The sequence below is a fragment of the Podarcis gaigeae genome, assembly GCF_964106915.1.
Source record: "Podarcis gaigeae genome assembly, chromosome: 6".
NCBI classification, from domain to species: Eukaryota; Metazoa; Chordata; class Lepidosauria; order Squamata; family Lacertidae; genus Podarcis; species Podarcis gaigeae.
The window spans coordinates 19,646,504-19,790,682 of NC_139682.1; the positions used below are offsets into that span (position 1 = coordinate 19,646,504).

A 144,179-nucleotide genomic window follows, 5' to 3' on the forward strand; every position below is an offset into this window, starting at 1 on the left:
GATAGAAAGGCATTCAGTCAATTTCACAGGAAGCAGCAGCTTTAAGCCAGTTCAGGCTGTTTATCTGTTTGGCCACCCAAACTGGCCGCAGGTCTCTGAAGCAGAGGTTGAGGAGCCCTCGAGGTATTGCTGGGCTACAACTCCCATAATCCTCAGACCCTGGTGAAGCTGGCTGCGCTGATGGGAGTTGAATTGTTGTGGCATTTGGAGGACCACAGCTAGTGTTTCAGATGGAAGTCTTTCCCTTCCCCTGCTACCAGATCCTTTGAAATGGAGAAGCCAAGGAGTCAATTTAGGCCCTTCTGCATGTAAACCATGCTGTGGCTCCAATGATTTGGTATTGACCTCTGAGCTGACAGTGGGAAAGGTCAGAGTACATCTGGGACAAGACGATGCTTTCAACCCAGCTCAAGAGCGGTCCATGGACCCAAGCTACTGCCCCAAACCCAGTGCCCATCATCCTTCCCCATAACATTATTGCAAACTCAAATTTGGTGGGTTTTGTGTCCCCCCCCCTTTTGCTACTCCACCCCCAATTACCATGGTTGTAATAAGCGTCCTCTGCAGTTTTTGCACATCTCATTTCATCCTCGCCATCTCAAGATTGCTTTGCAGTCAGCAATCCATCACATGTCCTGACATCTTTGCCGCAAGGTGGGTGGGCTTATTATCCTTCCCCATTTTGGGAAGGTGGGCGAGCAGAGTTTGCACAGCAGTTTTCTCAGCATCGCTGCAATGAAGTCTGGGCCAGAGATGGGGGGAAAGGAAGCCAGAGCCTTCCAGGGGTCATTAGCCTAGGCTCGCCTCCCTGCCTCCCACCAGCACCATCACCAGCACCCCGATGGCGAATGAGATGCTTGTTGCCACTGTGTGTCCTATCAATTGTCTGGTATCATTAGCAGCTGTGCTGCTCCACATGTGCAGCTTATCTGAGAGCCCTGGAGGGAGAATAAGGCACTTAACGAAAGAAGCTGGGAAACAGTTTTGCTCCGTAGTGAACCACAAGAGCAGAGTCTCTCCCACAGCCTAGGCGGCTGCCATACCACTTTACTCTATATTCCTTGCACAGGGTAGGATAAATTACCTGTCTTTCTGTATTCTATAATCTGATTCTCATCTCCTTCTGCTGGATTCCTTCTCTGGAGATACAGTCATTGCTATTCTCCAAGTGAACTCCTGTAGAAGAAGAAGGAATGTTGGAACTGTACCTTTTTTCGTGTAGACCACCAAACAAGAATTTGGGAGGCAGGCTGTCGGGGAGATACTTAGGCGATAAGCCCACAGTTTTGTCTCTCCAAAAGTCCCCTCTATTCCAGACAGGCTGGAGGAAAGACCTTGCTAATCGATCACTTCTACGAAGCTAGGAAAAACAAAGGAGAAACCAGGGCACCAGAGACGATGCAACACGCAAAAAGATTTGTGTCCAGATACCGGCAGAGAAGCCAGACGGGCTGCCAACTTGGGATGTCACAGCAAAGGTTATCAAGCTGCCTTTTGCTCCATCAGACTGTCAGTCTACCAAGCCCAGCACTTGTCCACATTGACTGGTAGCAGCTCTTAAAGGTCTTGGGCGGGGATCACTCTCAGCCCCGTTGCAACCTGAGATCCTTATAAACCAGAGACACCAGGGATCGAACCTGGAACTTTCTGCATGCATAGCATGTTCTCTCCCACTGAACAACTGCCCTTTACAAACACACACACACAACAACAACAACCTGCCTTTGCTTCCACTTGATTAAGTTCATTGTGCTTATGCGGTGTTGAGTAAGGCTGAGAAGAGGAAATGGATATTCCTTTAAAAAAAAAAAAAAGAAAACGAAAAACAAACTATGCAGTGGGAGTCAGTCCAGGCCAAGAGAGAGAGAGAAACCCCAGACAATATCTGAAGTGCTTTCCTCTTGTTTAACTGGGGCACAGAGCAAGAGATCTGTAAGCACGTCACTGTTGGCAAGTAATCTCCTCTGCTTCATTGAAGCATTTCTCTACACAGGGGAGATAATGTCAGAAGAATAGCTACATCCAAGGAAGACAAATGAAGGGATACAAAGGGGAAAAACAAAAACCAACCACAAACCAGTGGCTTTCGCTATTGGGAACACGTCTACGAGACACATGAGACACACGTCAACCTAAGATGATCAGGATAGGAACCTTCCTCTCTTGCCCTTTGTAGTGGAGGGGCACAGTTTGGAGCAACACCGCTCCTGTGGTTCCTCCAACTTGTCAATGTTTCAAAGCAAGGCCAGCTGAGGGCCAGCTATTTGTGCAATATATTATTGGGCATTTGCTAGCCGTTTCAGTTCTTAGCTAGGTTAATATGCTATTGCACCCTCTTTGCAAAGCAAATATTTATGCAAATATGCAACTAGCTTATGCAAAAATAGAAAAAAGGAGGGAAAGGAACACCCACAGAGTGATAACACTGGTGAAGCATCAAATGGACTAACAGGAAACATTTGCGAATTAGGGCATCGGGCCCTGTAAAAGAAACCGGGGTGAGCTGTCATCTGGTTGGCCACCAAGACAGGAAGTGGACACAGCCTTCCTTCCATGATATCACATGGGCAGTATAAATGCAATGGAGATTCCTTCTCTCAACTCCCTGCCTGCCTATTGTGGGGTCATGATTGGGGCTGAGTGTGATTGCAACCTAAGGGTTAACTGGGGCCTGCATGCATGCAGTTAAAATAAGACCAGTGGCTGGGGTTGCCAACTGTTCAGCCAGCCACTCTGCTCCATGCACTGCAATGAGAATGGCAAGTGACCTAAGGCTTATCTTCCATGCCGCGGATAACCCCATCTGCCGATTTCTGCTGCAGACCAAACTTGCTCTTGGGGCAGACCACTGGGCGATTTTTTTCGCTAGATCAGTTGGCAACCCCAGTTCAAATGTAACCTGGATATGCTCGCTGCATGCAGCCCATCCAGCAATCGTCCAAGTAAAACGCGAGGCTCAGCCACCCCCAGAAGGTATTGGATGAAAGAACAAAAACTTTACCTAGCTTTGATTGCTTGATATTTCCCCCTTCTGAGCTGTTCTTCCCATGGTATTTCTCGCGTGCTTTAGTCTCATTTAGGCTGAAAGAGGAAGACCAATAACGCAGACACTTCACGTATTTGTGCTGGCAAATTCATCGAATCCCAAGCTGCCATTTAGATGCTTTGTACCTGAAATTCCCTCGTGCCGTTTCCATTGGGTAAAGTGTTCTTCCTCGCTTGCTGTCCTTAAAAAGAAAAAAAAGAAAAGAAACCTAGCATGTAGCATTGCTCTGAGTTGTCAGACAGTTTGCTGCACTTCGCTGCGGGAGCATTGACACTCCTGCAGCGTTTGCAAAGCGACTGCTGCACGTGTTTTATGTACCAGCCCGTCGCTCAGAGGCTTGTAAAGCACTTTGGGATCCATCGAGATGGAAGGAGCTTCCTTTATATGTATACTCGTTACCCCTAATGCCGAGAAAATGCTGGTCGTAGCTGTAGCAAGCATGGCAAAGCATGAGTCATGCAAAACGTGGCAGATGCCTTGGTCCACTGGTGGTCTCAGCTAAGCTGCTGTTGTAAAGTAGCATGTTGTCTATGGTGTGAGGGGGAACAACAAACAAGAAACAGGATGGGACATCTGATCTGTCCCGGATTTCCAGGACTGCAATGCAAAAGGATGCGTCCAGATTTTGTGACAACAGGCTCACAGCCGGCATGAGCACGTGCAAATAGGCAAGCAAGCCCAGATGATTCTGCAAAGTTGCATGCACACTGACAACTTTACTACCATAATGTGTCTTACTGGGGTCCACAGACTAATCTGTGCAGAATAATTAGCCACTAGCTTGAGGGCACTATGGAATAGAGTCCCGGCACAAAGGAAGCTAGCCCTCTGCTATAGCGCCTCTGCATTAGAGTTGCCACCTAAATAGCCTGAAGCATGGAAATATGTCAGGCTATAGAAGGGTCACCAAAGAAGACAGTAACCTCCTTGTGCAACCCAGAAATGTCCCTTGTGGCTTTAAATCCACTGCTGATTCAGGCAATCAGGAAGCTTTGATGCTTCTCATCCACTGGTCTCCTGATCATTTTGTGTAGCCTTCTCCTTTGTTTGCTGAAGCAAGTAGGGCACCAAGAGGACAGCAGCAGGGCAAGCAGGGCAGGAGAAAACCAGACAAAAAGATAGGGCAAAGTGAATGTGAGAAGTCACTACTGTGCCCTGATTTAGCAGGAGATTTAAAGGTCCATGGGCAATGACAGACTTATGACCCAGTAACTCAGTGAATGGTGCTACAGCATCTTTCTGCCTTCAGGTGATTCTGTGAGGTTTACCCACACTGCAACCCATGAGGGCAGCTTCCTAATCACAGGGCAGGAAATTTATGGCTAGACAGAGAAGGTAACAAGATGTGAGACCCCAGATTATGGTCTGCTCATGACCCCTCTATTCTGTAACCTGGTGCTGGGTCCATGCGAACAAGTTTTAAGCGCACACACAAATCTTTGCACAACTGGAACCTTAAACATCTAGCCAGGCAGCCTGTGTATTTCTAAACACAGATCTCCACCAGCAGCTGGCCAGGTTAGATGAGATGTTCTGGGCTTCAGACCTTATTGGTGCTATGCAGAGGCAAAACTCTTGAGATCAGGGTAGCTAGCAAACAAACTAGAACAACTTCCAACGGTTTGCGAGCCTATCTTTTTTACACCCTTTAAAAGCTGGAAATCCTACCCAAAACCTGAATCCCTCACTCCAGACTGACCACCCAGTGGCCACCACTGAACTACCAAGGGCTACAGCTGTGAATTCCACAGCACCACCCATCCCTGCCACATCCAAACAAAAGAAACCACACCACCAACCCAAACCCTCTATTTCTCTGCTTAAGAACTTGATTGTTGTGCAGAAATTGTACTTCCCTGCCCTCCCTCTCCCCCCCCCCAAAAAAAATAAATTTGCTCGTGCAAAACTATTAAGCTGTGGTTCAATTAAGTGTGAGTTCTGTTGCTCGCTGCGCTCCACCTTCTGCCGAACTAATAGAACTGCAAATGCAAGTCCCCCCGGGGCACGAGAATATGGAAAGGTTTCAATCTCCTTGGTTAATGACACCGTATCAAGGAGAGGGGAGGACAGCTCATTTGTCAGGGGTACTGGGGACCAATACTGTGCTTTTAAGTTGGCAGACAAATCTGCTTTCTCCAAAAATTACTGCCTCCATCCCCAGTACGGGCCAAATTCTCATTCCAGCTGAACTGTGACTATTTTTCAGCCTCTCGGGCTTCTGAATACTAATGGAGAGGGGAGGGAAGCTGCTTGGACGAGGGTTGTCAACTTTTTAACATGCCACCATCCCTGTGCCTTTAACAGCTGCCTGAAACACAAAGCTGTTTACACATTACTAGCTTAAAACACAGCTGGGTTGTTCTATGTCTCAATTTGGACTGAAGCTGGGGGTGGGTGGGAGGGAAATGCATCAAAACACAGCATTTGAAAGGACAGGATGGATGCAGGATCGATACGGATTGTGGCTAATGCCGTGTGTACACACCAGCTTCCTGAACCAGAAGCAGGAGTGCATTGGATGTGGAGTAAATGGGAAGTTGTACACAGCCACTAGCAGGAGATAATGATCGTTCCCGAACTGTAAAAAAAGTTGCACTGATTTTTGCACATCAAAGTGCTGTTAAATGGTGCAAGAGCAGACCGAAGAGCTTTTTTTCTAGTCAGTTGGCAACCCTGCTATGATCAAGCCAGGTAGCAAAAAGTTTGCAATTTTTTTACCCTGAGCTGCAGCAGGTAGGGAAGGAATGGGGAAGAGAAGTTGCTTCTCCCTTGTAGGGGACATGGTAGTGATAAGTTATTACACAAACGCTTCAGACCAACATATTCACAGTATTCCTGCATGCTCAAAAGTAGAGTCCCACTTTAGCAACACCTGAAATCAAGGATGCCTATAAACTGAGCACCCTATTGCTTATATGTGTTTTACTATTCCTTAATGCAACCACAAAACTGTGATACAGCACCAAGGCTAACCCACGACACCCTACAAATGGCCTCACTGCTACGCCATCAATGGAAGCCTGATATGTAATAGGTGAAGCTCAGTGGTAGGACTTAAGACATCTCAGTCTGCATATCCTGGGAAAATGTCTTCTCCTCGAGTATCCAAGGTGAAACTAGAACACCAAGCCATGAGATGTGGGATACTTCTGCACACTGCAAGATTGCCCCCAGATCACATGTCGGGTTAGGAGGGTCAGATGCAAAGGAAGACAGTATAATGCTTTGGGATCCAAATGGTCATTTCCTTAAGAGGTTTGCATTTTTAAAAGTACCGAAGCAATGCTTGCAAGGAAGTAAAAATAAAATACAATAATAAAACTAAAAAAAAATATTTAAAACAGATTTAACAATGTAATAGTGCTGGAACTGCCCAAATGGCTAGGAACACAATAATGTACCGATAGTTGCCAGAAAACCAAAATATGAGCCTCCCTAAGGAGAACATGCCATAAACTGGTTAACATAATAGTGTGGTGTAAGTCTATGTCTCTGAATTATCAGCCTGGCCACTACGTATAGGGCCCCTATATCTAGTCGTGCAGATGAGGGAATATCATGCTATTTTGCACCCCTGCAAGAATCCCATGAGTTTCTGAGCCATCAGCAGACAATGCTTCCACACTCAGCTTCCCCTGCCCGCCGTGTGATCAAGAGGACTGGAAACTTGGCCATGTGTGTTTATGAAAAAAAAACTCAGTTGCCCTCTTAGGGCACGGTGTTGCTTTTTCAGTTTCACAGTTCTTACCCCCACCCCCAGTTGTTCACATCAGTGCAAGCTAATGGTTTGGATGGGGGACCATAGGCTGAGATTCCTGCATTGCAGGCGGTTGCACTAGATCAGGAGTCAGCAAACTTTTTCAGCAGTGGGCCAGTCCACTGTCCCTCAGACCTTGTGGGGGGGCAGACTATATTTTGAAGGGGGGGATGAACAAATTCCTATGCCCCACAAATAACCCAGAGATGCATTTTAAATAAAAGCACACATTCTACTCATGTAAAAACACACTGATTCCAGGACTGTCAGCGGGCCAGATTGAGAAGGCGATTGGGCCACATCCGGCCCCCGGACCTTAGTTTGCCTACCCATGACTTGGGGTCCCTTCCAACTCTACAATTCTGTGGTTGCTGTGAGGTTTATTTTTGTTTGTGTGCACACCAGAGGAAGCTGACAGTGCAGGGACGTCTTTACCCTATGTAAAGGTGGTTCACACCTTTGCTAGAATTAAGAATGGCTCAAAACAGACACTGATTGGAGTGAGGCTGCTTTGAGAAACAACACATCAAACAGTAGCATTCTGTTAGGTACATATGCACTTTTAGATAAGGTCATGTGAAAATGGACCAAAAACCTACAAATGCACTGAATACACAGTAAATGAGAAAGCAGCGCAGGCTTTGACTCCATGTCCCCATCTCTCTGGGAGCAGTTCAATTCTGCAGCACTTAGGAAATCCCTATACTTAGCTAATGCTGATTTCTGCACCATCAGCTCTCAGCAAAAGGCACAGGAGCAGTGTTTTGTTGTTGCTTCCGGCCGGTTGGCAACCCTGCTCCCCCTTACATACCCATTCGAGGAGGAAGAGACATTCCTGGCAACATATTGCCCGGCTTGGCAAACGACTGCCTGAGCCGCAGAGCCCCTTTCAGAGCGCTAATAAGATTTCCTCGGCTGCAGTAAAGTGAGAGTTTGGCAACGGCAGCCGCTCCATCGTGTCGCCTGCGTGTCAAAACGGTTGTGCAAATCAGCCCCCGCGGCCGCCTGGGACCCTCACTCTGTCGCATGCGCTAAAAGCTCATCACATAACACGCAGAGCTGTGCGCCTCCTCTGCCATCTCTGCCGGCTCCCTGAACAGCGGCCGGCTGGGGTGTGTGGGCCCTTCTGCAGCTGCTGGGCCATTGTAATTACCCTCAGTCAATGAGCCTTGCTAAAATGAACCCGCTTGAATACCAGGCAAGGGAGCAAACTCCTGAGCTGACAACTCCTGTTTGCTTTTGGGCAAGGCGCAAGCCGTTTTGCTGCTTTCTCCAGAATCAGCAAGCAGAACAGGCCATCTGCTCCGACAGACCTTAATAGGAGATCATCAGCGTCTCTCTTGCCCCTGGAGCCTCTGCGTACACTTGGCAGGGCTTTGGACGGCTTCGACGCACGTCCCTTTCCCAAACGCTGGGAAGGAGACAGAGAAAGAACCGGTCCACGAGCCTGAATCAAGAAGGGATAAAGAACCCAAATTACCTGCCCACTTATCTATGCTGAAAGTGAGGGCTCTGGGCTAATACTTTTCCTAGCGGTTACACAGACTAGGGGATTTTGGCTTCTCTCTTTATCTACCTGGCAAGCAGCACCAGCCAGATCCCCCTCATTTCTGCAACTATTAAAAGGTGCAAGATGCAGCCCCAGCCTCCTTTCCATCTGGCCAGCCTAATAAATCAAGGGCCCAGTAGTTCTGAAACCAGAGTCATGTTGCCAGCTTTGCCTTCCTCTGGCTGCCCCTCCAGCAGCAGTTTGAGCTGCAACAATTAGCAGGTGATTACATTTAGCAGGTGAGCATATTTAACTCCAAGCAAGTAAATGTTCGCTTGCTGATCTCTGTATTATTGCAGGCCCTCTCCTAAAAGTTGTGGTGGAGAGGAAGCCAGGTATATTCTTCCTTGCCAGTTGGTTACCTCAGCATTGGGGTTGCCAACATGTCCCACTGTACAGAGGCCAGTCCTCTGTTTGAGGGGTCTAGACATGGAAGACCGGGGCTCAAATCACCAGCCAGACACTGCGTTCATTGGGTGATGGCCAGTCAAGGCCTCTCGGCCTACCTTACCTCACAGTAGGGTTGCCACCCATCCCTAGAAAAACAGGATCGCTCCATTTTTGGACAAAGGTGTCCTGTTTGGACTTCAAATGTGTTATGTATTGAGTTCAATGGGATTCAGAATGCAGCAGTCTGATGGTCCACAGGAGCCACCCAATCCAGCTCCAGGTGGAAGTGAATCCGCAACCTGATTGGCCTACAGGTGAATCCTGGAATTAGCCAATCACGTGGGGCCCATTGTGTAAATAATGTATATAAAGCAGACATTCTGGGGGAACTTCCATTCCTCCTCACCACTATGAGCTGAATAAAGAATATGAAATCCACTCTCGACTCTGAGTATATTTCAAAATGGAATGTCTTTCCCCCCCCCCCCCCCGTATTCGAGTTTGGCCAACCCAAAATGGCAGTTGTGTTGCTGTTGGTGCAGATGACCAGGAGCCTGACCCAGCGCGAGTGACAACAGAGAGATGGGGGAAGGAGCAACCTCCCTTCTCCCTCCTTCTCCCTCTCCTTCCTTTCCTCTTGCTGGTGCTCCTCCTCAATCTCCACCCTTCAGTCTAGCAAGGTGCAGGTCCACCACTCCTTGGCCCCCTCCACCACCCCGACCTGCCCCCCACCCAGGCTTGAGTGTCTTCCAGCAATGAGAGGCTGGAGCTGCGGCTCAAGTCTTCTGTGGGAGCCATCTACCCTTGGCCCCTGCCTGTCAAGGGAAAGAATGGGGCCAGGCCAGAGTAGTGAGGGAGGCAGGAAGCAGAATGTGGGGAGGATTTGATGTCATGAGTGTGTGTGTGCCCCCCAATCTCCATCTCCTGACCCGTCCTGTACTTTGCCCAACCAAACATCGCACTCCTACCTCACAGGGATGTTGTGAGGATAAAATGGGGAACCACTTACACCACTCAGAGTTCTTTGGAGGAAAGGTTGACTAGGTAAAGGTAAAGGACCTCTGGACAGTTAAGTCCAGTCAAATACGACTATGGGGTTGCAGCACTCATATTGCTTTCAGGCCGAGGGAGTCAGTGTTTGACCACAGACAGCTTTCCAGGTCATGTGGCCAGCATGACTAAACCACTTCTGGAGCAACAAAAACACTGTGACGGAAGCCAGAGCACACGGAAGCACCATTTACCTTTCCGCCGCAGCGGTACCTATTTATCTACTTGCACTGGCGTGCTTTCGAACTGCTAGGTTGGCAGGAGCTGAGACAGAACAATGGGAGCTCACCCCATTGTGGGGATTCGAACCTCCAACCTTCCAGTTGGCAAGTCCAAGAGGCTCAGTGGTTTAGACCACAGCGCCACCCGTGTCCCTAAAGGTACCCTACAAATGTGATAATAACATAAATAAGAAGGAAAAAAAATTCCTTCCAGTAGCACCTTGCTCAGTGGACAGGTGCTACTGGAAGGAGTTGTTTTGTTTTGTTTTGTTTTGACTATGGCAGACCAACACGGCTACCTATCTGTAACTATAAATAAGAAGGGGAGCGAGAGCCTTGAATCTGCTTGTCAGTAGGGATAACCTAGACAGCAGACAGACCTGTCACACAGTCTTCCCCCAATATAATAAGGTGCACTGCTGTAATTGTGGCAAATATTTCTCAATTTGCATCTACACCCATGAATTGGAATATGCACATTTTATGCAGAGCAATCTGTTGTCCTTTTTTGTGTGAGGCCTTATTGCTATATGTCATGGGGCATGGGAAGCAGGTAAGAGGTTAGCTCAGTGGGAACTGGTGTGTGTTGGGATGGGTGGGTCAGAAGGCAGAGAAGCCAACAGGAGGCAGGTCAGACTGAGCCCAGGACAGGCAGAGCCAGCTGACTCTCCTTAAGCCCCATTCTCCTTCCTGCAGGTGTATGTGGGAATGGCCCCATGTACACAACAGTCGGGGGTGCAAGAGACATAAATAATGCTGAAAAGTTGGCCAGCCCAGATTATTTGGTTTGAGATTAGTTTTAAAAACACCACTCCCTAGTTCTGTTCTCGCTTCCAGTAACGAGGATTACAATCAACTCTCCGGACTTTATAAGGGAAACTCCGAGATCATTTGTTTCAGTTCACCCTCCGTTCATAGATCAGTTTCAGCTCACCCTCCGTTCATAGATTGAATCCTGAATTATTGAAGAATGTTTAAAGGAGCAAAGAGGACAAACCTTTCCCCCCTCAATTCAATCCCCTGCAGACCTGTGGCTTTTGATCCAAGTAAATCAACCCAGAGTATTTGCTACTTACCGTATTTTTCGCTCTATAAGATGCACTTTTCCCCTCCTAAAAAGTAAGGGGGAAATGTGTGTGAATCTTATAGAGCGAATGCAGGCAGGAGGCGCTGCTCAGCGTTCCCTTTAAAGAGCTGTGTGGAGCACAAGCTCCACAAGCTCTTTAAAGGGAGTGCGGCTCTTGGGGGAGCCTTCCGCTGCCCTCAAGAAGCTTCACGGGGCTATCCCGTAAGCCAGGACAGCAAGCGGGATCACTGCGCAGCGATCCCGCTTGCTGCCCTGGCTTCTGCCTTAGCCGCGCGCAGCCTCTCCCGGGCAGGGGGATGAAGGCTCCCCCTGCCCGGGAGAGGCTGCGCGCGGCTATCCCATAAGCCAGGACAGCAAGAGGCTATCTCAGAAGCCAGATCCCTCTTGCTGTTCTGGCTTCTGGGATTCAGAATATTCTTTTTCTTGTTTTCCTCCTCCAAAAACTAGGTGCATCTTATGATCTGGTGCGAAAAAATATGGTATATGGGATTAGTCCTCCATTACACTATTTGATTGCCCTTCAGAAGAGGGAGAAAAAGGAGGGATCTGCATGCAGACTTGGGCATCATCCGTGGAGGCTACTCTGTTAGGGCAAGGAGGGTGCTGCCCCACCAACATTAGTCTGCCCTTTTCCATGCCCCAACCGCCTGCCTTCTTCCTTACAACTGGTCAGGAAATGGTTCTGTCTGTCATTCACGCTGGTGCCAAATGCTGTCGGTCTCCTTGCCTTTTGCCCTACTAGTCCAGTGGGCACCAGCCATGCTTGAGCATCATCCACATTTATTATTGCTTGTTTTATGCTGGGTGCTGTGCCTGGATCAGTCCAGTGGCTCAGGGAAACGTGCAAGCAACACACACAAGTTAAGGTCTGTCCACAGACTCCCAGTCTTTAAAAAAATGAGGCAAAAGGAGAGGGCAGTTGGAGGGTAGAGGAAAGTTTACACTAACCGGAAGAAAAGGAAGAAAGTAAATGTCATAGTTTTGAACATTTACTTAGGAGTTCAACTTAAGAGTTGGGGAAAAAAATAAGTCAACTAGAATATTGACAGGGAAACACAGGGACCCTTTACTTTTCAGCGAACAGAAGAGTGTTTTTGTAGGTTTTTCTGTTAAAAGTCCAGAAACTCTACTGGCAGGGTGGCAGGAGGAAGTTGGGGAGAGCATCTTAAGTCCTGAAATCAGCTTCGCAGGAGGCCTGCCAACTTCTATTAGCACTATTTGTTTGTATTAGCTTTACTCATCAGCCCAGCATGCAGAAATTTGGCAGCAGGAGCTTTCCTTGGCACAGAAGGAAACTCTGCGGCTGCTAAATTCTTGTCTGTGGAGTTGTTGATAAAGGCGCAGTAACAATGCCAGCGAAAAGTTAGCGTTGCAACTATACGTGCCAGTCAGGCACTGTTAGAGACTTCAGAATCCAGACCAGAATGGAAAAATCCAGGCAGCAATATTTCTTTAAGAAAAGATTTTATTCAATTTGGTTTTGTCAGACAAAATCAAAAAGGGGTGCATTCAGGAAAAATGATAGAATGCCCCCGAACACCAGGGGCAGACAGTTTTTATCCCCTTAGGCAAAGCAAAGTTCAGCCCCCCCCCCCCCAGACATTCCCCTTTATGCATATTCATTGAAGCTCAACCAATTAAAGAATTGATGGTGGCCCTTCGGTTCCAGGCTGCATTATCCACTAGGTGGCACTGATGGCTTATAATCCTCTTGACCTATTGGCAATTCCCATAAATGCTCCTTGACCCCCACCTCTTTCTGTGGTTTTAACAGGTCACTCGGCTTAAATCCGCTTCTAGAACTCTGTGGTGAGCTAGACATCCTGCTTCTTGCTCTCTCCTCGGTGTTTACCAGAATTTTGGTCAGCAGCTAGCTACAGGTGTGAAATGTTCTGACCACACATGCTGCATTTGCAAAGAATGCTTTTGCAAACAGAAGAGAGATAGCTTTTAGCCTTTTTAGCTTGCTCCTTTTAAAATGGCGTTTTTGGATTATAAAATGGCTCCAGCCTGGCTCTCCAAAGTGGACCTCTGGTCTCCACTCCTTCAGCACAAGTGTGGAGTCTCCGCTTACTTCTGGAAGAGGCTGCAAGGTGGCACTGGGCCTCCTGCCCTGCTCCCTTAGAACAATCACTTTTCCTTCCCCCACCCACCACCTCCCCTCCTGCCTGCTTGTGGTGCTCTGCGAAATTCTTAATCCCAGAGCAGAGATATGGGGTTATTAGTCTGCAATCTGGAGAGTGCCCCTGTGGAGCAGTCTTGGAAACAACAGGAGGAGTTGGAGTGGGCAGAAGAAGCCGCCTTGTCTGTCAGCAACTCAACTGCAAACCCATTAGCCCCACAGCAGGGTTTAGGGGCCTGTAGTGAGCCCGATCTTGTTGGACTACAAGTCCCATCATCCATGGCTGTCGGCCGAGCTGGCTCAGCATCATGGGAGCTGGAGTCCAACAACAACTGAAGAGCCTTGGGTTCTCCACTGAGATGGGCCAGGAGGTACCCCTGCATTCTGGTATGAGTTTGCATGCATGACCACATTTTATCCCAACAAGTGTGGGGCACTCCTAGGGTTTTCCTCCCCACTTTGCCAACAGAGATCCTACACCTTTAACAACCACAGAACAGCCAGGACTTACAAGTGTAGTGTTGCCCTGAAGAGCGGTCCACTGAGGAGAAATCTGCACCTGTTGGATTGCTACCTGTTGCGCAGCAGTTAATTGCACAAGGCTTTGGAGCGGAGTCTACTCCTCTGGAAACCTATGCGCTCCGGTGCTCGTGGACGACATTAGCAGTCTTTGCACATCTTTCCTGGTCTGGCTACTTCCTCTCTTCCATTATGGGCTCCTGGCCCCACATCCTTTCTCTTCCACCCCAGCCCAAGTCACAAAAACTCATCTCGCCAAAACGTAGTGTCACTTTGGATTGTATTAGTCTACAGGGCAAACTTTCCACGGCAGAGGAAGCAATTGATCTGGTCCTCCAGCCGTCTCAGACAGATGCAGTCCAAGTAACGGGAAGCCTCATTCCTGGGCCTGGAGAAAGAGAGGCCATAAATGGTCTGAGTGTATTAAAGAGGCTCATTTTATGATAGACAAGGCAATCAATTTGCAGCCATAATGGGCGCAGCGATGCCTCAGCCCATCAGGTACCGCACAGAAGATGGGGGTTCTTTGTCTTCTCATTTTAGCAGCTCCCTTCTTATAGCTTATTGAGGTGGAGCAAGGGAGGGATCCGGTTGTAAAGTCCCCGTGGCTGAAATTTATAATCCCAAACAGTAATTTCCACTCTGCTGCTGCTCAGTTTGCCCTGGGCTAGGGATCTTAAGCAGTTGTGCATTCCCAGAACTGAGGTAGAACTTTGTTCTCAGTCCAGGCAGAGTTGCTCTTTCCAAGGGCAAGTTGTGAAAATTTGGCAACCCCTCTTACCAAACTCCTCCCCTTGCACCTCCTATACCCCCATCCCATTTTCCTTGTTCTGCGCTTCAGATGTTCAAAACATACACACTTCCAAACAATCTAGGTATGCATTTTCAAATTTCCTGCCCAACATCTTTTTTATTAGGACAATTTTAAATCATGCATATGTGGTGTTAAATAATGAACCGGTGTCGGTACAATTATTCCTGCGGATGGTGGTTGAGTGTGGCTATGCATATTTCAAATGTGTGGCTTTTGGAGCAAGCTGGTTTTCCTCGTGGTTTAACTGCAGGTGTCAAGTTAATCTGCAGAGATCAACTTAGAATTCTGCGGCCATCACCAGTCCTGTGGGTTTTAAGAACCATTTCGCACATTAAGTGTCACCAAGTCCACCCTCAGGAGTGAGCTGTGGGCCAAAATCCTGATTCAAAGAAAAGTATGTGCCTGTTTCACTCCCAATTTACAGATGTGAAAAGTTTCTCAAACTGCCACTGTAAAAGCAAAATATATATTACTAGAAAGCTGCAGTGGCTGTCCACTGAGTGATGCTTGCTGAGCAGAAAAACAAAATGTTTGCAGCTTGACATGCAAATGTCAGCAGTGTTTTGTTTGTTTGTTTGTTTGTTTGTTTACAGCCCTGAGATCAACATTATTATCTCCTAATTGTCACATGACCTGGGAACCCTGCAGCACTTAGCTGGCAAGAAGAGTAGTTAGCATTAAGTCAGATTCCTCTTGAATTAAGTTGATTCCTCTTGAATAAAATTAGGGTTGCCAGACCTCCAAGTCTGACATGAAGTCCTCAGGTTTGCCTGACCTCTTCCAGGTGGCAGGTAGAGGGCTTGAATGTCCAGGTGGGTGAGAGTTGCTTTAATAATAAAATAAAAAAACATTATTATTAAGAATACTGTGCATGCAGGAGCTGGCTGCAAATCATAGCACAGGTACTTGGGAGATCTGCCCTCCTCCTCTCCTAATTAACCTCCGTTTCCAAGGTCTGCCTCAAGGCATCACAGGGTACTGTCCCTAGGTCTCAGATTTTGGCCCTGAAATCTCAGATACACTGAAAATTTTGAACCAAAGAACAATCTTAGAATTCTAACAGCAGCAGCAGCAGTTATTGATGACACAAATGATTTAGGAAATACTTATTAAGATGTGTAAAAGCAGAGTCAATCACCCATCTCCTACTACCCTCCTGAGAAAAACCCCACCCCACCCTCCCACTATATATAAGGGTCTGGTGATAACTTCTGTTTCAGTGTACCGTAGCTGAAGAAGTGTGCATGCACATGAAAGCTCATACCAAGAATACACTTAGTTGGACAATTTTTTTATTTTTATATATACCGTATTTTTTGCTCTATAAGACTCACTTTTTCCCTGCTAAAAAGTAAGGGGAAATGTGTGTGCGTCTTATGGAGTGAATGCAGGCTGCGCAGCTATCTCAGAAGCCAGAACAGCAAGAGGGATTGCTGCTTTCACTGCGCAGCGATTCCTCTTGCTGTTCTGGCTTCTGAGATTCAGAATATTTTTTTTCTTGTTTTCCTCCTCCTCTGGTGTGTCTTATAAAGCCAAAAATACGGTATTTTTCTACTGCGTAAGACCAACATGGCTACCTACCTAAACCAGTCAGAAGTTTGGTTATAAAGGAATGCTTTCACCTAAAGGTGTATAATGAATGGTTGAGACAGATTTTAGCAGAGCTATTTTTCTAGAAAAAGAGTTGCTTGAGTTCACCATGAACTTCTCCCTCGTCCTCTTAGCATGGCAATGGCGCACACCTGAGCTGAGCTCCGGTGAGCTCTGACTGAAATAAAGCCTTGGATTTTAGTATCCAAAAGTGGTAATTGACAGAGCTGCAAGCTACCTAAACATACAGGCAATTGTGCCAGGGAGCCAGATGCATCTGCAAGATATCCAAGACAGAACCAGCCGAACAGACGCAGTTGAGCTGTGGCAGAAGATAACAGGCGTACAAGATTCTAATTACACAGCAGGAAATGGGGAACGCGCCCTGGGGAGCAGAGGGGGGGAGAGAGCATATTCACTCATCCCACCCCTCCCACCCCTTGTTCAGTTCCACATCTTCTTTTCAAGACTTGTGGGGTAGGTAAGCTGGACCCAGGAGACAAGACTTCAAATCTCCACTCAGCCCTGAAGCTCACTGGATGGTCTTGGGCAAATCACTCTTGCTCAGCCTAGCCTACCTCACAATGCTGTGATGAGGATAAATTGGGCAGCAGGGAACCTAGCTAACAGCAATGGGTACAGAACAAGCCCCTCTCTCCCCAGATTGAGGCTGAAATTCTATGTACATTGCTTGAGTGTAAGCATCATTGAATGCTGTAAGACTTAAAGGTAAAGGGACCCCTGACCATTAGGTCCAGCCATGACCAACTCTGGGGTTGTGGCGCTCATCTCGCTTTATTGGCCGAGGGAGCCGGCGTACAGCTTCCGGGTCATGTGGCCAGCATGACTAAGCAGCTTCTGGCGAACCAGAGCAGCGCACAGAAATGCCGTTTACCTTCCCTCCGGAGCGGTAGCTATTTATCTACTTGCACTTTGATGTGCTTTCGAACTGCTAGGTTGGCAGGAGCAGGGAGCGAGCAACAGGAGCTCACCCCATCGTGGGGATTCGAACCACCGACCTTCTGATCGGCAAGTCCTAGGCTCTGTGGTTTAGACCACAGCGCCACCCGCGTCCCTTTTGCTGTAAGACTTAAAGGTAAAGGTAAAGGTACCCCTGCCCGTACGGGCCAGTCTTGCCAGACTCTGGGGTTGGTGCGCCCATCTCACTCAAGAGGCCAGGGGTCACGTGGCCAGCGTGACATCGCTGCTCTGGCCAGAGCCAGAGCCAGAGCCGCACACGGAAACGCTGTTTACCTTCCCGCTAGTAAGCGGTCCCTATTTATCTACTTGCACCCGGGGGTGCTTTCGAATTGCTAGGTTGGCAGGCGCTGGGACCGAACGACGGGAGCGCACCCCGCCGCAGGGATTCGAACCACCGACCTTTCGATCGGCAAGCCCTAGGCGCTGAGGTTTTACCCACAGCGCCACCTGCGTCCCTCGCTGTAAGACTTACTTGTGAGTAAATACACACAGGATTTAGGTTTGTAGTTTTGTCCTATATAGCAAATAGGAGCTTCTTCGTCTTCTTTTAAGTGAAGGCTAAGACTCTAGGCCCTTCTGCTGGTGTTGCAAACCATGCCCCTTCAAATTCACTGCCCTGGGAAATCGCCCCATTTGCCCTCTCATAAATATATTTCTAGGGGAAGCTGGTGGCACTGTGGTCTAAACTATCGCTCATGCTACTTCTGCAGGGGCCCCTTGAAAAGCTGGCAACCCTTGCTGCGAGATCAAGCCTGAAAGTGTGCTTGACCTTGAGGTCCTGAGAAGGTGACCTTGAGCCTTCTAGACTCCCTAGCAGTAAAAGAAGATCTTCTCCCCATCCCTCTGAATTTCCACTAAAAGCCTTGTTTATTTGATCCAGACAGAGCGTGCACGCTGTCAGCTAACCCCTCTGTCATCACAAACGGCATTTTGAACAGATTCGGAGGGTTTCGTGCTCAACTGCACGAGGCATGTTAGAAAAGCTCTCCCAAACACAATTCACATTGTAGGTTTAACCTTCCTAGAAGTCTCTTCCCTGCCTATCTTTTTAGCTCTGGTGACACCGATAAATGCATGAGGCTCCCTCGGGAGGCTTAGATGCCAAAGTCTCTCCTCCCTGGCTGCTTTTTGTCACCCCATCCATATCACTGAACCACAGCCCAATTGGGGAGCTGATTGTGTTCCACCATGACTCCTGTATTTTATACATTTTTAAAGAGCTGTAGCCTTAAATAAATGGCAGAGAAGGTCAGGGAGGTGCTTTGTCTGGCGAGCGAGCATCATGGCTAGACAGCCAGTCTGGGCAAGAGGGTGCCCTGATTTAGAATCATGGAATCGTAGAGTTGGAAGGGACCTTGAGAGTCATCTAGTCCAACCCTCTGCAATAAAGGAATCCTGTCCACAGCCATCCCTGGGTCGGCTCAGCGCCCTTACCTGTGCCAGGACCTACCAAAGATGCTCTTCCATTTTTCATTGTTTTATTAAGCGTGTTCTCCTTCATGGAGAGCATGGGTTGCAGTGGGGTTAACCAGACACCCCCTGTTGCTGGGCAAGTTGGTTTGGTTGGCGCACTGTGTGATTGGACTCCTTGGGTTGCTGGGGAGAGTGTGATGTTGCTAATATAGATTGACAGCCTCGGTTGATATATATTCCCTGCGCGCAGCATTGAGCTTCCTCTTTTTCGCTGCACGCATCGGATCACCCACCCACCCTCCCTTAATTTTAGGGAGTTTGTTGCGTTTGACCTTGCTATGCCTGTCATGGGGTCGCCTGCTTTGGGGGCAGGGGCCTGGTACGAATTTTGTCCATTTGACTGACTGGCTGGTGCCATTTGGTTTTTGCCTACTGCGTAGCAAATTGTCACAACTTGTAAGGTTGCGGTTAGGCATTGGTTTTTATAAAAATGGGTTGGTGGAGGGGTATGGATTGGCTGTGCCTACCCCTACAATGTTGTTGCTGCAAAGGAAAGGAATCCAGGGGCTCCGTTAAAGGAATCCAGGGGCTCACTATGCTTTTGTCCACACCCCGTAAAGGGGGATAGGGCCACACAAGAGCCCCTGGGAGCATTTGGGGAGAGGTGAGGGTCTGGTACCCAGCTCCATTTACTCCCCATAAAATGTTTTCCCTTGCTGACTTTGCAGGATTGCAGATGTCAGTTCTGTCCCTGGGCGGGGACAGATAGTCATAACCAATGCCTAAGCAAGCACTCACTTTGTTTGTATTTTAATAAAGTTGTGGCCAAAATTATGCCAAAAACCTTTAAAAAAATTATGGTGTGAATTTATTTAGGGTGGCTTGGGGACCTCGACACACAAATCTGCCTGATCCTGGACTTCTGCCTGATCCTGGACTTCTGCCTGATCCTGGACTTCTCTGCCACAAATTTTCCCAGCTCACTAAGTCCTATTACGTCTTCAGTGGCCACTCTTGTCTTGCCATCATTCCCAAGGCTCTGAGCCTTCTTCCCTTGGGGGGGGGTCCCCCAACTGCTTCCTCCCTCCCTCCCTCTGCATCCAACCAGTCCATGATGGTTAGGATGAGGGGTCCAAACTTTAAATGTGCTTCTTGCAGCCTGTGACCTGTACCAAAAGTGCAATGCACACCCAGGATCAGTGTGAGGATATTTGTTTACCATGAAGCAACAGGAACGTATGGGGCGGGGAGGAAATGTGTGTGTTTTTAATCTTTCTCATGGGGTCCACATAGGTATATATTTAGACACACGCAGAGAGACACACATCTTCCTTCTGCGTCACTGGTGGGTGAGTGATTAGCAAACTCTTTGTTAATTCTAATTGCTTTCTTTCTTATCAAGCATTTGTACTCCTTATCTCCCAAACATCTTCATTTGAAGCTTATCTTACGCTGCATAGCAAGACTCTTGCTAATTTGGTTCTTTGCCATGCCAAGGAAAATGCCCACTGCCCATTGCTTGATGGCTTGGCGTGTCCAGGGTATTAAAAGAACTTCCCCGCCTCCAAGGTGGATTTTATTTTATTCATGTAACTTTTTCTTTCCCTTGCCTTTCTCTGCTCTCTTCTGGTCTGCTCAGAGTGAGGCTGGTTTGGGATTACCTCCTTCTGTTGTCCCAAATCACTTCCTTTGATGGTGCCAACGGGAAGGAAAGGATGGGATCATCTCAAGTGGACCCCCCCCCCCACAGGTTTGTAGAAGCACAAAATATTGTTGCAGTTGGGTGCTGTTACCGGAAAAATCTGAGGGCTCCCTTGGACAAAAAGTAAAGACACCAACCAGAGTAAATTGAAGCAAATCAGCAGCCTGTAGGCTTGGTCTTTATTGAAGAAAGACTGTCACGACAGGGTGCTCCCCTCACTTGCAGGTGAGAGGAAAAGACCCAGAAGAATAGTGTGCAAGGTCTTATAAAAACTTTTGAAATTCCCCTCCTCTAGGTCAAGCCCACCCCCAGAAACATCATGCATACATTACAGAAAGGAGGGGTTGAGGGAGGAGTTGGTGGTAACCTGAGTGTCTTGTCACCTGGCTGGTTCCTCCCTTCCCCCCTCCCCATGAGTCACTTCCAGGAGACAAAGGGGAGGTTGCAGTTTCCTGCCCCCAGAGGGAAGATCTGATCATTGTCCTTTGTTTCAGTCCATGCTGAATCCACTCCCATATGCAAGTTCTTTGTGATCTTGATTGTCTTCTGTCTGGGATCATCAGGGTTGGCATGGGTAGGGCTCCTGTGGATGTGCTGAGACGGTGAAGGGATTATGGCTGACCAGGACTAAGCCACCCCCCTTTGTTAGTTCTTGTCATATGGAGTAAAATAAAAATGGAACAGTGCAAATCCGATGTATGGTTGATTTTCTATGAATTTATAACAGAAATGTGGCGTATGTAGTGTGTGAGTGTGTGAAGTTTGTACAAACAGAATGATTGGGGTGGGGGGTTCCTGCTACAGTGCCACCCACTCTCACTGCTGAGCAGTAGCAAGAGTCCATGGGGCTCCAGATACTCAGAGTCTGTGTTCCTTTGGAGAACTGAGACACGACAGAGACTGTCTTAGCTTTAAGAAATATGGCTTATTCACCTATTTACACCTTCAATCTGCACGGAGGGAGTCCATCTCCCACAGCAGTGCAGCCAGCCTTCAGCCAGCCTGCCCAAGATGGATCCCAGTCTTTTCTCTCCCTCCTTCTTCCCAGAACACCTTGCTCAAAAACTCTCTTTCCCTTCAAACACACACCCCATCACCTTGGCAACATCTGTCTCCCCAGGCCAAAGGATCCCTCTCAGATGGTCCATCAACATATTTTGTCATGTTAACAGATTTGCTCTTCGTGAGGCCAGCCAGGCTGATTTGCATTAAGTCAGCCCAGGGATTCCTTGTCTGGCGCAGCTCTGCAGCTTGTACTTTCATCCATATCCCAATTAACCAAAATCCTACCATTTACAGTGGTATCTCGAGTTAAGTACTTAATTCGTTCTGGAGGTCCATTCTTAACCTGAAACTGTTCTTAACCTGAGGCACCACTTTAGCTAATGAGGCCTCCCGCTGCTGCCACGCCAATGCACGATTTCTGTTCTCATCCTGAAGCAAAGTTCTTAACCCGAGGTAATATTTCTGGGTTAGCGGAGTCTGTAACCTGAAGCATATGTAACCTGAAGCGTCTGTAACCCGAGGTACCACTGTATTAATTTCTAGGGTTTAGGGGGTCCCCCCAAACCTATAACAATATATTTAAGAGAGAGAAAGCCTAAGGTGACTTAGGCCATCGTTTGATTTCCAGCACTGCAAATCATTCTTTTTTACATCCAGTATGGACATGAGCCTCCCTCCCCATTCCTCTTCCGAGTGCCAGCTTCCATTCGGCACTCTTCACTCCCGGCAAAGGTTTGTTCCCCCACCCATTTGCTTTCTGAAGACTTTTAACTTCCTTGCTCTCGACTGCCTGCTTCACTTTGACTGGCAAGCCAGAAAAGCCCAGAAAGGTGTCAAAGCCTTGCAGAGAGCTGTCGCATGAGCTTCGAGAGCTCTTGAAGAGCAATTCAAAACAATTGCCTCCGCTGGGCCCCACTGCTGCCCATCACCTGGAACGCGGCCTTGGAGGCAGGCAGGTGTTGGATGAAAATCAGACCGCTGGATTTCAACGGCAGGAATGTTCCTTCCAGAATTGCTTTGCCATCTAGGGTTTTTGTTTTTTTCCTAACTGCAGTTGCTCCTGGTGAGCAGCTGAAACTCTTCATCGGTGGCACCTATCTGCTCTCTGTCTTCCAACAGCTGCTCCTCTTCTGTTGCACAACTAGAGGCAGGAAAATCTGGGAAATGGGATTGATACCTTGGTGGCTGGAACTGCCAGCGAATTCAGGCAAGAATGCCTTCCTTGAGCCTTGAGAAAGAGAAGAAAGCTGTCATTCTCAGATCCGAGACTGAATTTCTCTCCCACCCTTCCTCCCCACGGAACTTGGGGAAGCAAACAGACATCCTGTTAAGAAACAACAGCAAAGCAAAGGCATTCTAAAAACAATTTGAATTGAAGAGTGTTAAAATTAAAAACATTATAAAAGCAAATGCAATTAAAAACAGTATTCCATCTAATGATTTCAAGGATCTGTACCTTTCAGACACTAAATTATTATTATTATTATTATTATTATTATTATTATTATTATTATTATATCATTATCTTTTATTCCCCTTCCTTCCCTCCCCCTCCCCTTTTTATGAAGATTACCCACTTGGGATCCCACAGCTAATTCTCCCCTGGTCTCCTCGCTGGCCCAAATAGGACTAATTTTGCCAGCTAGCCCTGGTGATCATCTAATGTTTATTGGATAGATTTCCCCCCTAAATTGATTTTGAATTCTGAATCTATTGTTATTCACATTTTATTTTGTATTTTATGCTGTTTTTGTTGCATCAATTAAGTGTTTAAATTTTGTTGTTAGCTGCCCTGAGCCCGGTTTTCTGAACCGGGAAGGGCGGGGTATAAATAAATAAATAAATAAATAAATAAATAAATAATAATAATAATAATAATAATAATAATAATTTCATTATTTATACTCTGCCCATCTGTCTGAGTTTCCCCAGCCACTCTGGGCGGCTTCCAACACATATAAAAGTGTAATAAAAAGTCAAACTTTGAAAACTTCCTGATACAGGGCTGCCTTCAGATGTCTTCTAAAAGTTGTGTAGTTCTTGATCTCCTTGACATCTGATGGGGCACCACTACCAAGAAGGCCCTCTGCCTGGTTCCCTGTAGCTTCACTTCTCGCAGTGAGGGAACTGGCAGAAGACCCTCGGAGCTGGATCTCAGTGTGGGGGCTGAACAATTGGGGTGAAGTCTCTGCTTCAGGTATACTGGCCTGGGTAATAATAATAATAATAATAATAATAATAATAATAATAATAATTTTTTATTTATACCCCGCCCTCCCCAGCCACGGCCGGGCTCAGAGCGGCTTACAAGCAATAATAAAAACAAGATGAATGGTTACAACTTAAAAACAAAAATAAAATACATTAAAATAATGGAACATTAAAATATTAAAATGTAGCCTCATCGCAGGAGGAGAAGGAAAAGAAAGGGGGGGGGAGAGAGAGAGAGGGAGGGAATCAAATTGGCTCCAAGCCAAAGGCCAGGCGGAACAACTCTGTCTTACAGGCCCTGCGGAAAGAAATCAGATCCTGCAGGGCCCTGGTCTCATGAGGCAGAGCGTTCCACCAGGCTGGAGCCAGTGTTGAAAAGGCCCTGGCTCTGGTTGAAGCCAATCTAACTTCTTTAGGGCCTGGGACCACTAGGGTGTTGTTATTTATGGACCTTGAGGCTCTCCGTGGGGCATACCAGGAGAGGCGGTCCCGTAGGTACAAGGGTCCTAGGCCGTGAAGGGCTTTAAAGGTCAAAAGCAGCACCTTAAATCTGACCCTGTACTCCACCAGGAGCCAGTGCAGCTTGAAAAGCACTGGGTGAATATGCTCCCATGGCAGAGACCCCGTGAGGAGCCTCGCTGCAGCATTCTGTACCCGCTGGAGTTTCTGGGACAGCTTCAAGGGCAGCCCCGCATAGAGCGAATTACAGTAGTCAAGCCTGGAGATGACCGTCGCATGGATCACTGTGGCCAGGTCGGGGCGGGAAAGGTAAGGGACCAATTGCTTGATGTGGCGAAGGTGGAAAAATGTCGCCTTGGCTGTTGCTGTAACTTGCGCCTCCATGGAAAGGGAGGCATCAAGGATTACACCCAAACTCTTAACGGAAGGCAATGGCACTAATTGGGCCCCCGCAAGAGAAGGGAGTTGGTCCCTCATCCCCATGCCATCCCGACCTAGCCATAGGACCTCTGTCTTCGAAGGATTTAGTTTCAATCGGCTCCCACGAAACCATCCAGCCACAGCTTCCAAGCATCTGGTCAGTGTGTTCGGGGCCGAGTCAGTGTGGCCATCCATCAGCAGATAGAGCTGAGTGTCATCAGCATATTGGTGACAGCCCAGCCCAAAGCTCCGGATAATCTGGGCAAGGGGGTGCATAAAGATGTTAAAAAGCATCGGGGAGAGAATTGCGCCCTGCGGCACTCCACACACCAAGGAGTGGTGCGACGACATTTCCCTCCCTAGTGCCACCCTCTGTCCCCGACCAGAGATTAAAGAGCACAACCAGTTACGGGCTATGCCCTGTATCCCCACGTCTGCAAGGCGTCCAGAAGATCATGATCGACCATGTCAAAGGCTGCTGACAAATCTAAAAGGATCAGCAGTCCTGACCCGCCTCGATCCAGTTGTCTACGGAGATCATCTGTTAGGGCAACCAGAGCCGTCTCCGTCCCAAAACCAGGACGGAAACCAGACTGAAATGGATCTAATGCCGATGTTTCCTCCAGAAACCTACCAAGCTGTTCAGCAACTGCTCTCTCAATTACCTTACCCAGGTATGGAAGATTTGAAACTGGGCGGTAATTGGATAGGTCTAAGGGATCTAATGAAGTTTTTTTTAAGAGTGGACATACCACTGCTTCCTTCAATTCCCCTGGGAATGTCCCCGTGTCAAGGGACAAATTGATAATTTCAACCAGGGGGGTCCGCACAACATCTGGACACTCCCTAATCAGCCAAGACGGGCACGGATCAAGGAGGCAGGTGGTGGGCCTACCAACCTGGAGGAATCTATCCACATCAGTAGGGAGTATCCAATCAAAATGGTCCAACACTGGACCTGAAGTCAGTCGAGGGGCCTCCAGTTCAGTCACTGTATCTAAATTGGCAGGGAGGTCACGGCGGAGCAACAGGACTTTCTCCGCAAAAAAACTCGCGAATGCCTCACAGCTGTGGGTCGAATTTGTGCTTAAATTTGGTTGTCCTCCTAAGGACGTTATTGACCTAATTATTTTAAAAAGTTGTGCCGGGTGAGAGCTAGTGGATGCAATGGAAGCTGCAAAGTAAGATTTCTTAGCAGCTTTCATAGCCATCTCATAGGCTTTCATAAGCGTCCTATAAGATGTTCTTGAGGCTCCGTCACGAGTCCGTCACCATACTCGCTCTAGCCGTCTGAGATCCCGCTTCATTTTCCGGAGCTCCTCAGTAAACCAAGGGGCCCGGTTTCGACAGGGTCGCAGAGGGCGCTTAGGCACGATCTCATCAATGGCTGCCAAGAGCCGGTTATACCAGTCCTCAACAAGGTCATCTAATGAGTCGCCAGGAGGAGCAGGGTTCCGCAAGGCTTGTCGGAATCTATCAGGATCCATCAGTTTTCGCGGACGAGCCCAAATAGGTTCGCCACCTGAGCCAGGTAGACAGGGACGTTTTCAAATTCCTCCTGAAAGTTAATAGTGTTGGGGACAAGTGCAGCTCAATAGAGAGGGCATTACGGAAGAGAATCTTAGATGGCATTACCTCACCCACTTCAAAATGTGGTCGGCCGGCCAAGCTATGCTTGGGGGCCCTTTTGTTCATTCTGCTGAACCAGGACCCTGGATGTCTGCCCTAAACTCCCAACTTGATGGCATCACTGGTGATTCATGTAATGAGAACGAGGATACAGGCTCCTGTGCCTTTGATAATGGACTGCAAAGCTGAAATTCAACCACAAAAGCTTTCCCCCAGCATAAACATGCAGAGATTGAGAACGTTTTACCTGTTGAAATTCTGCTTTTCCCTCTGCCAAGGCAGCAGGAGCTCTGGCAGAGGGAAAAGCTGATGACTTTATTGAGAAACAAAAAAGGAGCGTATATATTCTTCCCACTGCTTTTTTGAAGCGTACAAGCTTATCTAACTAGGAAGCTTATCTAACACACACAGGAATGTGTCACTGTCATCCAAAGGGAGGGAACCATCGCTCAATGACCAACAGAAGGTCACAGGGAGAGACACGCAGAGGCCTAAGGTGGGTCAAAAGGGACGCGGATGGCGCTGTGGTCAAAACCACAGAGCCTAGGGCTTGCCGATCAGAAGGTTGGCACTTAGAATCCCCATGACGGGTGAGTTCCCATTGCTCGGTCCCTGCTCCTGCCAACCTAGCAGTTCGAAAGCACATCCAAGTGCAAGTAGATAAATAGGTACCGCTCTGGCGGGAAGGTAAACTGCGTTTCCATGTGCTGCTCTGGTTCGCCAGAAGTGGCTTAGTCATGCTGGCCACATGACCTGGAAGCTGTCTGCAGACAAACGCCAGCTCCCTCGGCCTATGGAGCGAGATGAGCGTGCAACCCCAGAGTCGTCTGCGACTGGACCTAACAGTCAGGGGTACCTTTACCTTTAAGGTAGGTCAAAGATAGGCTGCCCCATAGCATCACCCACAAAATGTGATAGAAAGGACAATGCAAGTAGAAATAAGACAATTTTACATTTGCATGTGGGGATGCGGGTGGCGCTGTGGGTTAAACCACAGAGCCTAGGGCTTGCCGATCAGAAGGTTGGCGGTTTGAATCCCCACGACGGGGTGAGCTCCCATTGCTCATTCTCTGCTCCTGCCAACCTAGCAGTTCGAAAGCACGTCAAAATGCAAGTAGATAAATAGGTACCGCTCCGGTGGGAAGGTAAACGGCATTTCCGTGTGCTGCTCTGGTTCACCAGAAGCGGCTTAGTCATGCTGGCCACATGACCCGGAAGCTGTCTGCATACAAATGCCGGATCCCTCGGCCTATAGAGCGAGATGAGCATGCAACCCTAGAGTCATCCGCGAGTGTGGTATGACAAGGTAAAGGTTCATAAAAAGTTCAAAAACCATATTGTCAGGAAAGCTATATTTATGGTCTGGACAAAATACAAAGACTTATTAGAAGGTAAGACTCCGAGGTGGTTATCACCAGTGGAGGCCAAGGCCAGAAAAAGACTCAATATGGAGGTCGGGTGGCCAAAATATTGGGAAATAATAGAAAAAACTGGAGATAATTGGAGATTGCAGAGCTTTGAAAAATTAAAGAATAGGGTGCAAGACTGGTTTCACTATGCTCAAATTCAAGAGGTTTTTAAGTTGGACAAAAAAATAGGATTCCAGGTGGAAAAATCGAAACTAGAGACAGAATTGTTAGAACCTAAGACCAAGGTACTTTCGAGAATGTATAACTTGCTGCTTAAATGGAATACTCAGGATGAGATAGTCAAATCAGCCATGATAAAATGGGCTCAGGATATTGGGTACAACATTATGTTCGAAGACTGGGAAAGGTTATGGACCACTGGAATGAAATTTACGGCATGTAATGCCTTGAAAGAGAATATTATGAAAATGATATATAGGTGGTACATGACCCCAGTCAAACTTGCAAAAATTTACCATCGGTCTGATAATAAATGTTGGAAATGTAAGGAGGCTGAAGGGACATTCTTTCACCTTTGGTGGACCTGTCCAGAAGTGAAGGCCTTCTGGGAAATTATCTACAATGAGTTAAAAAAGGTGTTTAGGTACACCTTTCCCAAGAAACCAGAGGCCTTCCTCCTGGGCATTGTGGACCAAAGGGTGTTAAAGAAGGATAGAACATTTTTTATGTATGCAACTACAGCAGCAAGAATACTTATTGCGAAATATTGGAAGACACAAGATCTTCCCACGCTGGAAGAGTGGCAGACGCAGTTGATGGACTATATGGAACTGGCTGAAATGACGGGCAGAATCCGAGATTTGGGAGAAGAGACAATGGAAGAAGACTGGAAAAAATTTAAGGACTATTTACAAAAACATTACAAGTTGTATGAATGTTAAGAATCTGTATGACTTGGAAAATTTAGCTCCTGCAATTAGATTGAGAAAACAGGAAGTTAAGCTATAAGTAAGAAAAAGTTGAAATTTAAAGCTGTTATATCTATTATTTTAAGGTATAAATATTTGACAAAAGGTACTTTAAATCTAGAAGTATAATATTCTGAAAGATATAAATAAGACATGAAACGAGGTAATAATTTGCTGATATGTTTTATTGTAAAGAACGCAGGGCGAGGGAGATGTGGGGAAGTTCAATTAACAACTTAAAAATGTATTCTGAAAGTTGGATTATTTTTCCTTTTTTTCTTTTTTCTCTCTTCTTTATTCTTCTTTTCTTTTCTGTAAACTGAAAATATAATAAAAATTTTATTTAAAAAAAAAATAGAGTCATCCGCGAGTGGACCTAATGGTCAGGGGTCCCTTTACCTTTGCATGCATAGGTAAGGCTGCCATGTAAAGTTAACAACTCACATTAAACAAGCAGCTTGCAATGAGCCTGTCTGCATGCAAAATACCTTTACATTTAAAGCACCTTGTGATTTCATGCTCTGCATCTATGAAAACCTTTAATGGACCACAGCAACACAAAAGCACACACGATTTCACCCGTACGAAATGGCCACATATTTCACCATGTTTCTCCAAGGCAGACGAGAAACTCTCCAACCATTTCGCAGGGGAAAAACTCACCAGTAGCAGTTTCTCTCCCCTCTGCCCCAGCCTCTCTCTTTCTTTTTCAGCAACTGTGTTGGCTGCCTCACAGCCATTTTGCCTCCTCCACAATGACTTGGACACTCTGTGGGGGGTGGGGGGGTAGCATGGTTGCTGCCATCCAAACAGAAGCAGATAATATTTGGGGGGGAAAGAAAATTTCTTTGGGGGAAATTCTGTAAAGTTGAGGAAAAGAAAAATCCAAGGGGTGGGATGGGGTGGGGATTTGTCCTGCAAAACACTGGTTCCACTCTATAGGATACATAGTTTTGCTCAATATTTCTCTTTTGATTAAAAAGGAAGAGAAATGTAAATATGGGCATGGGCTGCCCTCTAGTGGTAGTCTAAAAGATTGCACACGGTGTAGCAGCTTGCGTTTCAAAGGACGTCATCTGGGGATCACATGACGCCATCCGCGTAAATATGACATTGCAAGGGTATTAGCACAATATGGGCCGAGTGGGGAGGAGGGCAGTGTCTTGCTACAGTGAGGATGACCCTAAAGGAAGCAGACGATTGCATTTCCCATTTTTGGCTACGTGCCCTTAGGTACTGGAGAGGGGAAGGGGTGTTAGACAGCTTGGAAATAAGTAAATAGTCTAAGCCAGGCATGGCCAAACTTGGCCCTCCAAATGTTTTGGTACTACAGTTCCCATCATCCCTGACCACTGGTCCTGCTAGCTAGGGATGATGGGAGTTGTAGTCCCAGAACATCTGGAGGGCCAAGTTTGGCTATGCCTGGTCTAAGCAAAGGCAGGACACTGTTGTGGGGGTACAGCTTAGTCCAGGCTTCCTCAACCTCCGCCCTCCAGATGTTTTGGGACTACAACTCCCATCATCCCTAGCTAGCAGAACCAGTGGTCAGGAATGGTGGGAATTGTAGTCTCAAAACATCTGGAGGGCTGAGTTTGAGGAAGCCTGCTTAGTCTAAGAAGGATTTGCAACTTTTCCAAAGTTAATATGGCTAATATGGATGCCCCTTACATTTAATGTTATATCTTGCATTATTACTAAAGGCACTAAATTCTGTATGCAACAGTGAGAAAAGGGGAGTGGATTTGGATTGTTTGTCCCAAATGATGTCAGAGACCCCCAAAGAAATGGCAGTCGCTGATAATAGGAGCACCTCCAACCAGCTTTGGTTGACATGACCCCTTTATCTGGCTAGAGATAGCCTGCCTACACTTTTCCACACTTTGGTAACTTCCAGGATGGGCAGTCTCCCCAATGTTCAGCTTCATTGGTTTTAGTATTATGAGAGATGGAGAGGGGGGAAATATCACTTGGGGGTACCCTTAGTTCTCAGGCTTGGGTCCCGAAATCTCAGGGTCCAGGATGCTCCTTTCCTGGCAACCCTAGCTCAGAAAAGTTTGCAGTATTGTAAGAGGGAACACCACATGGATAGCTCAGTTAGTAGAGTAGGAGGCTCTTAATCTCAAGGTCGGGAGTTCAAACCCCACGTTGGGCAAAAGATTCCTGCATTGCAGGGATTTGGACCCCCTCAGGGCCCTTCCAACTCTACAATTACATGGTTCTATGTATACCATCGTGCTCACAAGTCATCAGGGATGCACAATAAAAAGGACAGCTGGAGCCCAGCCCTCACCAGTCACAATGGAATTTTCCAGACACACACACACACACACACACACACACACACACACATATATATACACATACACACAGAGACATAGATGATAGATAGATAGATAGATAGATGATAGATAGATAGATATAGATAGATAGATGATAGATAGATAGATAGATAGATAGATAGATAGATAGATAGATAGATAGATATAGATAGATGATAGATAGATGATAGATAGATAGATGATAGATGATAGATAGATAGATAGATAGATAGATAGATGATAGATAGATAGATAGATGATAGATAGATAGATATAGATAGATATAGATGATAGATAGATATGATATGTACATTTCACTGATTTTACAATCATTTTGACATTTTAAAACTTGACTTCCTTTCCCCTCTTTCTGCGGTTCCTTAAATTTATTTTTAATATCTTCTGCATATCCAAATCAACTTACTCATTTATTTATCTCCTTTAAATATATCCTCTTATGTAGCTGCAGGTTACTACAATAATCCTGCCAGTACTTTTCTCTGTATATAATTTATCTGTAAATATTTAATAAACCATTTCCATTCTTTTATAAAAAGTTTGCTATCTTGATTTCTTATTCTTCCTGTAAGTTTTGCCATTTCTGCATATTCCGTAAGTTTTTATATCCATTCTTCCTTTGCTGAGACTTCTGCTTCTTTCCATTTTGGTGCAAGTAATATTCTTGTCACTGTAGTCGCATACATGAATAAATTTCTATACAATTTAGGTAGTTCTACCCTATAATTCCCAAGATAAAGGGTTCTGGGTGTGTGTTTTTTTACAAATGTTATACTAAGCATCCTTCATTTCATTGTATATCATTTCCTAGGTCTGTTAGGAGATGCTGCGCACTGGGTGGACATTGGGTCAGATTACCGATTGTTGTTGTTGTTTAGTTATTTAGTCATGTCCGACTCTTCGTGACGCCATGGACCAGAGCACACCAGGCACTCCTGTCTTCCACTGCTTCCCGCAGTTTGGTCAAACTTATGCTGGTAGCTTCGAGAACACCGTCCAACCATCTCGTCCTCTGTCGTCCCCTTCTCCTTGTGCCCTCCATCTTTCCCAACATCAGGGTCTTTTCCAGGGAGTTTTCTCTTCTCTTCTCATGAGGTGGCCAAAGTATTGGAGTCTCAGCTTCACGATCTGTTCTTCCAGTGAGCACTCAGGGCTAATTTCCTTAAGAATGGATAAGTTTGATCCTCTTGCAGTCCATGGGACTCTCAAGAGTCTCCTCCAGCACCATAATTCAAAAGCATCAATTCTTCGGCGATCAGCCTTCTTTATGGTCCTGCTTTCACTTCCACACATCACTACTGGGAAAACCATAGCTTTAACTATACGGACCTTTGTTGGCAAGATTACCGATACTTGTACCTAAAGGAAATAAAGGGCTGTATAGAATTATAAGCATCCCATGCCATGTATTTCTGGGATTTAAGACATCCCAGTGCCTCCCCCTGCCAAGAAAACGCAAGCTAAGAAGAAAGTGACAATAAAGCTAACTTCCCAGATGTGTGAGTGTTAATAAAAACACAGAGAGACTGCAATTCTCCCGGTGATCAGATGGCGGTTGCAAGAGAGACACTTTGGCTCTCCTTCGCAGGAGCACAGGCCTCATTTGCAAGTAAACGCTCCATGATTATGTATGCAAATAGGGCAATTTAAAACCCCGAGCCGTTGCAAACAAATCTATACAGCACCAAATAGCCAGGATCGGCTTGGCCTGCCATTGCCTGCACTTTTGCTTCTATTAACTTGAGCTTAAATTGAAATGTAGTTTTCCCCATATGTGTCATTTGGATTAGAAGCCTGAATAATTTGCCGAGAACACGGCGGTGCAAGGCTGGAATGCTAAAACTCCGCCGCAGACTGGAAATGTTTGGGCTCCGACGTGGTTAATAATCTAAACTGAAGGTTTGGAGAAAACAATCAGTGAGGCATGGACACGCTCGCTGCCAGCGGAATACAGCTCCAGTTTTTAATAGGACACCCGGTCAGGAGAAATATGTTTGCATCAAGGAGGCTGGATGTCTGGAGAGAGGCTGCCTGGCTGGATCTCTCCTGGGACTGCGCCATGGGTGCAGTTTGCCATGCCAAGGGGGAGTAGTCCCCTCTGTGGCTCTACATGCACACGGTCATGGGTTCAAACCCGTGGCATCTCCAGGTAGGACTGGGAAACACCTCTGCCTGAAAACCTGGAGAGCTGCTGCCAGCCAGTGTTGACAACAAATGGAGCAATGTTCCCCTGAGCTTTGCCACCTTAAAAACCCTTCTTCTGAGAGTGGCTTTTGAAAGTAATGGACTACGCAGAAATGGCAAAGCTGACAGCGAAATTAAGAGATCAAAATGACAAACTTATATAAGGAGGGCCTTTCATAGATTGTTTTTTTAAACACACACACACACACCGTAGTCAAATGAAATTGCGGGCAGGACTATAGATAAGAGCAGCAGAAGACGATAAAATAACTGTAACTTTTCCTAATGGAAAAAGATATAATGCAGTAGAAAATGTTTGATTAAGAACACTGTGGAGGTGGGAAATTCATTTTATGAAACAACGTAACTGTGCAATATATGAAGATTATTGTGAAAATATTCAATAATAATAATTAAATTATACAACAAAATCCCTGTTTCTGAAAGCGATCCTTCAAACTGAAATTATGTCCTCCTCCTCTCCATCCCTAGTCACTGCCCCAATGAAAACGGCACACAAATGCATATTTATTTTGGAAACTTCTGTTTGGCACAATTACATTAAAAAACATGTGTTAAAATTTTTTTTTAAAATTGGCCATTTCTCCCCACCTTCCAACTGGGAAACGTGTTTCAAACTTTGGCTTTCACAAAATATATATATATATATATATATAATAATTATTGCACTAATCCAAGGAGAAAATATTTTTTTAAAAAAAAAGCAGGCACATGTGGACAGATAAAACAAATACTTGCGATGCCTGCAATAGACCTCAGGTTTCTGGAATTTCTGAAGGGCAGGGAAGTCATATTTGAAAGGAAGGTACAACAGGACAGGATGCAAATTCACCCCAGTGAGCAGAGCCCCGTGCTATGGATGAGTAACATCAAGAGAACTAAAAGCACCCGTGTGTGGATGAAAGCACACAAAAGCACACACGCACACATACACACAAAGCATGGCTTGATGGATCCCCACATATGCATTAAAAGCACCCTGGTATGTACACAGACTCTGTGATCATGTTTATCTAACTTTGAGGTTCAGGCAGAAAAGATGGCTGAAGTTTACCTTACTAGCCCTGGCAAGTATTCCTTTTGCCAGGTAAACTAGAGGTGACATGTCACCGCAAGAACTAAGGAGTTGGCTGCTCTCAGCTTGTAAAAATATCTGAAAGGAAGAGGCTGGGTTTCCATGGTGCAGCTGAGTCATTTCAGACTCCGAACTTCCTTTTTTTTATAATATTTTTATTGATTTTCCAACACATATTAAACACAATACAATACACTATACAAAGACAAACAAACACATAAACACAGAGAGATATAATTTCAAAACCTTCTTTTCATAAACATTGCTTCTCCAACTTCCCCATACCTCTCCTTTCTGCATCCCTATTTCCAAATTTCTTTCAGCAAATCCTCACTTAATTTAACTAATTACTCTTTTTTCCCCTTCTCTCTTACCTAATCATTTACAGCTGTAATCCTCTTTTTTCTCTAACCTCGAAATTTTAGCACTCATTAATTTTATAATCATTCTTAAGACAGACTCCGGACTTCCCAGCCTCACATCCCTTCCCTTCAGATGGCAGCATATACTTTTTTGACCCCATCAAAATGTGTCATGTCAGCTCTGTTTTATTTGGGGCTCCCTCCTACTCATTCTGAGTGGCTCCCTGGTCTGCTGGCCCCAAGTCCTGCCTGGTGGGGACACTGCTGGTCTTTCCCAGTGGCTTGGAATCTGCTACCTGCTCTCTGTTGTGGATGATGCCCATTACAGCAGGAGAGGAGGACCACTTTCAGGCCAAGGGCCACATAGACCCACAGTTAACTTTCTGGGGGGCACATGTCTGGGGAAGTGTCTTAGGTACCCCAAAAAAGACCCTTCAGAATGATTGCACCACATTTGTTGTTTAGTCGTTTAGTCGTGTCCGACTCTTCGTGACCCCATGGACCAGAGCACACCAGGCACTCCTGTCTTCTACTGCCTCCTGAAGTTTGGTCAAACTCATGCTGGTAGCTTCGAGAACACTGTCCAACCATCTCATCCTCTGCCGTCCCCTTCTCCTTGTGCCCTCCATCTTTCTCAACATCAGGGTCTTTTCCAGGGAGTCTTCTCTTCTCATGAGGTGGCCAAAGTATTGGAGCCTCAGCTTCAGGATCTGTCCTTCCAGTGAGCACTCAGGGCTGATTTCCTTCAGAATGGACTCTCAAGAGTCTCCTCCAGAACCATAATTCAAAAGCATCAATTTGGCGATCAGCCTTCATTATGGTCCAGCTCTCACTTCCAATCCATCTGATTTCCATGCTGCCGATCTGGTGATGTTCATGTGTAGAGTCGTCTCTTGTGTTGTTGGAAAAGAGTGTTTGTGATGACCAGCTTGTTCTCTTGGCAGAACTCTATTAGCTTTTGCCCTGCTTCGTTTTGAACTCCAAGGCCAAACTTGCCAGTTGTTCCTTTTGTCTCTTGACCCCCTACTTTAGCATTCCAATCCCCTATCATGAGAAGAACATCCTTCTTTGGTGTCATTTCCAGAAGGTGTTGGTCAATTTCAGTTTCTTCAGCATTGCACTACATAGGAGCAGTTAATTCTTTTTTAAAAATAAATAAATGACAGATTTGGGGTAGTCTCGAGGGACCACAAAGAGCCTCGTATGGGAGCTGAATGCTTCCTGCAGACCCTGGGGTATCTACCCCTGCACTGAGTGCTAGACCCCCTTCAAACTTTACGTAGCATCTCCTGGCTTTGCAGCCTGGATGAAGCAGGACAGCAGTTACCGTAACTAGGCCTCCTCAATGTCAGGTCTGTACACTTATAGCTTTAGACATGTCGTTACCCGCTAAATTTAACCACTGATGCTTCACTGTTATGCACCTGTAACATCGCAATTCTCAAGCCATCCGCCGTGTCTATTCCCATAGAGATTTAAATGCACAAGCAGATGGGCAGGTTGAATCCAATTGATGAGCCGGTTAGTGCTATATTCAAGCATTTGGGCATGAAAAGGTGGCTATCAGAAGCTCTTGAATCTGTTCAGAATGGCTCCATAAAGAGCATCAAATGGTACGTAACGCAATGGAGTCGGACACAAACAGGGCTTTATTGCTGAGAGCGCGGCAAAGAATAGCAGAAGCGCAATCCGTTCTCCAAAATCTCCTCGTAAGTCCATTAGCCGATGAACACTGATGAAACTGGGGACTCAAACTCAAAGTAAACTAATAAAATAGGACCAGAGCCTTTTTCAGATGTGGCTTGACCTCCATGCACAGAGAATGCCCAGGGGGTTCATGGGATATACCCATCAATGAGTCTGGGACATCCCATTTTGGGGGGCCTTGCTCTCACATGGAAAAACTACAAAAGTGGCACTGACAACATGAGCTGCCATACGTCCGAATTTTCCCAGAATACTGTGGTCAGTCAGCAGCAGTGTCTGGGCAAAAATTTGTCAGATATCTGGGAAAATCCACGGTAGCTCATGCCAGCAGTGACACTTTTGCAGTTTTTCCGTCAAAATAGCTCAAAAACAACTTTTCTGTCCTTATTTTCACCGTTTGAAAAATGGTAACCCTACCAGGTGCGCATGTTGTGCAAGATCGTGGTGCCCCCAAACACACACTTTGGGGTGCTGTGCTCTCGCGCAGCTACATGACCCACATGTGAGTGCAGCCCAGAAACACACTCCCAGTTTTGTGCTGGGACATGTTGGAGGGTTTGGTGGCACCATTCACATATCAAAAACTACCACAGAGATGTCAACATTTTCAAAAACAGGGGGTCCATGGCTTGGCTTTTGGAAAACTGTGGGCCCGCAATACTTAGCTAATTGGGAACAACTGCTGTAAAGATGTGCATGTTGATGTCATCATGCTCCTGCTTTCGCCTGCTCATGTAAATGAAGCAAACACATACAGAGGACTAGTGTGGGTGGTGTTCTATTGACACCAAGAAAATACAGTGGTACCTTGGGTTAAGTACTTAATTCGTTCCGGAGGTCTGTTCTTAACCTGAAGCACCACTTTAGCTAATGGGGCCTCCTGCTGCTGCCATGCTGCCAGAGCACGATTTCTGTTCTCATCCTGAAGCAAAGTTCTTAACCCGAGGTACTATTTCTGGGTTAGCGGAGTCTGTAACCTGAAGCGTCTGTAACTTGAAGCGTATGTAACCCAAGGTACCACTGTAATCCCAGGCTGACATCATCTTGTGAAACATGACAACAACATAGCCCAAGGGTTATCATTCACACCCTTCCTCCCTCCCTCTTGGGAATCCCCACTTTAAACTGGACCTTAAATATAAGGTCACATCCGCACCATACAGTCAAAGCACATGGCTTCCCCCAAAGAATACCAGGAACCATAGTTAACCCTGAGAGAGCTACAGTTCCCAGGACTCATAACAAACTACACTTCTCAGGATTGTTGGGAGGAAGCCATGGGTGGGTGTGACTTAAGTCTCTGGACCTAGACATAGGGATATTTGGCCGAAGTTGTGGTACCAGGAGGCAAATACAGTGGTACCTCAGGTTAAGAACTTAATTCGTTCTGGAGGTCCGTTCTTAACCTGAAACTGTTCTTAACCTGAGGTACCACTTTAGCTAATGGGGCCTCCCACTGCCGCACAATTTCTGTTCTCATCCTGAAGCAAAGTTCTTAACCCGAGGTACTATTTCTGGGTTAGCAGAGTCTGTAACTTGAAGCGTCTGTAACCTGAAGCATCTGTAACTCGAGGTACCACTGTATTGCTATTGGCCCAAGGACTAAAATGCAACTGCGGACCTAACTTACATGCATATTGGAGTTCTCAAGTTCAGTATGGGTTTCCAGTCCACGTAACACAACAGAAAGATGAACCCATAGAAACCTACAGTGTTTGTAAGGAACAGGTCTGGGTATGTTTCAGGCCTGAAGGCTGTTCTGCAGGGGAACCAGTATGGGACAAAAGAACATATCCCAGGCTTTCAAACTTTGCTTGTTCTTGGAGAAACAATTTCCTGGAAGAGTTCACAACAAATCAAGAATGCTGTTTGGTAATGCTGAGCTGCCTTTCAATGGATCCTTTGTGTATTTAGCGTTCTCCTGTGGTTGCTACACTGGTGGGTGGAGGAGCTCCATGGGAGTAAGGTAAAGGGGAAGGGGAACAGGCAGATGGGCGGGCACCTGCTATTGTCACAAGCAGCCTGCCCACGAACAGGCACCAGGGATTGGCATCATCAGGTATCTGCCAAGGCCCTCCCCCTCCGCAGGGAGTCAAAGGCTGACACCCAGAGCCTCCTGGCCCTGCAGCTGTTCCTCCTTGCTGTCACTCCCTTCAAGGGAAAGTTTGCTGCTTTGCATGCAGAACGTCACAGGATCAATTCCCAGCATCTCCACGTAGGGCTGGGAGATACTCCCCATTCCCCTTTATGAGTTTTGGCCAGGGCCAGGCATTCCTTTGTTGCAACAGGTTGACTACAGCAGGTTCACTCTACTAGTCAGCCTTGGCAATAAAGTTTTGTATTTCACCAGCAGAACATTTAATCGACAGGGAAGATCTTTAAAAACACTCATTCCAACTCCATACCCTCCATGTTATGTACTGAAGTTCTCACTCTGGGCCAGCAGGGGGATACTGCAGATAGTTTTCACTCAGGTCCACATATGCAAATAAGGAATTGAAAGTGACGTTCAGTGACTGGATAGTAACAGAAAGTTGTTACTGTTGCGTTGTAGTGGAGCTCTATATAAGCAGGCTGGCTGAACCTTTCAGTTCAGTTCTGTTCTGGCCTGTGAATAAACAAGAGCTGTTGAAGAATCGCTGTGTCGTCTGATATGTTCACCCACAACTTAACACTCCAAGTGTCCCTATTTTCCAGGGATAGTCCTGGAATTACGAAAGCTTCTGATTTGATCCTGGAATGTCCCTATTTCCCCCACCAGTGCTCCAGGAAGAGGATGAGCCAGTACTTGTCCAGAGCAGCAGTGGCAAGGGAGAATCCTGTCACCTCTCCGTGGCCTCTAGCCTTGGGCAGCTCATAGTGGTTGCTGGAGAGTGGGCAAGGAGGAGGAGAGGCAGGGGCCGCCAAGGCCTCTGGGTGGGAAGAAAGGGGGAGCAGAGAGGAGTGCTAGGAGTCTTGATAGGAAATGCTGGGGGGGGGGACACACACACCAAAAAATGGGAGGTCAAGGAGGGTCAGTTGTGGGGAGAAGTGAGGAATGCCCCTATTTTCAACTGAGGTAAAAAGATAAAGGTAAAGGACCCCTAGATGGTTAAGTCCAGTCAAAGGTGACTATGCGTTTGCAGCGCTCATCTCACTTTCTGGCCAAGGGAGCTGGCATTTGTCCACAGGCAGCTTTCCATGTCATGTGGCCAGCATGACTAAACTGCTTTTGGAGCAACGGGACACCGTAACGGAAGCCAGAGTGCACAGAAACGCCATTTACCTTCCGGCCACAGCTGTACCTATTTATCTACTTGCACTGGTGTGCTTTCAAACTGCTAGGTTGGCAGGAGCTGGGACAGAGCAACAGGAGATCACCCCGTCACAGGGATTTGAACTGCCGACCTTCTGATTGGCAAGCCCAAGAGGCTCAGTGGTTTGGACCGCAGCGCCACCCCTCCCATTTTTACCTCATCTGAGGACTGTTGTCCAGAGGAGGTCCTTCTTCACACAGTGCCTACTTAAATATGGAAGCAGTGAAGGCCACCAACTGACTGTGCCTTTCAAGAAGATAAGACAAATTCGTGGAGAAGAGTAGCTAATGCTTCTGAATACTCATCTCTGGTAACCACAAAGGGGGAGAGTTCTGCCGGGCTCAGGGGGTTTCGCACAGGCATCTGGTTGCCCTGTGAGGACAAGATGCTGGGCTAAAATGGGCCATTGGCCTGATCCAGCCAGCTTTTCTTATATTTTTACAGGACAGACTTTGACACAGCGCTGCCTTAATTTAGCCTTGGGCTGGGTAGACCTTCAACCAGAAGACTCCAACTGTCCTCCTTAAATTAGAGCACACAAGCAGCCTCTTTACTTACAGCAGGCTCACCTTTTAATCACATGAAATTTACTCTGACAGCTCGATGGCCACTCTGCGTACTGTGAAGAGCTGCAATTGTCCCAGTAAGCCCAGTCCTGCAGATCTTCTCTCTCTCTCTCTCTCTCTCTCTCTCTCTCTCTCTCTCTCTCTCTCGTAACAGAAAAAGGACAAAGCTTAAGACTTGTTCTTCTTTTCAAAAAGTTGGCAGGAGGGAGTGTGATTTCTCATAGGCCCACAACTATAAAGAGAATCACCAAGGGCGTCTTCACCTCTGAGGAAGATGGATGTGCGAGTGCCTGCCGCTCGCTTTCCGAGGGGCCTTAAGGCTAAAAATGACCAATGGGAGCTGCTCTGGTTCTTTTAACTAATCGACTGGAACCTTCTGAGCAATGGCAGTCATTAGGAACAGGAGTGCTGCGGCAGAGCGGCCCAAATGGCGAGGCTGTTGCTTTAACTGGAAGACGCCGTGACAGCAACGTCTCTCTGTTGAGGCTGCTGGGAAGGGTTGACCCGTCAGATGCGTAAGGGCGGCATCGAACACAGCAGCGTAGATTTTCTGCAATACACTGGCAGGCAGTAAACTGTTGGTGTTCAGTGCAGGGATGGGGAGCCCCATTCACGTTCCCTCAGAGGCCATCTTCCAGGAGCCACATGCCGGCAACTGTTACTCTATCTCTCTCATGCATCTCTCTCTGTTCCCCGTCTTCTGGCAAGCGAGAGGCATTAGCACATCTTGAGAACACTTATCCAGCTAAAGGCACTTGAGGAGGGTGGAGAACCAGGCTGTTGAGGTGTAGCTTGGGGATATGGGTGCAGCCTGGAAGAGGCTGTTCCCTAGGAGGATTTCCAAAAGTCAGATAAAGAGGCCTGGAGCCAGAGGTTAAAAAGCACATGCCGCAAGTGTAAAGAAAAAGAAAGGACTTTTTACCATATGTAGTGGGAATGTAGAGAAATTTTTAAAAAATTGGGAAATGATATATAATGAGTTGAAGAAAATGTTTAAATTAACATTTGTAAAAAAAACCAGAAGCATTTTTGTTAGGGATTATAGGAAAAGACCTGCCAAGGAAAAGATAGAACTTATTTTTGTATGATACAACAGTGGCAAGAATCTTGATTGCACAAGGATGGAAGAATGAGGAAACCCCGACAAAAGAACAGTGGCAAGAGAAATTAATGAACTACGCAGAACTGGTGAAATTGACATGCAAACTACGAGACATGGACAACTGTGACTTCAGAGAAGAATGGGAACCTTTTACAAATTATCTAAAAAACCCAACCAAAATGGCAGGTTTGAATAAACATACACAAATTTATTGAGGGACAACATAGAAGATAGATAATATAAGGATGTCTACAGTTTTGTAATATGCAGAAGTTAACATTGGATGAGAAATCAGAGAGAGGAGCTGAGGGAAGTCGTAGGGAGAAGGGAGGGAGGGCTTGTTGGGGAGGTGGGAGGGAAAAATGGGGGGGGGAATAAGGAAGATGATTTGTTTTGATAATTTGCTATGTCGTGATTGTTAATTTAAAAAAATTCAGAAGGAAAAAAAGCATAGAAATCTGTCTCATACCAAGTCAGACTACTGGTCCATGCACCTCAGGCCATTGTCTATACAGTGGTACCTCAGGTTACATACGCTTCAGGTTACAGACTCCGCTAACCCAGAAATAGTGCTTCAGGTTAAGAACTTTGCTTTAGGATGAGAACAGAAATTGTGCTCCAGTGGCGCGGCAGCAGTGGGAGGCCCCATTAACTAAAGTGGTTGTTATGTACTGAGTTGAATAGGATCCAAACTGCAGCAGTCTGATTGGTCCTAGAACAATAGGATCCAAAAGGCAGCAGTCTGATTGGTCCTAGAACAATAGGATTCAGAATGCAGCAGTCTGATTGGTCTTAGAACAATGCAGCAGTATGATTAGTTGGCAGGAACCACCCAATCATGCTCCAGATAGAAGTGAATCCACAACCTGATTGGCTTACAGTAGAATTCCAGAATTAGCCAATCATGTGCAGCCCATTGTGTAAATAATGTATATAAAGCAGATACTTTGAGGGGACATTCATTCATTCCTCCTCACCACTATGAGCTGAATAAAGAGCATGAAATCACTTTGCGACTCTGAGTATATTTCAGTGGTGCTTCAGGTTAAGAACAGTTTCAGGTTAAGAACAGACCTCCGGAAGGAATTAAGTACTTAACTAGAGGTACCACTGTATAGGTTCAATCCCCGGCAGCTCCGGGCAGTGCTGGGAATGCCCCCAGTCTGAAATCCGGCAGAGTTAAGGCCAGTTGGTGACACAAATACTGAGCTGGGTGGACCAATAATCTGACTCACTGTTTAAAGTAGCTTCCTATCTTTCTGTGTACCTCTGTCCGCTGCCTCAGGTGTGCCCTTACCTGAGGCCCCCATCATAGATGGCCTTTGCTTCCCTTCAAACTTATTCAGACATGGCCCATTCCTGAGGCCCTGATAGCAAGATGTCTTCCAGAAGGAGGGAACTTTTGTGGAAATTGATTGGCAGGGCGGTCTTCAACTAAGTAGCTGTGCACCTGCAAGAATTAGCACCAGAGCAAAGGGACATTTGCCCTGTATGCACCCCCCCAAATCTGCTCTGTGAGCCCCCAGAATGGATTTAGGGGGTGCAGAAGGGGAGGAGAGGGGGAGAATATTTTGTTTTTTAAAAGGGAAATCCTTGCACTGTTGCAACCAGCAACTTAGTGGCAGGTTGAATACAACCCACAGAGGCCTTAATAATGAGCTTGCTTATATAAAAGAGTTTGCCTTAATTTATTTTTTGGAGAATGTGCCTCTTCTTTCCTCATTCCTGCAGTGCCACTCCTTTTTTTCTGGGCTGACTGTATTGCTCACCTCTGAATTTTTGGCCCTTTGCTTCCTTAGTGTGACTGAGGGATGAGGTTTGCTAGGTATGCTAATGCCCTTGTTTCTTTTAACACAGTTAAAAAGGTAAAGGGACCCCTGACCATTAGGTCCAGTCATGGCTGACTCTGGGGTTGCGGTGCTCATCTCGCTTTATTGGCCGAGGGAGCCGGCGTACAACTTCCAGGTCATTTGGCCAGCATGACTAAGCCACTTCTGGCGAACCAGAGCAGTGCACGGAAACGCCGTTTACCTTCCCGCCAGAGCAGTACCTATTTATCTACTTACACTTGGACGTGCTTTCGAACTGCTAGGTTGGCAGGATCTGGGACCAAGCAATGGGAGCTCACCCCATCGCGGGGATTCGAACTGCCGACCTTCTGATCGGCAAGTCCTAGGCTCTGTGGTTTAACCCACAGCACCACCCGCATCCCATATAACACAGTTACATGTGCTTTAAAAACAACAACTACACACTAATTCTTCAGGCTAGGAATCTGAACGTGAATCTGCTTTGAAAACATCCTTTGACTGAGGTGTACGTTAAATAAGTCTTCAAAGACTTCCAGACAAATTATCACCTGAGCTCTTTCCCACAAGCTACCAGCAGAGGGCAGAAATGACCAATCGGCATGGGGGGAAATGAAACTTGTGCCTTTATACAAAGATAAGGTGTGGAACTGGGGAGAAAATAAGTCATTGGCAGGATTCAGCTGTGTTTAAATAGGATCAGATGTCTCTATTTAAATGATTATTAAAAGAAGATAATATACATTTCTGTCAACTAAAGGTTCATACGCCTTATGGGTGAGGTTTGCCTTTGAAAATACAATACAATAAAAAGAACAAGTTAGTCCATGTTAGAACCTTGGGTAAAGAAGAAAACAATGCCTTTCTTTAATGAATAAGAAACAATACAATAAAAAGAACAAGTTAGTCCATGTTAGAAGCTTGGGTAAAAAAAAGAACAATGTCTTTCTTTAATAAATAGGAAACTAAGAAGTCTCCCCCCCAACAATAAACAGGGACCATTCAGATGGTTTAAAATATAACTGCAATTTTTAAAAGAAAGTAAAATAAAACAAACCCTTTTATAGAGGAGTATTTTAGGAAGTGAAAGTTTGCTTCCTCAATAGTCTGAAAGCATTTAATGAAACGTTTAAAACAAAGTATAAGCTTATGTAGTAATTTTTTTTCTTCAGAGGTCCATGTTAATGTTTGATTTAAATAAATTGTTCCAAGAAAAACATAATTGTTACAGGTGAATTTAAAGTACAATTAATCTCAACTCAAGCTTCAGTTAAAAGACTTGGGCTGAAATCAGTTATAAATATTAACTTTGTTTCTTTCATATGATACTGTGGCTGATACATATTTTTTAAAAAGGAGAACTAAAAGTGAGTTTCTTTCATATCAATGTATACTCCAGCTGGCTTTCAAAACACCTTTTGCAGAAAGCCAGATTGAGCAGGACTGAAATATCAGGTGGCCACAGAGTGCATTAGAAGGTTGGTGTCTTCTGAGAGAACAACTGGAAGAGGTGCAAATTACAGTGACATTCTTAATGAGCTGAGAGAGATGCGATGATACTGTTCCAAATTATCCCATTTGTAAACTGGCAGAGAGCCACAAAGAACTGTGCCTTTTCTTAGGATGAGAGTGTGTGTTACAGGGCATGATCCTGGCAAGAGGCCATCCAATTCAGAGAGGTGTGTGAGTGATTCATGAGCAACAGGAGTTGGATTCGAAGAAATGATGCTAAGGGCTACATTGCCCTCTCAGTCACCTTCACTAAATCATTCACAGAGCTCCATTTGAATGCCCTGACTCTATAAAATTGCCAGGATGGGAGAGATTCCAGCACTCTGGCATTTTAAAACTGGAGGGTTGCCCTGAACCTGCAGGTTTTGTTGCTATACTTCACGTTGCTCCTTATATAACAATCTTCAGGAGTAGCGGGCAGATTCTTGTCTTCCTTCCTCTCTAGAACTTGTGGACATCCAGTGCCACCGAATTTTGGAGGATTCAAGGCTGCTAAAATAAAGGACTTCTTTGCTTAGTCAATAGTTAATCTGCCACGATGATCAAGGGTCTGGAAACTAAGCCGCATGAGGAATAGTTGAGGGAGTTGGGTATGTGTATCCTGGGAAAGAGGAGAGATGAGACCCATCTTGAAATATCTCAAGCGCTGTCCCACAGAAGGTGGAGCTAGCTTGTTTTCTCCTGCTTTGGAGGTTAGGTCTTGAACCAACAGATTCACGTTACAAGAATAGAGATTCCAGCTTAAACATCAGGAAGAACTTTCTGACATGAAGAGCTGTTCGACAGGAGAACGGACTCCCTCGGGAGGTGATGGATTCTCCTTCCTTGGAGGTTTTTAAGCAGCCATCTGTCATGGATGTTTTAGCTGAGATTCCTGCATTGCAGGGGGCTGGACTCAATGGCCATGGGGGTCAACTCTATGATTCTATGAAATTCGCTCCCACAAGATGCATCGATGGCCACCTACTTGGATGGCTTTAAAAGAGGATTAGACAGATTCATGGAGGGTAAGACTATCGGTAGCTGGTAGCTGTGTTGGCTATGCTCTGCCTCCATGGTTGGAAATAGCCAAGGGTCAGCAAGGTTTACAGGCCATGGGCTGCATCACTCCCACGGAGATCATCCGTGGGCCGGACTGGTACAGCATGATGCCAGAAATTGCATCTGCGCATGTCTGCGGCACCGGAAATTGCTTCTGTGCATGCCCAGACTCCAGAAACTGCACCTGCACAGAAGTGTTTTTTAGCGTCTGGACATGCGCAGAAGCAATTTCCAGTATCTGCGCATGTGCAGATGCGATTTCCGGTGCCGCTCAGCGAGTCCCTGCACCGCACTGTGTTGGTTTAGTGCAGTGCGCGGGGGACTCGCTGAGCAAGCGGCTCGATTCAGGGGCGGCTCGTGGGCCGATAAAACGGTCTTCGTGGGCTGCATCCAGTCCATGGGCAGCACGTTGCTGACCCCTGTTAAAGATCACTAGATTGCTGTAGGCTGGTTTATATCCTGGAGCAACAAGGTCTCAGGATTTGGCGTTTTGCTTTTAAAAGAGTACCGCAAGCAAGAAACCACCAGTTGCATGTGACGCCTTTTAAGATTTCTGAACAGATAACCTTGCGGTGCATTTCATCTGTCAATAACAAAAACCTCAATGCATAGAACAGAGAGGAGGAAATACGTCTTGACAGGCTCGCATATCTAGCAAGCCATCGACTCATTAAATTTGATTAGAGTACTATTCCATGATGAGGGAAGGAAACGCCTAATGGGAGCAGGGCGTTTTTATTCTTTGCAGCCATCGCAATGCATTATACGCTGGCAATGAAATAATTGCGCAGTCTTCTGCACATAAAGGACGTGCGCAGTCTTCTACACATAAAGGGCATGGCACATCCCTGTGTAGGGAAGCAACAGCAGAACATAAGCAACGTTGTCATAAAGTTCTCCAGCGTGCAAAGTAAGCCAAGCAGAAAAAGTTAATGGAAGGCAAAACATTTGGCAAGATTGGCAGAAGCTGCACTGAGAGGATCAGCAACTGATCCCAGTGGTCAATCCAGAGGCAAGAGAGACACATGGAATGCATTATGGCTTTAGCAATGGGATTTGACAGTCCACTTGGGGTGTATGGGGTGTTAGGGGAGGGGTAGTACCACCATGCTCCTTCTGGGGTAGTTTGTCCACCTTAGGTCTCCACCCTGCACTCAGCTCTCACCTGTGGCTCCTAGAAACTGTCAGCAACTGCCCCCTGGGAACAGCTTCTCCCAACTGGCTAAACCAGGTGAGGGTAGCCAATGGGTCTCAAGTTCTCGGTGAGTTAGGGACTTCACCTGCATGTGAACCCAGGCTCCAGCGGATTCCGCAGACGAGACCAATAGTGGATCCAACTGTCAAGGAGGCCTAGGACCCTCGTACCTATGGGACCGCCTCTCCTGGTATGCCCCGCGGAGGACCTTAAAGTCCACAAATGACAACATTTTGGAGGTCCCAGGTCGCAAGGTGGTTAGATTGGTCTCAACTAGGGCCAGGGCCTTTTCAGTACTGGCCCCAACTTGGTGGAACGCTCTGTCACGAGACTAGGGCCCTGCAGGATTTGACATCTTTCTGCAGAGCCTGCAAGACAGAGCTGTTCCACCTGGCCTTTGGTTTGGACTCAGTCTGACCCTTATATTTCCCTCTCCTTATGAAAGGAAAAGTCATTTCAGGGCTGCTAACACAGCAGACCTCACCCCCCGAGGCGCACTCCATTGTCTCTTGAGACAGATGCCTACAATGTTCCTGTAGGTGATGAAAGTTACCACTCTTTCACATCATCTCCTTCTGCTGCTCATTGCAGCCTTGCCAGTAAACTCATCCTTGACTTTACTATAATGCACAAGATTAAAAAACAGTCTGGCTTCAATGTGGAAGTAACTCCTAATCCAGCCCTGAATGTAGACTTATTTCAAAATAGCCTGCCTCTTTGTGCCAGGTGATGAACCTTTTCCTGCCCAGGGAAGAGCAAACTTGGGTGAGATGGAAACATTCCAGTGGTGGGTGAGGCCAGAGGTCAAAGTCTGAGCAGAGAGGTTTTCCTGGGGTTTTTTGTTTGTGCATTAGGCCTCCGGCAATATTAAAAAGTCAACTGCTAATATAACACTATAACACTATAATGTTTTCAGGGAGCCTGCTGATACTTGCAGCACCAGCCCATCCCAGGGCTTGGAGGTTAACTTTATGGCATGGGTAAATAACTTCCTGGAAAAACACAGAGACACTACATAGTACGGGCTTGGGTATATCGCTTAATTGATGCTGGGCTTTTAATAAACAAACAAGGAAATGAAACCATCTGGTGATGGGCAGCTGGAGCAAGTTCCTTAGTTTGGGCCAGATGTTCACAGCAATGATAAAATAAGCTCTAGAATCAAAAACGTAGCTCTGCTGGGTAAGGCTGATCTCATAGAATCAGAATTGTAGAGCTGAAGGGACCCTGAGGGTCATCTAGTCCAACCCTCTGCAATGCAGGAATCTCAGCTAAAGCATCCATGGCTGATGGCCATCCAACCACTGCTTAAAAACTCCAGTGCTCATAAAGGTGCAGGGTAACAAAAGCAGGTTAGGTATAGTTCTGTCTCCAGTTTCCATTCCCAGCTTCTGGTATGTGCATCCCAATCTTTTTCTCTGAAGTAAAGCATAAGGAGGATTTTTGCAAAAAATACCTTAGATCTTGTGGAGGTCTTACAATAGGTCATGGCAGGGACAGTGTGGGCTAAAGCCTGGCTGCCTTGCCATCAAGCATACAATCTCCTACAGCAGTCTTGGTCAACCTGGTGCCCACCTGGCGGGCATCAGGTGGGCAAAGGCTGTTCTACAGTGCTCGTGAACGGTTTGGGAACACCTGACGCTGTAGTGCCACTGAAGTTAAGGCCTGATCAATAACCTAGACTAAGGCTCCTGCTATATACAGTGGTACCTCGGGTTAAGTACTTCATTCGTTCCAGAGGTCCGCACTTAACCTGAAACTGTTCTTAACCTGAAGCACCACTTTAGCTAATGGGGCCTCCTGCTGCTGCCGCACAGCTGGAGCACGATTTCTGTTCTCATCCTGAAGCAAAGTTCTTAACCTGAAGCACTATTTCTGGGTTAGCGGAGTCTGTAACCTGAAGTGTATGTAACCTGAAGTGTATGTAACCTGAAGCGTATGTAACGAGAAGTACCACTGTATTATGCTCTAGGAGGCTTAGTTTGGTCAGAATCAAGTATACACCATCAGAGTTAACACTAAATACCTGTAAACACTAAATTCCTGTATATAAGCCACTACAGAAACTAGAGGGCTGTGAAAATTTGTGTACCAGGCTTTTTAGAAATGTCTACCCATGTACTGCCTGATACCAAAGGGGTATATTGGTTGCCAGATGTGATCCCCCCCCCCAGCTCTCCTACCCCATTAAGGTTGCTCATGGCATCAGCTGAGGAAAGGGCCATCACTTAGCTTTGGAGATTCCAGCTGTCCTAGGTACCAATTTACACCTGCAAACCATCAATGGATGGACAGTTCAGAAACGCCAGATGACAATAACTGCTCCTTGCTGCAGCTCCAAGCCAACAGTGCCAATTAGGGGCCTAATCTTTTGTCATTATGGAGCTCTTTTCATGGTTCCAATGCCCTGGTAGGTTCAAGGGGTGGCAGCGTGGGAGGGGGCATTTGAGGTCGCAGCTCCTGACTGTGGGGTTCCCTCCCTAGGGAGGCGAGTCTGGCAAGCTGACTGTCTGTTTTTCATCATATGCTAACTCTTTAGTATACATTTTAGTCCCCACCCTATTATTCAGATTGTAGATTGATTTAACTGATGCTGCATTTTTACGTTGCTGGGGATTAAATTCAAGCAAAGTTCTACATCGCAACTGCAGGGAGGGTGAAGTAAAGGAGCAACCTCAGAAATAAGAAAACAGCTCAACATCTTCTGAAATACCAGAGACAATGAGGTTTTAATTAGGTGCTTTTCTTCATGCACAGTAACAGTCTTCTGGTACCATTCTTGCTCCGCACCCCTAGCCCATAATATACTAACAGAGCAAATATAAAGATGGACCTGAAATAATAATTTAACTTGCTCACCCCACTGATAGAAGTTCACAGTATTATTCATCATTCATTCCCACCACGGGTCAGTGTATTTGACAAAGTATAGGATAAAGTGCATTACATGTTGTTGTTTTTTGACACAGTCCTACGAAATCTCTCTAATGTACATTTACAGAACAAATCATAATGGGTACAGCCCATTTTCTCATTATTCCAAAGTAGATGGTGCTTGCTGTTCAAGGATTCGACATAACTCCCAGAGACATTTGGCTTTAGAGATCGTCTTTCGTTTCAAACTATGGTGCAACCTTTTCCTTGGAAAGGAGTTTCCAGGTGGCTCTCTTACAAAGATGTATACTGAGTACATTCTGCAAAACTCAAGTACTGTCATAAATCTAATTTTTGGTGTCATTGACGCAAGGGACGCACCCTGTCACAGTAACTCCTGCTCATCGTCTTCAGAACCGGAGGGCCCTTGTCGCACTTCTTCGTACCATTTGTTGGTGAGGGTTTTCATCTGTATGCGTCCGTGATGTAAGTCCTAAGGCAAAGGAACATTGCAACCGTTTAAGACAGCATTTCTATCTTTCCCTATGTTGGAAGAACAGCCTGTGGCTGAGAAGTGCAATTTCTGAACGTGTGGGTTCTGAACAAAGCAGGCACTGAATCTAAATCAATTATGAAAGATTTCTTTGTGTGCTGCAAAATGTTGCTGTAGCTCATCCAAACACGCTGTGAAAAAGGGAGCGTACTGGCAACATTCACACAGAATAAAGAAACTTTGCAGGTGGAAGGAGTTTCCCTGCCAGGGTCTGTCTCAGCCTGGGAAATGCCCTTTCTCTCCTGAATCCCACAACTAACTTCTCTCCCCAGGGAGGCCTGAACGGCACCAATGCTGTCATTATTTCAGCACCAAGCAAATATAGGTTTGTTTGTTTTTGTTTGGTGCTGCTCAGATGCCTAAGAAACAATGATTGAATGTTTTTACACTAATAGTGTTTTTAATAAGTTGGGTGTGTGTTTTTACAGTATCACTATATATTTTTCTTCTAAACTGCTTCAGGACATTGCTGTGGGAAGTGATTCCTAAGAATGTGCTGGATCAGGCCAATGGCTCATCTAGTTCAGCATTACAGCTGTCAACCAGATGCCAGTGGGAAGCCTGCAAGGTAGACATGAGCACAACGGCACTCTGCCCACCTGCAATTCCCAGCAAATGGTATTCAGAGGCACAATGGCCTACCCACCTCTTGTGTGAGCCGCCTAGTGAAGAAAGGATTCAAGTATTTAACATCGAGCCACATAAATCCTTTGAGGTCCTGGCGCTTTAAGTAGTGGGCTTCATACTCTTCCTCGGTGAGTTCGGACAAGTGTTCAGATTCAATGGTGTTACCCTGGAGAGATCAGAGAAGGGAAACGAAACATCAGAATCCCAAACCATTGTTTCCTCGGTCACTTCTTAACCTTTACCATTCACATACTTCACTGAAGCCAATCAATACCCCAGACAGAAAGCAGCAATATAAATAATAACGATCGTTCGGGTAATGAAATGCCAATTTCCAGGAGATCATTTCAAGAATGTGGGTTCAGAGGAGGCTAAAAATGCCATGGCATTCATCAGTCCTGCTCTGATACTGCTGACGATTATGGCTGTGCCAAACACATGGAGAAGGAAAGTTGCAAGCACACCTGCTAGGGACCTGGTATTTATCCAGCAAGGCTGCTTGCCTCTTTTGTGAATGAAGCCTCCAACTGAGCTTTGCCCAGTCTGGATTTGCACCAGTAGCATCAAAGTAGGTGGATGGTCAAGAAAGCCACTTCTGCCTACAGAAGGTGGTAGTGTTGCGGGCTTCACGGCCACACCACGCGCGCGGCAGCTGGCTCTCAGCCTCCACGCGATTGAGGGAATCCCCAGCTGCGTCATCCGCTGGACAGCCAATCGGCTGGCTTGGGGGCGTGGCCTGCCCTATTTAATGCAGGCACGGCTGGGGGGACGAAACCCCCTGAGGTCCATGCACATGCCACTAAACTGTGGCTTAGCACAACATGTAAACTAGGCATTTAAGTGTCTTCGATGGGAGATAATGACGTTGGAGTCACCAGTGTTTTAAGGGCCGTGGGTGCATTTGGATTTTTGAGTGAGTGATGTGGGAGCTACCTGCTCTGGTTCTCTCCCCCTGCCCTGGATCAGCTCCCCGCTCCCCCCCCCTGCACACAAGAGAAAGAAAGCATACGTGTGCATGCGTGTGTGAGCGCTCTCTCTCACACACAAACACACACTGCTCACTTTTCAACGGATCTGGGTGAAAGTCAGATCAGGTAGAATGAACCTGGGCCTTGAAAAGCACATAGAGATGAAAGAGGAAGTGGGGAAAGGACCGTTCTTCCAAATTCCTGCTTCAGTTCTAGGTGCTTTTCAGGGGAGAACAAGGTAGTAGTAGTAGTAGTAGTAATAGTAGTAGTAGTAGTAGTAATTTATTATTTATACCCCGCCCATCTGGCTGGGCTTCCCCAGCCACTCTGGGCGGCTTCCAAAAAAATATTAAAATACTGTAATACATCAAACATTAAAAGCTTCCCTAAACAGGGCTGCCTTCAGATGTCTTCTAAAAGTCTGGTAGTTGTTGTTCTCTTTGACATCTGGTGGGAGGGCGTTCCACAGGGAGGGTGCCACCACTGAGAAGGCCCTCTGCCTGGTTCCCTGTAACTCCTCAGTGTCCTCACCACTGCATGATCAAGTGGGGCCGTGAGTTGGAGTGGAAAGGTGAGTTCAGAGGCTTTAGGGGCACTAGAGGAAGACTTCAAGGGCATCTCACCCATGGGAACCACACTGGCATGCCCTATTTGACACAACACTTTGATATGGTGCAACAGACACGTCAGGCTTTATGTGAAGGTTCACATGAAGTGTGGATCTGAATGCTCTTCCAGTACAACTCAATTTCTCAGTACAGCACTGGCCTGTTCTGAGCACTTTGCTACCTGCTCTGTACATTGCAGAACAACAGCTTGGGTACAGCCAACTGTTTCACAGTACTTCTGGTTTGGCAAGATAGTGGATGTAAGCAACCTTTATTCTTTGGGGAACTCTCTCTGCCTTTCTCTGAACAGAGCTGTGCATATCCCCATTTTGAACAGCTTGCCAATGATTTACAGCTGCCGCTTAATGGCGGAGGGGAACACCACTGTCTCCCTGAGTGATGTGTGACTGACTCACTATCTATCTGTTATTATCATCCACTTATATGTGACTCAGTCCACCCAGTGCTATCATGACTGAATTTCAGAAGAAATGCTATTTCACTTAAAGGAAATAACTTGCCATTATACTTCAAGTAGTGAGTGGTATTACAAACTGGAAAAGGGCTCTGTCAAGTCCTGGATTAAAGGGCAGAGATGTTCCATGCAGAACATTCAGAAGGCTGTCAACTCCTTGGCCTGCAGGTCTCTCCTTTCCTTTAATTCCCATACAGTGACAGAAGCAGTCAGAGAGTTTGGCGAAAGTGAAGGATCCGCCCCGCTTAAGCCTGGAAGGAAAAGGAGCTCACCATTTTTTCTGTCTTGCTGAGGTTAATGTCCTTCTTGTTCTTTCGCCGGGCTTTGGAGTCTTCAATGTCGATCAGTCTGATTAAGGGCATGGTTCCTCCTCCCAGTAACAAGATGGTGAACAGCACAATGATGATTGTCGTGGTGCCAATGAGCTGCCGCTTCTCTATCGGCTCCAAGCCCAAATGGAGGCTCAAGGCATATGGGATGGCCCCGCGCAAGCCTAGATGAGCAGAAGGAGAGTCCGCAAAATAAGGAATGCAATTTCTTTACCAATAGGCAGGCTTCTTAAGCTACACAAACAATTTGATTGTTTTGCTTGTTGCTTTTAGATTGGGCACATCCTATACCTGGCACCCTGGTTTCATCTACTGCAGCCCACATACTTTTGACAAGGCTGCATTTGTCATCCCTTGTTACCCTTCACCCTGTCTCTGTTGGGGAAAGGGTTGCAGCCCAGTGGTGACATGTTTTTGCATGCAGGAGGTCTCGGGTTCAATCCCCGGCATCTCCAGACAGGCCTAGGAGAAACCCCTGGCTGAAGCCCTGAGGAGCTGCTGCGAGTCAGTGCAGACATAACTGATTTACATGGACCATTGGTATAGGGCAGCTTGCTATGTTCCTAGTGTCTCCTTCACAAAATGTTGGACATTTGAGTTGCCTTATGCTGAGTAAGGTCACTGGCACATCCAGCTCAATATTGCCTAATCTAACTGGCAGTAACTGCCCGGAGGTATCCACCTGGAGGTCTTTCCCCATCACCCCCTACCTGGCTCCATAAACACAGCATCCACACAGCAAGCTCCTACCTGGCCATTCCACTGGAGATGCCTCAGCCAGAGAACTTCAGAATGCAAAACTTGTGCTTTGCTGTTGGCTGATGCCCCTCTTTTTACTGCAGGGCAGTTAAATTAGTAGCATACCAAAAAAAAAAGTATGGAAACTGTAAACTCCTCAGGGCAGGGACCTGTCTTTTTGTTTGCATTGCTCCATAAACGTTGATCAGTAGTACAATATGAAGAAATAACTAGGATTTTTTTTTATAAAAGTATCAAGTAAGCCAAAATACTTACCACTAAACCACATGATGAACATCATTTTTGGGGTGATCTTGTGATCGCGGAAGAAATTGAGCAGGTAGGAGAGGGGGAAAATATTGACAGCTCTGCCAAAAAGCACAAGCACCTGTCAAAAGGCAAGGAAATTAGCCACTGGGCAAGGGGAAGCATTCTTTCAGGCGCATCAGAGCAGTCCAAATTGTAAGCGGCTAGTGAGGACGCTCCTCAGATCAGCTGACAATCAAGAGTCACAAATAACCCATTATACACCAGCTCTTCTGCCAAGGAAGTGCTTCCCTCTCCTGTCCCTGCGTATGCCCTGTGCCCTTCCCAAATCTGCTCAAAAGGGTCAGGGGGAAACACAGAACATATTTAGGGGCTGGGCGGGAAAAGGAAGAATTGCATCCATGGAAATAAGAAGCTCACTGCCCCAACTAAAGGGATAATGAAAACTATTCCTTTAAAAAGGGGAGTGGGGTGTAGCTCATGATATAGGTTACAATAATGTGTGTGATATATGTAAAAGAATAATGTATTTTTTTTTATTTCTCAGTTATACCCCATCAAAAGTCAACCTTCCCATATTGTCCTAAAAGTAGGTATATATATTCTTGTGTGTTTGTGCGCGTACACACACACACACACTTATCTGTGGAACAGTCTCCTCTGGGAGGTGGTGGACTCTCCTTCCTTGGAGGTTTTTAAGCAGAGGTTGGATGGGCATCAGTCATGGATGCTTTAGCTGAGATTCCTGCACTGCAGGGGGTTGGACTGGATGAGCTTATGGTCCCTTCCAACTCTACAATTCAAAGATCATTCATATACTCCTCCCCCTGGCATTTCACTGTTCAACAGTGACAGAATAACACTCCCTGCTAGCAGCAGTCCCTGCTGTAGACTATTCTCTTTAAATTGCCCACTGAAAGCAGGGAGGGGAATCCATCATTCTGTCACTCTTAACTATTTCTGACTATGAGATGGAGCAGGCAGCCAATAATCTCCACATTTACTTGGAAATAAAGCAGTTCTAAATAAAAAGGGACACTTCCAAGGAAATATGCAAGGGAGCAGAGTGCATATTAAGTAATCGTGACTATACATTGTCAGAGCTTAGGCAAGAGCTATGGGTTTCTTGCACAACCACTGCAGAAGAATATGTCGTGTTCTGAGTTGTGCACCTTTTGTTTTGAAAGAGAAGCAACTGCCTAGCTCCCAAGGCCTCCAGAGAGCGAAATGGACAAAGGAAGTATCTCTCCAGTAGCAGACATGGGGCGAGGGGGCAAAACAAGGTAGCCATCACTGCTTTGCTGTGCTTGCAAGCTTATTATGGAGGCACCCAGCAGGCCAATGCTGGAAACAGGATGCGGGACTGGACAAGTTACAATGTCTTGCCCTTGCTGGGTCCCTGGTTGCAGGGGATTTGTGCAAGGCAGGAATGTCCAAGGCTGTTCCAAGGTCCAATTCCAGGCAAGTTATTTGCTCCAATAAGGGCTCAGGGAAAAAGCAAACCAAGGGGCAGCGCAAGGTCCATGCCCCAGGAAGCGGAGGGTCAATGAAGGGCTCAGGAAAAAGGCAAGCAGTGCGTCAAAATCAGGGCCATGATATAGTGCTAGTAGCAATGTGCTGTTCAAGCTGCTCTCCCAGCCTCGTAGTGAGGCTCTTAACCCAGAGCCCCACCCTGGCTCCTGCTGAAGCCTCTTAGAGGTTGGTAAAAGAGCGGTGGTGTGTGATGAATTTTTTCATAGAGGAACAGTTAGGGCCAGAGGTATCAGCTTGTGAGGGTAGAGGACAGAGCCCCATCCAAATCCTCCCCCCTCCCCAAAGAGTAAATTGTAGGTTTCTGTTAGTCTGCTAAATTCTATTCTGACAAATAGCAGTTCCATAAACCGAGGAACCACCACAGAAAAGGCCTTCAGATTATGGGACTCCCCCTCCACGGACGTGAGGGTGGCCTCGACCAAACAAACCTTTAAGCAGACTTCAAAAACCTGTTTGTTAATCTGATCTATTCACAGAGCTCTGCTAACTCAAGAGCACAGCCACTAAAAGTCGATGGGATTTCATTAGGGTGGACATTTCTAAATTATAACAAAATCCCACAACTCCAGAGTGTGATTGTTAATTTACTTAACTTTCTTATTCACCCTGTTCTTGAGACTTGCATTTCTGGATTTTTCACATATACCCAGATAAATATACTATAAACAGAATATACACCAAAATTACAGACCCTTGAGAACTTTGACCAAGATAGAACTTTTGAAAAGCTCTGTCTCAGGCTTTTGACATGGTGCCCCTAAGCGCAGTCACCAAGAATGCTTCGCCATTATTCCTATTCTGCAAAAGAGAACCTTTTTTAAAAAATAAAACCACAATGGCTATTCAGTGGGTTCATAACTTATCAGAAAATGGAACCATTAAAATTTGGGGGTTCTTTGAAACAGCACCAAAGGAGCTCAACACAACACCTCTCTTAAAAAAAGCCTGAATGTTTATCCCTTAAGAAAGTACTTACTATGCACCAGATGACAAAGGACATTTCAAACTTGTGAGGAAAGCTAAATATTGATAGGCCTAGAAATGCAAAAACGCATGTTTCTGAAAGAGAAAAAACAGAGACGAACAGTCAACCAGGCTGGATAATGCAAAACCACATGCATGACCCTTTGATGCTGCAGTTTATTAGCACTGAATTACTGTGGCCTGAACGGTGTGGGGAATTCTTAAAAGGACCGCTTGATAAGTATGCAGCTGCATAAATGAACAGGCAGCTGGAATAGTGTTGTAAAGAGAAATGGGAAAAAGCATTCATGACACCCTGATATTTTCTATTTTCTTCTTAAAGGCAGTAGAAGAGGAAACAGGGAGTAGAAGTTTCCTCTTCTGCTTCCTTTGCAGAAAGCTCTAAAATTGGGCTGTATCTCCTTTTATGTTCTAAGTTGGGGGAGCATACACTGAACTGGTGAACAAAAGCAACAGCAACCCACCGGACCTAATAATTAAAGACCTTGTATGTATATTCTACCTGTATGAAAACCGTGAGAGAGAGCAGGGACAGCAGAAAAACAGATGAGAGCAAATGGATTATACTTTGGATGTACTGACACAAAGAGCCTTACATTTGGGCTCACGTAACTAGTTGATCAGGAGTAGACAACTGCATGTGCTTAAAATTAATGAATGTGTTTAGCAATTAAAAGTGTTGAACTAGGACCAGTGAGAAGAGGGCTCAGCCATGAAGCTCACTAGCTGATCTCGGGCCAATCATTTGTCTCTCGGACTAACCTACCTCACAGGGTTATTGTGAGGATAAAATAATGTGCACCACCCAGAGCTCCTTGGATTAAAAAGTATGACATAAATGTGATGGTGATAATAACAATAATGTAATCCCCACTTAAAATGACAAACAAAAATGGCTAAAATAAGGCAATATCAGAAAGGATGGGCTATGCAGAGAATACTTTTTTAGTCACTTTATATTCTTTGGTATTCATTTGTTACAGGTCCCCCCCCCCCAAAAAAAAAGTTTCTTTATATCCAAAAGCTTTTAACAGCAATGTAGGCATGTTGCATCTCCTAAATCTAAAAATACCCTAGAGGGGGAAAAGAGTCAAAGAGATCTATTTTGTTATCAATCTTGTGGCAAGTCTTAGCCAGAGCCTGGAGGATGAGGGAGAGAAAAAGATTTACTGCACATTTTATCTTGTTTGGCAGTAAAGGTGACTTTAGACTGCTTGGCAGACTCCGTATTAGTAAATCGGAAATGTGTGGAAGAGATACTCCCCTGGCTACAGGAACATTTCTCTCTCTCCTTCTCTCTCTGCCTATAATTCATGTCTCTGAATGGCTTTAAACGGTGCGTAGATGAATTCAGATGTGATCGTTCTGGCAGCAGCTGCTACCCAAGGTATCTTAAGTGTCCAGGTTCACAGGCAGGGGAGGCGATTAGCAGGTGCTGAGGGACAACAGCAGAGGCGTGATACCCAGTGGATACCCACTGGATACCCAGTGATGTCCAAGACATTGAACTAGATCAGGGATGGAGAATGTGTGATTTTTCAGATGTTGCTGGACTCCGACTCCCATCATTCCTAGTCATGCTGGTGGGGGCTGATGGGAGTTGGAGTCCAACAACATCTGGAGGGCCGCAGGTTCACATCCCTTAGATCCAGTGAGACTCTTATGATAACTTGAAACCACTGCTACTTGCTCAAGGTAGGGCGCAGGGTTTTCTTCCTTGCCATTTGATCCTAACAACAACCCTGCGAGGTAGGTTAGGATGAGAGACAGTGAGTGACTTCTTCAAGGCCACCCCTTGAGCTTCATGGCTGAGTGTGGATTTGAACCCTGGCCTCTCGAGTCCTAGTCCAGCACTCCAACCACTAGGTCACACTGCCTCTCACACATCATGCTGTGCAAAATAACTCCTAACCACACTGCCCTGAGCTCCATGGCAGGATAAAAATGTGAAAAACAATTCCCTGGTCAGGGGTTTTTAATGTCTGATGCTCTATTGAGTTTCAGTTTGTTGGAAGCTGCCCAGTGGCTGGGGTAACTCAGTCAGATGGGCAGCATATAAATGATTAATAATAATAATAATAATAATAATAATAATAATACAGTCATACCTTGGATCCCAAACACTTTGGTACTGAGACGTTTTGGCTTCCGAACGCCGCAAACCCGGAAGTGAGTGCTCTGGTTTGTGAACGTTCTTTGGAAGCCGAACATTTTGGAAGTCAAACGGACTTCCAGAATGGATTCCATTTGACTTCCAATGCACGACTGTAATAATAATGGCAAGCCAGTCTATAGCTACACGAGAGCTACATGAGTGTCTAGATAATCAGGAATTGTTTGAATAGCTGAAGTTCAGATTAAGGAGACCAAGAAGAAGACAGCATATACCACACATGAAAGCAACGGTCCTCAGTGTCTGCTGCATTAGGATCTGCGTAACCGGCGAGAGGTTATGGTGAGTGTAGTGAGACATCACGATGCCAGAGAACAAGATAGCCATGATACCTGGAGAAACAGCAGCACAAATCAGATAAATATTATTTCACGTATCAATGCATAACCTTACAAATCTCCCCCCAGCTCTTGCTCATCCCAGACCAATTAGCAAAACATCAACACTGCTCTGTGATGCAGAAAACGGAACAGGGAAAATAAATCAGGAAGTGAGCCCTACTCCACCTTTGGGTGTAAGTTGTTGCATCGACATTGTACAATTAGTTTGGCCAGCTGCCAAAGGCGCCTCAATCATCTGGTTCAACCTGGGCAAACATAGCCAAACTTGTCACTGTCAGGCTTAAAGGACATTTTTATGAGCTCTAAAAGCACAGAAGCTCCTATATATGCAAGGGCTTCCTTATTCTTTTCAAAACTGGAGACAGCTCGGAGGATGGATGCTGATGTTTAGGCATCTTTGAGATTAATGGGAGGCAGTCCCTGCTCATGACGGAGCCTCAGGTTTGTGCTGGAGCTCCTAAAGCACTTTGGATCGGGCTACCGAGCTGCATCACCGTATGAGAGGCTGAATCCACATGTTTTCTGCCTTAGGGGTAGAAGAGCTATAAATCAAAACATCTACAGGCCAGGAAACGGCACCATCTGTCCTTCCACAGCATGCGCTGCCCAGATTTCAGGGGGGAAAGCTTGCAAGAAACCAAGAAGGAAATAAAATATTTTCTGGGATAGCAGATAACGCTGGACAGTCTGTGAATATACTGCTTTCATCGTCAACAATATTCTCACCCTTCAATGCAGTTAGTAAGTCAGCTCAGGGGGTGGGAGGGGCAGAATCTGAAGTGCACATTTATTGTGGCACAAGGTTTCCTGGGTGAAAGCCCACTGAAACCCAGAAAGCACTATTAACTTGGTACTTTCTTTAGCAAAAGCAGTTTAAAGGACTGGTAAGGTTTGGCTACAAGTTGGTTGAGCTGGAATGGAAAAGAATATGGCTCAGAGCAAGTTACTTTGAGCATTATAGCCTTGCCGGTCAGCAAAATTGGTTAGAGCATGGGGCTGATAATGCCAAGGTCACAGGTTTGATCCCCGTATGGGTGCATTTTCTGGCATTGCAGGGGGTTGGACTAGATGATCCATAGGGTCCCTTCCAGCTCTGATTCTATGTACGTATATATGTATGTAGTTTGGGACTTTGAGCCAAGGTTGGAGTCTACTATAATTACAGAAGCCCAATTTTTTTTTTTTTGAGTTGATGCTTCTTAGTAACTTAGTTTTGAGAGACTATTTTTTTTTTAATATTTCAATTTTTAAAACAAAATTTATATAAGATTTACTGCATAACTTGTGATTTATCAAACTAAAGGCATCTTGCCAACGATTCAGCAGGTGAGCTCATTCAAGCTTCTACGGAACTGATTTTTTAAATTTATTTTTTCAAGCAGACAGAAAAGTGGGTTGAACATAGCTAAAGCCATGATTCTTTGGCATCCCCCCTCCCCAATTGTGACTGTGGTCTCAGAGGCCATCTGAAAGTACACCGAAGATCGTGAACTATGGTTTTAAAGCTAAGCCCATTGATTCAAAGTCCCTGTGTACTTTCTATGTATTCACAGAGCTGGAGGAGGCAGGCTGAGATATTTTCCAGTAGGGAAATCACCGCATGTACCATCCACGAAAGTGAGATCACACATGACACGTCACCAAACTCCACTAGACAGCATTTACCAAGCTCTGAGGAATTTCACTCAGATGTGCATGTGCTTGCACAAAGGAAATGAAAAACTTCCTATGCAATCAGGACTGGGCTACAGGCACAAAAAGGGGCCAAGCCCCTGCAGCATTAGAACACAGATAGTGATCTGATAGTAGCTGACAGGCTCAGTAAACCTCAGTGTTTCCATAATCCCTTGGCTGATTTTTTAAAAATGCTCAGTTACGTAATAACTCAATTTGCCCAATGTAATTCCTAACACTTCATTAAGTGTTTATTAAATCACTGAATGGGCTCCAAATTTCTAATTATTAATAGTTCCACGGTTTCCCAGATTTCATCTGGGATGCACTGCTACAGAAGGGTAAGCATGGGATCATTGGGGTCGCCTTAGGATGGGGAGGTTTTTAAAGAAGGCTGATCGCCAAAGAATTGATGCATTTGAATTATGGTGCTGGAGGAGACTCTTGAGAGTCCCATGGACTGCAAGAAGATCAAACCTATCCATTCGGAAGGAAATCAGCCCTGAGTGCTCACTGGAAGGACAGATCCTGAAGCTGAGACTCCAATACTTTGGCCACCTCATGAGAAGAGAAGACTCCCTGGAAAAGACCCTGATGTTGGGAAAGATGGAGGGCACAAGGAGAAGGGGACGACAGAGGACGAGATGGTTGGATAGTGTTCTTGAAGCTACCAGCATGAGTTTGACCAAACTGCGGGAGGCAGTGGAAGACAGGAGTGCCTGGCGTGCTCTGGTCCATGGGGTCACGAAGAGTCAGACATGACTAAATGACTAAACAACAACAACAGGATGGGGAAGAGCTTGAAAATCCACTCTAAATTGTATGTGCCAATACACAAGTGTTGCCATCATAAGTGGAATGGAAGTGGTAATCAAAAGAGCTGCTTCATGTCTGCCTTAGATGAATTAGATTCACTGTGTAAGCTGTTAGCAGTCGTCCATCATGTCTCCTATGGAATCATAAAGGAACAACCAGAAAGGGAAGGAATAGGGCACCTCTTACATGTAAAGCAAGATGGATTTCAAGCTCTGATGTTTGAGATGAATAGCAGGCAGGCTTAGATGGAACAGACACATCAGAGAGCCACCATGGTGCAGAGGTTAGAGCGTTAGACTAGGATGTGGGCAACCAGGGTTCGAATCCCCACTCAAACATGAAGCTCACTGGGTGAGCCTGGGCCAATCATTGTTTCTCAGCCTAGCCTACCTCACAGGACTGTTGAGAGGATAAAACTCTCAACAGCCATTGAGAACTGTATGTGCCATCTTTGAGCTTCTTGGAGGAAAGATGGAAAGAAATGTAATAATAAGAACTATAAAATTGTGGCAAATCAAATGGGAGTTTTCTTAAGTATTTGCAGAAAGAATGAGGGAGAATGTTTCAAATTCTATATGCAGAAACCACCACTATTTGACTGTAATATTTCATACGCACCCACCTGTGAATATAATAAATGCAAATGGACTTATGTCAAGTCACAACCCCCCAGATGCTTTAGAAGAGCACTTAGGCTCCTTACATTACGTTTCATGATGATTAAACATGCATTTCCTTCCAAGTCTTAATTCAAGATCCCTTATTTGGTGGCGGGGGCAGGGGTGTGGAGGAGAGTAGGAATGGTGTTAAAAACAGGAGATTGTGTTCCAAGTTCCATTATATCAGACTCTGGAAAGGGACCTGGGTTTCCTGAAGCACCCTTGTTGGTGCTAATGTAGCATTAGCCTTGGGACTAATGTAACCACACGGGTTACATTATGAGCAAAAAGTGTTGGAACCGACTACAAAGCAGGCTTAGATCCATCAATAAGGAGGGAACTTCCTCTTCTTCTCTTCCTATAGACATGACTAAGTTCAACCAAGAACTTTATTTATACAGTGGTACCTCGGGTTAAGAACTTAATTCATTCCGGAGGTCCGTTCTTAACCTGAAACTGTTCTTAATCTGAAGCACCACTTTAGCTAATGGGACCTCCTGCTGCCGCTGGGCCGCTGGAGCATGATTTCTGTTCTCATCCTGAAGCAAAGTTCTTAACCTGAAGCACTATTTCTAGGTTAGCGGAGTCTGTAACCTGAAGTGTATGTAACCTGAAGTGTATGTAACCTGAGGTACCACTGTACAGTGGTACCTCGGGATGCAAACGGAATCTTTTTCCGGAGCCCCGTTCGCATCCAGAAGCAAACCTAACTAGCGACAGCACATCTGCGCACGCGCGTGTCGCTTTTCACCGCTTCTGCGCATGCATGTGACGTCACTTTGAGTGTCTGCACATGTGGCGAAACCCGGAAGTAGCGCGCTCCGTTACTTCTGGGTTGCCACGGAGCACAACTCAAACACGCTCAACATGAAGCATATTCAACCCAAGGTATGACTGTACTACCTGAGTATCAACTTCATACGACGCATGGCTCTTGTGCAGCTGTTCTTTCTTCTACCTAGAATGTACAGCCTGAGTGTACAGGATGAGTGTACCTAGAATGTACAGCCTGAGTACACACCCCACCTTGTTCCTTCCCCTGGGTAAAAGTAACTCAGAGCAACACCAGGTTTAGATGTGTTGGGGATTTAAACCCACTATCCATCCCCTCACTTTCAGTCTCAGATTACAGGTTGGGTTCCAGGACACAAATAAACCAAGCATTAGTCTTGGTAAGGTAATACCTTCTACCCTGAGCTACTGGGGTAGAACAAAAGCATGCACTGATCTGAAACAGTGAATTTCCCACATTGTGGAGTTTCTCTACAAAATGTACTAGAGCTCAAGCAACCTCCAAAAGTAGCAGAAGAGCTTTTTATTTGGATGCAACATAGCGGACGCAGAGTCTACTGAAGATTCTGTAGCACAAATTTGGCACATGATCTCTACAGCCTTTGCAGAAAATTGTGGACAAGAAATATGTCAAAGAAGCAGAAAGTTCTGACGATCCCAACAGACTGTAAATCTTTTTGACAATCTCAAGAGGCCTTGGGCTTATTCGTTTTGCAACTTACCTGAGAGAGAAATGCCTTCTGCAAGTCCGTAGGGAAGATAAGCAAAGATGATCATCATTCCAAACTCCAGGGAAGGAGTTTTCCGTAAATCAATATGCTTCAGCACGTTAATATCAAAGAGTTAAGCAAAATATAGGAGCAGGAAAATCTTAAGAAAGATACGGGAGCAGGAAAATGGGACAAATAGAAAAACAGTTCTTTTTTGACCAGAGGAGAACAAGAGGGCTGGGGGTGGAGGTCCCATAGTGAACCAATATATAGGACCCATGAGAAATACCCTGTGCAAAGCAGAGTTCTTGTATTCTTCTCTCCATGCTGTATAGTGTAGGGGCAGGAAATGTTGTACACTCCAGATATCCAAGTCCCATCAGCCCCAGCAAACATGACCAATGATCATGGATGGTGGGAGTTGTAATCCAACATCATCTGGAGGGCACCACATAGGCTATGCCTGATATAGTTTCAGATAGAACAACAGGTGCTGTTTTCCTGCCATGTGGTGATGCTCTGTTGGAAGAATCAAATTTTAAAGGCTCCAAGAAGCAGGGCAGGTCCACTCTGCATACAAATGCCTGGTTTGCACAACACACTAGGCCAAATCACGGTTTATCAACATCGCACAACTGTCCAGGCTCCTGGAGTGGAGATCACTGGTCCTTTTTGATGCCACGTGGCACTAAGCCAAGGTTTGCCCTAGCATGTTGTCCGAACTGGGACAAGTGGCTGGCTAAGCTTTCTCCTCATTCGCCAAAAGGTGAAAGCAAGGATTTGTCCATTAATTTCAGTGGATCTACTGCGAATATGACTTAGTAGGATATCCCCCTGTGTTTTTCACCTTGCAAACTACACTGGAATCAGTTTGGGGAAGGACAGTATAATAAATGCTTTACCTAAATAAATAAAATTATTAGAAAGCCTGTGACCCAGAAACATGCATTTTTCATCCAAATCACTCAGCTGTATGCCTTTTGCCTTAACACATTATTATGCTCCAGAGCTAAGGTACTACTTTTTGAAATGGAAAAATTTAATAAAAGGGAAACTGAACTACTTGCCTCCTCATTTTTGTTCTTCTGTTATCAGTTGTCAATGATCAAAAGATGAAAAGGTCATCTTCCCACCAACCCAGCTCAACCACAAAGGTTTAATTTTACAAAACAACCCCATTCAGTGTTTGCATTAGGAATGACATGAAAAAGACCCTTTGGCTAAAGTTTGATATCTATCTATCTATCTATCTATCTATCTATCTATCTATCTATCCTATTTCTTTATTTACATTAAAAATATACTCTGCCTTTGAAATATACATGCACTGCACTATTTTGAAATCACCAGCTTGTTTTCCATTTTTTCCCCTCCAGAAATCTTTTGAAGCTGCTTAACTGGTGTTGAATTACATACCACCTGCACTTCCCTGACTTTGCAAGATGAAGTCAGTTGGAGGTGAAGTCAAGCACCATTAAAATCGCAAGACTATGTCAGCACAAAGGAGACACAATCTCTGCAACCCTAGATGCGGCTCTAGTGGAGGGAATCTGGAGTTCAAGCTAGTATGGAAAGCCAATTCAGTTTTACATAAATCCTTAATGAATGAGAATGATGGCCCAACAAGCCATATATACATTTGGGGCTATGATGCACAATTAATCTTTCCCTTTCTCTTCCCCTCCCCCCTCCCCCTAACCCCCCCCCCAAGAGTTGAAGGACAATTTACTAAGCATTGAATCATATGAAGCTATAGTGGGAGGGGAGGAATTTCCCCAAATTGGGCAGAAGAATTTCCCCAAATTGGGCAAAAGTGGGGCAGAATCCCTAATCTGTTTATGGGATGTTTTATACATATGAAAACTGGAGCATATGCTAACAAAAATGACCCATTACTGAAAATGGAATTAATGCATTAGGACTAGCACAGAAAACAATCAGCATATTTATACCCCTCTATTAGTATGTGTGATGAGCTTATACAGTAGCTTATGCCTTAATGAGAGCTGCATAGAAATACAACGGTTTAATGCGATCCAAAATCACTGCCCACTGGCACTGCTACAATTAAAAACGAAATGGAAGAGAGGGAACAGAATGCCAACAAAAAGGCTTTTGAGGTTTTTGGGTTGTTGTTGTTTTTTAAAAAAAGATCATCTCCATATGAAACATGACCGAGGGTCATTATTAAAATGGAAAGGCATTCTGCTTTATGCATCTGCTTTACTTTACCTAAAAGCGAAGGATATTACTGCAGAAATAAGGCCGGTCAGAGTGCCCAGTGCTGCGGAACCAAAGAACATCTTCAGAAAGTAACCCAAGGCCTGCATAAAAGTTTGCCATCCACTCACATCTGACGTATGTTCTCTTGTCAAGCCTTCTGCTGTGCTGGGAACAATTAAAAAAAAAAAAAAAGACAAGGAAAGAGGCTACATATTTGAATCTTATGACTTGCAAGCTCCACACCATAAAAAAAACCTCATCAACCTCTATTTCTTTGTTGAAACTGCTCTTAAAATGCTTTTACTGTGATATAACAAGTAGAATGTCAAGAGGCATTAAATCAAGTGCTGATGCAATCCCCCCCAGGGGGAAACACAATTCTACTGAAGAAACAACAATAATCTGGAAGTCTAGTTTCGCTTTTTGTGATGCTCTTAAGCAATGGTACAAAATAAGCCAGGAAGATGCCCGCTGCAACTAAATAGATGGGAATATGTCTAAGCAGAGGAGATGCACTTTTTAAGAATAAACCCACCAGCAGAAGGCCCACACACACACACACACACACACACACACTCTCTCTCTCTCTCTCTCTCTCTCTCTCTCTCTCTGTGTGTGTGTGTGTGTGTGTGTGTGTGTGTGTGTGTGTGTGTGTTACAATGCTGGATAGATCCTGCCTCCTTGGAAAATATTATCTACGGGAAAAAAAGGTGCCCTTTCCTTTGATCAACAAGGCAGGTGAGAACGTGGGAGGGAAGCATTCTGTGTGTAAGCAGGGATCAAAGGAAAAAGGCAGGTCAGGACATTGGGGGTGAATAAAACTGGAAGGCTGAGACCCTTGGGATTATAAACAAAGCATCAGGCCATAAAGCTAAGTACACTTGGGGACTAGGGCTATTTCACATGTTGTCTAGAGGCAAATGGTGGGGGGGGGGGGGGACTGCAAAATATTGCAGTCAAAAATCACAACTCCCTGATAAGCATAGAGGAACATTATGGCATGTACTTACTTTGTTAACACAATTGAGACAGCATCATTGAGAATACTTTCCCCAAAGACCAACATGTTAAGCACAGGATCCACATTGAGAGCATTAAAGATAGCAATGGTAGCTACTGGGTCGACAGCAGAGATCAGGGAGCCAAAAGCAAAGCTATACAAAAAGGAATAAACAAAAGTGTTAGCATTGTTTATGAACTATTTAACGCTACTGTACATGTAATAATAAGCATCGCTGAGCAGTCCTGGGATGCATCAATGGATTAAAAAAAATAAATCAGTTTTAACAGGAGTGACTTTTCACACTGGAAGACAACAGCTACCAAAAACTAAGTGGCAATATCCTTTTCAAAATCCTTTTGATCAATCTGTTAAGTGAAATAAACCAGATCAAATGTGTGTGTCTGTGTGCCACTTTGAACTGATTCTCACCATGTTACTAATTCAAAATGAAGGTTGTGAGCATCCTGGAACAACCCAGTCAGATGGGTGGGGTACTACTACTACTACTACTACTACTACTACTACTAATAATAATAATAATAATGTTTAGGTTTTAAAGAACAGGGCACTGTTAACAAAGAAAGAAGAGCTGGGAAAGTTCTGCTACCCATTAACTGGCCAAATCTGAGTGAAAACCAGCAGGCATTATCTCGCCAGTGATCATCATAAGCTGAGAAATCATTTACACCTGCTTTTCAGATTTCTCAGCAGTTGCACTTCTGCTTTTGCAAGTACATATTTTTGATCAAGCGTCCCTCATATTTAGCAGTAGTGGCTTGTACCCCCGGGAGGGTAGGGCAGAAGGCAAGGAGACCAACAGCAGGTGCAGCCTGAGGCAATGGCAGGCATTGCCAACTAATTCTAGTTTTGTCTCCACCCTCCTCTTTGCTGAGATCTACAAGCGTAACACAGAGTTTAAGAAGGAAGAAGTCGATAGGCAGTCCTGCTCCTTGGATTGGTTGTAGGTATGAAGGCATGCAAGTGGGGGCTGGTTGAGGGTAGATTAGAGATAGTGGGAAAATGCCCCACTTTCCCTAAGGGAGCAGTATTTGCAATGGTTACCCATGCCATTTCTCTTTAGACACAAAGCATCACTATTAAGTGATGCTTAATAACAAGCCAACTGAAACGTTATTAATTAATACAGAACAAAGTGGTGCAGATGAAACTAAGGTGACTTCTTATCCACAATTAATAGACTGGAAGGGCTCGATACAGAATTGTGTCCTCCTTCTCCTGCATCCCCTGCCCTTCCTGGCACAAATTTCCACATTAGCCATAGTTAAGAAGTGAATCAGCATGGAATGAGCTGTGGTTGCAGGCAGTTGGGTTCCCACCTTTCGAGGATCTGCCAACCGCTCTTCAAATAAGAACCAATTTCATCAAGAGGTATCCTTTTGGAGAATCTCTTGCACAAATAATAGATAATGACACAGATTCTACCAAAAGCTTACCTGTCGGTCATGTTGAGCTTATAAATAACGTCAGCCTAGAGGGGAGAAAGCAACAAAAACAGAAGACTTTTAAAAAATAAACTTTTGTGCTTTTAAAAAAACCTGTATTTTTGTGCCATGAAAGAGGCATGCATCCTAGAAAATTCTGACAAACGAGAACACTTACCATCACAGCTCATACATCCTAATTAATTTATATACTGCCATAGTGTGAAAAGCAGATTCTGTAAAAGACTGAGAACACTGAAGACCAGATAACTATTTGGCATTACAGATCAGAATCTTAATTTACTGTTCAGAGAAGTATAAGGAAGCAGCACAGCTTGCTACAGCAATTTTGTTTAAAAAATGAACCAAAACAGGATCAGGTATAGTATTAGACAGTACAGTAACCCCACAACATGTGTCTATAGCTAAAATTGTCAAAACACACTGGGTGCAATAGCAGGTGGGGTTGACAAAGTCCCTTTTCCCGGACAACTACCCCGTTTCCGCCCTCTGTTTAATTTTTAATTTTTTCCAATGCATACAAGTTAAATGCTAATGAATGTGTCATGGGCTGGTTGGATGCAGCGGAATGGTGGGGGGAATCAGCTAGGGAATCCCCAAAGGAAGAAGACTCAGAGCCTGGGGAGTGGTGATGGGATGAAGACGAGTGCTCAGAGGGAGAAGCCTGGGAGGAGGAGGTGTCAGAAGATGAAGAGGTAACAGGGCTTAGTGAACAGGAAGTGTGTGTAGCAGAGAGAAGTCCAGAATCATAAGCTGAAGCAGGAGAGGAGGGAGGCCAAGAGGTAGATATGAATCAGGCTAGTGAGGAAGTATGGGGGTCTCTTCCTCTTGCTGTGATCAACTTTGCTCCCCATTGGTCTCCCAGGACCAGTAGAGGCATGAAGCAAGAAGAGCAAAGATAGGCATGCTGGCACAGTCTCAGATTGCCTAGGGAAAACCCTGGAGAGGAGGAGACTTAGGCAGCTGTGGGAAGGTGGGGACCTTTAGTCTCTGCAACTGCTTCATAGGAGCAGTTTTTCTAATAGAGAATTAACTTCACCAACTCTGTGTGATTTACAACTGGTTTGCTTCTGACAAAGTGTTATTTTGACACCTAGAGAAGGGTTGGTGGAACATTTCCAACTCAAGAGCTATATTTCCTCTTGGCTAACCTTCTGAAGGCTGCATGCCTATGGTGGGAGGAGCCAGAGGCAAGAAGTGGGTGGAGCAAAGGGTGTGACAGAAGTTAACCATGAAAGTGTCAGAGAGAGGCGGGGGGGGGGGAGGAGGAAACAGGCTGACAAACTAGGCAATCTAGGCAAACAGGAGAATTATACCTCATTCAAGTACACATTATTGAGGTGGACACAGAGCAAGGCCAAGGGGGCCTGGCATGAGTAGAGTCCTAAGGGCCATATACAGAGGCCTGGAAGGATGCATTTGGCACCTGGGCCTGAGGTTTCCCATCCCTTCCCTAGAGCACATTGCACAAAATAAGAGAGCCACAGAAGGATATATATCGCCATCATGCTTAACAGAAAATAGAATAAAATGTAGTATGGCACAGAATCATAGAACTGTAGAGTTGGAAGGGACCCCAAGGGTCATCTAGTCCAACCCCCTGCATTGCATGAATCACAGCTAACATAAAATGCACGAGAGTGGGATGCTAACAGAAATAAATGGATCATAGCAGACTATGGAGAATGAGGTGGTCAAGAGATGCTTTACTGAGGTGAATCAGAAGACCACAGAAGGACTGGTCCCCTGCTGACTACAACGAATGATAAATTACAGGGTGCGAAAATGGGCGGTGGCAGTTTTCTTGGTACATTTGGAATCAAACTGGACAAGACATAAGAAATCTATTAATAGGTATCCTGGTATTTCCTTAAAAGGGGAGTAGAGAAGCAGCTACTGAGGGCAGGAGGGAGATTAGGGTAATAGCACTGAGGGAAGGGGCTTAAACCTTTTGTCTACACAATTTTCCTAAAATAAATCCTCTCTCCTGAAACTGCTATTTGCCTCATTGGGAAACATGTCTGGGTAAATGCAAGACTTAAACTTGGTATGGGACAATGAATACGACAATGCTGTGATCGGTGAAGGGGTTCAAATGAGAAGACTAAGCTATCCACTTAGGTTATACAACACTTTTAATGAGGGGTGGGGGAAGATCCGAATTAATTAAAATATATCTGCAAGGCAACAGTAAAGAGCACATTTGCTTGCAGAAGCATGAGTCGTAAGCAAAACAAGCAAATTACTTGCTCATACTTTGCCATGTTCATAATATAAGCAAGCTCTTATACAAGAAACAGATCTGAAGAGCAAAAGCAAGGAAGATGTTTGACCACTTGAAAAAGGCTGGTTCTCCTGCGACATTAAATTGTGGTTAAAATAAGCTATGCCACTGAAATCACAAGCACTACACTCCTTCTACACTCCTACTGGGAAAGAAGCCATAGTCTGGCTTGTGTTACCCGAACCTTGTTTCACTCAAACAACGAGCGCTAAGTGGCTTCCCTTGTGGTCTGTTTGGGATGAAACAAACCATGATCCTGCGTTCAGAAAAAAGAATAAGCTAGACCATGCAGAGGCAGATTTAGGGGAGCGCAAAACCCGTTCAGCTGCACTGGGTGCAGAGCCTCAGGGGCACCACAACTATGAGTTAGACTGGAGCATGAGAGGAGAGGCAGGGGGTGCTGAATTTTGTGCAGCTGATTCTTCCTACATAAGCGCATAACCTTGCATCAGTCCCAACTGAATTTTATTTTGTTAGCTTTGGCTTACAATTGTAAATTTATAGACATTTCATTGCAATGATTGGTTTTATTCAAGGTGTAAAATACCACATTTTTATCTTTATGGTTGTAACAGTATTTTATACATTGCCCTGGGTGCCTCAATGGCAGAAACGATATTATGATGATTATTTTTTGGCAAACACAACATGAAAGTGATATGAAAAGTTGAATTATACAGTGGTACCTTGGGTTACATACGCTTCAGGCGACATACGCTTCAGGTTATAGACTCCACTAACCCAGAAATAGTACCTTGGGTTAAGAACTTTGCTTCAGGATGAGAACAGAAATCGTGCTCCAGCGATGCGGCAGCAGCAGGAGGCCCCATTAGCTAAAGTGGTGCTTCAGGTTAAGAACAGTTTCAGGTTAAGAACGGACCTCCGGAACAAATTAAGTACTTAACCCGAGGTACCACTGTAATGGCTCTCTTGCAAAGATTGCTGGACACATTGCAAAGTCTCCCTCTTTCTCCTCTGTGTACGATGGCCCTCTGGGATGCCATAGTCTAGGGCAGGGTTGACTTAACCATGATACTAGGTAAGGATTCAGTCCCTGCTATGGTTTAATTAACTACCAGGAGTTCCCCAGTGTGAAAAATTTGCTTTCTTTCCCTTTGCACTGGGATTTATTAAAAGTCTCTGCAATTCAGAATACAGTAACTGCTTAAAGTAGCATAAGGCAGAGGAGCAACTACTGGGTGGTATACAACATTAGTCATACGTAGGCTCAGTGAAATCAATGGGCTTAGGTCCATTGATTTCAGTGAGCCTACTCTGAGTATAACTAACATCACCAGCTGTTTCTTCCTCATGTAAAATACCAACATGGTCAGCATGAAAAGCTGAATACAGTGGTACCTCGGGTTACAAACTTAATTCGTTCCAGAAGTCCATTCTTAACCCAAAGTGTTCTTAACCTGAGGCACGCATTCCCTACATAGGCCTCCTGCGGCCCTGGAAGTGGATTGCATTCGTATCCTGGGGCAAAGTTCGCAACCCGGGACACCTACTCCCAGGTTTGTTGAGTTCGTAACCCGAAGCATTCGTAAGCAAGACTGTTCGTAACCCGAGGTACCACTGTACCTGTAATGTGTAAAATGGAGATGATAACTTGTTGAAGGTGCTTCTGATCAGTCAGCAGAGCATGAAACTCTTCATCTCAGGGTTGTGGGTTCGAGTCCCACATTGGGCAAAAGATTCCTGCATTACAGGGGGTTGGACTAGATGACCCTCATGGTCCCTTCCAATTCTATAATCCTATAATTCTATGAATGCCCAGGTGGGGGGTGGGGTTCGAGAGGAAAAGGAAGGGAATACTCTAATATGCCAACAAGTTACTGTAAAATTTCTGTATACACACACCTATGAAATTTATCTAAAAATAAATGTATTTTTTTTAAAAAAAGAATTTCCTCAGCACTTCTGGATATTTCTCTCTTGCTTTTTGCCCCTGTGGGAAGGTAGTTCTCTCGTTTCTGAATCCCTCATGTCATTCAGCTTGGCCCTATTCCTAGATCAACATCACCAAAGATACTTTGATCCTGGTATGATGCAACATTCAAGAGGGAATGTGGATTTCTGAAGGTTGCGTCTGACATTACACGGATCTGCTTCACAAATCAGCCAGAGTAACAGCCCAACCCCGCACCCCGAATGTCATCACAGCCAAACACTATGCTGACCCAAGTCTGCTTGCTAGTTGTGTGTCTGAGATGCCAATCTTTCCAGTGCCACAAAGTCTTGTGTCTTCAGCCATTTCTTTCTACAATCCTGTATGTGGGTGGGTCAAAGGACCCAGCCCTTGGCAGCGGCCCAATATTTCACACCACAACAAACAGCATGCACTCAGGCGACTTCACCTGACCCAAGAAGTAAATTCCTCCACCGACAATGAAAGCCGAAATTGCTGTCCCAATCACAGAAAACAGAGTGATGGAGCCAATGTTCTGAAAGAAGTTGCCCTAAAAACAGGTGGAGGGGAGGAACAAACAATAGTGAGTTTAGAGAGGACTTAAATCTGGGTGAGGAATCATCTGGGTTCAGACCTACATTGGCTCCCAGTACGTTTCCGAGCACAATTCAAAGTGTTGGTGCTGACCTTTAAAGCCCTAAACGGCCTCGGTCCAGTATATCTGAAGGAGCATCTCCTCCCCCATCGTTCTGCCCAGACACTGAGGTCCAGCTCCGAGGGCCTTCTGGCGGTTCCCTCACTGCGAGAGGCCAAGTTACAGGGAACCAGGCAGAGGGCCTTCTTGGTAGTGGAACGCCCTCCCATCAGATGTCAAAGCGATAAACATCTACCTGACATTCAGAAGACATCTGAAGGCAGCCCTGTTCAGGGAAGCTTTTAATATGTGACATTTTAGTGTATCTTTCATCTTTGTTGGAAACCGCCCAGAGTGGCTGGGGAAACCCAGCCAGATGGGCGGGGTACAAATAATAAATTATTATTATTATCTGAATCTGGAACCTGGAAGCTCAGCCTCTGAACGCATGAAGTAATCATAAAGAATAATGTACTGGAGAAGCACAGAATGTGTTTGCCCATGAGTAAGTAAACAGAGCTCAGCCATGCATGGCTAGGATTAGCAGACAGGGCTTTCAGAACCTGGGGCGCTGACTTTTAGGAAGGCCTAGCATCTCATGTTCTTAGAAGCTAATTGCAAAGTGCAGACACTTTTTCATTCTATTAGAGCAAACAAAGAACCAAGTGCTTTCACAACTGTTTGGTTTTAAAGCTGCTGGGGCACTTACATGCCCCACCCTGATGAGAGCAATCAGTGTGCAGAAACAGGGCTTACTCCAAAACGAAATAGATCACTGGCTGGTGGAACAGATTGTTGCCACCCACCTCGCCCAACAAACTACCTGTGTAGCTGAGGCAAAGAGGTACAATCTTGGCACTTCCTTTCCTCAGATCAGTACTGATATGATTATTAAATGCATTTGAGCCAGATGAACCAAGACTAAGGTACTCTCTTTCCCCTACTTCAGGAAGCACTCTGGAATTCTACCCTGTTGGAATCTTTCTTTAGTGGATCTAGTGGAATCTTGTGGACTGCAATGCTGGTATTGGGCATGGAGATAGTCAGGCCTTGCAACAAAGGACTGAACTAGAACGCTCTTTGGTTTTGACTTTTTTATCAAGGCATAAGTAATGAAGGCATGGTAATGAAAGATACAAGCCTCAATATTAGGATCACCCAAGTTCTTCTCTTAAGGGCTGGTTCAAACATGTATGAATGGCCCATCACATCATTGAGGTACCATGATGAGAAATTAACATTCTGTCTTTCCCAAGAGTTTCCAGCACTTTAGTAGCTAAGTGATGTGTGAGCCAACACTTGACATAAAATGATGAAATTTTAGTGAATGTCTCCTGTCAACTCCAATGTAGCTGTAATCACAGCACTGCCCAAAACACAAACATAGCTACAAAGGATCTACGATTTCTCACCTTGTGTAATGAATACCCAGATTCAAATATAATTGGTGGAAGTAAAAGAAGAAAAAACATATTTGGGCGAAACATTTCTTCTTCCTGTAAAATACAGTAGACAAAAAGATAGATGAGAAGGAAATTTCAAAATTTGTAATTAAAAGGATAGCAAATCTGGAACAAACAAACCCAACTCCAGCTTTTTTGAAGCGTCTACCAAAATGGGAATATTTTAAGAAACAAATACACTAGGAAAGGAATTTTATATTAATCTACCTCAAAACCCACCATAAAGGGGGCTTTAGGACAGCAAACATCCTCAGGATTACCTTTAAATTGCCTTTCATTCAACTGCTGAAAAAAGGAAGCACAATTTGAATTGCTACATCCAAATAAATAGCGAGGGAAAGTGAGCCTACTGTGCCGCAAAAAACTACATTTCACTATAGGAAATACTGAAGCATTCTTATCTTTGGCTTTCAGAATCAGAAATGCAATCAGTAATAAGTGGAACTTTAATATGGATGTGGAACTGTGATGGGTTCTATCACTGATTGTCACAGATGCACCCTACATTGACAAAGGTGGCTTCCATACTATGGAAAGTCCTCCTTCCACAGTGTGGAGGCCACAACAGGTGCAGAAATTCCAGGCAGAGATGAGATACAGGAAATACATTGTTCTTGTAGCTCAGCATCTGCACTGGTTCCTTATAGAAAGTAAGCATGTTTCAAAAGGCTTGCTTTGACCAAGAAATCTTAAATGCTACGTTTTACAATCCACAGGTACCACCCCTTTCCTAAAGCCCAGTCACGACACCTACCATCAGCTGGGAATACTCTTAATGGCATTTTATTGGTGAACTATAATGGACTATAAAGCAGCATGGTCACTTCTTGGTCCAGAGCTAAGAGATTTCCCTTTCTCTGACAAACACTAAAGAAAGAGTGTACATTCTGACCCGTTAGATTATATCTGATCTTTACTTAGCATCTGTTTGTGGGGATATTATATAACAATGAACATTCATCCTGATTTGCTTCTTCATATGTCTTCCCTTTCATCATCCATTCATCCCACACTGTTCAAAATTTCTCCATCACTTTCCTAACCGCAAAAAATCGATTTCTTTTCTCAAGTGGATTTGTAGTGCTAGAGTGACAGAGTACTTTAATCCACTTTAATTGTTCCAGCTTTATGTGCCTGAACCACCCCCCTCCCACACACAAAATTGCGGAGGCACCCTAACCAACTCTCTGAGGCTGCATGACCCAAGCAACAGATTCACACTCATTCTTCAGGGGCCATAGAGGTCAGCTAGTAGCAATACTAAGGCTGCTTCCCCTTTTTCTGCCCAAACCCACTAAGGGAAACAGCTACATAAAATACACAGTCTATAATGGTCCAACACTGAAACCTCAAGTGTTTTCAGCGTTGGCTCAGTAGCCCAAACAGGTAACCTAGGCACAGGTGGAGATCTCACCAGGGAGAAAGGCAACAGCAAAGGAACTAGTCAATAGAGAGGGGTCAAAAAGAGTCACTCCATAGTTAAAATGAAGGACAAGATAGTGGCTCTAGGGCAGAGTGGGGAATCAAGGAAGGTGTAGTAAGACGTTTTGAAACTCAGAATTGTGGCTCCAGGTCAAATCCTCAAATACTAAGTGATTCAGTGATTCACAAAGCTACGCAGGAAGGACTAACAGCTGCTTTTTCCTCCAAATCTCTGATATTAATATAATTGATGGAGCTTAAAAGCTCACATATTGTGGGTGTTGGGGGGGAAAGCTTAACTCAGACAAATTGGTTTTAAACAGTCATTTGCCACACTTTCTGTTTTTTAAATGCTGCAAGCTGACATCAGCAAAACCATTTTGTCAATTTCTCATGGCTTTCTCCCACATTTTATATTTACAAGTGCAACATTTGTATTGGAAATTACATAGGGCTGCAGATTTTTTAAGTGCTGACTTTTAAAGTCCGTCATTCCAATTGAATATCAGGCTTGTAAAGTGCTGATAACCCTTTTTTAAAAAAGAGCTGAACACATTTTGTGATTTGAAGTAGACCACATTTTTTATTATGATTCTTAAAAAAGAAATCTAAGCAACTAGGTATTGTTATATAACCATTACAGGTGGGTTGGAGAATTGAATCAAATGGATGGAAAAGGAGGGTAGATAAAGAGATATAGCGATATAGGTGTAGAGAGAATTATCTCATTGTCTAGACAGATTATTTCCTGTTTCACAGTGAAGAGCTATTTTGCACCAGGGGGGAAGTGAAAGTTGCCCATAAAAATAGAGAAACCCAATACTTTAATATAGTTGGGATTAAGGACCAGGGTGTCCATCCCAACCCTAATGTCAAAAACTCTATTATAGCACCCACCTTTTACAATGCCCACCCCCAGGTAATTAATGAGGTGGAGACAGTAATCACTTTTAAACACCTCTTAATCCCTTCCCAAAGCCATCAAAAAGGCCATCCCCACATCCTGTGGCAAGGCAATTCCATAAAGTAATGACGTCTGCCGCTCCAAGTAAGATCCCCAGCACCTCCAGTTTAAGGTAACAGGACCACAAAATATTTCTTGGGAGATTCTGGAGAGCTGCAGTTAGGCAAAGCAGACAACACTTAGATTAGCACTGATCTGTTTATATGCAAACTTCCTTCCCTAGCTGTTTCTGAAACTAGACAAAAACGGAGTGGGTCAAAGCATTGTGTAACTGCAGCAGCCTGTAGTGGGGAAACTGAAGCCCAAGAGATGCTTCTGAGATTTAAAAAGTAGTAGTTAAAGGTATAAAAGAGCATGGGGCTGGTTGGGAGCTGGCAGTACTTAAAGCAGGGGTGGGAAACGTTCAGCCCATGGACAAAACTTGGCCCGCCGAGGCAGTTTTCCCCAAACCGTGCCAAGTTGCCCCACAACTTATGACTTATGTGGCACCAAACGTGATGTCATGCGAAGCCGTGGCTGTTGCACAGAGAATTCAATCCTGCTTGGTTCAGATGCACCAGCCGGTCCCCGCTGGTGTGGCTGGTGTGCCCAAAACAGGTAGGGTTGAACCTAAGTGCATATGCCTTAAAGGAACATGCTGGACTGTTTTTAGCTACTGGATTTTATTTTTCATTCATTGATTTGGTTCGTTTTTAGCAGCATTTCCAGGTTGGCTAGAGATGAAGAGTGCCCAGTTAAGCTATGTCAGAACCGTAAGTGACAACTTGTGCTGCCTGCCTCCTATCCTCTCCTGCATCTGGGCAGGAGGGAGGGAGGGAAAGAGAGGAGACTGTTGAACTGCGGGAAGGAAAATGAGCTGCAACTAGAAAATTATTAGGAATGGGACACACATCTCTCATAATGATAAAATCTGTGTGGCAGGGGTGAGGGTAGGCGCAGGCAACTGCATTCCCCTTTCCGAGTCCCCTGGACTAGCCCAATGCTTCTTAAATGGTGATGCCCCAGGCAGCCACTGTTGCTACTGCTTCTTTTGTTGGGCTGGGATGACCAGTGCAAGATCCGTCCTGCTTCAGGGATACAAAGCAAGGAACCTAAGTGGCACTTCGTTGACTTGCTCAAATTAAGCGCAGCATAAAAGATATGGTAAAAAAAACCAAGATGTTTAAAATGTTGTCGGAGTACCTTCCAGTTGGCTAGCTTTTGAGCTTCTATAATTTTTATAAATGCTCCCATGAGGATACCTAAAAGGAGAGAGAAAAACACAATGTGAAACATGAAAAGCTTTGATCCATCAGAGTGTTCAGGTGCTCAGTTTTGTGTGAATGGGGAGCACAAAGATTTAGCGTGGTGTCGCCTCGCCTAAAGCACAATCCCGTGCACATCGCAACTATGACTCAGCCCACCCCAGCCCCAAAACACAATTCCACAATCCAGGCAATGATAATACATTTCATGCAAATACAGTCATACCTTGGAAGTCAAACGGAATCCGTTACGGAAGTTTGTTTGACTTCCAAAACCAAAGGAAGCTCCTGCAGCCAATCGGAAACTGCGGAAGCCCCGTTGGACGTTTGGCTTCCAAAAATAGTTTGCAAACCGAAACAGTCACTTCTGGGTTTGAAGTGTTCAGGAGCCAAAAGGATCGAGAACTAAGCTGTTCGAAAACATGACTATAATAGCAAGATATAAATGGCAGCATATTGACACCATGGGGTCCACCCCCATCGTTCAGCCCGGACACTGAGATCCAGCGCCGAGGGCCTTCTGGCGGTTCCCTCATTGCGAGAAGTGAGGCTACAGGGAACCAGACAGAGGGCCTTCTCTCTTTTTTTGTGTGAATTCTTTTTATTAATTTTTGCTTAAGTGATCAAAAAGAAAAACAATGACAGCACGAAAAAACAAAAACACGAAAAGAAAAACGGTTACAACCATTACATCAAAATAAAATAAAACAGATTTCTAAACATAATGACTATTTCCTTTTACACTTCTTTGCTTGTTCAATTGTCTCTTTATATCTCTAGATACTTTAATCCTTCCTTTGTACACCTGTTGACTTCCATCCCTACTGGTTTCAGGCTTTTTACATTAAATAATTTATTTCTCTTGCAGTTACTAATTATAATAGACTTATACATCATAAGATCTAAATCAATCCTGCTGTGGTTTTTATGTTCTTATAGTTCTCTTCAATGTAGGTCATGAATTTTTTCCAGTCATTCGTAAACTTTGTATTTTTTTGGTTTCTAATTTTTTGTGTCATTTTTGCAAGTTGTACAAATTTTTGCAAGTTGTCCACCACATGTGGAAAAAATTACCTTCTCTAGTTTTACATTTCCAACAAGACTTACTAGCTGTTTTGTACATCTTCCCCAGTTTTGCCGGGGTGATGTACCACCTGTACATCATCTTTTCTAAGTTTTCCCTTAGTGTTACACATGCTGTGAATTTCATTCCGTTAGTCCATAAATTCCGCCACTTATCATAGTCTATGTTATATCCCAGATCCATTGCCCATCTAGTCATAACTTCCTTTATTTCTTCGTCTTTCGTATCCCACTCCAATAATAAGTCGTACATTTTAGATAGTAACTTACAATTACCCTCAATTATTTCTGTCTGGAATTTGGATTTCTTCTCATTCATCCCTACTTTTTTGTGATCTGTCCATATTGCATTTATTTCGTGGAATTGTAGCCAACTTGTTAAATTACCTTTCAGCTCTTCATATGTTCTCATCTTCCATCTGTTTTCTGATCTTATTAATAAATCTTCATAGGTAAGTCTTTTTCCTTCCATATTTACTTTTTTAATCGTTGAAATGTCAACTGGCGAAAGCCACCAGGGTGTTTTTTCTTCTAGGAGCTTTTTGTTTTTCTCCCAGACTTCATAGAGAGAGCCCCTAACGATGTGACTTGTGAATCCTTTATGTGATTTTCCTTTATTTTGCCATAAATAGAAATGCCAGCTAAACCTATTGTCAAACCCCTCAAGATCCAACAAGTCGGAGTTTTCCAAATTAATCCAATCCCTAATCCAACAAAGACAGGCTGCCTCAAAATATAATTTCAAGTTGGGTACCGAAAATCCCCCTCTCTCTTTCCCATCTGTTAAAAGTTTGAACCTAATTCTTGGCCTTTTTCCTTGCCATATAAATTTTGAGATAGTTCTTTGCCATTCTGTGAAAAGTTTGGATCCTCTAATCACTGGTATGTTTTGAAAGAGATACAGCATTCTTGGAAGTAAGTTCATTTTTATTGCGGCCATCCTTCCCGTCCATGAAAGTTTCACTCTACTCCAGGTATCCAGGTCTTTCTTTATTTGTTTCCATGTCGTAAGATAATTATCTTGTATCAAATTTATATTTTTATTAGTTAGCCAGATTCCTAAGTATTTTATTTTTTTTGCCACTTTAATTCCATATTGTGATTCTAATTTTTCATTTTCCTCTTTGCCCAAATTCTTCGTCAGTATTTTAGTCTTCCCCTTATTTAATTTAAAGCCAGATACCTTACCAAATTCTTCTAGCATCTCCAAGGCCTTGCCCACACTTTCTTGTGGACTTTCCAGTGACAGCATCAGGTCGTCCGCGTACGCTTTTAGCTTATACTCTTTTGTTCCTAGTTTAATCCCTTGGATCTCTGATGTAGCTCTTATTTTATTTGTAATTGCCTCTAGCGCCATAATAAATAAGAGCGGGGATAGAGGGCATCCTTGTCTAGTTCCTTTTTCTATTTTAAATGAGTTTGTTAGGTTGTTATTTATTATTAGTTTCGCCAATTGTTTCGAATATATCGCTTTTATTCCGTTCATGAACTCGCCCTCTAGCCCCGCTTTTTCCATGCTCTTCTGTAGGAACTGCCAAGAGACATTATCAAATGCCTTTTCAGCATCAACAAAGATCAGCGCTGCGGGTATCTCGCTCTTTCGTTCCAAGTACTCAATTATATTTATGGCATGCCTTACGTTATCTCTAAGTTGCCTATTTGGAAGAAATCCTACCTGATCTTTATGTATTAATTTCACTAGGCATTTCTTGAGCCTGTTTGCCAACACCTCCGCAAATATTTTATAATCATTATTTAATAATGAAATGGGTCTGTAATTCTTAAGGTTCAGTTTGTCCATATCTGGTTTGGGGATCATCGTTATATAGGCCTCTCTCCAAGACTCTGGTATTTTCCCTTCTTTTAATATCTTATTCATGATGTCACAAAGGACTGGGGTTAATTGGTTCTCTAATGCTTTATAATATTTAACTGATAATCCATCCGGTCCCGGCGCTTTCCCTGGTTTCATCTTCTTTATTGCTTCCTGAATGTCTTCTATTTTTACAGGGTTATTTAATTGAATTTTTTCTTCCTCCGTTATGGTCTTCCCGCTATAATCTTCTAGGTATTTTTCTATTTGAGTTATTTCCTCATCTTCTTTTTTATACAACTTCTCATAATATTTCAGAAAGTTCTCCTTTATCTCTTTTGGGTCTTCAATTAGATGTTCTTCAACTTTTATCTTGTTTATTACTCTTTGCTCTTGCCTCCTTCTCAGCTGCCATGCTAGTAATTTACCCGTTTTGTTAGCTGACTCAAAATATTTTTGCTTCATTGCTTTAATTTTCCATTCTATTTCCTGGTTTGTTAACATTGAGTATTGCGATTGTAACAGTTTAATTGTTTGCCTATTTTGTTCGTCCTTCGGGTTTACTATTAATTTTTTCTCGCACTCTTTTATCTGGTTAAGAGTTTCTTCTTTCTTTTGTTCCCTTACTTTCTTCCTATAGCTGTTTTGCTGTATAAAAAACCCTCTTAGAACCGCTTTACTAGCATCCCAGACTATGTCTGGGGTTGTTTCATTATTGAGATTCAGACTGAAATATTCTTTTAAGGTGGCTTTAGCTTTTTCTACAACCTCTTCATTCTCTAATAGGTATTCATTCAATCTCCATCTGAATCCACCCTGTGATCTACCTTTTATTTCCAATGCAACCGGGTTATGATCCGAAAAGGTTCTAGGTTGGATTTCACACTTTGTAGTTCTTAGCGTAAGCTCCCTAGAGACCCAAATTTGATCAATTCTACTCCAGCTCTTATATGGTTCTGAAAAGAAGGTAAATTGCTTCTCTATTGCATGTTTATATCTCCAAATGTCTACTAAATCTAAGTTTTCCTCCATGTTTTTAAAAGATTTCGGCAGCTTCCCTTGTTTCTTTTTCCCCTTTTCTATTTGTTTGTCTAATTCCGGTTCTGGCACTCCATTAAAGTCTCCCATTATGATCGTCTTGTTAAAGTCTAATTCCAGTAGCATTTGTTCCAATTTCTTATAGAATTCTGGCTTATTCAAATTTGGGGCATATACATTTATCACATTAAGTTTTTCACCTTGGAAGTTAATTTGTATTCCCAAGATTCTTCCTTCATTATCTTTACAAATCACTCTGGGGTCCCATTTTTCTTTCACATAAATTACCACCCCTCTTTTCTTTTCCGTTGTACAGTTTGTAAACTCCTGGCCCAGCTTTTTGTGTGTCAGGATATGCTTATGCTTTTTAGTTACGTGGGTCTCCTGTAAACATATTAGGTCCAAATTCTTTCTTTTCAACACATTCACAATTTTATTCCTTTTGACTTTTTCATTCAAACCGTTCACATTCCATGACAAAGTTTTCAAATTCATTATAATGACTACTATTCAATCTACAAAAACTTAGTGTTTTAAATACGAGTGGTTTTGTTCTCTTCCTCCTCCTCTTCTGCTTCTCCTGCCGCTGCTTCCTCTTCTTCGTCTACTTCTTCTTCCCTACTTCTTCTTTCCTGGTCTCTGAACCCTTCTTGGTCCTTTCCTCTTTCCCCCTTCTTTCCTCTCCCCTCCAGGTCTCCACCCCTTCCCTCCTGTCTCTCCTCCATACCTCCCAACTCTTTCTCATATCTACGCATAAATTTCTTCACTTCTTGTATCTCAGCAAATTCTAAATTTTTTATCCTTATAGAAAAAAGAAATCCCTTCAGGAAACTCCCATCTGTATTGTATATTGTTCTTTTTTAAGACATTTGTCAGGTGTTTGTACCCTTCTCTTTTGCGCAGGAGTCTGGTTGGTATCTCTTTAAAAATAATGATCAGTTTGCCATCAATAATTAATTTTTTCTGAAAACTTCTTTTTAATATCATGTTTTTCATTTCTATCGAGTTAAAGATAACCAAACAGTCTCCTGCTATTTTTTTTAATTTCACTTGTTTAGCCTTTGTTTTAATTCTGAAAGCGCTTTCCATCGTATATGCAACCTCTTCTTCTTTCAATTCTAGCCATTTCGCTAGCTCTTGGATCATTTTTTCTTTAATGTTTTCATTTATCTCTTCTCCTATTCCCCTAAACTTCAAATTTAGCTGTTTTTGTTTCATTTCAATCATCGCCAAATTATCTAAGATTTGGTCTTGGTTTTTATTTAAATTTTCTATCTCATCTCTTATCTTATCTGTCTCTTTTCTTTGTTCTTTCATTTCTTTCTGAATTTTTTTGTTTGTTTCTTCCATAGCCTTTGAACGGGATGTCAAATCTTTAATTTTGCATGACAGTTCTCCTACAGCTCCCTCTATTTTCTTGTCTATTAACTCATGTATCTCTCCTAATTTTTTTTCCAGGTGTATTTCATTCTGTTTAAATTCTTCCTTTATTTTTAACCATAGAAAATCTAAATCCTTTATCTCCTCTTGGCGGGATGTTTTCCTTTCCAATGGTGTTCCACCTGCCTTTTTCCCATCTTTCCCTGCCATTTTCTTCTTCACCGGTTTCAAAATAGATGTCCTGCAATGCTTATTCTCTCCCCAAGGGGGCGCACACTCTGAACCCTATCTGCTAACTTATTGGTCACTTTGTTCCAATACACTTTTACCCGTTCAGGTTGCCACTTCTAAAATACCAGTTACTAGATGGTAATGTTATTTTAGATGGTATTTATAAACAAGGAGCACCGTAAACAGTAAACAATGAGCTATATGGGAGTCAGACGGAGGGGGTAGATATGAAGGTCAAACAGAACAAACAAAAATTCCCTCCAACAGTCTTTATCCTTATTTTCTATCTAAACTTCTAAATTTCTTTTTCTAATTACTCCAATTCAAAATTTCCCCCAGAATTTCCCCCAGAAGGCTATGTCAATACTTAAGAGTTAAACTCCCAAAAAGGGGAACAGCAAAGAACAAAAGACAAAAATTCTCTCCAACCACAGGAGGCATAAAAGCTTCAGAGCTGTTCTTAGTGGGAGAGAGAGTTTTCCACAAACTGGGCAGGTAGTTGTGCCCAGTCTTGGCAACACAGCTCAATGAAGACCACACCTTTGGGGTTCCAAATACGAAGAATAGGGTAACACGGAATTTTTACTTGGCTTCTATCTCCTGATGTTAATGTTAGTATTTATATTCTTCAGCCACTTGCTGGCTTAATCCAAATTCGGGTTATAAGAGAAGGGTGTGGAAAAGACAGGGGCAGGAACACAGATGTCTTAACGTCCTAAAATCCTATGGAGAGTCCTAAGGGAAAAAGGAAAAGGCAAAAAACAAGAGGGGAAAAAAAATCCAAGTATTAATATGTCCTCAATGTTCTGGCTTTGCTTCTCTCTCTTCAAAAGCCGAAAAATCTGAGTATCAAAGTCTTTTTATGTCTCCTGTATTCAATCAGTCAGCCAGGATGATAAGATTAAATTGGCTATAAGTCTGTAAATGAGTCCACTCAGCTCAGGAGAAGCAAGGAAGAGAGAGAAGAAGAAAAAAGGGGGGGAAGGGAAAAATAAAAAAGTAAAAAATAAAAAATAAAAAATAGAAAAAATTGGAAAAATATGAAGAAGAAAAAAAGATATGGTGTAATTTAACTAAGGAGGAGTAGACCCATACACTTCAATATCAAGGAGAACAAACCTCCAACTTCCTTAAAGAGGGGGGGAGGTTGTTTCCCAAGTTCATAAACCGAAAGAGAGGGAAGGGGGACCTTCCCTTCTATGTATTTAAACAAAATTCTTCATGTTAACCTTCAGAAGCGGAGGACTCCAGAAGAGGGTCAGGTTGTTTATTTATTCCGTCCTTTGCAGCCTCAAAATATTTCTCCCCCCCTTCGCGGCGTCAGAATGTTCTACTTTGTAACCACTCTATTCCATTTATTCCTTTGATTCTGTATCTTCTTCCCCGAAAAAAGTACAAAGTCTGTTCGGTTACTTTTATAATAGTTTGTTTCCTTTGTTTCCTTTGCCTCGCTAGAAGTATAGCCAAGGGCTTTCACTTTTCAGTTCTCCGCAGCGGGCGCTCAGTCACTTCCTTTCTTCTCTCTTATGATTGAATGCCCTGCGCCATATTAGCTCTGAAAAAACAGGTCGGGTTCCTTACTTTCAATCATTTAACAACCAGTTTTCACTTAGTGCTTGATCCCAGTTTTTCGTTCTAAATTACTCCATAAGCACTAAGGGCTCTGTTCTTAAAGTTATGGAAATTTGCCGCTTTTCCAGTAGGAGCTAGAGGCATTGCTGCGCGGGGTCTGCAGAGCTTCCCATATGCGTTCTCAGTCCCGTCGCTCCCGGATCCTTAAAAAAAAAACCCGAAAAAGCTTCGGAACCGCTCCAACGCTGCTGGATAGCTAATCCCTCAAGGTGTCCCCTCTTGAGGTTTCGGGGGTCGCAGTGCCCTTGCGTCGCCCCCAAGCCCCCACGCAGTTCGGAAAAGCTCTTAGCGGCTTTTCCGCGCTCCCTACTGCTTGCGATCTCAAACCGGAAGTCCCCAGACAGAGGGCCTTCTCGGTAGTGGCGCCCGCCCTGTGGAACGCCCTCCCATCAGACGTCAAAGAGATAAAGAATTACCTGGCATTCAGAAGACATCTTAAGGCAGCCCTGTTCAGGGAAGTTTTTAATATGTAATGCTGTACTGTTTTTAACACTGATTGGGAGCCGCCCAGAGTGGCTGGGGAAACTCAGCCAGATGGGCGGGGTATAAATAATAAATTATTATTATTATTATTATAAGTCTGCACACATAGCTTATCATCGTCCATTTCATTTAGATTCCTATTTAATTCATTTAGATTCCTATTTTCATTTCATTTAGATTCCTATTTAAACTGCTTATAATAATATATAAACATGATTCATGGACTATTATTGTTAACGTCAGCTTCCAATGGATTTTTGTTGCTGTTGTTGTTTTCAATCAACGTCAGTACAGATTCAGTGAGCTTTTCTCATCCTCCTCCCCTTTCCACCCATTTTCCTTCTCCACCTATGTTTTTAGGCAGAGTACAAAATAGCCAGGGCTCCAGGAGATGCACAGCCTTATGGTATTCCCTGCCACCTCATATCCAGAAAATCCCTGCAACCCAGAAGGAAAAAATATCTATCCATATGCTGTTGTATCTGTCTGTCTGCTTGTCTGTCTAGCTACACAAAACTACACTACACAACACTATTTAAATGTTTCTTTGATTGTCTTTGAATCTTCCCACTACACTTGCCATCCTCTCCTGCCTCACCTTTTGAGAACCACTGTTCTAACTCAACTGAGATCTCTGCAGGTCTGTCTGGCACCTATAGTTTGTACAAGATTCTGCCCTCCCCCCACATAAGTGAAATCACGTAAAGTGGGGGGCACCCTCTAATCACTGTTTTGGGCACTCTGTCTCTTCAATCCACACAGAAAATACTGTATCCCCAAATATCCAAAACTAGAATTGAAGTTCTGGGGCTGACAGGAGGCCGGAGGACGCAAGGGAAAGCAGCTACTGCTGCTGAGCTACCCCACACATCAGCTGTCAGGCGTGTAGGCTGAGCAGCGTAAACAAAGCCCTGCTGCGCCTCTGGTCTCTCTGGGCTCTGGGGAGGGTCTTCTTGCAAGCCACAAGGCCTCTCTAGCCCTCTCCCACTATTTCCAGGTTTGAATTCAATCATTTATTTATTTCCCGACGCTGCTTGTGCACGAGGCAATCACACATAAGTGTGGGTGGGGGAATGCTTGAATTTACTTCGACACAGAAAAGCATGTGTTAGGATGCAGGAGCAATTCTTTATTCTAACTCTGGAAGATATGGTTTGAGAACTGGAAGTGAGAGTTTGGAAGGGTATTTTTTTAGAAGAGGCAGATGCCACTCTGACCTACAGAAGTGATCAAAAGAGCATCACATGAACTGCTCCTGATGAATGTGTTGCAACGCAATATACTGTGAAAATATGAAGCATGTTTGTCTTTCAGGGACAACCTTCTAAGTATAGGATGAACCCTTAAAAGATTGCAACGAAGGGGGGGGGGGAGAGAGAAGTGCAGCTACAAACCAAAAAGAAAGCAGTATGTGATGCAACAGAATTTTTCTCTTAATCTTTTAAACACAGGAATAAGAAGAAGCCCAGCTTATATTTACTTGTGGAAGGCATTTCTTTTCCAGCAGGCCTTTGGGTAACTGTGTGTTCAAGACTGAATTGTTGCATTATTTTGTGGATTTTCATTTTAAACAGCATTTTTGTTTTACCTGCTTATGCTGTTTGTTGTGACCCACCCTAAGATCACATGTGACGAGGCACAGGTCATATAAATCTTACAAATAAAGAAATAGTTGAGAAGCAGAAGCTATGCGGGGCTGATTCTCACTAATTCCAGCAAAGTCATTCTTCCTCCAAGAAACATACAACCAAAACCAGCCAATCAAATGGAACAGCGTCAACTGAGCCTTCTCTAATCTGCCACTTTCCAGATATTCATAGAAACTTGGAATCAGAAGGGACCCCTGCAATGCAAGAACCTTTTGTCCAGTGTGGGGCTTGACAACTACCCCTTCAGTTCAGAATTGTAGGCAAGCTTTCCAGATACCCTGCAAACTTAAAACAGGTTATGCTTACTTTGTCCTTTAAAATTGTTAACAAGGCTTTGGTCACATTTGCATTTCATAGGCTGGAAGAGAAGACCTACATTTCCAAACTTGGCAGGCCGTGTTGAACAGCTCAATCTATTTCCCACAACCCACAGTGCTGAGAAGAGTTTGCTTTCTTTCTTTTTTAATTAAGAAGTCTTATGAAATCAGAGAGATTCCAACTGAAGAGTTTCCTAAGCATAGAACATGATGCCCTGCAGGCATTTCCATAGAAAGCTACAAAGGTATGCATGTAAAATGGGACAGGTAAGCTTATTTTGGAATGGGTGGAATCTCTTAGCCAGCAGGAAGGATGTGATAGAAAGCAAATCCAAGAATATTGCTTAAACAATAAGATTCAGCAACTGATAGGAAAGTATCTGAATTTAGCCATGTAACTTTCTGCCTAGTCACTGGCTGGCAAGCTTTTATCGAGAAACAAAATGAGAGACAACTTGTTCCAAACTATGTTTGATGTGTCACTTCTGCACTGAGTGAACTGTGGGAAATGTCATAACATAGCTGATTGCTTGAAATCTCAAGAGTGACACATTTTCCGTAACTGTTCATAATTAATGCTTTCATTCCCCATACACATTTTACTTTAATCTCTTATGTATTACGCATTCGTCTGTTGAAGAATAGAACCTGCTACATTAAGCCTGTTCAACCAATTTTCAAACCTGCTGCTAAACACACACACTTTGACATACCAGCTGTTATGATACCAACTTCTTCTGTAAGCTTTTCAAAATGCTCCAAAACACATTTAGCCTGGGACAGACCAGGATGTGGATAGGAGACCAAGTGCAAATCCAACATAGGTTACCACAAATTTTGCCTCAGGCAAACCTAAAAACCAGCCAATTAAAAAAACCCAGTAAAATCAATTAAATACTTTCCATCAACCACATTAAAGTGGTTGTTGCTTTTTTAAAAAGAGGGTCCAGCAAAATTCACAAGGCAGAGGTTCAGAAACAAGATCTGAGTGCTTAACAATGCTCATCACAAAGGAAAGAATTAGAAGGCCCTCAGTTCTTCTCCAGCTCAGATTGGAAGCCAAATTAGAGAAGAGTTCTAAGTTTACCTCCCCATTCAGTCCCAAAATAGCCAGTGCGGAGCAAAGAGTGGTTACCGCTGAGTAAAACTTCTTGCCTCAAGGAGTCTACAAACATAGGAAGCTGCCTTTTGCCCATCAAACCCAGTGTTTGTACTCCTGGGATCTCAAGCAGGATTCTGACCCATCACTTAATACCTGACCCTTTTAACTGGGTTTTAAGTGGTTGAAACTGGGACCCTCTGCATGCAATGCATGTGCTCTAGGATGGGGTTAAGGTCGCCCAGCTATCCCATCCCCACAGCTACATTCAAAGCTGCAGCCTCTTTCAAATATCCCCATTGATTTCAACGGGGACTTTGGACTGGCTCGTAAATAAGCTCAGCAATTTACAAATTCTGAGGGAAGCGGCTGGTTTTATTTCTGTGCTAACCCAATGTGGTCCATGAGGAACCATTCCTTGTAATATTCAGTAGTAACTGCACCATTACAGAGCACTAGAAAAATTTGCACACACAGAGGCTTAAGAGGGCAGAAGCACAGGAGACTAATTGGATTAGCACTTCCACGACTTTGACTAGAATAGAGATCTTCAATGGTCGCCTTCTGCAATACTGCAATGGGATATCTTGAATGAAGGGGGAAAGTGTATTCAGCTGAACCAGGGCAAGCCCAAGACTATTTGCTGCCTGTGGAAAAGGACAGCGTAACACTACAGTCCCAGTCCACTTAGAGAAGGCAACAGGACTAGCAACCAGCACCAGCCCATGTGGTGGGAACTGTTTTTCCAACACTAGCTTCACTGCATTATGCATGGATGGGGCTGGGTGATGGCAAGGCTGAGGCTGTGTGCATGCCCCAACAGATCCAATCTAACACTCCTGCCAATGTAACTATGCAACTCCAGCTACATCCAGCTCAGGTACGTAGTGGCGACAGTGGTGTGGGGATGGTGGCTCTGCCCCCAGCACGTGCACCACTAGTGCTGCCAGCTGAAACTTAACACATCCTCCAAAATGAGATAGCATCCTCCAGCACACCTAAGGCAGCGTGCTAATTATGGTGACCAAGGATAGACCATGTGGATACACCAAGAACCTGCCCCCTGAGGCAGTCACCTCCTTCTGCCTAATGCAAGGCTGACCCTAAACTGGACCTCTTAGGATGATGGCAAAATTATAACCAGATTACTTTGCAATGTTACCAATGGTAAGGAGTTTGGGAGGAAGAAGCTACAGTAGTACAAAGAAATAATAACAATAAAAAACTAGTTTTAAAACAAGCTCTTAAATGACAATGAATTTTATCCCTCAAAGGTCATGCAAATAACTTATCTTGAGAGTAGAACATAAGTGTTCCTGGCATGCAAATTTGGATCTCTTTGGCAGAGGGAGTTCGTAACAACCCTTATTGTGAAATAGTGGTTGGACCTGGAAGCCAAATTTCCAGTAAAGAGTCGGGAGGGAAAAGAAAAACTCATACCCTGCTTATTCAACAAGTAAACTGCTTTGAAGTCAGGATCCTGTTGATACAACACTAAAAATGTTACAACATACAGGATTCCTGAGGAAACTGAGAGGAGAACTTGCCGGAAATGTAATCCTTGCATTCCTCCCTCCAAATGAGATTGCAATCAGTATGAACATAAGATTCCTACTGAAGGAACTTCCAGGGAAATTCGTGCAAATAAAAGTTAATAAGAAAAAGGAGAACTTGATGCTCTCACAGTAAGGGAATTAAACAAAATGCTCCTTTCTTTAGAATTAAAAGTTGCTTACAACCCGTCTTCCATATAACTGTCTATCAAGATAGTAAACTCAACAGAATATGTCACGTCTGTTCTATAACCACTAGATGCAAGATTCAGGTAGGTGGCCGTGTTGGTCTGATGCAGTCGAAATAAATAAATAAAATTTAAAAATTGTCCAGTAGCACCTTAGAGACCAACTAAGTTTGTTCTGGCTATAAGCTTTCGTGTGCATGCAAAGCTTATACCCAGAACAAACTTAGTTGGTCTCTAAGGTGCTACTGGACAATTTTTATTATTATTTATTTATTTCCACTAGATGCAAATTCAGTCTTCTGTTCTTGTTTACGGGATATGCATACTGTATTTGCAGCGCTGAATTCCTAAATTGTGCTTTTATTAACAGTTGCTCTTGAACTGTTATCTCACTGTATGTTTTTTTGATTTATTGCGATCCACCCTGTGACCACATGGCAGGATAAAAAAAACTCCCAAATAAATAAATAAAATTATAATGGCACACGTTCTCACGCTTTGAAGGCATAGTCTCTCAGAAATCAGAAATGCTACACCAGCATGCCAAACCAATGGGTAAGCAGAATCCAGCTGCTGAACTTTTCAAACATATTCGCAAATGCCTCAGAGTTTGATCTGGATTTAAGATGACAATCTCTTACTCTCCAAGTGACAGAAATAGCCCTCATTATGCTACAGTGAAGATGCTTCATAATCTTGCAGTAGCTGTAAGATTTTAAGATACAAAGATTAGGTTCTCAGAGCAAGCTCAGTAGCATACACCCTTAAGGAAGCACTTCTGTATCTCTTTCAAATACCAACTACCCCAGAGTAAAATATAGTTGTGGCACCCAAGATTGACCAAGATTAAGGTGCCCCTCCTCCCCAGCTCCTAGGCGCATCTCAGTTTTGTAATAAACAATTAGAGAAGTCAGCCTGAACCATTTCAGAGGTAATTAGTAAAGCTTTAATGGATAGATCTGGTTTCTTTATTTTTGTGCCAAATATGATCCGAAACAAGCTCTTTCATTTTGAGTCTAAAGTTAGCAGGTACATTGCATGTCATAGTGAAAGCACTTCTGCTAACCACTTCTGCTTTTCCATTTAGCAATAAAAACTGGAACAAAAACATATCTGACCATTCGTCTATCTGGCTCAGTACTATCTACATCAAGGGCGGGCAGGAAGCAGATAAGAGATCTATTGGTAGATCTCTGGGTGATTTCCTATAGGATTTATGACTTCCAGTTTTTTAAAAAAAAACACAAAAAATAAATCTGCCCCACCCCCCAAAAATACTTTTTTTGCTGCAGAAAGAAAGAAAGAAAGAAAGAAAGAAAGAAAGAAAGAAAGAAAGAAAGAAAGAAAGAAAAGGATGACAGCCAGGGGGCATTAACCAGCTCAGTTCTGGTACTCACAGCAAATTCATGGGCTCAGAATCCCCTAATTCTAGGCACATGTCTTTTGTACCTGCTCCCAGTTGGTAGATCTCAGGGCTTACATCCTGCAAGTCTAAATGCTGCCCACCCTGGTTCACACTGACTGGCAATGGCTCTCCAAGGTTTCACAAAGGAATCTTTCACGGCCCTATCGGAAGATACCAGGGATTGAATCTTTTTGGATTCAGCCCATGTGCTCTACCAACTGAGCTACATCCCTCCCCCTTCAGGATGTGGCTGGTGGTATCATATGCCAATGAGAAGTTCAGCAGAACCAACAGGCATGTACTTCCCCTGTCCAGTTCCTGCATAGATCATCCACCTGGTTGGTCCTAAACAAACCAGAATCAGGCCTGAACTCATATAGGAAAGAATTCAGATATTGAGCTTCATCCAAGAAAGGCAAGAGGTTGTTTGCCACGTTCTAGGACCTTAATCAAGAAAAGATTACTGGACACAGTCTGAGAATTATCTAGGGCAATGGGATCCAATAATGCCTTTTTCAACAGTGGTCTCACTCACCACAGCCTCCACACCTCTAGGCTTTACCATCACAAGTGAACTAACTCTTCTACCCCCTGCAATATTTTATGGTCTCCCTGCTTGTACTTTCTGTCTCTCTCTTTCTGTTTGTACTTTAATGGCCTTTCCAAAACAGCACTCCCTTATATTATTGCTCTTTCCTAAGTGTCTCATGGCTCGTCCACAGCCACTGCTGAAGTCCTATTTATCCTAAGGCTTTTGTCATTTGTTCCAGGGCCAACTCAGCATCTAATCTCCCTCTTCTTCAGACAATGTCTCGAACGTGTTGCTCAGTTCAACTTGGATGTGCTTCACAGGACATATTATTCCCCTAGTCAGCTTCTGTGTTTCTTTGCTCCTTTCTTGCGGCATTTTTATTCTCAGTTTGGCGTCTTGATGGCAGCTCCTCAATGGCATGCAATGTTTTAGTAGCATCATGATAATTAATACATGGCCTTTATGTAGTACTTAATTCCAAAGGGCTCAAAGCTTATCAGAATTACTTACATATTAATAAGAAGCAGCACTACGACCTTGATTATTTATAAAGAGCTTAAAACTATACTGGGCCCTGTAGAATAGCTCCGTGAAAAAGCATTTCTTGCCAAAGGCTTACAACTTAACAATGCAACATAAGAACAGGGAGAGAAAAGAGCAATCTTAAGAAGAACAGCTAATAATTGGAGTAAAAAGAAGGGCTAGTTATTTAGTGACTATTTATGTACATTAGCTCAGCAATACTTAACAACAAGCCTTAGGGCAGACTAGTATTAACATAGGTATTTTACCCATGCTAAAGATGGAGATGAGCTGCTGATGAAAGGTAGATAATAGAACAATCCCCAACCCTGTATCCTTCAAGTGATTTGGATGCAAACTCCCATCATCTTCAGCCAGCATGGCCAATGGTCAGGGATGATGAGAGCTGCAATACAACATCACCTGGTGGTTGGAGACACCTGCACTAAAGACCACAGCCAGTGAGTTCATGACTGGTCTAAGATGTAAGGGACTTGAATTGCATAGTTCATGCTTTTAGCTACCAGATTTCCCTAAAAATAGCTTTCCATCTTGGATAAATCTTCCAACTTTTAGCTTGGGTGAATCACAGAATTGTAGAGTTGGAAGGGACCCTGGGGATCCTTTAGTCCAACCCCCTGCAATGCAGGAAACCCAACTAAAGCATCCATGACAGATGGCCGTTCAACCACTGCTTTAAAACCTCCCAAGAAGAAAAGCCCACAACCTCCCAAGGTAGTCTGTTCCACTGTTGAAGAGCTCTTATCGTCAGAAAATTCTTTCTGATGTTTTGTTGGAATCTCCTTTCTTGTCACTTGAAGCCATGGGTATGGATCCTACCCTCCAGGAGAAAGCAAGCTTGCTCCATCTTTCATGTGACAGCCCTTTGGATATTTGACAATGGCTACCCTATCGCCTCTCAGTCTCATTTTATCCAGGCTAAACATATCCAACTCCCTCAATTGTTCCTCACAAGACTTGAAGGAAAAGCCATCGCTCTCTTCTCCTTTCAGTTGACAATGTAAACAAAACTTAACTTCCTCATGCAACATAAAATCCACTATAGCCTCATTTGGACAAAATGCAAAACACCTGAACAGACCTCAAGGTGAAGCACTCCCACTTCCTTTTCCACCCCTTCAAGACACTCACGATGGGGAGACAGCTATTATGTTGAAACCCGACCAAACTGTGACCTGTGTTAACTACAGTTAAGAGATCAAACTGTGGTTTATGATCCTGCCTTCTTTGGTTGAGCCATAGCTAAGATCGTGCACAATCTGGAGACTGACATAAAAATAAACCAAAGTTAGTTGAAACTAAGTGGAGGCTTTTGATCTCCTCTTCACAATTGTACCGGAGGAGTGAGGACACGAGTCCAAGGCTCATTCATGTAAAACTAAACCATAGTTTAGTGTTACACATCCATACCAGATCTATGTCTATTATTCCCAATCTCTTTTCCCTGCAGGACTCCTTCTCGTGTTCTGTTACGATAGCCTACTTTCCTATTGCCTATCATTTATCGTCTTTTGCTAACTGTCAGCCACACATTTGGAGACAGCTGCAGAACGCTTCTTCGATTCCATACCTCTTCCAAGACCTGCAGCTGAGCAATATTTGATATACACTAACAAGTCAAGCATAACCTCCATGCATCTGCCTATAGAGAACTGTGAAATCTGGAGAGCTACACACAGTATATCTGCTTCTGAAAGCGAGAGAGAAGCACTGGCTATATCTAGGCCAACTCCTGCCACAGGACACTATTAAACTGGGGGTGAAAGTTCTCTCTAAAATCAAGGAAACCTTAAAAAAAAAAAAGCAAGCGAAAAAGCCCCTTATGAGCTCTTCACACCATAAATTCTTAACTTTATGATACTGGGTCTTGTTTATAAGAACTCTGTGCCCCTGCCTGTAAATTCTGCCTTCTCTGCTTTTGTGTATTTTGTAATAATGATCTAATTCATCAGACCTCACACACAACCGGTTGGTGCCTCTGAATTTTCTCCAGCTGCTCACATCCTTATGATAAGCATCTCCCTGGCTGTTGACACAGAGACCATGAGAAAAGCAGATGGCTGCATGCCTGCTGCTATGGCTGCCGTTAGGAACATGGAAACTGATTTATATCAGGTCAGACTATTGGTCCTTCAAGCTCAGTATCGTCTGGCAGGTGCTCTCCATGGTTTCAGGCAAAACTCTCTCCTAGGCCAACCTGGAGATGCCAGGGATTGAACCCAAGACCTTCTGCATGCAAAGCAGATGCTCTCCCCCTCCTGGGAGACCAGGGTTCGAATCCCCACTCGACATAAAGCTTGCTGAGTGACCTTGGGCCAGTCACTGCCTCTCAGCCTAATCTATCTCACAGGGTTGTGTGGAGATTAAAGAAGGGGGGAGAACCATGTGCGCCACCTTGAGCTCCTTGGAGACAAATGGTGAGATATAAATGCAATAAACAATAAATAAACAAATTCCCCCAAGCACAGCAATCGTTGGGTCTGGAGAAAACAGGTCCCCCTGCGAACTAATTAGCTCTCAGACAAGTCCTGGTTCATTCTCTGCAAAACAGCCTGCATCGTCCCTTCTCCCTCTTACAGCACATTGGCTTCACTGAATCAGAATGAGCACTGGAAAGAAAGGGTGTGTTTTATCTGAACAATTAATAAGTACACAAGAATACAGTTCCTTTTCCCCATTGATATAAGATACTCACCTAAAGAAACAACAGCAACACTCTCTGGCATGAAATGCAGCCTGAATCTTATCAATAAATGCACCAATATGATGCAGATACCTGGCAGGGAAACAACAACATTTAGGTACAGGATGAACAGCAGCTACATAGCACAATTCAAACAAATTGCGTGATTCCCTTTGGAAATTTAAAAAAATGCAAAGCCATAAAAAGATGTAGTAGCGATGGAGTTGAGAAATATCAAATATTGCAAGAACAGGGACAAGTGCATTAAAAGATGAAATAGTAGGTTTTACAGTGTTGTGCGGGGTTTTTATTTTAAAGAAAATTTCCTTCAGTATCCCCAAGATGGATAGAATCATTCTTGATGGCTTGATTACAAAGAACCATGTGTGACAGTGCACCTGCATAACAGGGCTTTCGAGACCCAAGTGCCCTAAAAAGTCCTGATCCTAAAGACATTGGCACAAATCTTAAGATAAACGAAGAAGGCACATTTCTCTTCTCCTCTTGCAGCCACCTGTGTGCCCCCAAAAGCCTCGCTGGAGAGTCAGGAGAGCTCCGCTAAACAATTTGGAATAAGGTGAGGGAGCTCTTTGGGGAGATGGGAAAAGGAAATATTCCTTCTATGAATCTTTTTCAGTTAACCTTTCTTAGGAGCCAGCCCGATTTTGGCCAATTATCTTCATCCCACATTGCTTAGGAAGTATCCCAAGATTTTCAGGGGGCAGAGATGACTGCAGGGGAATCAGGGAGTAGAAAACTTTCCTTTCCACTGTCTTCTGTAAAATAACTACCTTAGGATGCCAGCTGTTTACATGGCCATTAATCCAATGGATTTCAGTAGAACTTACCTTACAGGTAAAACATACTCAGATATTAAACTGATAAGAACAGATGCAACACTTGATCTTAGCCAAAAGGCCAAGAACCTCTTGATACTATCCCTATCAGTGCCGCAGAAGTGCCATTGCTGTGATGGACTGTCCAAATCTGGTATCTGGCATTTACAAACTGGACAAGGACAACTGGCCCACTAGTGCATTGGTCTGCAAATGGTAGTTCAGGACCCATAACCAGGTCACAGGTAGATGGATAGAAACAAAGCATTAAAAATGGCTCCCCAAATACAGATGTGTGCTGAATGGGGTCCCAGGCTCTTGCTGCTTCTTAACGTCTTCATACCTCAGTGCAAATGAAAATCTCTCTGTTAGTCCCTCTGTCTACTCCAAGGGGATTCGGTGAAGAGCAGAAGGCTGGTGGCAACCATAAAAAAAATGGCTGGCTAGTCCATGTGTTTATTTTGTGCCAGCTAGTTATGGTTCTGTTGTTATGGTTGTGGCAGCTGGACAGCTAATGCCACAAAGGCACTACTTGGGGTGGGTAGTAGCAGGTAGATGGCACTCACAGTACTGGCTGCTTCCAGGACAGTTTTTAATACAGTCCAGATCTTAGTTTATTCTGCTAGAAAATGGAGGGAAAGAATCTTCCATCACTCCAAAGCAACCTTTTAAATTCTTTGTGATGTTTAGACTTTGAGTTGCATTATCTTCTGCCCTTTCCTTTTGGCTTGGAACTTTCATTTTTATGACTACTTAAACATCAAGTTAGCCTTGGATGCAAGGCAGATGCCGGTTTACTCTGAAGACAAAGGGCTGTTTTGCACAAACAAGGAATGTTCGTTTATTTGGAATTAAAAACTATCTCAATTTTATTGCCTTCTTTTGCTTTGCTTAAAAAGTCTCTTGGCACTTTATCATAGGATCTGCCTCCCTGTGCTTATAAAAAATGTCTACGGTATTGCAAACAAGCCTGTACTTTCTCACACAAAGTGCATATTCTTATTACAGCAGACGTCTCTAAAAGAAAACTGTCCAACATTTTTGTTTTTCTGGAGAGGACATGCACACGCACACACACTTGCAATTAATAAGGAACAACCTGAAGTTGACATGGCTCTGTTTCAGAGCGGCATTCCCGGCAGCATGCACACACCAAGTGCCAACCTTTCCCGGTCTTCAATCAGGACACAAGGTGGAGCGCACAGGACCATCTCCACAGGTATGCTATGTAAGAACACAAGAGTCCTGAAGAATCAGCTCATCTAGTCCAACATCCCAATCCCAGCCAACAAGGTAACTCCAGGAAGCTCACAAGCAAGGTATGAAGGCAGCAGTCCCTGACGCCTCAATATTCCCACCAAGTGACAGGTGTTTAGCAGGAAACCACCTTCGAGCATCGGAGCTGCATAAAGCAGGGGTGGGGAACGTCTGTCCCATGGGCTAAATGTGGCCTTGCAACTCCTCTGTCTGTGGCCGGGTGTCCACACCCTTATCAGCAAGGGTCTTCAAAGGAAACCTTTGCCCTAAGAGACCACAACTCAGTGGCAGAACACATGGTGTGCATGCAGAAAGCCCCACGTTCAGCCCTTTGTATCTCTAGTTAAAAAGATCAGGTAGCAGGTGTTGTGCTCAAGTTCAGCCAGGTACCCTAGAGAACCATTGCCAAAGTAGACAATACTGGGTGTGATGGATGGCCTATGGCAGGTTCCTCTAGCCTAGTACAAATATGTTATCACCATCAACACAGAAAGGTACATGACATTGGAGAGTGGAAAATGCCAGTTGGGCAATACTACCTCAATCAACTGCAATTAAATTTGTCAAACGCCTTCTGCATGCCCTGCAGATGTTGCAAGACTCCAACTCTCATTAGCCCCACCAGCAGGGCCAATGATCGGCGACACTAGGAGATGTAGTCCAGAAACATCTGGAGGGCTTTGGGTTCTCTTGTCCCTGCTTTAGGGCAGCAGCATCTTGTCCAGCCCTCCCACTCCCTTCTGCTTAGCACCAAGCCTGAAGAAGAGCTCTTCAGAACTCAAAAAGATTTGCTCACTACTTTGTGAGACATTTGTTGGTGCTAACAGAGCTATTCTTCTTCTGCGATGGCATGAATACTAGTGAACAAATGACTGTGGGCCCTGCAGTACCCAGAAAAGCATGACAGCGAGGATGCAAAGGAAGCAGCAAAGTGTGTCTTCTTCACTGCCACTGAGAGGGCTCAATAATGAGCATTCACTGTCATTCCATCCTATTTTTCTGGAGTTTTCCTCACATGCATTCAAGCAGAATCCTAGCTTGTTTCAATGCCATCAGCACAGGTATATACCAACAAGTCTCCCATCAAGTGGGATGGGGCATCCATATATTCCACAGATCAACCAGGGCTTCAGCAAAACAGCCAGTCATATTATCTGGAAAAATTCCCCAAAGCCATTTGGAAACTAAACAAATCTATCAGCCTCTGAGGGCAGATCATCTTAACAGGTCCCTAATATCTCATGGGCTTGTGTAAATACAACAATCCACAAAGAGAATCGCCCAGTTCATATGCACTAAATAAGCATGCAAACAAAAACCATGCAAAAACTCAAAGGAACAAAAAAGTTTACTAACGTTCCACACTGAAATAAAGCTAGCGATTGGGACGGGGAGGAGAAAAGAAAGTACTATGAGATATTTTCTCAAGTATTGTTTGACTTCAGACCCTCAGAAGCAGACTAGTTTGCTTGTTTTTTAAGGATCAGAAACATAACACCAGGGACCAATAGCAAACATGGAAATGAAGTCTAAGTGAGGGTGGCCTGTGAACAGTGAAACAGGGGACTTGGGTAACAGAGATGTTTAGGCTACCCATGTTCCTATGTTTCCACTTGTCCACCTGCATTTGCTCCGGCGAGCAGCCAAGAGTAACTAATCAGAGTCTTGGATGCACATTCACCTAATACAAGAAGACTAAAGAATATAGTCATGCCGCTTGACTGCTCCTCTTGTTGAGCTTGCACCCCAGTTTGCACTGGAAGGATAGGTTTGGCAGGTGTAGGAAGCACCAGCTTTGTGGTGAGCGCCAGCGTGGTGTGGAGGGTGGCATTGAGCACTTCGTGGGTAGCGTTTGAGAACCTGTAAGATAAAACACACCCAGGTCAGACTGAGGAGACACTCAGCTGGTTTTCCTGCAGCAGGAATCATTACTGAATGACTCACTGAAAGCTAAAAACTCATTTTCAAGTTATGCTTTCAGTTCAGCCATTCTTGATATAATAAACATGGTCCACATGTTCAGCCATTCTTGATATAATAAACTGGTCCACATACTGAACTACCTACACTCAGCTGCATGCACTAAAAACAAGGTTAGGAACATGTGATGTTGCCTAAGACCACAGACCAGTATTCTTCAACCATGAGAACACCATATGTTGCCGGGCTGCGACTTCCATCATCCTGGACCACTGGCACAGCTGGATCGGATTTGTAGTCCAGTAATACCCAAGGAGCCAAGGTTGAAGAACACTGATATAGACCAGGCATAGGCAAACTCTGCCCTCCAGATGTTTTGGGACTACAACTCCCATCATCCCTGGCTAACAGGACCAGTGGTCAGGGATGATGGGAGTTGTAGTCCCAAAGCATCTGGCAGGCCAAGTTTGCCGATGCCTGATAAGGCCAATTTGTTGATTTAGTCCATTGCTGAAGTTTCAGAGGAGGAGCAGATCTCCGAGTTTTCAGGAAAAGGTCATTCCCCGTCTGATGCAGACACCTGAACCTTTTAACTAGACATGCCAGAGACTGAACCTGGGATGTTATACATGCAAAGCACTATCTCTGAATTACTCTCACCCCCACCAATGATTTAGTACACAGTAAATGTTCACTGGACAAAGTCCCCCCCCCCCGTTATCCCCCCCAAAATTGTGAAAATGTGGGCACCTGTCAGAAACCCTAGTGTCCTGCACTTCTGCTCTGAATGAACATGTGTCAGATGCCACAATAGAGTATTCAGTAAGAAGCTACACTGAAATTAAGTGCTCATTAAGTACATGTTCCTATATACGTATATGTTGCCTCGGGTATGCGAGGCGACATGTTTTGCTGCTTTAAATTTTCTGCTGTGCAGCACTGAGCCTGCCTAGACAAAAAACAAATTAAAGATGCCAAAGGAAGATGGGGTGTGTGGGTGTGGGTGTTTGTGGGTGTTTTAAACGGCTCTCTGCTCATGAATAGTCAGCAGCTTTCAAGGATTGGCTAGTATTCCCTGCAGGATCAGGTCCCTTTGGACAAAGAGGAGGACGAGCTGGATCTTCACAGGAGTGGGGAGGTGATTTGGGGAAAGCTGCTGATGGAGATAGAATGTATTTCAGCAAGGGATATGGTCAGTTCTAGAAAGGCAGCCACAAAAGGAGGTAAGTGCAGGAAGAAAAGGAGTTAGCAGGGTTTGTGAAAGTGAGATATCAGGAAAGGGCCAGCTAAGGCAAGATGCAAAGCAAAACATAACAAGAGCAGGCAAAAGCCAGGAGAGAGGCTACAGTAAATGCTTTGCTGCACAGAGCAAAGGCTTCCAAGAGAAAGTTTATACAGGGACAAAAAAGGGCATTCACAAATCAAAGAGGGGAGTGGTGGAACTGGGCAAAGAGCCAGCAGAAGTAGCTGGGCCCCAGGAGGCCTGTGATTTTCCAGAAATTCAGTGCCTTATGGAGCAAGGCTTAAGCCCAACTGCACAAGGTCCAGCAACTGAGGACCATGTCAGCATTTAGAAAGGAAAAGCAGCAAGGACATTAAAAAACACACCAAAAAACCCCTGTATCTGATGTTTTATCTGCCAGCCTTGGATGTAAATCTTCCCAGTGTGATGCAAAAAAAAAAAAAAAACCCCACCCACAATTTGCAGAAAGCAGGTTACAGAAGAAAGCAAGCAGGAGTATTGGTGGTAGGGATATCACAGAATGCTTCAATTACATGGCAGTATTGTGATGAATGAGCAGCTATGCACTTTGCTTTGCACTCTTGTTCTACTTCTTTGAGAGGGAAGAGACAACCACGTTGATCCTTGGACTTAAACCTTGTAAGAGAGGGTAGATGCCTTAGGGTACCTTCATGCAACCAGTATCTTAAACAGCTCAGGACCACAATACATCAAAGACTGCCTCTCCCCGTATAAACCAGCTCAGACTGTGCAATCATCCTCTAAGGCCCTTCTTCGTGTTCCTCCTCCATGGGAGGCTGGCAACACAAGAACGGGCCACGAGAACCATGAGAACGGGCCTTTTCTGAAATGGCTCCCTGCTTGTGGAATGCCTCCCCAAGGATGCCTATCTGGCATCTTCATTACACATCTTTAGGTGCCAGGCAAAAGCCTTCCTCTTCAACCAGGCCTTTGGCTGATTAACAGTCTTTGTCCTTTTGTGAAAGGGGGCAGGTTATTGGCTTGTTTTGTTTTTATTATGTACTCTGTGGTTTTCTTCTGTATTTTTATGCTGTGAGCCGCCCTGAGATCTTTGGATGAAGGGCAATATAAAAATTTAAGAAATGAAATCAAACAATCAATCTCTAAGCCCGCTGAGAATGTCAGAGGCCTTCTCAAGTGTGAGTTAAAAGCAGCTAGGCCAGGCATGTCCAAAGTCCATTTCGGCCCCTATGGCAGTTTATTTCCTGGGGTAAAATCCTAAAAAACCCTCAGCAACTTTAACCCTAAAAAAGCTCAACAACTCTGGTTGGCCCTTTGGCTGGCCCTCTTTGAAAAAAGTTTGACACCACTGAGCTAGGCCAAGTTGGTGAGAAATTGAGAATATGACAGTCTTGGATGATGAGGCAGGAGGCAGGCGGGGGCCCGGATGTGGATCGTGCACTTTGTGATAATGATGACTGGGAGGGGAGGGTGGTCTTGTGCTACCTAAACAACACAGAAAGACCCCAAGAGAACCTGAGGTGTTCTCAAGGAAGCAGAAGATAAAGGGGAGTGAGAAGACATATACGAGTTCTTGCCAAGATGGAAATAATGGGCAATTATTGCTAGACACAATGGGCTCCTCAAAACATCCTTTTTATGCTACATCAATGTTGTTTGGTGTTTATGATGGTACTGTGGAGGTTATATATGATTCCTCTTTCAATACTGCTTTGGGCCAGCAAATGTTTTGGGGTGGACATTCTGCTTTGTTTCCAAACAGTGCATGCTCCATACTTTCCTGTTGAAATCCTGTAACTTTTTGTTCCACTTTTATTGCACTATAGTGCAATAATGCCCCTCCAAATGGCAATAACATAACCTTGGGGAATTATTGCAGAACAAGCAATAAAGTGGAATGGTTTGTGGACAGTCCAGTGTAAATCTATCACTAATGCAATATTATTCAATTGATGGCATGTTGCAGAATATACCTGCAAAAACCCATCAGTCTGAAGGGGAAAATACAAGTTGAATTATTATGGTGCAGTCATATATTCAAGTATTCAACAAGACAGGAGTATTTGGTATATTGTCATGCACGTGGCAAAAACAAATAGTAGCACATGATGACAAATGGACTCTAGCATTCCGTACTGGATTAAAAGAGGACATGGACTGCAGGATATCATAAGCTTTTATCTATAAAAGGTGAAAATAACTGGGACCTGCAATAAAATGTTGCAGTACATTGCACTTCTGTACAAAGTGCCAGCCAGCCAAACATGCCCTTTTTCCAGCATATGCTATTTCACTCTTCTTCTCCCACCTATTTCTCATTGTCAGGGAACTGCCATCAGGGCCAGAGGGAGAGGGCGGGCTCCAGAGGGATTCCAGAGAGCGTCGCGGGATGGGGAGAGGCAGCCCATCTTCTTGAGAAGGGAATCAGCGTAGCACCAGTAGAGAAGGGGGGCAGATGGGGGAATCGGTGAGGCGGTCCCATGACTCCTCGCCGGGGACCAGCGGGGAGAGTAAGGGTCCTCCACTGCCCACACCTTCCTTGCGCAGAAGGCTTCCGCGCAGGGAAAGTAGGTGGAGACTACGCGTCAAAGAGCTTCTTTGCTGGAAGAAGTTCAAGAAACGCCCACTGACGGATTCTGCCAGAGATTGAGACAGCCACGGGTGAGTGGCTGTCCGGACAGAAAAGGTTCACTCAGGCAACCCAGCCAGGTGTGGCGCCGTTTTACGGAAGCAACCCCTAGAACCATTACACTCATTAACACCTATCCAACAGTTAATCAGCATTCTGTGCCCACTGTAGTGGAGCAGGGATGGCCAAAGGGCAAAGTGAATTTATTTCACAACAGGAATTATGGTGTCATATCTTGAGCCACTATATGCAAAACCTCAGCATGTCACAAGCTTTTCTCAGAGAAAAACTCACCAAATAAGTTAAGGAAACAAAGAAGTAGGTTTAGGTTGCACAGCATGCTTGCCTAAGAGTTAAACTGCCACTTTTAGTATAAAAAATGCCCGTCTTTTTTTTGGGGGGGTGGCTTATAGGTATTTTTAAAATATAGTTTGTGCTTCTGCTAGCTTGGGGAGGGGTTCCCCAAAGCCTGCTGATACCTCCTTTCATGTGTTTTATACTGTTTGGGTAATATAAGGGCCCACATTCAAAGGAGGATACCTAGTAAAGGTAAAGGTAAAGGACTTTACTGACTGAGGGAGCTGACCTTTGTCCACAGACAGCTTTTCTGGGTCATGTGGCCAGCATGACTAAGCCTGTTCTGGCGAAACCAGAGCTGCACACGGAAACGCCGCTTACCTTCCTGCCGGAGCAGTACCTATTTATCTACTTGCACTTGACATGCTTTCAAACTGCTAGGTTGGCAGGAGCTGGAACAGAGCAATGGGATCTCACCCCATCGCGGGGATTCGAACCACCGACCTTCCGATTGGCAAGCCCTATCAGTGGTTTAGAGTAGACCACAGTGCCACCCGCATCCCGGAGGATACCTTACTCATGTTTAAATGTTTTTAATTATTTTGATACTGTTTGCATTGCTTTTGTTTTGTATTGTTTGCTGCCCTGGGCTTCTCTGGGAAGAAAGTCAGGATAAACATAAGAGTGAGAAAATAAAATAAACCATAAATAATAAGCAAAGAAAGCTGCTGTTCCCTTTTTTATTATCTCTACAGTTTGAAAGCCTGCTTCTGAAGACTGGGAACTCTGGCCTACTCTTGCTATTTCAGGCTATTTTGCTATATTTACAAAGAATGCTCATGTTTAATAAAATACATGTAGTGCTGTTTTTTGAAGAATACCAATAAAAGATGACCTGCTTCAAAATGCTGCAGTGAGGTGCTGCTGTTCAGATTCTAGCCGCTCTGTTCCATTTCTCCTTCCCCACCACTGCTTTTCCAGGGCATTTTACCCCCAATAGTCAGTCAGAATTTTAGCACACCTAAAACTCACTGGGGTATGTTGGAGGTTCCCCCCTTTATAATTTCTCTTCCTTTAAAAAAAATGTACTTCAGCTCACTTTGGGGTTCCTCCAAACCCTCTTGTGCAGGCGTAGTACTGCTTTGGCTACTTAAGGAACAATACTCACAATCTGAACATCAGAAAAAAGAGGAAATGATATAAAAATGCAACGTCATTAAGCAATGGCTCAACGGTGACTGTAAAACTAAGGGATCAATCTTAGAGGAAGAGCCACCAGGATGAGTGGGGTTTGGACAGAGTAAAAAATGTACAAAAGAGGATCAAATTTATGTTGGAAATGTTCAGATACAGAGGGCTCCTTAATTCACATGTGGTGGCAATGCAAATTTGTGGGGACAAACTATGGGAAATTATATATAGCAAACTAAAAAAGATGCTTAAGTGCCCACAAAACCCAGAAGCATTCCTCTTAGCAATAGTAGGTGAGGAAAGACCAAACAAAGTTAAAAACTTGCCGTATTTTTTGCCCTATAGGACACACTTTCCCCCTCCAAAAATGAAGGCGAAATGTGTGTGCATCCTATGGGGCGAATCCAGACTTTCACTGAAGCCTCAGTGCGCACTGACCCCTCTCGCTCTCCAGGCTTCAGGAAGCTATCCGCAAGCCTCGCGCGCCCGGCAGGAGGTTCCGCCGGGCGTGCACGGCTTGGGGCGGCAGCCTGCAGCCTAAAGCACGGGGGGTGCTGCGGAGATTTTAAAAAATTCTTTTTTTCCCCCTCCCAAAAAAATCTAGGTGCGTCCTATGGGGCAAAAAATACGGTACTTCTTTATGCAACAGCAGCCGCAATAATACTGTACGCAAAAATGTGGAACGAGAAGGCTATCCCAACAAAGGATCAATGCCTGCTTAAACTAATAGAATATGTCGAACTAGCAAGTATGATAGCCAAAATAAGAAATATAGATGGAAAGATAATGACAAGCGAGTGGGAACAATTTGAAGGGTATTTAAAATGAAGTGATACTAAGATAAATCTACAAGCAGGGATAAATCTGTGATCAGCAGCAGGCAAAATAAAGGATCATGAATGGAAGGAGAAAAGAATAGATAACCCATGGAGATGTAGCAAACTAAGGAATCTGTAATAGGATGTCAATAAAAGATAGGTTGGGAATTCTGTATTAGATCTGATAGGATGGGAAAAGGTATGTATAATGTATGCTGGAAATGCATAACTAAAAATAAATTTAAAAAACTGATCTCACACAAGACTTCTCTGAGGTTTGCAAGCAGAGCCCTGAGGCATCCCTAGGCCCACATTCAAAGAAAATTCAGAATGATTTATGGTGCCCACATCACATCAGGTGAAGCATTATTCTGGCAGCTTGGTGAAGCTTTGCTGGAGTGGTGGGGGACGGGCACATGCTAACCGTGGTATGTGGGGCAGGGAGAATCTCCAAAGCTTGGCATACATTCAAATTCTACATTTGTACCTTTCTGCTAAACTATCAAGCCTCTAATCTGCCGCTTCCTCCTCTTTTTCTTGCCCAAACTCATATGCCAACCTGCCATATACCAACAAACTCTTATGAGATGTCCACACTTTCCCCAAAGATTCTTAGTAATGGCTTTGCTCACCCCTCCAGCCACAACCTGAAGGACACAACTTTGGGGTGATGGTGCTCTGGTCTCTTTCTTTTTTCTACACTTATGTAAATCGTATCATTTATATAAAATCCTTACTGCTGTTTGATATTTGACAGCTATTTACCTAAGTCCTTTACTGTGAATACCTTCAAAGACTCTTAATAAAAGAATGTTACAAACCATATTTTTTTAAAAAAGTTATTTTTTCTTTTTCTTTCTTAAACTTGCACACTACATGCAAAGGAACCTCTAATGTAAAAATGAGAGATAGGGGATAGAGTGGATTTCTGGACTACGCCGCCTTAATTTACCTATCACCCAGTTTGCTGAGCCATGGCTGAAAAAGAAGTACTGCTTGGGAATGTGGCACGGGTGGGACCAAAGAGGGGTGACAGGCTGAATCCTATGCCTGTTAAATTTAGTCACATGACATGGCAACCCAGCGCCCAGTTAAGCCAGAAACCCAGTTAAGCCAACAAAAAGAGTGGAGTAAACTCAAACACTATTTTATAGGCTTGTTTTCCATCTGCCAGACTTAGGCCAGCTCAGCCAGCAACAGCCCTGCTCCTGAATGGAGCTTGGATCTGGTGTGCAGTGGTACTTCTGGTTACGAACTTAAGTCTGTTCTTAAGCTGAAACTGTTCTCATCCTGAGGCACGCTTTCGCTAATGGGGACTCCTGCTGCGCACGCGCCTCTGGCGTGCAATTTCCATTCGCATCCTGGGGCAAAGTTCACAACCAGGAGCAGCTAATTCCGGGTTAGCGGAGCTCGTAAGCTGAAGCGTTTGTAACCTGAAGTGTTCGTAACCAGAGGTACCACTGTACTTTATTCCGGCTCAATTTATACCACCAGCTGTATACAGGATTGTTCCCTTAACCACTTCTTTGTGAAACAATTGTGAAGTGCATCGGTGTGTGAACTAGGTCCACAAGTTGTTGTCCCTCATCCTAACTAACCTCAAAAACCTCTAGCAAAAAGTGTGTCAACATAAAGAAATTCAAGTGGGGAGCAGCAATATTTTGCTGGGGGGCGGAGAGAAGGAAAAACAAGTCAACTTGCTACCCCCCTTCACTTTTCTTACAGCTACTTGGCACAAGAGGACGCAGGTGGCGCTGTGGGTTAAACCACAGAGCCTAGGACTTGCCGATCAGAAGGTCGGCAGTTCGAATCCCCGCAATGGGGTGAGCTCCCGTTGCTTGGTCCCTGCTCCTGCCAACCTAGCAGTTTGAAAGCATGCCAAAAAAAGTGCAAGTAGATAAATAGGTACCGCTCCAGCGGGAAGGTAAACGGCATTTCCGTGCGCTGCTCTGGTTTGCCAGAAGCGGCCTAGTCATGCTGGCCACATGACCCGGAAGCTGTACGCCAGCTCCCTCGGCAAATAAAGCAAGATGAGTGCCGCAAGCCCAGAGTCGGCCACAACTGGACCTAATGGTCAGGGGTCCTTTACTTGGCACAAGATGTACTAGTGACCATCAGCTTGGATTACTTTGAAAGATTACACAAACTAACAGAGGACAAGGCTATCAAGCCACAATGGCTATGTTCTTTCTCTAATGTTGAAGGCAGTACACCTCTGACTATTACTTGCTAGGAATCACTGTGAGTAGAGGATGTGGGATTATAATGAGGCTTTGGCCTGATCCACCAGGGCTTTTCTTATGTTTTGATAGGTTCTCTGGCTCAATATTCCTTCAGTCAGCAGCCAGTTCTCCCTGTAAATGTGTTGCGCCATCCTGCAATTTACCTAATGTGCCCATCCCTTTGAGCAGATGATTTGATTAAATAGGAAGGAAGGAAGCTAACAAACATCCTCTCCCTTCCCGTCTAAGATAGCCCCAAACCAATTCTAGGGGCTTTGCTGAGGCTGAAAAGAAGTATACAGCAAGGCGGTAATAGCTCTTTTTCAGCCTAGCAACTTGGCAAGTACTGGTAGACATGCCATGTGCTGATCATACTCAGGGGCTGCAGCTGACTGCATGCAGCACAACCAACTCTGCTTTCTAATATTCTGTAGGTGCAGTTACAGATAGGTAGCCGTGTTGGTCTGCCATAGTCAAAACAAAAAAAATTCCTTCCAGTAGCACCTTAAAGACCAACTAAGTCAGTTCTTGGTATGAGCTTTCGTGTTTCAGTGTATCTGAAGAAGTGTGCATGCACACGAAAGCTCATACCAAGAACTGACTTAGTTGGTCTTTAAGGTGCTACTGGAAGGAATTTTTTTTTGTTTATTCTGTAGGTGATTTGATTTGTTGGGGAGGAGTGACAGGCATCCACACTTAATTATCTCGCTTAATCACCCCACTTCTCACATACTTGCAAATCTTAGCTGAAAGCAAAGTGCTGACTGGAAGTGGTTAGCTAGGTATATGATTTGCACCCACCCTGAGATACTAAGCTATTATAGAAAAGAACTCCAGATAAATCCATGCACAGGAGGAAGTGAAGAGGAGAAACATGTCCTTGATTGTGGATCAGCTTATCTGGCATAAGTGATTTGATTTATCAAATGACATGTACCAGCATCTGGAACTTGAGCTGATAATACCCTCAGGGCCCCTATATGCTGACTCAGGTGTGTATTCACATGCAACACTTAAAAGCACTTTTATGAGCTATTTGTGTGCAAGCATTCAGGTTGTCAACAGAAGAATAAAAGGCATCTCTTAAATGCATGGGAGCATACTGCCCAAAGTAGATTTTACATTTGGACAACAGATAAAGGGAACGGAGGACTTTGTATGCTGCCATAAATTCCAAAGGATGGGATAGCAATCTAATGTTAATTTATTTTACATTTTTATATCCAAGGTGCTCAATGTGGCCTGTACAATTCTCCCCTACCTCCCCAATTTTCCATCCCCAGAACACCTCTGTAAAGTAAACTAGGCTGATACTATAAACTGGTTCAGACATAACCCCAGGCTAAACCATGTTTTCACACAAATAAGCAGGTTCCTGGAATCAAAATCTAGGCCCTGCTCCTCCTCTGGTTCTACTGCTGCTGAGCTACTCAGGACTAAACCACGATGTGGCTTAGGTATTTTTCGCTCTATAAGACGCACCAGACCATAAGACGCACCTAGTTTTTGGGGAAGGAAAATAAGAAAAAAAATATTCTGAATCCCAGAAGCCAGAACAGCAAGAGGGATCACTGCGCAGCGAAAGTAGCGATCCCTTTTGCTGTTCCTGGCTTCTGGAATAGCTGCGCAGCCTGCATTCGCTCCATAAGAGGCACACACAGAAAAAGTCAGTCTTATAGAGCAAAAAATACGGTATATGTCTGAACCTTGCCTTGTTGCTTGTCTTACTCCAGACAAATCACAAGCTGTAACCAAAGGCAGTTCTCAGCATACTATGCATGGTTTGTCTGAGAGATACAAATCATAAGCCTGAGTTCAGGATGCAACACTATGCCAAACCATGGTTTAGCCTTGCATAGCGTGGCAGCAGAATGTCCAGCAACCACAATCTTCACTGTGGTAACCCACATGAGTTCATACCAAACCACAGCATACACACTTCTGTTTCCGCCACAATTTCTAGGCACAGGTCAGCGCACGGGTGCAAATGGTGGTTCTGTTTTTGTCCTATTGCTTTCCTCATAAAAAACTGAGGATGACAGTTTCCTCCCATTCTGTGGTATGGAGCAGGTTTTCTCACGCACCGAGGCAAAAAACAAAACAAAAAAGCACTCAAAGATACGGCTCTTTAAAGCTGGCCTGTGTCTAGAAACAGCACAAAAGGAAGTCTGGATGAGCCCTGAGTTTTCCTAGAGAAAGTGGAGAGTCAAGAAAAGAAACCCACTCTGACCCCATGCCTACAAGCTGTGCCTAGAAATTGCGGCACGAACAGCAGTCCGGATGATCCCCCCAGTTAGGGCAAATAGCCTATGTGTGAACCTGGCCAGGGATTATCCCCAGGTCACCCAATGTATGTTTCAGACGGACCAAAGATCTGAACCCCGGCTTCCTGGCTTGTAGCCCAACATCCTCATTCTAACTGGCAAACGCGGCTGGTTCAGGACAGGGGGCTGAGGCAGACGAAAACAAGGGTGCGAACCTCACGTCCCCCGGGGTGGGGGGGGGGATTTTGACCCCAAGGCGCTCCGCACATGCTCAGAGGCGCGTGCCCCTGGGGCGAGCAGGTTCATGAGGGCACCCGCTGAGGGGCAGGGCAGCGCCTGCCTGGCTCTTTTTCCCTCTGCCCCGTTCAGCGCCTGCCTGGCCTGGCCCGGCCTCGCCTTCCCACGTTCCCTCTCGCCCACATCGCCCTGGCAACCGGGGCCTCGATTCCTCCCGCCTCAGGCCTGCCGGGGATTTCCCCGCGGACGCGCCTGCCAGCCCCTCTCACAGGGCGCGCTTTCCCCCTCCCCCTCCGCCAGGAGAACCCACTCACTCCATTTCCGCCATTTCCTCGCTTTCTTCTCCCTCCCGGATCTTAACTGGGGAGGGAAAACTATTACCTCACCGCACACCCCCACCCTCACCCCGCCACCATAGAGAGCTGGGGCTAAACCGGCCACGGCACACTTCCGGGTTCTCGCTTACGCCTCTCTGGGCTCCGGACGAGGCGTTTCCATGGCAAAAGGGCGGGGTGGGTATCGAGCGAGTGAGGCGCGCCGGTTTCCTGGCAGCGGCGTCACCGGCGCGTGGTTGGCGCATTGTTCCGCTGTGCTGGGAAACGATAACGAGACAAGGAGTTGCGTGTGGATTCCCAGGAATGAGTGACGCGGACATTCCTCGTCCCGCCCTGGTCCCTTATCCTTTCGTATCGCTTCTGTTCAGCTTATCAGCTGGGACTGCGATCCCCTAAAAACATATATTAAAAAATTCCTGGCTACGCCCACGACTGCGTTGCATACATGCAGTACATATAATACATTTTAAATGATAGGAAAAAGTAGCCCTTTCCATCTTCGTCAGAATGACTTATGACACATGACAGTCCTCTTGAGAAGTAGAGCACAGCCACCCTAAAGGAGCCAAAAAATGGCACACTCTCCCCATCAACCCATACATCTTTTCCAATGGCATTCAAAATATCTCATGGGCCTCATCTAAGGACCTCATGCTTCCCTGACAGTGGAAAAAAACATTAATAATAAGTACAATCGCTAAACAGCATCGACCATGATATCCTGAGGCAGCTGTCTGAGGGAGGCCTGTCACTAGCTGGATCACTGTCTTAGGTTGCATTTAGCCATGTATCTGTACTTCCTAGGTACCTGTTGTACCTTGTAACCTGTGCCTTTCCTGCTGTGCACCGATCAGATTTATGACTTTGGCTGAAACAGAGCTGGGAATTTGAGTTCTTTGCCCAGCAGTGAGAGCCAGGAAGACCCTCACAAACCTAGTAAGACACCCAGGCTTCACAGCCCTGCTCGCTCGCTCTATATGATGACTGAGCAAGTAATCATTGGATATGGTGGTTATTCTGTATTTTGAAAAGTGGTTTGCAATGGAGCCTGTGGCTTGTGAGGGCCCCCTTCTTCATGCTAAAGAAGACATTGCTTCACTCCGTGTGGTTTTGTGGTGATGTGCTTGAGACGTGACTTTCTCACAGGTTTTGCTAGCAGCAAAAATTTGGTAGGTTGGTAGAGCTGATTCCGGGACATAGGTCTCGCTGGTAACTTCCGCTCTCCTTGTATGTAGAAGCATATTGGATATTTCCTCATTTTTCAAAACCCACGCTGCAGGTATTTGATCAGCCGGGCATAAATTTTTATTTGATGGTAGCAAACTACAGAAAAAGCAGGAGATTCTTTTGGGTGTTTCTGTAAGTTTCTAATGAGCCTGGTTATAGGACATTTGATTTGAACCTGTTTTGGATCGAAAGACTTAACAGGTTGCATTTTCAAAAGTGGTGAGCATCCATATTTTTAGGCGCAGGCTAAGGAAGTTGCATGTGCTGTCTGTGTCCCAGAGCTCTGTTAACCCCCTTTACAAGGGAAAGTCTTTGCATGCAAGATGCTGGTTTTCAAGCATGTCACCACAAAGTGGGACGGAACAGCTTTCTAGAATGAACAGGAAGCCCGACAAGCCACAAACAGAACCCAACATGGCCTTCTCTAAAAGCTATAGAATAAAAGACTCATCAATTTTGTTGTAAATGATATACAAGGCTTCTATCCTGCATTTGGTTGCAGTAAGCCCCATTTTTATATAACAGGAGTTACTTCTGTGTAGACAGGTATAGGATTGTGCTGTATACCAGCCTTTACAGGTTGCTCTGAGGAGCTCACTACATGCTAGTGCAGACAGATGTAACTGAGCCCTGGTGCTACCTTGGGAAGGGGGAATTTAAAGCAGGGAAGTAGAAAGAGAGGAAAGTGTAAGGCCGCCCCTCCCAGCCCCTTCACTCTAAGTTTCCACCTCCTGAAATGGCATTTCATTTTAAAGAACTGAGGTTTGGTGACATACATATGCTTGTGATGTACATTATATAGCTGGTCTATAGGACAGAGGTGGTCAATTTCGTGCCCTCCAGATATCATTAGACTACAACTCGCAACATCCCCAGTGTTCTCACTCCAGCTTCTGCCCTTCTTGCACAGACAAAACCAGCATCGTGGGAACTGTTCTCATGTAGTACAATCCCCCGCCTTGAGATGGTGTGAATTTTCCAGCTACGTGGGTGGGAACAACTGCATATCTCTTTTGTCTCTTTCCCATCCATTCAGCGACCTCCCTTCAGGCATGACGCCAATCAGGTCAGAGAAAGTCACATAAGTTCCCAAGTGACTTGAATATTCTACTGAACAAGATGATCCTCTAGACTAGCTCAGTGGTAGAACATTGGTTTTGCATACATAATGTCTCAGGTTCAATTCCCAGCATCTCCAGGTAGGGCTGCCGGTCAGTGTAGACAACCAGGTTTTGGACTACAGTTCCCATCATCACTGACCCTTGGTCCTGCTGGCTAGGGATGATGGGAGTTGTAGTCCAGAAACTGCTGGAAACCCAGTTTGGGCAACCCTGGTGTAGACAATACTGAGCAAGATGGTCTGACTTGTTATAAGGCAGGTTACTATGTTCCTGTGAGATTGTAACCAGCCAATTCTGAGTGGAGGCACACTCCTCTGAAAAAATATGTTTGCAGATTTGTGGTGGTCCTGGATCCTCCTTTGTCCTTTTGGGCCCAAGAGACTTTGGGAGTGGAGAATGCTTTTCATTGACTTTGACTGCTATACCAGCTGCAACCTCATCTGAACCAAGAGTCTGGCTGTGTAACAGCCTCTCAAGATAAGTGCAATGAGGTCTATATGTGGTTGCCCCTGGGGAGGAAAACAGATGCCGCAATCTGTTCAGGATGCACGAGACAGAGTTGACTGGCACTGCTGATTCAAATGCCATCTCACCGGTCTTAAAAGAACTCCACTGGATTCCTGTTTCTTTTCCTGATCCAATTTGAAGTGTTGGTGCTTACCTTGAACGCAGGGTTGCCATGTGCCCTGCTTTCCACAGACCTCTCTTTTGAAGTCCTCCGTTTGGAGGTGTTCTCTGTTTAAAGGGGCCGCCCAGTCCAAATCTGGTTTAAAGGTAAGGAACCCTGCGAAGGGAGAGGCCTTGACGTTGCCCATCAACAGCTAGGTCAGTGAAAAAGGAAGCAAATCCGCAATGCCAGTGAGCAACTCTTTATTCAAGGAAACAGAATACAACTCAGCCTAGTGGTCTCAGTAATTCTTCCCAGTCGGTCTTACCCATATGGAACAGTTGCCAGGATGGAAGGTCTCTGCCTTCTGCCACCCATAAAGCCCCCTCCAGGACATTTCCCAAGCAGTCTCAAACTGTCCTCTGCCCTCTGTTCTGCCCTCCTCATTATCCTGTGCAGTCTTAGAGACCGGGGGGGGGGGAGCTTTTTGCAGCAGGTGGGGGAGACTCCCTGGATTCTTCAGCAGTCTTTTGACACACACCCTCCTCTGCTTCAGCCTCAGAATCTGAACTCTTCCGTGTCACAGGCTCTTCCTGCTCACTAAACTCTGCTGCCCCTTCAGCTTCCAACACCTCCTCCTGCCAATCTCTCCCCTTTGACCAATCCTCTGTCTCCCACCACCAGTCCCCTGGTTCTGAGCAGGACTTCCTTCTCTGGGGTTTCCCTTGGGGTTTCCCTAGCTGGTGCCTCTTACTACTCCTCTTCATCCTGCCAGTCCTTGACAGGTGATGTGCATTGGAGCTATATTTAAATTATAGTAACTATTTCTAAATTTGCGGCTATACATATAAATTACTCTTTGCAAATTTGTGTCATATTTCGGAGGGGAATGCAAAGCTTCTTTATTGGCAATGCATAAGTGGCCACCCTACCTTAAAGCCCTGAATGGCACAGGACCCGAATATTTGAAAGCGATCTCCTCCCCCTTCCAGCCTTCTTGCTAAAATCATCAGCCAGTGTCCGTCTCCAAATATCACCTTCATCTGCAAGAGAATACATGTGGCATGTCTCAAGCACCAGGCAAACTTAAAAAAAATAATCATGCTGGCATTTAAAAACATTTCTACTCCATTGTATTTTGAAACCTTCTGGCTATTAATGGCTCTTTTCACCTGCTCTTTGTGGTTTTACCCATGGGGCAGTATTCAACAAACTCATACCATCAGCGTTAAGGACTTATGACTGTACAATGGAAATTCCTCCCCAACAACCGTGCAGAGCAGATTTTGGGGCCTGGGATTGACACTTGTTGGCGGGTGGGAATAAAGAATTGCTTATTATAGGTGGGAGGCTGAGATGAGGGGGAAAGTTCCATTGTGCAAGTGGAAATCTTAGCACTAACAGAACAAGAATGTTGGATGCCGCCCTGTATCACTTTTGCAAGTGCACCTTTGACATCCTTGATAAAAGACTATAACTGAGATAACAGGATGAACAAAATATTCTGCTGAAGAGGGTGGGCTCGCATCGCAGAGGAATGGCATGGTTTGGGGGGGGGGGAGAGAAAGAAAGAGAGGCAGGGATGCACAGGAAATCTGACATTTTAAAATGGTTTTTGCTGGTTAAGTCGTGCAAAGAAAGAGAACCCAAAACTTACTTTTGCTTGCACTAGAGAAGAATGCAAATAGAGCCAACCTGGTAAAAGTGTATCAGCCAAACTCTTCACAGCCCACACGCTGCTGTGGCACAAAAGGATTTTCCCCCCATTTTTCAAAAAGAGCCATCTGCAAAGCTTTCATTTGTGGTTGTCTGCTTGCATGGTTAATAAGCATCTGTTAGTAAATGTTGGCTTGACTCCTTCCTTGAATGTGCACAGGAATTTTATTATTGTTTGAGACTCTTCTCTCTCCTCCCCACATCTCACCCAAAATGATACGGCACTAAATTATCCTGTGTTTAGCCTTAATTGCTGGATGTTACAGGGCAGTCTAAACATTATCTGTCATGATATACTTGGAATCAATACAACAGATGTCCAGAAAAATGTGTAATGTTGTAAGTCTACATATAGATATGTGTATGTGTTGTTAATCTACATGTATCTGTTTAAAGACATAAGCTTTAGAGATGGAATATAGCTCCAAACAACACAGTTGCATATGTCTGGGCACTACGATGTCACTGTATTTCTTCAAAGAAAGTTCTTCCCCCGCAAAGACAAAGTAATAGCTGCTATATTCTTTGTCTTAAATGAGTTGGGGATAGGCACTTATTTTCTTAACCCATAGTCCCAGAGTGGAAATTAAAATTAAAATAACCCACAGCCTTAAAAAAAAAAGTTGTTGCGGAAATATGCTTGGTTTTGCAATTCGAGTTGCAAAACCAACGAGTATTCAAAGAGTTGCCTTGCTAGTGGGAAGTAACCAAATGAAATCTGGATTTTTGCTACAATTTGTTTTGGGTACAGTATGTCTCAAACAGTAAACTGCTTGCACTTCCTACTGGGACAGTATTTCAGTAGTATTTTCTGTGACACTGATGACTGATGTTATGGAACAGGAAACAAAGAGTAGAAAAAAATGGACAATTTTATATAAACAGTTTAGAGATTTATTTTAACTATTAAGCCGTATATGAAGCTTGCTAAATAAATGGATATTCTCTCCCAATGGAGGAAGTGGAATCCCCCAAAGATCAGAAAAGGTAAAGGGACCCCTGACCATTAGGTCCAGTCGTGGCCAACTCTGGGGTTGCGGCGCTAATCTCACTTTATTGGCTGAGGGAGCCGGCGTACAGCTTCCAGGTCATGTGGCCAGCTTCTGGCGAAACCAGAGCAGCACACAGAAACGCCATTTACCTTCCCGCTGGAGTGGTACCTATTTATCTACTTGCACTTTGATGTGCTTTTAGAACAGCTAAGGAACGGCTAAGGGAGCTGGGCATGTTTAGCCTGGAGAAGAGGAGGTTAAGGGGTGATATGATAGCCATGTTCAGATATATAAAAGGATGCTAGGTTGGCAGGAGAAGGGACCGAACAACGGGAGCTCATCCTGTCACGGGGATTCGAACCACTGACCTTCTGATCGGCAAGTCCTAGGCTCTGTGGTTTAACCCACAGCGCCACTTGCGTCCCTCCAAAGATCAGTACAGGGGCTTAATAAAATCCCCACTTGTTCATAAATGACTGTTGGGATGAACAGTGTGGTAGCCACATTGACTGATGGCACCAAATTGCTCAGGGGCGCTAAAAATAAAAAGGGATTGTGAGTAGGATCTCTCCAAATTGGGTGAACGGGCATTAAAGTGGCAAATGAGATCCAGTGCAAACTAGTGCAAAATGATGCACATTGCGCCAGAACATCCTAACTTACAAAGCAATATTTAAGTGCCTTAATGACCAGTTACCAAAATTTTAGTTTGCATATGTTTTCATTCATAATTTGCTTTCCATATTTTTTACCGTATTTTGTTTTCCATGCTTACTGAGAAGTAAGTTCCACCAAGTTCAGTGGGACTTGCTCCCAAATAAGTATGCATAAGATTGCCTATCTGCCAACATTTTGGTGACCAAGGCAGGACTGCTGCTTTTATGCACCATTCCGCACTGAAAAGGGCTTTTCCCAGAATTCCATACATTGCATTCTGTAATTAGTGTACCTTCCTTGCACTGGCTGCTGAAACAGGATGTGTTAACTGAGCATAACCATTTACTTTAGCTTAGGAATGTTTAATCTCATAATAGTTATATGACTGTACTTATTACAGAATAGCTGCACCTTAAACTTCTTAGCTGATTCCATTATCTGGATAAGCAAATATGGAAGGAGGAGCAAGGCCTGGACATTTTGTGCTCCATGCATATGCCTTTATATTTGCATGTGTACAAGAGCAAAGATTAATCTGCCATGACCTCAGACACATGAAGATTTAATGTCTATCGATGGAGGGGAACCTGAATGGGAGAAAGGGAGACAGCATTATCTGCTGTTCAAAGGAACAGCCTTGCACTGAAATCTGAGCAAACATCAGAGGAGATTAAACATGGGAGAGTTAATCTACCTTGGTAACATATTAGCAAACACAATGACTGTTATTTTACTCAGCAAACCACTGTGTCATACTGCTTCCGGAAAACATAAATTGCATAGTAAATTGGGGGATCAGTGCAATGGTACTCATATGCATAGCTTCCTGGGAGTAAGTTCCATTGACCTCTGTGGTTCTTGCTGCTGACTGCATAGGTTCAGCCTGTGAAACACATTGAAATTTAACAGAAGGTGTTCAGTCAGCTGAAATGCAACGTTTAGTTTTGAATTAGAAATGCAAGCAATCTTGCAAAGAAGCGTTGCCTCTTAAACGTTTAGTATGAAGTAAGGGCCTCTGTCAAAAAGAATAGGTGCATGGTGCAAACTCATTGGCTGTCATGGACTGGCTGGACACAGAGGAGTGGTGGGAGGCACCAACTGGGGAACCCCCAAGGGACAAAGGCTCAGAACCCGGGGATTGGTGGTGGAAGGACGAAGAGTGGACAGGGGAGAAGAGGGAGCCTGGGAGGAGGAGATGTTGGGAGCTGAAGAGATAACAGGGTTTAGTGAGCAGGGAGAGGCTGTGTCAGAGGAAAGTCCAGACTCAGAAGCTGAAGCAAGAGAAGGAGGAGACCAAGAGGCAGAGATTGTGAGATTTTGACCAGCTTCGGCCCATCTGAAGCTGATACAGGCTCGTCTTATCTTGAGCCCAAGCAGAGTAGTCCACACAGCAGAAGGATAAGCAGTATGTGCCACATTCTTAACTCTTAAATCCAACAGTAACTTGGACTGTGGAATGCAAAACAATGTCTTGTGACTGCAGTTGCTGTTCAGTGAGGGAAATAGAAACTAACAGAGATGTTTACACCTAGTTATTATAAAGAAATGAAAGATGTGCTGGTGACCCCGTTGACAGAAGTTATGAACTACATCTTAAAAGAAAGGACATTCCAGAAACATGGAAAGAAGCATACATTACATTAATTCCAAAACAAGATTCGGACTTAACCCAGGTTAAGAACTACAGGCCTATTTCACTACTGAACATAGACTATAAGATTTTTGCAGGAATTCTAGCGAAGAGACTGAAAAAGATATTAATAAAACTTATACATAAAGATCAAGCAGGTTTCCTACCAGGCAGACAAATGAAAGATAACATAAGAAATATAATTAACGTTATAGAATATCTGTCTGATAGGAGCGACAAACAAGCAACTTTAATGTTTGTGGATGCGGAAAAGGCCTTTGATAACGTAATTTGGGAATTTATGCAGAAAAATTTAGAACATATGGAGGTGGGACAAGAGTTCTTCAATGGCATAAAGGCAATCTATACAGAACAGAGAGCAAAATTGATAGTGAATAAAGTTATTACTGAAGATATAAAAATATCTAAAGGAACAAGACAAGGTTGCCCACTTTCGCCATTGTTATTTATAACGGTTCTGGAAGTCTTCTTAAATGCAATTAGACAAAACAAGCAAATAAAAGGGGTAACAGTAGGTCTAAATGAGTATAAAGTTAAAGCCTTTGCCGATGATTTGGTACTGACTATGGAAGATCCAATAGAATGTGTAAAGGAGGTATTGAATGAGATGGAACAATTTGGAAGGGTGGCAGGATTCAGACTGAACAAGAGAAAGACTAAAATGATTGTAAAAAATATGGAACAAAATATGATTGAATTAATGCAGCAACGAACGGAGATAGAGGTGGTAAAAAAGGTTAAATACTTGGGAATTTGGTTATCACCTAAGAATATCGACTTGTATCAAAATAATTATATCCCGGTTTGGAAGGGAATAAAGAAGGATCTGGAGGTGTGGGCCAGAATGAAATTATCATTTTGGGGAAGAATATCTACGGTAAAGATGACGGTGCTACCAAAGATGTTATTCTTATTTCAGACCATACCCATATTAAAGGGTATAGGAATTTTCAAAGAATGGCAAAAAGTGATCTCAAGGTATATCTGGCAGGGGAAGAAGCCTAGAATAAAATTTAAGCTATTGACGGATGTAAAAGAAAGAGGAGGCTTCACCCTGCCAGATATGAGACTGTATTATGAGGCAGCATGTTTATGCTGGTTAAAAGAATGGATAAAGTTAGAAAACAATGAATTACTAGATCTTGAAGGATTTGATAACAGATTTGGGTGGCACGCATACCTTTGGTGTGATAAAAAGAGGGTTCATAAAGGATTCGGAAACCACATCTTCAGGGGTTCTTTAATAGAGGTTTGGGAAAGATATAAAAATATATTGGAACCAAAAGTCCCACACTGGTTGTCCCCGCTAGAGGTAATGAGTGTTAAGAAGACTAATATGAGAGAAAAATGGGGTACATATGGTGAACTGGTAACCAATGAAGGAGGGAAATGGAAATTGAAGCCATATGAACAAGTTAAAGAGTATATATATGATTGGCTGCATTACTTCCAAGTAAATGAAATATTTAAAAAAGATCTGAAGGGAAAAGGTTATGTGGAAAAAGAAACAATTTTCCAAAAAGACATAATAAATAACGAGTACAAAACTCTGTCAAAAATGTATAAGATATTGCTGGAATGGTATACGAAAGACGAAGAGGTTAAATCGGTAATGATACAGTGGGCAAAGGATTTTGGGTACAATATTCAATTTGAGGAATGGGAAAATTGTGGAAAGAGAATATAAAATTTACAGCATGTACGTCACTGAAAGAGAATGTGATGAAAATGTTTTATAGATGGTATATGACACCTGTAAAACTAGCAAAGATGTATAAGGTTGATAACAAATGTTGGAAATGCAAAGACAAAGAAGGGACGTTCTTTCATCAGTGGTGGGAAAAGCTTTTGAGAAATGATATATAATGAGATGAAAAAAATGTTAAGATATACTTTTGTGAAAAAACCCGAAGCTTTTCTTTTAGGTATTGTAGGAAACGACATAAGAAGAAAGGACTGTAAGCTTTTCCAATATGCTGTAACGGCAGCCATAATCCTGTTGGCCCAAGAGGAGATACCGATGATAGAAGAATGGAGATCAAAACTGATAGACTATGCGGAATTGGATAAATTAACTGGGAAAATTAGATATACTAAAGACCAAAAGTTCATCGAGGACTGGGGAAAATTTGTGGATTATCTGAAAAACATATGTGGTGTAAATACAACGCTAGTGGGATTTCAAGAGGCACTGTAAAAAAAATAATTATTATTGTTGGTTAGAAATAATGGGAGTAAGGAGGAACAATGGCAATACGAAAGAAGGGAATGTGTATTAAAGGTATAAACATGGATGATTGTCAGAGACGCTGAAGGAAGTCCAAAACAGTCATAATTTGTTGTATTCGGGATAAAATGTATAACTGGATGAAAATTAATAAAATTTATTTATTTTTAATGGGGGAAAAAAGAAACCAACAGAGATGGGTCAGGCTGGTGACCCCCTCCTGCTGCAAGAAGCTTCTCTCCCCGCTGGTCTCCCAGGTCCAGAAGAACTATGAAGAGGGAGAAGCAGAGAGAGGCACGTCGGCATAGTCTGAGATTGCTTGGGAAGGACCTGGGGGGGGGGGGGGAGCCTCTGCAACTGCTTCATAGAGACAAGACCGACCAAGAAGAGTCGCTGTGCTCCTTAGGCCTGTCTCCCTTGAGCAGCCCTTGTTTCTGCTAATAAAGTATTAACGCCACGTACTCCGTGTGATTTATTGCTGGGTGGCTGCCTGACATTGGCAGAGCTTATCCAGTGCTCCTGCTGGTGCACTTGCACTGGATCAACCGTCTCACCCCTCACCCTCTCCTCAGAAAGCAGCAGCATCCCACCTGCAGAAGAAGCTAATGTTAACAGTTTTGCCCTACCCAGCAAGCTGCTTCTGCTTATTATTGTTTCCTGTTGACGCAATATGCCACAGCGGCTTATCTATGTCGCGCTAGGTTGATAAAACAGCCTGCATCCAATTTATCATGGATCTAATGGAACCTTTGCTGATAAAGCCGCCTCTGGTCAATGCAAGGAACTCAAATCACCTCCTGTATAATATATGGGGCCTATATCTTGGGGTGATGTTGCTCTGAGAACAGTGGGTGGGGTGGGGAGAGAAATGAGTAAGAGCAGGTTAATATGACAGTTTTGGTCCTCTAGTAGTTGGGGGAAGGGAAGGGGGAAAGGAAGAATTCGGCAGGTGGAACTGGCTGGGAGCAAAAGGGGAATCTAGAAGAATGAGAGGGAGGTGTTCAGTGAGATTTGCTGTCATGTAAGTGGGTGCACGATTTGAATCTTCATTTACTCTATGTTAAATAGAGTTAAATAGAGTAAAATGCAGTCACCATTTAAGCACTTTGAAAATTCACAGTCTTCGGTGGTAGAGGCTGTTATATACTTACCATATTTTTTGCTCTATAAGATTCACTTTTTCCCTGGTAAAAAGTAAGGGGGAAAGTGTGTGCGTCTTATGGAGCGAATGCAGGCTGCACAGCTATCCCAGAAGCCAGAACAGCAAGAGGGATCGCTGCTTTCACTGCGCAGCGATCCCTCTTGTTGTTCTGGCTTCTGAGATTCAGAATATATTTTTTTCTTGTTTTCCTCCTCCAAAAACTAGGTGCGTCTTATGGTCTGGTGCGTCTTATAGGGCGAAAAATACGGTGCTTCCACTGAAAACAAGGAAACTTCAAAATAGAGGTGGACCTTCAGATGTTGCTGAACTACAGCTGCCATAATTCCTTATTGTAGCTGGTGGGGCTCAAGGAAGTGAAGCATATAAGACAGAAATAAAGTTGGGATGGTGAAAGTGAGACCTGGCGGTTGCATGGGGTGGAAAGGAAGAAGGTCTAAGGTCTTATCTCTGGGGCAGGTGGAGACAGTGGCAAGCAGGGAGGCAGAACCCTCTAGTTTTAAGCATCTTGCACAATCTGCATGGCTTTCTTCGCCCTACATAAAAAGAAACCAGGATGTAGCCAGAACAGTTGATTTAAGGGACATTCCAACAGAAGCCAAGTAATGAACTGCAGAAGCCAAGTAATGAGCTTTCAATAATGAGAGAAACATTCGATGAAACGAAGTGTGGGTGCTTGGCCCCAAACCACACATGCATTTTTGTTCATTTAGGATATTAATGAATCAAGCTTCCCTGCTCCTGCCAACTTAGCAGTTCGAAAGCATGTCAAAGTGCAAGAAGATAAATAGGTACCACTCCGGCAGGTAAACAGTGTTTCCAGGCACTGCTCTGGTTTGCCAGAAGCGGCTTAGTCATGCTGGCCACATGACCCGGAAGCTGTACACCGGCTCCCTCAGCCAATAAAGCGAGATGAGCGCTGCAACCCCAGAGTCGGCCACGACTGGACCTAATGGTCAGGGGTCCCTTTACCTTTAAAGCTTGTCAGGAACCGCTCATCTGGGAGGGTCTGACCTAAGATGGACGTGTATACATTGCCATTGCTTGGAGACCTTCAAGTGCAGTGATAAACAGCTATTTTGAGCACTGCTGATATTCCAGATCTGTATTAAATATGAGAACTTCTATCCGACCTTCGAGTGACGAGCATCTATTAGGCAAAATTGCAAATCTAAGTGTGAATAGGGTGTGAAATTTACACTAAAATGCTGTCGGATATTCAAGGGGACTTAAAAACAAACAAACCACAAACTGATGTGGAAATTAAGACTAGAAAAATGAGAAACTAAGAAAAGCCAAAAGTGACAGATCCCTACTGACAGCTTCCCTGTTTCTCCTTCTGCCAGCTGTCAGTAGAATTTTGCATGAGTAGCTTTAGAAAACTGGCACAACCCAACCCACCACAAAAGCAAGGTGGGATATTGCAGAACGGATGGATTGAACGAATAAATAAATCAGCTAACTGCCTTGTAAATAAAGTCTCATTTACGCCAGTCTCACGACATGAACCATTGGTTTAACTCCTCTATCTATCTATCTATCTATCTATCTTTTTAATGCATATTTTTATTTGGAATGTAGAGCCTTGTGCATGTTAACTTGAATGTAAGTCCTAACTGTGTGGTCACACCTGCTGCTCCTACATAATGATTGTGACCTGTTACTTCTACCTAGTCTGTTTGGGAATGGAAGAAGTCAACTCGCTCTGCTTTGCATCCCAAGTCAAAAACAAGTCAAAAGTCAGCAGCTTTTATCTGAGATATTCATGGGTGGCCCTTTTCTTGATCCTGTCTCCCTCACAGGCATGCTTAGTAGGGACCTTTGCGGTAGCTGCTCCCAGAATTTGGAACTCCTTCCTGTCAGGGAAGAGTTAGAAGTTTCCAGTTTCTCAGAGGGAGAAAGCATTCCCCAAGGGGGGGAGGGGAGCAGTGAATCTAATACAGTGGTGTCCCGCAAGACGAATGCCTCGCAAGATGAAAAACCCGCTAGACGAAAGGGTTTTCCATTTTTCGATGCGCTTCGCAAGACGAATTTCCCTATGGGCTTGCTTCGCAAGACGAAAACGTCTTGCGAGTCTTGCGATTTTTTTTCGCTTCACCCCCCCTTTTCTAAGCCGCTAATAGCCTTTTAGCCGCTAAGCCGCTAAGCCTTTAATAGCCGCTAAGCCACTAAGCCGCTAATAGCACTAATCCGCTAAGCCGCTAATAGGGTTGCTTCGCAAGACAAAAAACCACTAGACGAAGAGACTCGCGGAACGGATTATTTTCGTCTTGCGAGGCACCACTGTAGAAGAGAACAGGAGGAACAACAGGGAGGGACCGGTTGTTCCCAGGAAAGGCAGGGGTTAAATTCTAGCTCAGATTCGGAGGAGGGGAGATACAAGCCAGCTCTAGCCAGGAGGTTAGAAAAAAGAGTGGGAAAACAAAGGGAAGGGTGCGTTCGCCATTTTGAGAGTGGCTGCTCATGGAGAAGCAGAGCTCAGAAGGTATCTGAAAGAAGTGACTCTGAGGAATAATATTTAAGAACCGTTTATAAGATTGTTTTGTTAATACGCAATAAAAAGTTATAAAAGAACAAGAAGCGTTTGTGTGGTGATCTGAAGAGGACAACGACCAGGCCTGACACTTCCCTTGAGAAATTAGGCTGCCTTTATCTTTGTTGCCCTTCTGCCAGCAGGCGAAGACCATAGGATCATAGAATTGTAGAGTTGGACCGACAAGGATCATCTCATCCAACCCCCTGAGAAGCAGGAATCTTTCGCCCAATGTGGGGCTCGAACTCGCGAACCTGACATTTAAGATTCTCATTCCAAGAGGCTTTCAGGAAGCAGCTGATTTCATTGAAAGAGCTAGTGCCTTGTTGCTTTTATTTCAATTGTATATATAAAGTTTTAATTCTATTAATGTTTAATTGTTTTTTAAGGATTCCCCTCCCCGCAAAAAAATGTTTTTCACTGTTCTTCTTTTGTTTGTAAGCTGCCTTGAGTCCCTGTCAGGGGAAAAGGCTGCTGGATATAAATAAATTAACAACAACAACAACTATGGGTCTTCCTGCTGGTTTGTTAATTTGTAAAGGTAAATGGGATAATAAAGGAATAATTGCCTCTCTTGGCTCAGAACTGTTTCTTACACTTTTGCAGCTTTACTTAGCTGGGCACTTCGCGGGCTGGCAGCGCTGCTGGAAAAGATAATGGATGTGCTACAACTCCGTGTGAGCACGCTTGCTGCTTCCTAGAATGTGACTAATCCAGCAAGTTCTCGTGGCTATCTGTGTGCCAGCTAGCAATTGTTAGATAACAGGAGTATCGAAATGCATCTAGTTATGTAGGGAGTGAGTAAGGTTGCACCTAAAGCAGGAGTGGAGAAGTTGTGGCCCACCTAGATATTGAGGTACTACAATTTCCATCATCCCTGCACTGGCCATGCTGGCTGGCACTGATGGGAGCTGGAGCCAAAGACATCTGGGCAGGGTGGCTGGCGAGAAAAAAAGAGGACGGAAGAGCTCACAGATTTGCATAAAATGTGCATGCGCGCAGATGCAAAGTTAGAAATGATTGCTATAATTGAAATAGAAGTGCAATACATCTTGCCATAGTGAAGATACTTGCGACCACGTGACCTCTGTTTCTTCTCAGGCTGGTGTCCAGATGCAAATTGTTGATAGGCAGCTTCAAGACACCTCATCTCCCTGTTTTCTTTAAGCTGAACATGCAGCAGGCAGCCATTCTAATCTTGTCTTCCAAAACATACCATTTTGCAGTGTTTAATGCCTGTTCCTCCTCCACTCCCTTCTCACTGCTAGTGACCCAGGCCCACATGTCACTGGCTGAGAGAGAGAGAGAAAATAGGTTTGCATCTTTGGTATAGCATACTGGTCTACCCTGTGTATTGATATCTAAATAAAAGGTAAAGGTAAAGGACCCCTGATAGTTATGTCCAGTCATGAACAAATCTGAGGTTGAGGCACTCATCTTGCTTTACAGGCCGAGGGAGCCGGCGTTTGTCCGCTCCGCAGACAGTTTTTCTGGGTCATGTGGCCAGCATGACTAAGCCACTTCTGGCGAACCAGAGCAGCACACGGAAACACCATTTACCTTCCTGCCGGAGCGGTACCTATTTATCTACTTGCACTTTTTGGGGTGCTTTCAAACTGCTAGGTTGGCAGGAGCAGGGACCAAACAACAGGAGCTCACCCCGTCGCAGGGATTCGAACTGCGACCTCCTGATCGGCAAGCCCGAGAGGCTCAGTGGCTTCGACCACAGTGCCAGTGAATTCATTCTCCCAAGTGTGGATCCTTGATGAGGATGACTGACATTTGTTAGTTGCCTATAGCAAAATACACACGACAGTCAAAAACAATTCAAACCAGAGCATTTAAAATGTTTGATGCAAAATGGCTAAAATGTTGACAAAATGGCAGAATCCATGCACAAGGCGGAGGTATCTGCAACAGTGATGGAAGCAGCTGGCATTGGTGGTGGAAGTGGAATTGCTGGGCCCAAAACATGTTGGGGAATGGGTATGCCAAAGAGTAGAGAGCTAGGAGGCTGGTGCAACAGCTGGTTCTTGCAGCAGCAGTGGAAGATTCTCCCATGGAAGGTGCAATCCTCCTGGCTGCACAGGTCTGCTTTGCCATCATGTTCTGCACAAGGAATGTGCTGGCAAAGTGGCATACAGCAGGACTGAACCCTGCCCCCTGAAGCGCAGTCCTATAGAGTTTTTTAAAAAACCCAATTAAACATTAACCCTGCCCCCAAATTGATTGGGGGCAGGATCAGAATGGGGAGTTAGTGAGGTTTTTTTTGGAGGGGGGTTACATAGCCCTAAAACAAAAACATTACACTATCCATTTCTAATTTTTTAGTTTCTCAAAAATCCTTTGCAACACCCAGCATTTTCTTCTAGTGAATAGAGTGCACATGAAAAACACACATCTTAGAAAAAAATAACATAGAAAAATGCATTGCCTTAGAAAAGTATTGCTCTGCAAAAGTATGCATATCAGGAGAAACTTGCAACACAATGCTGATGAATTTTCACAAGAACTTAAAGTAAAACCACACACTGATGTGGAGAATCAAAGATCTGAAAAAAACGAGAGACTGAAATGGCCCATTCCTAGTGAGGTCCATCTAACTGCATTGCTACATTGGCTACGCATTTTTGTTTCATTACATCTCAGGACTTCCATCTGTTAATTTTTTGAGCCTTAATGTGAAGCTGAGGGATCTGCCAGAACAGCATCAATCTACCTAAGTGTAGACCCGTGGAGAGAACTGCTTGTTTTATTGTCTTGAAAATGTATGCAAATAGCTTTCCAAAAACATTGTCATCATCATCCACATTAAAAGCAATTAACTTTCTTTCCTGTTAACATGTCTCTGCAAAGACTGCCCTTGCCAAAACCCAAGTGCAGCCAAATAAATCATTAGTAGCAGCAATTCTGCTCTGAACTGTTCTTCTCCAGATGAGGCATAAATCATGGGCAATGGAAGCGAAGCGGCTGCAGCAGCAGCAGCAGCAGCTGTGTCCAGCAAAACAAAGCACTGTAGGACAAGGGTGGTTTTTTTGTTTTTGTTTTTTTATCTTTCCTTTCATTGCATGCTTATTCCTAATTGTTCATTTACAGCTTTTGTAGTCTCAGATTTATAAAAGGCTGCAATCCTCTGCACAATTTGGAATAAGCCCCACTGAACACAATGTGTCAGGAGTGTGTGCAGGAGCCAGGCCCTGTGACCAGTAGGGCTTCGCAGGACCTAAGTTTGTTCTGGAGATGCAAGACGCAGCCGCACAGGTGAGGCCGCTTAGTAACTCACTGCACCTGGTGATAAGAGCTGGGCAGGGATGTAAAGTCAGTGTTTCCCTTCAGCTCTTTGCCACAGCAGCATGTTTCCTGCCGTGGTGCATTTGGCTTCCTGATCCTCAGACCCTTGACTTTGTGATTCCTTGCTTCTCGACCCTTGGACCCTTGACTTCATGACTGCCTGCTTGCTGACCCTTGGACCCCTGGCTTCTGGACTCTCCTTCCTGCTCCCAACTTGCCCCTGGTCCCGACGTCCTCAGCCAGGTCTTCGATTGCCTGTAGACCTGACCGTAACATAATGGGCTCTTTTTTCAGCTATTTGCATCAAACGTCTGGTTGTTGGAGAAGGTGGGGGCTCTGGTAGACTCTCCAGAGACAGCATATCATTTTGCTGCCGTACAGACTCTGTCTGTTCAATGCTACCTTGTTCCTGCTCTTCATCACCCATTATTTCCCAACTCCTAGCTTCTTCTACTGGGGTGTGCCCAGGCTCAAATCATGCTTGTAGGTCAATACTCTCTGCCCCTTCCTCCTTTCTGGATGGTTCCTGGGGAGGCGGTCTCCACCAGTCCTCCTCATCTGCCCAGTTCCTGACACCCAGTGTGTTTGGAGTGCATCACATTGGCTACCACCAAGTCCATTAATGTTTTCATTCCCCATCCTGGGATTTAACTTCTGGAGCCCATAGAGCAAAAGCTGAACTCTGAAGAATGACAGTAACAACTCGAACTAGCATACCTTTCAACATTTTTCAGATGAAAATAGGGGTGTCCTATTCCATAATAATAATAATAATAATAATACCCCACCCATCTGACTGGGTTGCCCCACTCACTCTGGGCAGCTTCCAACATATATATAAAAACATAATAAAACATTATGAAAGACTATTTTGAAATAAATTTAAAGACAACTGTGGAAAAAAGAGTAATCTGGGATGCAAGTAAAGCCGCTATTAGAGGTTTTCTGATTCAACAAAATGCTATAAAGAGGAGACTTCAAGAGGAAAGAAAAGGAAAGATTTTGGAGAAAATCAGAGAAGGAGAAAAGAGATTAAGGTCTAAACCAAAATCACAGGAGATCCTGCGAGAAATTAAGTCATATCAGGCACAGTATTTGAAATTGGTTAATCAGGACATAGAATGGAAGATTAAACAAATGAGACAAAAAACTTTTGAATCAGCTAATAAGTGTGGAAAGCTGCTAGCTTGGCAGCTGAAGAAAAGACAAAAATTAAATACAGTGACCAATCTTGAAGTAAATGGAAGGATTATACAAAACCCACAGGAGATCAAAGACTGTTTCCAGAGATACTTCAAACAATTGTATGCACAAGGACCACAGAATGAGACCAAAATTGAGAAATTCTTAAAAACAAATGGATTACAAAATATACCCCAGGAGAGCAAATTAATATTGAATGACAGAATTTCTGAACAGGAGGTTGAAGGTGCCATTAAGAATTTACAGCTTGGCAAGTCTCCAGGCTCAGATGGGCTTTCCTCCAAATATTACAAAGTAATGAAGGACTATTTAATTCAGCCATTAATGGAGGTCTGCAATGAAATTATGGAGGGGAAAAGAGCGCCAGAGTCGTGGAAAGATGCTTATATCACGCTTATACCGAAAAATGAGTCAGAAAAGACACAACTTAAGAACTACCGCCCCATATCCCTACTTAATGTGGATTATAAAATTTTTGCTGACATTTTAGCTAAAAGATTAAAAAAAGTCCTAGCGGGAATCATACATAAAGACCAAGCAGGCTTTCTCCCAGGCAGACATATGACAAACAACACAAGGAACTTAATTGACATCTTGGAAAAATTACAAGTTGATATTAATACAAAAGCAGTATTGATATTCATCGACGCAGAGAAAGCCTTTGACATTTCTTGGAGTTTTATGAAGAAAAACCTGCAAGGGATGGGGGTGGGAGAAAGGTTTGGAAACGGTATAGGGGCGATTTATTCAGAACAAAAGGCAAAATTGATAGTGAATAAGGCAGTTACAGAAGAATTTAAGATAGAGAAAGGGACACGACAAGACTGCCCAATTTTCCCTCTGCTTTTTATTTCAGTCCTGGAGGTCTTGCTGAACATGATTAGAAGGGACCAACAGATTCAAGGTATACAGGTCGGAGCCAAACATTACAAATTGAAAGCCTATGCAGATGACCTAGTTTTGACATTACAGGAGCCAATCCCTAGTACTAGAAGAGCTTTGGAAATAATACAAGAATTTGGTCAGGTGGCAGGGTTTAAACTTAATAAATTAAAAACTACGGTTCTGGAAAAAAACTTGACACCAACAGAGAAGGAAAGGTTTCAGGGAGAAACAGGTTTAATAGTAATGAAAAAAGTAAAATACCTAGGGCTGAACATGACTTCGAAGAATGCTAACTTATTTAAAGACAATTATGAAAAGTGTTGGTCTGAAGTGAAAAAAGATCTTGAAATATGGACAAACCTAAAGCTTTCCTTACTGGGTAGAATTGCAGTTATTAAAATGAATGTATTGCCAAAACTGTTGTTTCTGTTTCAAACCTTACAAATAATTGACAAGATGGACTGTTTCAAGAAGTGGCAAAAAGAAATTTCTAGATTTGTCTGGCAGGGCAAAAAGCCCAGAATTAAATATAAAATTCTTACTGATGCAAAGGATAGAGGGGGGTTTGCCCTGCCGGACTTTAAACTATACTACGAGGCGGCAGCCTTTTGCTGGTTAAAGGAATGGCTACTTCTTGAGAATACAGACATTCTTGATTTGGAAGGACATGATAATGTTTTTGGATGGCATGCATACTTATGGTATGGTAAGGAGAAAGCTCATAAGGCGTTTAAAAACCATATTGTCAGAAAAGCATTGTTCAATGTCTGGGTCAGATATAAAGATTTTTTGGAGAATAAAACCCCAAGGTGGCTTTCACCAATGGAAGCTAAGGCCTTGAAAAAACTTAACATGAGATCGAACTGGCCAAAATATTGGGAAATTTTGGAACAGGATGGGGACAAACTGAAATTGCAGGGTTATGAGAAACTTAAAGATAAGGTGCAGGATTGGTTACACTATTTCCAAGTAAGAGAGGCCTATAATTCGGACAGGAAAATTGGCTTCCAGGTGGAAAAATCGAAGTTGGAAACAGAATTGTTAGAACCTAGTGCTAAGATACTGTTGAGAATGTATAACCTGCTGTTGAAATGGAATACTGAGGATGAAATGGTTAAATCTGCTATGATAAAATGGGCACAAGATATTGGTCATAACATCATGTTTGCTGACTGGGAACGGTTGTGGACCACCGGTATGAAATTTACGGCATGTAATGCCTTAAGAGAAAATATTATGAAAATGATTTACAGGTGGTACATGAGCCCAGTCAAGCTAGCAAAAATTTACCACTTGCCCGATAATAAATGTTGGAAATGTAAAGAAACGGAAGGAACATTCTTTCACCTTTGGTGGGCCTGCCCAAGGATTAAGGCTTTCTGGGAAATGATTTATAATGAACTGAAAAAAGTATTTAGGTATACTTTCCTGAAGAAACCAGAGGCCTTTCTCCTGGGCATGGTCGGCCAATTGGTGCCGAAGAAGGATAGAACCTTTTTTATGTATGCCACAGCAGCAGCAAGAATACTCATCGCAAAGCACTGGAAGACACAAGACTTACCCACCCTGGAAGAATGGCAGATGCAAGTCATAGACTATATGGAACTGGCAGAAATGACCGGCAGAATCCGAGATCAAGGAGAAGAGCAGGTGGAAGAGGACTGGAAGAAGTTTAAAGTTTATCTACAAAAACATTGTAAAATTTATGAATGTTAAGGGCATTGTAAATGAAATGAAGGGGTTCCAGTGATTAAGATAAATAAGAGTATAAAGGTAAAGATAAAAAATGAATTTGAATAATATGATAATTGCTGAACTAATTTTAAATTGGAATACATGAAAGGAAAGCGGATGGAAGCAAGGAAAATAAGATCTGGAAGGTTATTAATTCGAAACAGAGTTTGTTTTTAATCTTGAATTGTCTTTGTTATGTTTTTTATTGTCGTTTTCTTTTTTTGTCTTTTGTTGGTATTTTTTGTTGTATGCGTTTTTCGTTTTTTTGTGATTTGGGTTGTTTTTACTGTTGTTAATTTCTGTGAAATTTAATAAAATATCATTAAAAAAAAACACATAATAAAACATTAAACATAAAAAACCTTCCTTATACAGGGCTGCCTTCAGATGTCTTCTAAAGGTTGTATAGTTACTTAGCTCCTTAGCTTAGGGGTCACATAACTCCATACACCCCAACATTTCTCTAGTGAAAATAGGGATGTCCTAAGGAAAAGCAGAGACATCACCTTGCTGACAAAGGTCCGTATAGTTAAAGCTATGGTTTTCCCAGTAGTGATGTATGGAAGTGAGAGCTGGACCATAAAGAAGGCTGATCGCCGAAGAATTGATGCTTTTGAATTATGGTGCTGGAGGAGACTCTTGAGAGTCCCATGGACTGCAAGAAGATCAAACCTATCCATTCTTAAGGAAATCAGCCCTGAGCGCTCACTGGAAGGGCACATCCTGAAGCTCCAACACTTTGGCCACCTCATGAGATGAGAAGTCTCCCTGGAAAAGACCCTGATGTTGGGAAAGATGGAGGGCACAAGGAGAAGGGGACGACAGAGGAGAAGATGGTTCAAAAGTGTTCTTGAAGCTACCAGCATAAGTTTTACCAAACTGCAGGAGGCAGTGGAAGACAGGAGTGCCTGGCGTGCTCTGGTCCATGGGGTCACAAAGAGTCAGACATGACTAAATGACTAAACAACAACAACAAGGAAAAGCAGGACATTCTGGGATCAAATCTGAAACCAGGGCGGCTTCTGTAAATCCGGGACTGTCCCTGGAAATTAGGGACACTTGGAGGGTTTGCACTAAACACATTAACAGCACACTGGCAAAAGGGGAGATAAGGATAGCGATGGACTGGGAACAGATACCAAAAAATATTCTATCCCCGGTAAATGGGACCAATGGGACAACATGAAACTGATTTTGCAGTAATGAATGAATGTATATGAATGTAATGCTGCTGAGATAAATCTTGATTAAAAGCTCCAGAGAAACTTACTTCTGCTTCCATTGCTATGGATTGACACTGATGCCAAAATAAACAGAATGTAGTTAAGGGGAAAGCATTTATGACGAGCATTTTTTGTGTGCACACAACCACCAAACTGTGTAGGATGTTGTAATGGTTATATGGGGTTGCTCGTGCGTAAGTTGCCGCACTCCTGGCTAGGTAGCCTGGTTAAACCTTTCCTGGCTGGACAGCACTTCACTTCGTGGCTGTTAAGTCGCTAGCAGAATCCGTCAGTGGGCGTTTCTTGAACTTCTTCCAGCAAAGAAGTTCTTTGACGCCAAGTCTACGCCTACTTTCCCTGCGTGGAAGTCTTCTGCGCAGGGTTGGTGTGGGTAGCGGAGGACCTGTGCTCTCCCCGCTGGTTTCCAGCGAAGAGTCCTGGAGCCCTCTCTCCGATTCCCCCATCCGCCCCCCCTTTATCCCTGGTGTTACGCTGATTTCCTTCCCCAGCCGATGAGTCCCCTCTCTCCCTGCTTGGCCCTTCTCCGGCATCGCTTGGGAGCCCTGCCTCCACTTCTGGCTCCGATGTCAGTTCCCTGACAGATGTAAAATTAATTCAGGCACAAAGTGCACATAGAGTAGCACATGCAGGGCGATTTTAAAAAGAAGTATTGCTGTCCCAAGACAAACTTTACAGGTTTTGCAATAAGAGCAACGGGGTGTGTTCTTGATTCATTAACACAAGTTGGTGGCAATAGGAGCTTAAGATCAAAGGAAGGAAAGATATGGGTTACTAGTAAGGCTGGTTTCTGTTTTATTTCAAACTACTACACCACAAGCACAATAGCTCTGTCAGCACAAGACTCTTAATCTCAGAGTCAAGGGTTCAAGCCCCATTCTGGGTAAAAGATTCCTTTATTGCGGAGGGTTGGATTGGATGACCCTCATGGTCCCTTCCAACTCGATGATTCTATGATCGGGAGCAGGGGCAGACTTTGGTAATATGGTGCCCTGAGCAAGGACAACATTTTGCACCCTCTCCCTAAATATTTATTCTTTTTACAATATAATAATTCTTATTTTGCTCACCCTTGGCTCGGCGCCCTGTGCTGGGGAACTGCCTGCACCACCCTAAATCTGACACCCTCTGGAGATAACATACAGTATGTGACTCCAGTGGAAGAAGCTAAGTAGAAGAGCTACTTTCAATAACGCAGGTGGAATGTTTTCTATACAGGAAGAATTGGGGCAGAACGCAGAATTCTAGAGAATTCCTTTCGTGGGGAGAGTTCTAGTCGGGGTTCTGGTTCCTGATTCTGTTAAACTAACCCATCTCCCATCACAGTGTTACTATTACCTCTCACACTGCTTCACTTACGACTCCCTTCTGCATCTCCATATCCCATATAAATGGAGGAGATCCTACCTCCATGGATCTGAATGATCCAATTTAAAAGCCATTGAAGTTGATGGTCATGACTTTATCTCACAGCAGTGGAGTCTACGGTTAAACTAAGCACTTTGTTTGGAAGCACATAATTCTCTTGTTAAGGTATTAGCGTGAATTACAAGGGTTTGTCATTCTTCAGTGTTTACCTCTATCCCTGGGATCTCTAGAATGTCACTTAAAATGCTGGGTGGATGGATGCATCTCATCCCTAGTGCACATGTTAAGTATGTGCATGAATGCTCATCAGGGTTCCACATATTTTTGGCTCGGCTGACTTGCAAGACATTATTTATGTTGGCCATCAATCTACTAAGATCAAAGCAATGATCATTCAACATCAACTTTGTTGAGCTGGCCATGTGGTTTGGATGCCTGATTATCGTCTTCCAAAGCAGCTACTCTGTTCCCAACTTAAGAATGGAAAGCAAAATGCTGGTGGATGACGAAAGAGGTTTAAAGACACTCTCAAGTCAAAACTTTTTAATGCAGTATAGGCATGAATAATAGGGAAACACTGGCCTGTGAGTGCTCCGATTGGAGAATAGCCTTACCAAAGGCATCATGGTCTTTGAAGAAGCACAAACTCAGGAAGAAAGGGAGAAACATGCTAAGAGGAAGGCACGTTTGGAAATCCTCACCGTGATCAACCCCTGCCCGGAAACCTATGTCCCCACTGTGGAAGGACGTGTGGATCCAGAATTGGCCTCCACAGTCACAGACACACTGTTAAGACCATATTCGTGGAAGACAATCTCACCAGCTATGAGTGATCGCCAAAGAAGAAGACCCCATATTCTTTGTCATGCATGGAGGGCTTCAAGAGAGAGGCAAGGTCTTCTCTCTTTGTGTCTATTGATTTCAATGGGTCAACACTTAGTTGGCTTAAAGTCCAGTTCTATCCCAGGCACCCTCTTTGCTTTGAGATCAATGGAGGCTGAACTATTCAGAAGGTCGCGAGAAGGGTTCCACTGTGCTGTCCTCCAAGCAAGCTTACCATTTGCAAGGCATGGCAGGTTGTGGGAAGGAGTGGCAGCTCCAGCTGGCCAGTGCTCCCTGATCCTGGCACTAGGCAGAGAGGTGGCAGGTGAGTGCTGCTGCAATCTTCATTTCCACAGAATCCCTCTGGGCCTGATGTCAGGTACAATCCTGCCAATGCTGCCAAGACGCAGATACACTGAGAGCAATGCAAATGGAAGTTGCTGTATTCACCTCACCTGAAACTTTGTTTTCTTGTTGCTAAAGTCTATTTAAAAATAAATAAAAATTAAAGGTTGCTTTAATCAGCTTTGGTTGAAAAGGGCATAAAGAGAAGGAGGAAAAACACAAGTAGGACAACACCGGGAAGTCAGAAGTCAATGGAAATAACTGTGCATCAATATTTATGGCTTTAAAAATCTCCTGATTTCACACAATCCCTTTTAGATGAAGGTATGCTTGGTATTTTCTGCTCTTCCTTTTTTGATCAAGTCACAAGGAAAGATAACCGAGAAATTGGAATGCTTTAAAAGGAGCTTCCTGTCCCCTCTCAGAAGTAGCTTGTGGCTGAAAGGCATATTCAATTATTAAGAGTTTGTGAGGTGTCCCCCCACCCCACCCTCAAAGACTAAGACCAACTCTGCTTTCCTGAGAGTCATCCTCTTTCTGTTCTGTCCATTTCCCCTCTGTCAGAGTGGACATCTCCGGGACTCAGCCGAAAAACAGCAGCAAATGTCTTGGAGGGACAGCTAATTCTCTTTGCCACAGCAGGCACCATATGGCAGGTACTGTCCTTTCCTGAAATTTCCCAGGGGAGGAGAAAGCTTCTTGGGGCATCTAAGAAAAAGATAAAAGGAGAGTAGCAGAGATTATTGATTTGGCCTTTCCCAAAGCCATACTTGCACTTGCCTTTTGTCAGAGCCCTTTTCAGGAAGCAATTAAGGAAAGTAAATAAGTAAGGCTAGCAGCATACATATCATGGATTGGTCAGTGGTTAAGCTAGGGAAAAGGGGGGGGGGGAGACAGTTTAAAAGATCAGGGGATTGAGCAGACCTGCTCCTCTATAGTGGTGCTATCAGGGCAAGGCCTTCTCAACCGAATGAGCAGGAGGGTCCCCAACAGAGGACGGCAGGTTGGGGATGCCTGAGTAAGACCATTCAGATCAGAGTTGAGGAGAGAGAGACTCTAGGTTTCCCATCAGGGGGGCAGTTGTTTCCATCTGCCTTGCTCTACTCTCCAGCCCCCAGAGCTTTCATAAGGGAACTGCTTCCAGATAAAATAGTTTTATCAATAGCAAATATAAGAGAGTCTTAATTTCTCAACAAGGAGGAGATAATGGTCACTGAAGACGCTTATGATTTTGTAGCCCATCTCATGAATGGATTTTGAGCCTGTTGTGCACATTGTTCTGTCCTCTGCACTGTTCCAGTCTCTCTGAGACTGTTATTCCTCGTCTGCCATTTTTACTAGAGGACATGAATTCTGAGATCAACACAGTAAGAAGAAGAAGAAGAAGAAGAAGAAGAAGAAGAAGAAGAAGAAGAAGAAGAGGAGGAGTTTGGATTTGATATCCCGCCTTTCACTCCCTTTAAGGAGTCTCAAAGCGGCTAACATTCTCCTTTCCCTTCCTCCCCCACAACAAACACTCTGTGAGGTGAGTGGGGCTGAGAGACTTCAAAGAAGTGTGACTGGCCCAAGGTCACCCAGCAGCTGCATGTGCATCTGATCTCTGTAACCGGCATGATAACAATATGCTTCCAACCACAGATAGCCAGCCTTTGGCCCTTCATGTTGTTGGACACCAACTCACATCAGCTCCAACCATGGTTAGGGATGGTGGCAGTTGTAGTCCAACAAAATCAGGACCCGAGGTCGAAGAATACTGTTTACAACCCCCCCCCAATCTGTTATTGTAAATGTGTTATTGCATGATCAGTTGTTCTTGGTTGTTGAGTCTACATGAGTGTAAAGGGAAACATTGTTAACAGTGGGGTCAAATGGGAATTAAATGCAAAGAAGTACAGTGGTACCTTGGGTTAAGAACTTAATTCGTTCTAGAGGTCCGTTCTTAACCTGAAACTGTTCTTAACCTGAGCTACCACTTTAGCTAATGGGGCATCTCGCTGCTTAACTTAGCATTGCTAGAGTCAATCACAAAATTGATGAGTATGAATAACTAGGAGTGTTTACTAAACCAGAAGTGATTACTAAAGAAGAATATCATAATCAAGTAAGGATAACATTGCTAGCAGAAAAGTTATCCCCAAAACTTCTTTTAGGCAGAGGCCAAATAAAAGAAGACTCCTTTCTGAGTGAGTGGCAAGACTTTATTCTATATTATTCTATATATGGATATAAACAGAAATGGCAATATGATTCCAGCACAATACCCAAGTATCTGCAATTCTCGGATTCCAGCCAAATGTAAGGATGCTAGAATAATGAATGTGAGAAACACCCAGTTGCTTGCAAAAAAAGGGGGGGGGGAATCTAGTCCTTCAAAATTATTCTAATCACATATGCACACCCTCATAGATACTAGAAATTATGCTACGCCATTTTAGGTTTTGTTTTTTAAAATAATGCATTTTTATCTTGAGGATCCTTTGTAATATAGTGAATATTGTTTAAATATGTGCATGCATCCCAGGGAGGTCACTTTTGGCATACTCTATTGTGACAGATGCCAAAAACGTGTATGAGAGGAATTTTGTATGTAACATGTCAATATAAGGGTGTTTATTTTTTTTTAAAAAAAGGAAGATAAATAAAATAAAAAAGATGCAGGACCAGAATTAAGATGTCAAATTTGAAGCCAAATGGTAGAGCCAAGCAGGATTTTTCAGAAGAAAGCTATATAAACATAGACGGTTTGGTAGATTCAGAACACTAATACAAAGACATACTAAAAGGAAAATGTGCCATTACGGTGCATTAATATCCCTAGAGCAGCATTCTCCTGTGATCTTTTCCATTATGTTTTGTTCCTGTTTATTCCCCACAGACTTTACTCATTCAATTTGTTCCCTTTAACCTTCCTCAGCTTACATCCTCACAGTCACTTGAAGCCTAAGAAACGGGTAATGTATTACAGATGGGTGTTATCCCTGTCAAAGCCATTCCCCTCCTCCCCATTTGCTTGGTTTTAAATAAAAGCAACAGCAGCTCATATCACATGCGTATGAGCATTTGTTTGTGCAAACCTGCTCCTGTTGCATCAGCCATTGCCAGCCGCAATAAGTGCTGGAACAAAAAAAAATGAAAATGGAATCATGCAGTTCAGCAATATTGCTAATTACCAGGGCAAAGTTGCTGCACCAGGGCAAAGTAGCACAACTGACTGGCGCATGTGTCTGAGTACATAAAGCCAGCAGTTTAATAAGGAAAAAAATGCCACCCCTGAAAGGACAGCACTTTTCTCCATTACCTCAGGTGGTACCTCAGGTTAAGAACTTAATTCGTTCTGGAGGTCCGTTCTTAACCTGAAACTGTTCTTAACCTGAAGCACCACTTTAGCTAATGAGGCCTCCTGCTGCCGCCATGCCGCCGCTGCATGATTTCTGTTCTCATCCTGAAGCAAAGTTCTTAACCCGAGGTACTATTTCTGGGTCAGTGGAGTCTGTAACCTGAAGCGTCTGTAACCCGAGATTTCACTGTATCGTTCTTTTTGCCCTTTGAGTGCAGCCCTAAATGGCCTCAGTCCAGTATACCTGAAGGAGCGTCTCCACCTCCATCGTTCTGCCCAGACACTGAGGTCCAGCGCTGAGGGCCTTCTGGCGGTTCCCTCCCTGCGAGAAGCCACGTTACAGGGAACCAGGCAGAGGGCCTTCTGGGTAGTGGCGCGCCCCCCCCCGTGGAACGCCCTCCCACCAGATGTCAAAGAGAAAAATAACTACCAAACAGGCAGCCCTGTTTAGGAAAGATGTTAATGTTTAATAGGTTATTGTATTTTAGTGTTTTGTTGGAAGCCGCCCAGAGTGGCTGGGGAAACCCAGCCAGATGGGCGGGGTATAAATAATAAATTATTACTACTACTACTACTACTACTAGTAGTAGTAGTAGTAGTACTATTACTATTACTATTACTATTATTACCATCCCGGACTCTGCTGTCAAATCGTTCATTTTCCTTTGTTGCTCTGAACGTGTGATTCCCCTCTCTGGAGACCTCCTTTGGATTCAGCACAAACTCTGTGTCCTTATCTTCAAAGCTCTCCGTTTTTATCACACCACTCTTGTATGCCCAGACAGTGACCTTTGCTTCTCCAGAACCTTCAGCCAACTGAAGATCTCTTCATTCACTCAGTTGACTCTGCCACTTCTCTCTCCTTGCTCCATATGTCCAGAAAGATCTAACAAGTGTGAGGCAATCTGTCTTCCTTAAATTCCCTCCTCAACTCCCCTCTTATCACCTGCATTCATCTTCTTCCCCTTCCACCTATGTCTTATCCTCTTACTGTGAGCTGCATTTATTCATCAATTTCTGCAAAAGTGTCTCGCAGCAACTTACATTTCTCGTTAGGGCAGGGACCTGGTCTCTTGTACTTTGTACACACATTGATAGCAGACTTTCACCTTCAATTACGTATCTTGCATTTCTGCTGTTTTAGCAGCTGATTGTCCTAACAAAAATGCAGTCGCTAGTAGAGGTTTGTTTTAAATGTTTAACCTTACCCTGGGCAAATCATATTCATATTCGTAATCGTAATAAAAATCAAGCCAAGGATGGGGAGTCTGTGGCCCTGCAAGATGTTGTTGGTTGTCCAGTGGTAGGAGCTGATGAGAGTTGTAGTCCAACAACATTCTGGAGGGCCACTGGTTAGCCACCCCACTTTTAAACTATAGACAGGCCCAATGAAATTTGCCACTTACAGGTGTGCATACGTGGCCATTTTCCCCGTAGCTCAAATTATGTCAGACATTTAAAGACTTGTGCTCAGCATTTGCTCGATTAATGCTTCTCATTAAAGCTGTCTGTTTAACAAGGCAGTAGAATGCATTAAATATTTGTTCAGATCTGTTAATACTGAGCCAGTACTACCTTCCCTCACATGCAGTAAAAGGTGCACAATAAAACAAGGATATTAAGTAGGAATGCTACTGAGTTTGATAAGTGACAGGAGTACCTCTTTTTTCTGCTTTTTACAGACATCAGTTCCAATGAAGATGTCAAGGCTATCCAGGCAGCACACATAACACAACAGAAAGCATGCATGTAGAGTAAGAGGTGCAGCCCATTTTTTCCCCACCGATTGCTTTTAAAAATTAAGTGTGTTTGGGGACCCCTTGCAAACCTTTCTCACAAATGTCCAGCAGCCAGGAGCTGGGTAGTTGTATGGGTAGGTGTTTTGCACATGCTCAGAACATACAGTTATGGAAAAGAACACTGAACTGTCTTGTTTTCAAGCAGAGATGTGTCCCTTTCTTCATCCATTGCAAGAACCACAGTACAGTCATACCTTGGGTTGAATGTGCTTCAGGTTGAGTGCTTTTGGGTTGCGCTCCGCGGCAACCCGGAAGTAATGGAGCACGTTACTTCCGGGTTTCACTACTTGCGCATGCGCAGACGCTAAAAACGATTTCATGCGCATGCGCGGAAGTGGCAAAATGCGCCCCGCGCATGCACAGATGCGTCGTCGCATCTTACGTTCTATTCAGGATGCGAACGGGGCTCCAGAACGGATCCCGTTTGCATCCCGAGGTACCAAGATCTGGTTGAATTTTTTTCGCCCCAAGTACAGTGGTACCTTGTGTTACATACGCTTCAGGTTACATACCCTTCAGGTTACAGACTCCGCTAACCCAGAATTAGTTCCTTGGGTTAAGAACTTTGCTTCAGGATGAGAACAGAAATTGTGCTGCGGCGGCGCAGCCGCAGCGGGAGGCCCCATTAACTAAAGTGGTGCTTCAGGTTAAGAACAGTTTCAGGTTAAGAACGGACCTCCAGAATGAATTAGGTACTTAACCCGAGGTATCACTGTAGAACATGACAAGACTGCATCTAACAAGTTGATCAGTGGTGGGAGATAATCTTAGAGGCCGTAAGGAATTCCCTGGGTAGGAATGCTTCTATATAATTCCTTGGTTATCTTCAGGTACTCTAGCTCCTGTGTGAAGCAATACAGCTGCAAGATCTTACAAAGCAGCCCCAGCATTTTTATTTTTCAGTATTGCTTATGCTGAGAGGTTGATACCCTATATGTACAGCGCAAACATCTGCTGGCAGGGGAGCCGACTTGCGCCCAAGATTGAGGGTGCCCAGCACATGCCCTGCGTGTGACATCATGATCACGGTGCATGCACAACATCGCATCATCAGGAGGGGCTGAGTGTGGAGCTCTATGGGTTCTATGGCCGGTGGCTCCTCCTCTCGTGCTCAGGAGGAGCTGACCAGGGGCGTAGGAAAGGGGGGAGGCTGCCCCAGGTGCCATCATGGAGAGGGGGTGACAAATTATCAAGGAACAATTACTAGTTCATAAAAAACTTTTTTTTTTGAAAATGACTGCTCTAAAGGTCTTCTCTTACTACACAAGGGATTATGTAGCTATACAGTGGATGCTCAGGTTGCGAACGTGATCCATGCGGGAGGCACGTTTGCAACCCGCAGCATTCACAACCCACAGCGCCAAGTCTGCGCACGCGAGGGTTGCGATTAGGCACTTCTGCGCATGTGTGAGCGCCGAAACCCGGAAGTAACCCATTCTGGTACTTCCACGTTTGGTGCAGTACACAACCCAAAAACACACAACCTGAGGCGTCTGTAACCCGAGGTATGACTGTATATGAAATTCCATGCATATCAGTTAATATCTTGACACTCCTCCATGAAAATAGCTGTTTACTTGGCTAATTTCCTATGTCGTGAAGGCTGAAATTTCAATTCAGTGGAGCAGGGTCAAGGTATTAACTGATATGCATGGAATTTCAGATATAGCTATATAATCCCTAGTTTAGGATGATAAGACCTTTGGAGCAGGCATTTTTTTTATAAAAAAAGTTTTTTATGAACCACCCTTCTGCCTTACCCTCCGCTGGGCTTCCCGGGTCCTGGAAAGTTAGCCTTTGTGAAGAAAATGACATTACGGCAAGTAGATTAGGCCTTGCCTTGCCTTCGCCCCGCCCCCCTGCACGCAGCTGATTTTTCTTGATTTTACTACTGTGGTGTTTCTCTTGTTTTTTGTTTTGGTAAACCACTTTGCAGGTTTTTAAAGAGAAATTTTATTAAATAAATAAACAATAAATAAAACAACACAAGCCAAAACACAATCCATCCTGTAGATTTAAGTATCTGTCCATAGTCGCCTACTTGTTATCAGAGGCCCAGAATCCACATTCCTTTGTAAGAAAATATGAAATAACATAAAACCATTTTTGCATGCAAAAAAAAAAAAAAATTAAAATCAATGTGGGGGGGGAGTGACAAGAAATTTTCCGCACCGGGTACCACCTGACCTTCCTACGCCTCTGGAGCTGACCACTGAAGCCATGCTACACTTGGATCTGCGTTCGGTCTCCTCCGCCCTCTCAACAATTAGGAACCCAGATCCTCCCAACAGATATGGGGGGGGGGGCAAAGGATGCCAGGCTTTCAGACACACACAGCATTAGAGGGCAGGTGTTCAGCTCACGCTTCCTCCTCTCTCCTGTGTTGTTCTATATGGAAGATAGAAACCTCATGTCTCATCTGTGTGTTACCTTTTGGGGGGTACACCTAAAAGATAATGTGTGAAATGGAAGAGATGAGCAAAGAACATCCGCATTGCACCAAAAAAATCCAAATATTTCCTAAAATATTCTTTTGCATTCCCTCCTTTGGAGCGACAAACTAGAAGTGATATTAAATGCCTATTTGCATTTAACATAGAGGTTTTAAAAAGTGCAAATACAATCCAGAGTGGGTTATTGAGTTTGCAGCAAGCATGAGAATGGAACATAACAATCTCCTCTTCTGCTTCAGTCCTGAGGAAAATCCCTCCCTTGAAGCTGCTACTGGCACTGAAGGGGGATCTCCTCCCAGTGTAAATGCCATCTGCAGGAGAGGGATTTTCTTCAAGGACCAAAACAAAGGAAGATAAGGTCAAATTGCTCTCCTGTGCCTGCTGTGATCCTGATAATTATTATCGCCTCCCTCCCTCAATGATGCAAGTGACATTTTAAAAAAAATCTGTGCATTGTGAAATGCAAAGATGCATTTAACATTGCATATAGTTTGGCTCCGAGATGTTAGACAAAGGCCAGTGGGTGGTTTTCCTAGTAAATAATGTGAAAGGGAACTCTACTGACGTACAAGGCAAATGGTGTAGAGTGCAGGAAAATGGGCTCACAGTGCAGAAGAAATTGAATCAGAGCAATAGCATGTTGAAAGAAAAGGAAGCAGGAGTGGCAGAAAAAGGCAGTGGTCTCTGGTTGCATTAATATTCACCACTTG

At 44.2% G+C, this 144,179-nt stretch overlaps 1 protein-coding gene and 1 long non-coding RNA gene across 5 annotated transcripts; both read right to left on the reverse strand.

Moving 5' to 3' along the window:
- Positions 1-49,218: 49,218 nt before the first annotated feature.
- On the reverse strand, positions 49,219-111,338 carry SLC9A8 (solute carrier family 9 member A8). 4 transcript variants are annotated; one of them, XM_083744379.1, is made up of 16 exons: positions 111,233-111,338; positions 99,645-99,823; positions 95,883-95,963; positions 78,180-78,238; positions 74,561-74,644; positions 72,963-73,064; positions 68,310-68,344; positions 66,863-67,006; positions 65,879-66,017; positions 63,642-63,747; positions 58,853-58,969; positions 56,457-56,539; positions 53,957-54,068; positions 52,886-53,106; positions 50,582-50,728; positions 49,219-49,875 (listed from the first exon to the last, which is right to left on the reverse strand). In XM_083744379.1, the coding sequence occupies exons 1-16, from the start codon at positions 111,262-111,264 to the stop codon at positions 49,768-49,770; spliced, it is 1,749 nt and encodes a 582-aa protein (XP_083600505.1). In that variant the 5' UTR covers positions 111,265-111,338; the 3' UTR covers positions 49,219-49,767. The 4 variants fall into 4 exon arrangements, with proteins under 4 accessions (XP_083600505.1, XP_083600506.1, XP_083600507.1 ...); XM_083744380.1 differs by having other exon boundaries at positions 111,081-111,237; XM_083744381.1 differs by lacking the exon at positions 58,853-58,969.
- Positions 54,553-56,448, reverse strand: LOC310847270. The gene is made up of 2 exons (XR_014565747.1): positions 54,987-56,448; positions 54,553-54,939 (listed from the first exon to the last, which is right to left on the reverse strand). It is a non-coding gene; the product is annotated as an uncharacterized lncRNA (long non-coding RNA).
- Positions 111,339-144,179: the final 32,841 nt, after the last annotated feature.

What these genes read in the sequence shown, in the direction of transcription:
- SLC9A8 (XM_083744379.1), bottom strand. Translation starts at nt 111,264, where the DNA reads ATGGAAACGCCTCGTCCGGAGCCCAGAGAGGC. An exon ending in AAGCTCAACATGACCGACAG is followed by an intron (nt 67,007 to 68,309) that starts GTAAGCTTTTGG and finishes CTTTTTGTATAG; the next exon opens with CTTTGCTTTTGGCTCCCTGA. An exon ending in AGAAGGCATTTCTCTCTCAG is followed by an intron (nt 58,970 to 63,641) that starts GTAAGTTGCAAA and finishes CTGTTTCTCCAG; the next exon opens with GTATCATGGCTATCTTGTTC.